The 144,179-nt window shown below is 45.6% G+C and overlaps 1 long non-coding RNA gene across 1 annotated transcript; it reads left to right on the plus strand.

The window, feature by feature from the left end:
- Positions 1-31,160: 31,160 nt before the first annotated feature.
- LOC143934342 (uncharacterized) lies at positions 31,161-88,114 on the plus strand. Its single transcript, XR_013263250.1, has 3 exons — positions 31,161-31,380; positions 37,111-37,305; positions 84,775-88,114. It is a non-coding gene; the product is annotated as an uncharacterized LOC143934342 (long non-coding RNA).
- Positions 88,115-144,179: the final 56,065 nt, after the last annotated feature.

Consider the following 144,179-nt stretch of genomic DNA (forward strand, 5'->3'; position numbering starts at 1 on the left):
ACTGCAAACCCTGCGCTCCATCACATACTACAGACCCTGCATTCCATCACATACTGCAAACCCTGCGCTCCGTCACGTACTGCAGACCCTGCGCTCCGTCACATACTGTAAACCATGCGTTCCATCACATACTGCATTTCCTGCACTCCATCACATACTACAGACGCTGTGTTCCATCACATACTGCAAACCCTGTGCTCCATCACATACTACAGACCCTGCATTCCATCACATACTGCAAACCCTGCGCTCCGTCACGTACTGCAGACCCTGCGCTCCGTCACATACTGTAAACCATGCGCTCCATCACATACTGCATTTCCTGCACTCCATCACATACTACAGACGCTGTGTTCCATCACATACTGCAAACGCTGTGCTCCATCACATACTACAGGCCCTACGCTCCATCACATACTGCAAACCCTGCGCTCTATCACATACTGCAAACCCTGCGCTCTATCACATACTGCAAACCCTGCGCTCCATCACATACTACAGACCCTGCATTCCATCACATACTGCAAACCCTGCACTCCGTCCCATACTGCAGACCCTGCGCTCCGTCACATACTGTAATCCCTGCGCTCCATCACATATTACAGACCCTGCATTCCATCACATACTGCAAACCCTGCGCTCCGTCACATACTACAGACCCTGCGCTCCATCACATACTGCATTTCCTGCACTTCATCACATACTACAGACCCTGTGTTCCGTCACATACTGCAGACCCTGCGCTCCATCACATACTGCAGACCCTGCGCTCCATCACATACTGTAAACCCTGCGCTCCATCACATACTGCAGATCCTGCGCTCCATCGCATACTGCAGACCCTGCGCTCCATCACATACTGTAAACCCTGCGCTCCATCACATACTGCAGATCCTGCGCTCCATCACATACTGTAAACCCTGCGCTCCATCACATACTGCAGATCCTGCGCTCCATCACATACTGCAGACCCTGCGCTCCATCACATACTGTAAACCCTGCGCTCCATCACATACTGCAGATCTTGCGCTCCATCACATACTGTAAACCCTGCGCTCCATCACATACTGCAGATCCTGCGCTCCATCGCATACTGCAGACCCTGCGCTCCATCACATACTGTAAACCCTGCGCTCCATCACATACTGCAGATCCTGCGCTCCATCACATACTGTAAACCCTGCGCTCCATCACATACTGCAGATCCTGCGCTCCATCGCATACTGCAGACCCTGCGCTCCATCACATACTGTAAACCCTGCGCTCCATCACATACTGCAGATCCTGCGCTCCATCACATACTGTAAACCCTGCGCTCCATCACATACTGCAGATCCTGCGCTCCATCACATACTGCAGACCCTGCGCTCCATCACATACTGTAAACCCTGCGCTCCATCACATACTGCAGATCTTGCGCTCCATCACATACTGTAAACCCTGCGCTCCATCACATACTGCAGATCCTGTGCTCCATCACATACTGCAGACCCTGCGTTCCATCATGCACTGCATACCATGTGCTCTGTCACATACTGCAGACCCTGCGCTCCATCACACACTGCAGACCCTGAAATCCACCACACGCTCCTCTGAGGCTCCTAGCACAATATAGTAATAGAAATCAATAACAATTTCACATAGATGATGATAACATTTGCCAGTAAAGAGCCAGAAGCAGCCCTCAGGGACACAAAAATAAAAATGAAAAACAATTTAATTAGCTTTGTAGCGACATCATAAAATCGCCAAATTCCCTAGGCGTCTCTGAACGCAGATGAAGGAATAAATGGTTTGAGTTTATTTATCCCAACCGGGATCCTGTGCTGAGAAACTGAAAACAGCCACGTCAGTTTAGAATCCTCCAAGACTCTGCACAGTATAGGTAAAAATAATGATTTATAAAGGATGATAAGAGGACCGTTTCATGATTCAACAGTCATATAGATACAAAACAATGTAGTGGACCTGTCTTCCAATCAATGTTACAATACAATGTGCACCATACTCAGTATGTGTCAGCGTAACTCTTCTGGGTATATATTACCTCTCACAGAGATCACAGTACTTCCCCTGACAAAGCCTTCATCTAAACAGAGAAACCCTCACCCCTAAAACAGAAGGTAGGGAAGGCAGAAAAATGGTGGACACTGTGGACCTTCTTTGGTGCATGGGGACGACAAAATTATTTTATTGACAAAATACATAGATACATGAAGATTAAGTCTTAGTTCACACTGGTGCAATGAGGGAACCGGTGCGATTCCTATGCGGGTTCCCACATCACACCTGACTCGCAGGCAGTTCACACTGACATCTGTGAACCGCTGCGGGTGTCAATAGAAAGTTAGTGACAACGACAAATCGGTTCCCAGAATGCAGTTACTGACAACGACAAATCGGTTCCCAGAATGCACTGCGAACTGTGGAATCAGATCACATGGGTCTGAACACCCATGTGATCTGATTCCAGTGCGGACCAAAAAAAAAAAAAAAAAAGAGTCCTGCACCATTTTGGTAAGAATGCGATGTGATTTCAGCCATACAAATTGTAAGGTTGAATTTGCATTACACAGACATCGCATGTGATGTGCACAGTAATGCCATGCAAATCTGAAGTGTGAACCCAGCCTAAATGATATAATAAACTTATAGTGGGGACTTCCCAAGGACTAAATTACGCAATGATTGGTCATGTGGGGTCCTCGTCCACCTTGTTGCTGTCTCTACGCGTTTCACAGGGTAAACAACCTGCTTTCTCAGGAGGACTTCAAGGCGTCATAATCTAAAATAATGTTCATTATTTTAGATTATGACGCCTTGAGGTCCTCCTGAGGAAGCAAGTTGTTTTCCCTGTGAAACACATAGCAACAGCAACAAGGTGGAAGAGGGCCCCACATGTACATACCATTGTATTGTTTAGCCTTTGGGGTGTCCGCAATATATAGAGTTTTTATACTGTATGTGCAAAGCAAGCATTTTCACCAGCGTTGGTAACATTACTGACACACGCGACATATTCAGGTAGTTCTTAGTACCACCAATATAAGATTATTTTGCTAAGAACAAATTCTTAAGTAATTACTGCCAGTTCTCCATTTAAAAATGAATTAATTAAGTAATCAGTAATTAAGACTAACTCTGATCTGGCGTGCAGAGGTATGTCAGTACTCAGAGCAGGCTGTGCTGGGAAGCTGTCAGGTATGTAACAGCTTGCTGCACAGTACTGTATTTGTGACCCCATTTAGCCATCTTCTGGGAAATTCCCTGGCTAAAAGCTAAGCGTAAACTAAAGGGCTGGGGATACAGCTGATGTTATTACCCAAATATGGTCAATGCCCATATTTGGGAAATGACTTGTCACTGTGTTGGCAGAGCCTAATGTATTGGGTGCAAACACTGACACTTTCGGTTCACCCTTGTTGAATTCCCCAATTGCCTTCTTACACTTTTATAAGATTGGAAAAACCACCTCTGCATTGTAATTAACTATTAGCTGAAGTAAATCTGTGTTTAATTCAACTTCTGTGTCTTACTGAAGAGTTAAGCTGCCTATAGATAACGCCAAGCCAGTAAGTGAACATGCTGTTCAGACAGACTGGGGTTGATTTACTAAAACTGGAGAGCGAAAAATTTGGTGGCCCTAGATGCTTACAGTGGCCAGCATCCAGAAAAGACTAGAAAAGCTTAACACAAATAAATCACCAGGACCAGATGGCTTACACCCGAAAGTCCTCAAAAAACTCAATCAGGTTGCAGCTAAACCACTATTCCTAATCTTCATGGACAGCATACTGACAGGAGTGGTACAAGCTGATTGGAGAAAAGCCAATGTGGTACCAATATTCAGAAAAGGGCAGAGACATATACCTGAAAATTTCAGGCCAATCAGCCTAACATCAATAGTAGGTAAATTATTGGAGGGGATGATAAGGGACTATATCCAAAGAATTGATGATGAAAACAGTATCATTATCAGTAATCAGCATGGGTTTACAAATGTCGTTTCCTGCCAGACCAATCTGTTAACATAGACATTCTACTAGGAAGAGAGCTGCCACCTAGATAGGGAAAGGCCTGTGGATTTTGTGTATCTGGATTTCGCAAATGCATTCGATACAGTTCCCCATAAACCATTAATCTACAAACAGAGGTCTGTAGGCATGGACCAAAGGGTTTGTTCTTGGATAACTTGAAAACTTTTTACAGGGGTGGTGATCAATAGCGAGTACTCAGACTGTACCCTAGGGCTCTGTCTTGGGACCAATTAGGTTTAATTTATTCATAAATGATAGAGAGTTTGGTAAATAATAGCTTAATCTCAGTTTTTGTGGATGACACAAAAATAAGCAGGACAATAACTTCACATTGGGATACAGAAATTTCACAGGAAGATCTGGTTAAAATAATAGGGTGGGCAATTGCATTGCAAATGAGGTTTAGTGTTGAGAAATCTAAAGTAATGCATTTGGGGGGTAAAAAACATAAATGCAAAACACTCACTAGGGGGATAACCTCTGGGGTAATCAAGGATGGAGGAAGATCTGGGGGTCCTAGTAGAAGATAGACAGCAATAGCATGCAATGCCAAGCTGCAGCTAGCAGAATATTAGCATTCATAAAAAAGGGAATTTACTCCAGAGATGAAATTATAATCCTGCCACTTTATAAATCCCTGGTTAGGTCAAATCTGGAGTACTCCACCAGGTTCTGGTCACCTGTCTTCAGGAAGGATGTGCTGGAGCTGGAGAGAGAACAGCTCCAGCATTGGGGGAGAATTGTAGAAGAGCTAGAGAAGGAGGAGACGCAGGGGGAGCCGCTGTGAAGCTGAGGAGGAGGATACGCCGTGCGCCGCCTGGAGGAAGTATTGCCCATGACTTAGATGGGGTAAGTGCGGGCAGAGGCGTAGCTTGAAGTTTGTGGGCCCCGATGCAAAAATTGACCTGGCCCCACTACTTCCAATGTGTGTACAGATACATCCACTGCACGCCAAAATACTCAAAATGGCTTAAGAGTTTTGAGTTCCCAGAGTTCCTCTTTACAGAGGACAGGTATTACCGCTGGAGAATCAGAGGACAAGGATTACCGCTGGAGAATCAGAGGACAGGGATTACGCTGGAGAATCAGAGGACAGGTATTACCGCTGGAGAATCAGAGGACAGGGACCCCTGGCAGGTCACTTGGCAGAGCTCCTTTCCCATCCCAGCACTGCATACAGCTCCCCCCCCCCCCCCCCCACTACACAGGGCTGAAATCACATTTCTCCACACACAGTCTTTCGGTCTTCACAGGGTGTATCTGGCCTTTATGTTGCCCTTCCGCCCCCTGAAAAATTCTCTGGTCAGAATGGAAGTGTAGTTGCAGTAGGCAGATACCCCTGTGCAGATCATGGCTAACCTGCTGTGTTGCAAAGGAATGCGACCCCAGCCCTGCAGAGGAGGAACAGCACAGAGTGCTGTAATGGGAAAGAGCCGGGCATGGCATGCAGGGTGAAGGGGATGGTCAGGGGATTTTGGGGGGAGCAACTTAGATCTGGGAGGACAAAGCCATGCGACACAAAATCTGGACCCTGCATTCCTTCAGGGGCCCTCAGAGGAAGTGTTAAGGGATTTATTTTAGAAATTTCTGAAGGTTTCTCTGTCAGTGTTGGCAGGTTTTGGGGGAAGGTCACCTCCCAGAGGTGTGTGTCTTTTCCCCAGTTGTCAGGGAAGTGGGGTAAGTAGACATTCTCTGGTGGGGGGTACAGAGAATCCCAGCTGGTGACTAGGAGACACTGAGTGGTGTCTTACCTCACCAGTGACATCGGTCCCTTCGCAGGGGCGGATCCAGGGGGGGGGCAACAGGGCAATTGCCCCCTCCGAAAATATCACTGACTGCAGTGCAGTCCCGACTCCCGAGTCTCTCTCTTTCAGTATCATCACCAGCTGATCAGCGGCGCAGAGAGAGAGAGTGACTCTGCAATAATTACGCCGCTGCACTGAGGAGGTGGGTGGAACTGTGCCGCTGGCTTGGCCTCTGTCTGTATTTCCTACACTGGTTGGAGGTGCCTAGCAACCAGTGACGTCAGTGAGTCACATTGCCGCTGCTAAGGAGGAAAGCAAGAGAGAGCCCCAGCATTTAGAATGGAGTCTTCTTCCGACCGACTCCATCCCTGAGTGAGAGTGTTGTCTCTACCCCCTCAGCTCCTCCCCCTCCATCTTCACAGTCCATCCTGCAGGCCTCTGCCCCTGAGTGGGTGTTGGCTCCACCCACCTCCTCACTCCATCTTCTCCACAACAGTGCAGAGCGGCGTGAACCCAGGACATCTAATATCATCTAATACTGCCTGTAGTGCAATTACCGGATCCCGCTCATCCTGCTCCCACTCATCTCATTGCTCCTGCGACCTGCATGAGAGCCCCTCCCCCAACCAGAGGTCCAGAGCACCAAAATATTTTACTAAAAGTGAGTAAAAGAATTGCAAAATAGATGTGTGTCATAACTGTCATTATGTATGAAAAAAAATGCCCTTAAAACTTGTTAAATTTGAACCCCTTCAGATCCGGGAAAGTTTTACCCCCCTTCATGAACAGGCCATTTTTGTGATACTGAGCTGCATTACTTTAACTGAATGACAATTTCCCACAAATAGAGCTTTCTTTTGGTGGTATTTGATCACCTCTGCTTTTTATTTTCTGTGAAATAAACAAAAAAAGACCGACAATTTTGAAAAAAAAACAATATTTTTAACTTTTTGCTATAAAAAAATGTCTTCAGTTTAGGCCAATGTGTATTCTGCTACATATTTTTGGTACCCTCCCCCTCCCCCCAATAAGTGTATATTGATTGGTTTGCACAAAAGTTATAGTGTCTGCAAAATAGGGGATAGATTTATGGCATTTTTCTTTATTTATTTTTTACTAGTAATGGCGGCGATCAGTGATTTTTAAGTAAGAAACACCTAATTTTCTGGCAGTGCCCCTCCCGAGACTAGACTCTGGATCCGCCCCTGTCCCATCGTGGCTACAGGACGGCACTCTCCTCCTCTTGCCTCGCTGAGCTTGGTTACCATTCCATGTTGCCAGCACACAGCACAGACACTTCCCCATCCTGGGCTGTTCTCACCTCGTGCTCCTCTACATTCAGAAAATGGCTCACAGCTTCTCCCCAGCCAATGGGTACAGAGGGGTGTGAACTGTGGAAGGCAAAGTAGAAGCCCAGTACTGGAGCGTGGCTGTGGGGTCCTAGGGCAGATCGGAGCTGGATTTTGTGGAGGATATGATAATATGACAGGGAGGCTGCAGGGGCCCCCTGGAGCTAGGGGCGGGGTTGTGATTGTGACCCCTGCAACCCCTTATGCTATGCCCATGAATGCGGGGCTGGTGACCGAGCAGAGGGGAGGCGTGCAGGAGATCCATCTGACTGATGTGGGATGGGGGGTGGCTTTTAGATTGTTTGCCCCCCCCTATAAATATAGCACCAGCCGCCACTGCTACAAGCGCTAAATTTTTTCTCCCTGGAGATGAGACGCTTGAGAGAAGATATGGTAGCAATATGCAAATATCTCAATGGTAATCCCTGTGTAGGTAGGAAACTATTCAGTCCCAGATAGTGTAAGAGGACGTGGGGCCACACAATGAGACTGGAAAAGAAGCAGTTTAACCTTAAGCTGTGTAGGGGGTTTTTCACTGTCAGGGCGATAAGGATGTGGAATTCTCTTCCACAATTGGTGGTGTCAGCAGGGAGTATCGATATTTTTAAAAGACTCTTGGAGGTGCATCTTAGTGAACACAACATACAGGGATATGGGAAATTATTATCGACACTGACACACGTACAGTCACCTACACAGGTTGAACTGGATGGTCTATTGTCTTTATTCAACCTTACCTACTATGTAACTATGGAGAAACTCTGCATAGAAACCTTTTAGCTTCCAGGTTTTATTGTCAAAGCCTAATTAAATAAGCTGAAGTTAGAAGCTGATTGGCTACCATGCACAGCTGCACCAGATTTCACACTCTCTAGTTTTAGTAAATCAACCCCACTTGGTTTAAGGAGGTACAGTGCCTTGAAAAAGTATTCATACCCCTTGCAAGGCCTAAAAGCAAAACTCTACGTGTGGCGGAAAACTAACACTGCACATCACACTGAACACACCATCCCCACCATGAAACATGGTGGAGGCAGCATCATGTTGTGGGGATGCTTTTCTTCAGGAGGGAAAGGGAAGCTGGTCAGAGTTGAGCACTGTGCAAGCGATCATTTTGAAATGGAAGGAGTATCAGACCACTGCAAATCTACCAAGACCTGGCCGTCCCTCTAAACTTTCAGCTCAGACAAGGAGAAGACTGATCAGAGATGCAGCCAATAGGCCCATGATCACTCTGGATGAACTGCAGAGAACTACAGCTGAGGTGGGAGAGTCTGTCCATAGGACAACAATCAGTCGTACACTGCACAAATCTGGCCTTTATGGAAGAGTGGCAAGAAGATAGCCATTTCTCAAAGATATCTATAAAAAGTCTCGTCTAAAGTTTGCCACAAGCCACCTGGGAGACACACCAAACATGTGGAAGAAGGTGCTCTGGTCAGATGAAACCAAAATCCAACTTTTTGCCCACAATGCAAAACGATATGTTTGGCGTAAAAGCAACACAGCTCATCACCCTCAACACACCATCCCCACTGTCAAACATGGTGGTGGCAGCATCATGGTTTGGGCCTGCTTTTCTTCAGCAAGGACAGGGAAGATGGTTAAAATTGAGAGGAAGATGGATGCAGCCAAATACAGGACCATTCTGGATGAAAACCTGTTGGAGTCTGCAAAAGACCTGAAACTGGGATAGAGATTTATCTTCCAACAAGACAATGATCCCAAACATACAGCAAAATCTACAATTGAATGGTTCACAAATAAACGTATCCAGGTGTTAGAATGGCCAAGTCAAAGTCCAGACCTGAATCCAATCGAGAATCTGTGGAAAGAGCTGAAAACTGCTGTTCACAAACGCTCTCCATCCAACCTCACTGAGCTCGAGCTGTTTTGCAAGGAAGAATGGGCAAGATTTTCAGTCTCTCGATGTGCAAAACTGATAGAGACATACCCCAAGCGACTTGCAGCTGTAATCGCAGCAAAAGGTGGCTCTACAAAGTATTAACGCAAGGGGGCCGACAGGGGCGTAACTAGAAATCACAGGGCCCCATAGCAAAATGTTGTATGGGCCCCCCCATCAAAAAAAAAAAAAAAATGAACTAATGCCATTGAACAACAGACTACCACACCCATGTGGCACAGTACCCAGGCAACAGCTTATATTAATTTTGAACAACAAAGTATGCACTATACTGTATGCAGCCCCTGAAGGGAACACATTGCTGACCTCCAGGCCTTCTAACCAATTTCTGTTCTGTTATATAAAATGAAATAGTTCAACTCACCATAATGCAAAATCAGTGGGATCCCTGAGCGTGTCACTTGCCATCATCGCCTGCCACCAGATGCACATTGTAACTTGTCACAGGTTGCGGAATGTCACCTACCACATGTTGCAGATTGTCCACTTGCCATATCCCAGATTGTCACTTGCCAAGATAGATAAGTCACACATTATGCCACACATTATGGATTGTCACTTGCCACGTCCTGGATTGTCACTTGCCACGTCACTTGCTAAACATTATGGATTGTCACTTGCCACGTCCTGGATTGTCACTTGCCACGTCACTTGCTAAACATTATGGATTGTCACTTGCCACGTCCTGGATTGTCACTTGCCACATCACTTGCCACACATTATGGATTGTCACTTGCCACGTCCTGGATTGTCACTTGCCACGTCACTTGCCACACATTATGGATTGTCACTTGCCACGTCCTGGATTGTCACTTGCCACATCACTTGCCACACATTATGGATTGTCACTTGCCACGTCCTGGATTGTCACTTGCCACACATTAAGGATTGTCACTTGTCACATCACCTGCTACATGTTGCGGATTGTCCACTTGCCACATCGCCTGCCACCAGATGCAGATTGTCACTTGTCACACGTTGCAGAATGTCACCTGCCACATGTTGTGGATTGTCCACTTGCCACATCCCGGATTGTCACTTGCCACGTTACCTGCCACACATTACGGATTGTCACTTGCCACGTCCTAGATTGTCACTTGCCACGTCCCGGGTTGTCACTTGCCACGTCACCTGCCACACATTACGGATTGTCACTTGCCACATCACCTGCCACACATTACGGAATGTCACTTGCCACGTCATGGATTTTCACTTGCTACGTCCCCTGCCACATGTTACGGATTGTCACTTGCCACATCCAGGTTGTCACTTGCCACGTCACCTGCCACACATTACGGATTGTCACTTGCCACGTCATTACAGATTGTCACTTGCCACATCCTAGATTGTCACTTGCCATACATTATGGATTGTCACTTGCACGTCCCGGGTTGTCACTTGCCACGTCACCTGCCACACATTACGGATTGACACTTGTCACGTCACGGATTTTCACTTGCCACGTCACCTGCCACATGTTATGGATTGTCACTTGCCACATCCAGGTTGTCACTTGCCATGTCACCTGCCACACGTTATGGATTGTCACTTGCCACGTCCCGGGTTGTCACTTGCCACGTCGCCTGCCACACATTATGGATTGTCATTTGCCACGTCATGGATTTTCACTTGCCACGTCACCTGCCACACGTTACGGATTGTCACTTGCCACGTCGCCTGCCACACATTATGGATTGTCACTTGCTCTGCCACTTTCCTGCTGTGTCACTGAGTCAGGCAGCAGATTATCAGTCAGACAGCAGAGAGATAATGTCAGCTCTCTGCTTCCTGGCTGCCTGCCCAGTGAGGGGGGAACTGCACTGCAGGGATGCAGGGCAGCCAGAGATGATGTCATCTCTATGCTCCCCGCCTGTAAGCTCCCTGATTGGCCAGCCCACTCTCTCACCAGCGAACTGGCCACTCTCATCCGCCTCCCACGGATCCTCTGACCGCCCGCTCTCACTCACTGAGCCGCCTGTGGACCACCCGCGGAGCCGCGGACTACCCGCGGAGCCGCCCGCGGACCACCCGCGGAGCCGCCCGCGGACCACCCGCGGAGCCGCCCGCGGACCACCCGCGGAGCCGCGGACTACCCGCGGAGCCGCCCGCGGACCACCCGCGGACCTCCCGCGGACCTCCCGCGGAGCCGCCGGCTATCTCCCGCGGAGCCGTGGCGCCTGTCCTCACCGGGCCCCACTTGACTGCGGGCCCCATAGCGCCCGCATGTGTTGCTATGGCGGTAGTTCCGCCACTGGGGGCCGAATAATTTTGCACGCCCCACTTTTCATCTTTTTATTAGTTAAAAAAGTTTCAAAAATCCAATAGATTTCGTTCCACTTCACAATTGTGTCCCACTCGTTGGTGATTCTTCACAAAAAATAAAAATATTATATCTTTATGTTTGAAGCCTGAAATGTGGCAAAAGGTTGAAAAGTTCAAGGGGGCCGAATACTTTCGCAAGGCACTGTACACATCAGGGAAAAATATCCCCCATGGGACCTTTTAGGCAACCACATAAGAAGAATGTTTGTTTAAAACCTTAACATTTATTTAATCAGAATACATAAAACCTTTAAGATAAAAAACAGAAAACCTGCGGCCTGCTGGCCTATAGAAATTACATATTGGTATAATTTGTACATAAATGCAAAGAACTTTGAACAAAATATAGTTGATAGATATAGGAATTTATACGAAGGAACACCCTGTATGTATGAAGGAGCCCTTATGCCCCGTACACACGAGAGGGATTAAGTCTGACAGACCTCCAAAGGAGTTCCGCCGGAGTTCCGACGGAGTTCCGACGGAGTTCTGGCGGACTTTTCGACCGAACGGACTTGACCACACACCATCACACCAAACTCAGACGGAGTCGAACGTGATGACGTACGACTGGATTCGACGTAGGAAGTTCATAGACAGTAGCCAATAGCTGCCCTAGCGTCGGTTTTAGTCCGTCGGAGTAGCACACACACGAGCGAATTTTTCGAAGGGGACCGGGTCCGGCGGAGTTCCGTCGGGAAAATTTAAAGCATGCTTCATTTCTAAAGTCCGTCAGACTTTAGCGAAGCTAAAGTCCATTGCAGCCCACACACGAGCGGATAGTCCGCCGGACTCAGTCCGTCGGAGTTTGGATGTCGAAAAGTCCGCTCGTGTGTACGGGGCTTTAGTGTTTCTCATTGTGTAGAAGGAAAGCAACGTCTTTTGTTGTCCTCAGATCTCTCAGCCCTCACCAGGACTGTAACAAAAAAAAATAATTTACGTTTGGATGGAATCCACAACAGATGTGTGAGCAGAGAAGTGTTAGCGGCAGAAAGATGGACGCAGCACATGTGTCAGAGATGGATTCCCCCTTTCGAATCCACATCTTCCAATCAGCAGTGATATCTCACAGCGGGGGTCTCGTCTCTCCAGTCTGCACGTGTTTGGCAGAGTCACAACGCACCACGATGTGACTGACACCTGCAGTAAAAAGATGCGTGGAAAATTCATATAAATCTGCCACAATCCAACTGATAGTTTGTATATATGAGACGTGTAAATATTTTATAGGAGCATTTCAATGGTTGTTTTAAATTTATAAATGTATCTAGTCATTTAAATAGGTCCCTGTGATAAAATGATTAACGCTATCCCATATATATATATAATGTATTCCTACTCCTTGAAATTTTCCACATTTTGTCATGTTTCAACCAAAAACGTAAATGTATTTTATTGGGATTTTATGTTATAGACCAACACAAAGTGACACATAATTGTGAAGTGGAAGGAAAATTATAAATGGTTTTCAAAAGTTTTTTCAAATAAATATGTGAAAAGTGTGGGGTACATTTGTATTCAGCCCCCCCCCCCCCCCCAGTCAATACTTTGTAGAACCACATTTTGCTGCAATTACCTCTGCAAGTCTTTTTGGGGATGTCTCTACCAGCTTTGCACATCTAGAGAGTGACATTTTTGCCCATTCTTCATTGCAAAACAGCTCAAGCTCTGTCAGATTGGATGGAGAGCGTTTGTGAACAGCAATTTTCAAGTCTTGCCACAGATTCTCAAATGGATTTAGGCCCATTGGATGTCCTCACTAGATGCCTAATTAGGCCCAATTTTGACATTTTCACTTAGGGGTGTACTCACTTTTGTTGCCAGCGGTATAGACATTATTGGCTGTGTGTTGAGTTATTTTGAGGGGACAGTAAATTTACACTGTTATACAAGCTGTACACTCACTACTTTACATTGTAGCAAAGTGTCATTTCTTCAGTGTTGTCACATGAAAAGGTATAATAAAATATTTACAAAAATGTGAGGTGTGTGTAGTGGCGGGCTCCTGAAGAGCACGCGCTATGTGTTTTTCAAAATTTATCTTTACCCAAACTATAGTTCGGTTTGGGTCTATTTGCCTAAATTTGACTTCTGTGTCAGTCTGACTGGGCTGTGAGATGTTCAGCCTGGCCACAGGGGGGCGCTGTCTCTGGTGGCAGGTGTGGAACTATGGTCTGGTTGGGCGTTTAATTTACTCTCTCTCGGAGTCAGGTCAGTGGGAGTGGCCCTCTCGCTGTGCCTTCTGGGAGAGGGTATTTAAGATGCGGACGTCACGTGGTTTCGGGGTTTCTGGTCCAGTATGCTGTGCTGATTACATGGTCCTGGTCCTCCTGACCGGCCCCCAGGAAGGTGATGGCCTGGGGTGTGGATCCACCCGACTTTAATGCCTCGGGGCTGGCTAGCCCAAGGCAAGGGAACTAGGGAAGGATTCCAAGGTGGATGGGTGCTGTCTCCGGTTTGGGAGAGACCCATTGAATTTCGAGCATTCCAGGGGAGGACTCTTTAGAAGAACACCACGTACGGGTTGGTTTTCTTAGCAAGAGTCTGGAAGGGCTGAAGTAACCGAGAGAATCCGGTCTTGTGGATATCGCCAAGTGGGCGGAAAGATCCAGGTATCCTACAAGTGTTCAACAGCTTAGTTTCCCTACGTGTTCTGCCACAATGTCGGTGATAAAGACTTTGTTCCTAAGTAAACACCTGGTTGGCTGCTAGGCCTTGTGAGAGAGGGACTGTCCAACCTGAGTGTTCATCCAGCTGCGAATGGCTATTCTCTGGATGCAGTCAAAGTAAGCAAGTTCTTTAACATTTTTGGACTTTGAGATTGAGAGTACCTGAACTTTCCTTTCCAACCCTCTGATCCCAAGTTGAAAGACTGTTCAATGGTTGGAGTTTTTGCAAATAAAATCCATTCAAGTGGATCTATTGTCAGTCTCAAGTTACAGGGCCATCTACCACGGGACATCCCCTAGACGTGAAACAAGGAGAACAAAAGGTAACGGTAAGCCCAAAAATAACCAGCAGCTCTTTCGGGGGTTAGTGCTACAGGTGTATTCACTTTTGTGAGATACTGTGTGTATATATATATATATATATATATATATATATATCTTTATTCTTTCCATTGTTTTTTAAAGAACACATGCATATAGAAGCTATGTCTTAATTAAAGGAGAAGCACAGCCAAAGCTTCTTTGGCTGTACCCCTCCTATAGATCAGACTAAAGCCTGCTGTCTGCTGACTTCACAGAGCAGGTCCAGGGTCCGGCAAGATCGGGACAATGAAGTCAGGATCTGCCCACATGCCTGGACGGGCACCCGGCTCATCCTCTCAGTAATCCGCTGAGAGCCTGAGCTGGCTGCTCCCAAAACCACCACAGCCCAGCACTCCAGTGAGCAGGGAGAGGACAGTCACCAGCTCCCTGCTCAGGATGCTGTGAGAACCGAGCGATTGGTGGTGTTTAATAGCTCTGTTCTCAGTGATAGACCCGGCGGCGGACAGATGCAGCATCGGACCGATACTGCATCTTAGCTAAATATGATTCTCAAAAAAAAAAAAAAAGCCATACTTCTCTTTTAAATCCAATTTATATATGTCCTACACTCACCAAATTCTCTCTGCTGCACACCTTGGGATCCCCTAATCCTGGCTACACTTTGTATGTACATGTATCATTAAAACATTATATAAGATTTAATTCTTTAATCTCATTTCAAACTTTACAAAACTGTAGTTTTTTTACACAATCCTTGGTAATTCTGCCACAAAGGTCCTTTTTCAGACAATTCCTGTTACAGGGTGACAACCAGAGCACCTACAGCACTGAATGTATGTAATGGCAAGGGTGTTCTGGAGGGTCTACTGATGCTGGCTGTTGGGAGATCTATTGTTGCTGGAGGGGATTATTTTGTGTGGTGTGAGGGAGTGATCTATTGTTCCTGGCTGCTGGAGAGTCTTTTGTTGCTGGCTGCTGGGAGACCTGTTCTTGCTGCTGGGGGTCTTTTGTTGCTGGGGAGATATTTTGTTGTAGGAGTCCTATGTTGCTGGGTTGCCTATTTTTACGGGGGGGGGGGGGGGGGGGGTTATTGCTGCTGGCTGCAGGGGATATATTTTACTGTTTTCTTGTTACCATTACCAAATTCCATACTAATTATTCAGCACCACATAATGATACTTGGCCCTGTATTCACTAAATGAGGCAGTGCTCAGAGGTGGGTACGGGGCAGTGGTGGCCTGTCCATACGGGCACCACCCCCTAATCCATGCGCCTGGCCCCTAATCTACATGGAGGGCACCGGAAGCATGGATTCCAATGGGTGTTTTGGGTTTTATTTGTTTTTTTTAGAAGCACATGATTAGAGCCTGAGGCTCTAATTGGCTTAAAAAAAAAGGGTGAGCTTGGGCGCAAAGCACGCATGTGGGTGCCCCAGACCCCAGAAGTGCAGGATCCCATGCAGGTACATGATCCTGCGCAGTAAATGTATGTGGGGTATTTGGGAGCAAGTTAAAAAAATACAAAATGTTTATGCTTCACAGAGCAAATTAATGCCATCAAGCTCGGCTTTACATCTACTTTAAGCTCACAGCCCACCATGTAATGTGAGCAGCTCCACACCCTCTACAGCATGGTGGATTTCAGAGGGGGGAAGGGGTCCCAGAGCTCTGACTTGGAGCTGAGTCCTCTCTACATATAGCTTGTCCTGTGGCTTCTGCAGAAAGCAGCTGATGACTTCATGTATGTTCATCATCGCCCTATAATATTCCGTGACAGGTACACTTTACATGACAAATCCACCACAAGGTTTCTGGATCAGTAATGAGTCGTATATATGGCCCAGTATAAGACAGCAACGCTCTACTCTTCATCAGACTTCGCTCTTCTCTGCCTCTGGCAAAGCGTCCTACACAGCAGGTCAATGTCCTGGCCACCAGTGACTCTTGGATGACAGTTGTGGCGTTCGGGACGTGGCAGACAAAACGCAGACCTGGAATGCCTTGGAAGGAGTGGCCACCTTCTTAGAACTTGCTGAGGCCGTGCCAAGTCTTGGCGATCACCGCGCTGTGCTGATGAAATGTTTGTGGCACAAAGCCTGGAGGCCAACTACCGAGATAAGAGAATGAATTGTCCCTAGAACAATATCTGCATGTGTGGTTTTCCATTAGGGAAAAATTCATATGGTCTGAGCTCAAAAAAGTGCGTATGAAGTGGTACGGTAATGCTACAGGTCAGCAGTGGAAAATCCCCACTGTTTGCACAACGTAGTTAAGCCATCAGAGGACAACTAATCAGCTACACAGAGGCTGTCTAGATATTGACAGGAATTATTCAACATTTTCGTAATTAATGATTGCATTAAGACATTAAAAGAAATAAATATGGAGGCCATCATTGGCTACTCCTGAAAATGCTACTTGCCTGACATTCATTGATGTTGATGCTTTCATACCTGGGCAGGGTTATGCACAGGCAACAATTTGCTTTGTGGCCATGGCAAAAATTATGCCTCATCACAGTACCACCACCAAACTGGTTTGGTTGTAGTGTGGTGGTGCAACCTTTATAAGAGCAGGCTTTTAAGGATTAAAACAGGACCTGAGGAGGCAGCAGATTATCTCCCAGCTGCCCTCTGAAAAGCAAACCACCATGGAGGGGGCAGCAAGAACTGCTGCTGGTGTAAATTAACCTTTACAACGAGGTCTTAGAATGCATATTGGTAGAGGTGACATGTTACTGTCCCTGCATTCTGCCCATGAATTGCTACAACTGCCCATCTCTTGACCATATATTGCCAGTTTTTATTACATTAACTACTTGACCTCCAGAAGATTTACCCCCTTCATGACCAGGCCATTTTTTGTGATACGGCACTGACAATTGTGCAATCATGCAACACTGTACCTAAAAAAAAAAAAAAAAAAAGATAAAATGTTTTCTAACAAATAGTACCTTTCTTTTGGTGGTATTTGTTTTCTAAATGTTTTTTCAAATTTTTTTTGAGCCATAAACAAAAAAAAATATATTTTTTACTTTCTGCTATGAAACATATCCAATAACAAAAATGTAAAAATCGTATTTCTTCATCAATTTAGGCCAATATGTATTCTGCTACATGTTTTTGGTAAAAATAATCCCAATAAGCGTATATTGTTTGGTTTTTGCAAAATTCATAGAATCTACAAACTATGGGATATATACTGGAAACTTTTTTTTAATACTAGCGATCAGCAACCTATAGTGGAACTGCGATATTGCGGTGGCCAGTAGGACACTAACTGACACTTTGTGGGAACCAATCACACTAATACAGTGGAGCAGGTGATTTCCAATTCTGATCTAGAACTGTTCACTGACGTGGCGGTGCTTTGATTATGGATCCTACTGTCAGGGTTGTTGAAGTGCTGAGAGTTGGTTGGCTAGTGGAATGGAGGGAGGTTGGTTTAGTGCGTAATTTGGCTGTTCGGGAACTGTTTCCCCATTGTACTGTCCATGGAATTGTGCATGTTCCAAGAGTTGATAACTCAGTGGCTGATGCTTTGTCCCATTTCCAGTGGGACAGATTCCAGCAGTTGGTACTGGAAGAGGAGCAGCACGGAATTCCATTCCCAAAGCATCTGTGGAGCATTGCATTGCCACTTCCAAGATCTCAATTCTTCATTCAGTATGTGCGTCAAATTGGTCCTCATACTGCAGAATGTGGCAGGAATGGAGCGATCTGGTGAATGAATATGGGGGCTGTTCTTGTGAGGAAGATGATGTAAACATGTCGCTTTATTTTATTGGCAGGAATTTTGAACAAGGTGTGTCTGTCTTTGCTATGGCAGATGTTACAAAGGTTTTTCTGACCAGGCAGGCCAGGCAGGCTATGCAGGATTATGGGAAGGGCCGCTCTGTGGCAGACACCCAATGCCCAATTTCATTTGAGGTCCTTGGTGCTGTAGTGGGTTTGCTCTTCTGCCTATGAGGTTCCTTTGTTCTGGACCGCTATGTGCTGGTCTTTTTTGGGGCTTTTTGTGTGGGGGAATCAGTAAGCTGGGAAAAAAACGTGGTGAGGTTGGTTTGAGCGTACAGGATGTGTGGTTAGGGGGCACTACATTGGGTATTCTGTTAAGAAAGTCTAACACTGATCAGTCAGGGAGGGGTTCTTAGATTGAGTTGTGTGTGGTTCCCTCTTCTCCAGTTTGCCCTGTCCGGGCTGTGGAGGTTTTTTCATGGTTTCGAACAAATCTTCTGGGTGTTTATTTCATGCATGTGGATGGGACAGCAATGTCTAGATTCCAGTTTAGGGCAGTGTTCAGGAAAGGCCTATTGTCCGCTGGTTGGAGTGCAGACAATTATTCTTATCATTACTTTCGGATTGGGGCAGCAATGGAAGCGGTCTGTTGGGGACTTAATGAACAGGTCATTCATTGCTTTGGGGCGGTGGGAATCAGTCAGATTTTGGTAATATGTGCGCCCTTCATTTATTGTAACTTATAAGGTTTGCTATCTGTTGGGTCGGGTTAAGTAGTGTGGTCCGATATAGTTGCCAGATCTGAGTGATGTATGGCTCGCTCTGTTGAAAAGATTAACAAAGCCAGGATGAAGGTGAAATAGGGGGTAGAAAGACTTTTTCTCCAAAATGGGGACCTGGCAATTCGTCATCGAGAGCTGGAGGATGAAACCTGGTGATATCTCAGAGAAGATGGTGTGCATCTGAATGATTTATGACATCTGGGATTGCAAGAGGGTATTCAGCAGGCCTTCAGGTTTGGGGGCAACACGTGCATAAGGTGTCACGCTCGTGCGCTGTGGCAGGGGGTCTATTTAGTGTTTGAAGGTGCTGGTTAAATAATTGTGGAAAATTGTGGGTTGGGCCCATCTGAGGTATGGGTGTTCCTTTCTAACAATACAGTGGAAACATTGGGGTATTAATTAGGTTGTATCTAGTAGTGCATAAACATTTAATTGTCCCTGAGCTAGTGTAGTTGCAGCTGGGGGGCTTTGATTGGGTGGCAGATACAACTGGTTAATCGTGACTATATAGGCCTTCAAAGACCTTAGACGGGGCATAAGCTGAGTTTGGTTTATTTGTGATGCATTGCCTGCATTATAATTAACCACTTCAATACTGAGCACTTTCCCCCCTTCCTGACCAAGCCAATTTTCAGCTTTCAGCGCTGTCGCTGTTTAAATGACAATTGTGTGGTCATGCTACACTATACCCAAACAAAATTTTTATAATTTTGTTCCCACAAATATAGATTTCTTTTGGTGGTATTTGATCACCTCTGGGGTTTTTATTTGTTGCTAAACTGTTATAAAATTTTGTAAATAAGTAAGTTTTCTCCTTCACTGATGGGCACTGATGAGGCTGCACTGACGGGCACTGATAAGGTGGCACTAATGAGCATGGATAAGGTGGCACCAATGAGGTAGCACTGATGGGCACTGATATGCGACACTGATGGGCACTGATGGGCACTGATATGCGGCACTGATATGCAGAACTGATGGGCTCTTCATAAGCGGCACAGATGGGCGGCGCTGAGGGGTACTGATAGGCAGCACTGATGAGCACTGATAGGTGGGCACTGATGGACATGGATGGGCACTGATAGGTGGCACTGATTTACACTGATAGATGGCACTGATGGAAATTTGCTGCTATTGAGGCACTGGCAGGTATTGCTGGTGGGCATTGATTGGCATTATGTGTGGGCACACATTGGCATCATGTGTGGGCACACATTGCCACCCATGGTCACCAGAGATGCCATCCCTGGTGGTCATCAGTGGTGGACATCCCTGGTGGACCTGGAGGTCCTGAGCGGTTATCTGCGGGGGTCTGTGCTGATAAACAATCAGCACAGACCCCCATGTCAGAGGAGCAGCTGATCAGCTCTTCTCTACTCGTGTCTGTCAGAGTGAGGAAAAGCCGATAAACGGCTCTTCCTGTTTACATCGTGGTCAGCCGTGATTGGACACAGCTGATCACGTGGTAAAGTGTCTCTGCAACAACGATAGCTGCGATGCACGTCCCTGGGGGGCGCGTGCCGGCTTTTTACCCTGATCACGTCATATGACGTCCGGTCGAGATAACACAACCACTTTGCCGCCGTCATTTTTCTGTATGGAGGGCGGCAAGTGGTTAAACTTGTTTTCTTGTGAATGTTGTATTTAATGGTTTGTAATAAAAGGCTGCTATGGCCATTCGACTCCGAATAAAATGTGTTGTCTGGTCATTTTGGAAGGGGGGATTGGTCAAGTGTTTAATCTTTTCTAGAAAATCGGAGACTCTGCATTCTGCAGGTCCCTCAGTCATGCAACTTCAGATATTAATTTGTAAAAAAAAATTAAAACAATTTACGGTATAATTTTCCTTCCACTTCACAATTATGTGCAACTTTGTGTTGGTCTATCACAGAAAATCCCAATAATCCCATACCACAGATGGGTACCAAGCATGTTAACCCCATACCACAGATGGGTACCAACCATGCTAACCCCATCCCACAGATGAGTACCAACCATGTTAACCCCCATACCACGGATGGGTACCAACCATGTTATATATGCATATAACATCCATATTCTCCTCCTTCAAAGATCCAACCACTGTCATGGGCTGTCCGTACAGCCCCTATTATAATCAACGATACTCGGGAGGGTGGGTGGGAATCTTTTCGTCCGCCGCTCACTACTGACGTCACTCCCCTTCCTGCCTACTAGTTTTTTAACCTGAGCGCCTCCCCTGCTCCGGCCACTCCCCTTTTCTTAAAGGAGACAAATTATTTTTTCCTACAAGCATGACTGTGCTGTCCACACCTGTCATGCCGTCCCTACGCTTATCCTTTTCTCTCCTTCTGCTCCGGGACTCTCTTTTACTTCTTTGGTTGTAACATGATAAAATATGGAAAATTTCAAAGGGTATGTAATACTTTTTCAAGGCACTGTATCTTCTGCCTTTTCAAAGAAAGGACACCACCTCTAGTAATGAAAGCTGTTCTCCAGGAACATTGACTGTAAACACTGAAAATATATATTATGTGGATTTCTTATATCACTGCTGAAGATCTGTTTATCTGTTGCTGCAACCAAGCTTTGCAAGATTTATATAAAAGACATCAGTGCGCTATAAAGTGTGTGCAAGTATTTACTCATAATACAAGGTACCTCACTCAGGTCCCAATCTATGGTGCCACCGGTGTGCGTGGGACCAAATCAGCACTGTTTATTTTCAGGCACCATATTTTGATAACGTATTATCATGCAGAGTTCTCCAGAATCCTCTTTTGCAGATCCGAGGTCTATCTCTGACATCATTCCCCTATTGGTGTATCTTTCCCAATTTCCCGGCTCCTTCGAAATTCAGTGTTCTTCTGGCGGCCTCAGCGCTGGTGCAAGATTGTTCTGTGATTTCCGCTGATGTAAGCACAGTCCCAGCAGGGATGTCATGATATCCTCATCCTCTGTGTTGAGGAGGTTCGGAATGTTGTCCTCTCAGGGGGACCGGCTACATTCCTGGCTTATCACCAGACATAATCCGCGTTCTTTGCAGTGCAGACCCTCCACTTTGTTTTCCTTTTTCATCGTAGCGTGGCCAAGACAAACACGGCAATTTACCTCATTATGCAGTCATTTTACTTGCATCCATTTATTCTCGCTATTTAAAAAATATTGTTTTCAGTTCTTGCCCATCTGTTCTCTGCTCCATAACTTTGGCCGCCATTCTGGAGGGGAGTCCCGGACCACACCAATCCTTGTTCATGACTAGTCATTATACGTATCAGGACCCCCCAGGTCTTTATAAGTAAGGCCTAATGAAACACAAGGGTGGGGGGATACATTTACTGCCCCCTTAATAATGTGACACCTTCTCAGACAGATTGTCAAGATGGTTAGGTAAATTTAATTTTGAGCTCCTCTGTAATCTGTGGAGCAGCTTGTGATTTCTATGGGCTGCCATTCTGGAGGATTCCAGTATGTAGTGGGCTGGAAAGACAGATCAGCAACCTGAATTTTTATGTTGTCTCAGCCAATACCTGGGGAAGGGTGCCCAGAAGATGATTGGGGGAGTGCATAAATAGGCTGGAGTTTGGGATTGCTCTTTTCTTGTCCAAGAGGAGAAATTCCCAGCTTGAAGTTCTACATGTGCTCATTGAGGTCCCAGCTATGTTAAAGCCCAGGGGCCTATTTGCTGAAAGTCTCTGGAATGAATTAAGAGGTTTTGACCTGGAGAGTTCAATGAGGAAATGTCTGTCTGATAGTGGAAGGAGGCATCCAAGTATCCAGGGATATTGTGAGTACAGACCTGAGTGTAGGATCCTGGTGACTGTTGCTGCTGCTATCCCTTGTGCATCAGTACTAGAACTTGCCTGGCCTGCGATATTTCTGAAGGTGTCTCAGAAATTTCCATTTTACATTATATTATGGAAGCACATTACCTGCTTCCATAATATAATGTACTTGGAGATTACACATATACTGCCCCCATTTTATAAAAGGTACACAGAAGGTCAAATTTACTACCCCATTTAAAAAATATTCCCAGGGGGAGGACAAATGTATTGCCTCCTTTAAAAAATGTACCATGGGGAGGTCATATTTACTACCCCCTTTAAAAAGGACCCAGGGTGAGAACACATTTGTTGCCCCCTTTATAAAGTGTAGCATACTGCATATATGGCAACAGCGTGGCTTCGTAGTAAAAGTATCCAGATGCTTAACCTGCCCACCCGCAGTCTACACCTTTCACCAACTGAAAATATTTGGCAAATCTTGAAATGAAAAAAACAACAAAGATGATCCAGGACTGTTGAGCAGTTAGAATCAGGCAAGAATGGAACAATATTGCTCTCCCAAAACTCCAACTGGTCAGCTCACTTCCCAGACATTTACAGAGTGTTGTGAAAAGAAAAGGGGATTCTACACTGTGGTAAACATGGCCCTGTCCCAACTTTTTTTGAGATGTGTTGCTGCCATCAATTTCCAGTCTACCTTTTTTTCTCAGAATGGTACATTTTTTCAGTTTAAGCATTTGATATGTTTTCTGTTTTCTATTGTGAATAAAATATGGGTTTGTGAGATTTGCAAATCATTGTATTCTGTTTTCATGTAGATTGTATACCGCACCCAACTTTTTGGGGATTGTAAAAGGTACCCAAGAGGAAGACACATTTAGTGACCCCTTTTATAAAATGGATCTGAAGAGGTCAAATGTATGGCCCCTTTATAAAATGTAGCGGGGGCACATTTACTGTCCCCTCTATAAAAATGTACATGGGGGAGATCATATTTAATACCCCTTTAATGCCCAGTACGCATTTACTGTCTTCCTTGATGTAACACCCTCTAGTGTGCTAGAATAGGTTTTTGTTAGGTTGCTTTCACACTGAGGCGTTTTACAGCTGCTACAGCTCTAAAAAAAGCACCTGCATAGCGCCTGTACAGAGCCTCTCCTCCCACTCACATTGGAGCGGTGCGCTGGCAGGACGCCAAAAAAGTCCTGCAAGCCACATCTTTGAGGCACTGTAGGAGCGGTGTATATACCGCTCCTACAGTACCCCTGACCATTGAAATCAATGGACAGAACTGCTGAAGAGCTGGCAAAAGTCGGCCATTAGCAGGGGTTAAAAGCGTCCCGCTAGCAGACGAAAAGTGCAGCAAAAACAACGGTAAAGCGCCGGTGCCCCCAGTGTGAAAGTAGCCTAAGAGTCCATTCACACAGGAGCAACTTTGGATCCGACTTGAAGTCGTCCCAAGTTGCGCAACATGATAAAATCAATGTAAGTGAATGAGAGCCGTCTAAGTGTACACTACTGAAGTCGCTCCGACTTCAGAAAAGGTTCCTGTACTACTTCAATCCGACTTCTAGGCAACTTGTACCCATTGATTTCAATGGAAGTTGCCTCCAAGTCTGATCCCCTGTCTTAACTGAAGCAAATTGTTTAGGCTTGGCTGGCAGCCAAGCCTATGTGTTTTTCTGGGTCAGGGTGAGTGACTCAGGGTGGGCTGAATGACTCACAGGCAGCGCTTCTGAGACTTCCCCCTACTTTAGGAACTTGCTGGAAACTTCCAGAAGAATGGGAGTGGAGGTGAGGAGGAGCTGTCTGGAAATGGGTTGGCAGGGGACAGGCCCACTCAAATACTCAGGGCCAGCCCAGCTGGGGCAGTGGAGTTCCGGTGGAAGCTGGAGATGGAGTGTTAGGAGACTGTCAGAGACCCTTGAGGGTTCCCTCTAGTCTGGGGGAGGGGGTGACCTCAGGTTTGGAAGCTCGGTTGCAGCAGGGACCCTCTTCACGACACACAGGGGTGTCCTAACTGGAGGCACGGAGCAAGAGAAGGACAGCAGGAGAACACTGCCGGGTAAATCTCCAGGGACAAAGACAGCCAGGTGGGCTGGTGAGTGTTACAGTTGGGGAGGATTGAGAGGCAGTCTGAGAGGACTGGGCGAGAGCAGTCTGAGATGGATGCAGTGTCAGTCTGGGAGGACTGTGGAAGTTTAGCCGGGAGGGCTGGAGAAAGGGGCAGCTGCAGCCAGGTCGGCTGGCAGTGCCTGAAGAGGTGGTGCTGGGATCAGTAGCCATAGAGGGACAGCTGGGCAGCAGGACTTTGCTACACAAACAAGGGGCCTGCAGTCCCTGCCTGTGAAGGGCACTTTCTACCAACCTTACAGTATCAGCTGGTGCTGGAAGTTGTAGTGCTTCAAACAAGTGTTGTGCTGGAGGAAGCTGAGGAGTGTAAATTGCTGTACAGAAGTTTTGTCCCTGAAAGTTCTGCTGAAGCAAAGTGGGCATCCCATATTACCCTACTCCCTAGTTAAACACCCTAATGAAAATACACGAAAACAAAGCACTAGACTGTTCCTTGCCTCAAATTTACTGTGAAAATTTAGTGTGCCTGGCTGTGCAAGGTGGGGTATCCAGGGCTCAAGTCCTGCGGGAACGCATGGGAACGGAGTTCCTGTACTTTTTCCACAACAGGAACTCAGTTCCCATTAGCAGCCGTGTCCTGCAAGACTTTGAAGTATGCAAGCTGCGTGGCAGGTGCTACACCAGCAGTCGCCGACACAACTTGCAATAGTAAGTGCCGCACACCAGGGGTGGACTGACCATTCAGGCATTGCCAGTAGATCAGGTCCCTGCTGCTAAGAGATTGTATTTAGTCAGACCCCTCATGATGCGCTCCTCCCGCCGGCCCCTCCTGATTTTCTGTCTCCTCATCCTCCCCCCCAGTCTCCTGTATACTTGCTCTGTGTGTCCCGCTGAATCTCCCACGCCCCCCCCCCCCCCCCCTCTATCTTCAGTGGCATATGATGAGAGAACCCAGAGGAGGAGCACAGCTATTCTGCTCACAGGACATGCAGGGAAAGAGGTGAGCTGAGGGAGGAACATCAGTTTGGGGTGGTAAGCTGAGCACAATACCTGGCAAAGTTTAATGCCAGGAGGGACATTTATGTGGAAATATGTGAAGGGTTGGAATAGCAGCGAGTGTGTGTTGGAGCCCCTGCAGAGTTTGCAGCCCCCCAAGCTAACATACAAGCAGGAACACATCACTCTCCCCAAGCATTCTGTCCAGATAATGTGCAGTTAATTTATGACCTTTCCGTTTAACCCTGTGTTATCCAAACTCTGTTCAATGAAAAGTGTAAACTCACCACATAAACACTCTAAAAATAAAATTCCCCAATAAAGATTTGCATGGAAGCACAATTGAATGAATGCTGATTATTCAGAGAATTACCGCATTTATGTTTATTGAGGATTGTTTATTTTTTATGTACTAACAGTTAAGCTTCATACACACAATATGAAAATTGGATGAAAAATACCACTTTTGAAGTGTTCGGGCATATGCGCGTATCATTTTTTATTAATTTTTTTGGTGTGGGAATGGATCTCGGGTGGGAGTTCCCACACTTTTTTCCCCAGGACTTGACCCCTGGGGGTATCACTTTCTACTTGCGGCTCCTTAGGGGGTGCGCTACATTTATAAAGGGTCCCCAGGAGGAGGACACATTTACTGCCTGCCTTTATAAACGGCACCCCATTGGAAGGAAACATTTACTGCCTTTATAAAATGTACCTGGAGGGGACACATTTCCTGCTCCACCTTAAAAATGTACCTGGGGAGGACACATTTGCAGCCCCCTAATAGTATGTACCTGGGGGGGGGGGAGATATTTATTGCCCCCTTTATAGTAGTTCCCAGCTTCCCTTTATAAAATGTTTGTGTATTATTCCTTGAATCTTGGTGTGTCTTGCGTATTTCTTTTAGATCTGTGCAGTAATCCAGTGCAGGAGCTTCCTGTAATAAAGACCCGTCATTGCCGCTCTCTCTCCTTGCAGGATGACTGGTCTTGTCTCCGCCCCCTCCTGTAGTTTTCTGCAGGCAGCCTGTAGTAGGTGGAGACTGATGGGCCCCTCCCACACCTCTGCTCTCTAACAGACAATGCACAAAATGGTGATGATGTCACTGCTGCTTTTACAAGGTAATGCCTGGGTTTGTAAAGGAATTGGGTGTACACAAAGTGGATTTATATCCTTTGTGGCTATTAAGTAATATATTTAAATTAAAATTGTCGTGCCCAGAGCTCAGCTTTAAGGATAACAGCTGGGAAGAGATAGCTGCCCACTTTCAATTAACCACTTGCCGCCTGCCATATAGCAAAATGACATTGGCAACAGTGGCGGCTGGTGAAGTTTTTGGATGGGGGGGCGCTAGACCCCGCCCATCATGACCCACCCATCATTTGGCCCCTCCCACTTCTCATAAACCACGCCCCTTATGTAATCTGAAAAAAAAATTGGCGTGGGTTCCCCCTCTGAGAGCATACCAGGCCCTTAGGTCTGGTATGGATTCAAAGGGGAACCCCCTACGCTGAAAAAACGGCGTGGGGGTCCCCCCCAGATCCACACCAGACCCTTATCCGAGCACGCTACCCAGCCGGCCAGGAAAGGGGGTGGGGATGAGCGGGCGCCCCCCCTCCTGAGCCGTACCAGGCCGTGTGCCCTCAACATGGGGGGGTGCCTTGGGGGAGGGGGGGCGGCGGCCCCCCCACCCCAAAGCACCTTGTCCCCATGTTGATGAGGACAAGGGCCTCTTCCCGACAACCCTGGCCATTGGTTGTCGGGGTCTGCGGGCGGGGGGCTTATCGGAATCCGGGAGCCCCCTTTAATAAGGGGGCCCCGGATACCGGCCCCCCACCCTATGTGAATGAGTATGGGGTACAATGTACCCCTACCCATTCACCTGTGAAAAAAAGTACAAAAAAAAAACACAACACAGGGTTAAAATATTTTATTGCACAGCTCCGGGGGTCTTCCGTCTTCGGGGGTCTTCTCGCCGGACTCCTCCGCTATCTTCTTGTAGCTAGCGGAGGAGCCCGGCTTTCTTCCTCGCGGCCGGCCTCTTCTTCCGACTTCGGGGGTCTTGTCCCCCTCTTCGGTTCTTCTGCCGGGCCACCGCGCCTTCTTATAGCTCTTTTACAGGCGGTGGCCCGGTCTTCTGTCGCCGCCGCCGCCTTCCGTTCTTCTTCTTCTTCTTCTTCTTCTCCAGGAGATGTTGACTCGACGATCTCTCCGGCCGGAATGCCAGGGACGTGCTGCGCTGCCACTTATATAGGGACAATGGGGCGGTGTCACATGGGTTGATGTCACATGGGTTGGTCACATGGGTTGATGTCACATGGCGACAGTCCCAGCATCCTCCGGGACTGTGACATCGTAAGGGGGCGGGGTCACCATGTGACATCAACCCATGTGACCAACCCATGTGACATCAACCCATGTGACACCGCCCCATTGTCCCTATATAAGTGGCAGCACAGCGCGTCCCTGGCATTCCGGCCGGAGAGATCGTCGACAACCTGGAGAAGAAGAAGAAGAACGGGCGGCGGCGGCGACAGAAGACCAGGCCACCGCCTGTAAAAGAGCTATAAGAAGGCGCGGTGGCCCGGCAGAAGAACCGAAGAGGGGGGACAAGACCCCCGAAGTCGGAAGAAGAGGCCGGTGGTGAGGAAGAAAGCCGGGCTCCTCCGCTAGTAAAAGAGCTACAAGAAGATAGCGGAGGAGTCCGGCGAGAAGACCCCCGAAGACGGAAGACCCCCGGAGCTGTGCAATAAAATATTTTAACCCTGTGTTGTGTTTTTTTTTTACTTTTTTTCACAGGTGAATGGGTAGGGGTACATTGTACCCCATACTCATTCACATAGGGTGGGGGGCTGGTATCCGGGGCCCCCTTATTAAAGGGGGCTCCCGGATTCCGATAAGCCCCCCGCCCGCAGACCCCGACAACCAACGGCCAGGGTTGTCGGGAAGAGGCCCTTGTCCTCATCAACATGGGGACAAGGTGCTTTGGGGTGGGGGGGGCGCCCGCCCCCCCTCCCCCAAGGCACCCCCCATGTTGAGGGCACGCGGCCTTGTACGGCTCAGGAGGGGGGGCGCCCGCTCGTCCCCACCCCCTTTCCTGGCCGGCCGGGTAGCGTGCTCGGATAAGGGTCTGGTGTGGATCTGTTTTTTCGGCTTAGGGGGTTCCCCTTGGAATCCATACCAGACCTAAGGGCCTGGTATGCTCTCTGAGGGGGAACCCACGTCAATTTTTTTTTTCTGAAATTTGGCGTGGAGTTCCCCCTTCAGAGCTCATTCTCTGATTGGCCACGGCAAAAGTCGCCTGGCCTGGGGAAACCTTTCTGGCTGTGAAAGCTTTTTTTCCATTCATTCAGCTAAATGCATGAACATTCTCAACAAAGTAGAAACTAGAAAGCCTTTATGCGGTGACTCACCTCCTGCCTGACTGTCTTGCAGCTCCGCTCAGGCTGAGGAACGGAGCTGCCGACGTCACTTCCGGGTTTCGTGAAGCAGCCGGAAGTGACCTGCCTGTCTAAGATTGACAATGCTCCCGCCCGTAGAATCACAGTGATTTTACGGGCGGAAGCTAGTCGGCGTTCTGCAGTGCGCCGCAAGGCGGGTTTTTAACCCGCAAATGAAGCGCCATGGATGCAATCTTGTGATTGCATCGACGTGGCGCTTCTCATAGTGCACTGTGACCGGCGCCACAGTACACTATGTTAAATTGTTAAATGACATTTTTTTTTTTTTAAATGTCTTAAAGGGCCCGTTTTTTTTTATTTTTTACTTTTTTTTTTTTTTTTACACCTAGGGAGAGGGGGGGCGGCACCCGGGCGCCGCCTATGGGCGGGCCGCCACTGATTGGCAATATCCTGACCGGACGTCATATGACGTTCTCAGGATATTAATCTGCTGTGTGCCCCCTGGGGGTGTGCATAGTGGCGATCGTTGTTGCAGTGTATCAGTCTGACACACCGCAACTCTGATCTAGGTAAAGAGTCTCTGACGGAGACTCTTTACCACGTGATCAGCCGTGTCCAATCACGGCTGATCACGATGTAAAAAGGAAGAGCTGTTGATCAGCTTTTCCTCGCTCGCATCTGACAGACGCCAGTAGAGGAGAGCCGATCGGCTGCTCTCTTGACAGGGGGGTCTGTGCTGATTGTTTATCAGCGCAGCTCCCCCTCGGATACCCGCCCAGGACCGGCAACCACAATGGACCATCAGGTATGCCAACCTAGGCCACCAGGGAAATGCCAATCAGTGCCCGGGCAGCTGCCAATCAGTGCCAGTGAAAAATGCCTACCAGTTCCAGTGCCACCAGTGATGCCTGTCAGTGAAATCCAGTGCCAGTGCCAGCCATCAGTGCCCATCAATGCCTATCAGTGCCACCTTTCAGTTCCCAGCAGTGCCGTCTATCAATGCCACCCAAAAGTACCCATCAGTGCAGCCTTTCAGTGCCCATAAGCGTTACCTATCAGTGCCCACCAGTGCCACCTTTGAGTGCCCATCAGTGCCACCTATCAGTACTGCCTATCAGTGCCCATTGTCAGTGCCCATCAGTGCCGTCTCATTGGTGCCACCTCACCGGTGCCGCCTTATCAGTGCCTATCAGTGCAGCTTATCAGTGACCATCAGCGAAGGAGAAAACGTACTTATTTACAAAATTTTATAACAAAAACAAAGAAAAACTTAGGCCGCGTACACACGCGCGGACTGTTCGCCCAACTTTGTCCGTCCAACAGTTTCGGCAAACAGTCCGCTCAAACTTAGCATGGACGGACATGGCCACACACGACGGACGAACAGTTTGCTGAAACCGTGCGCGATGACGTGAACGGCACGTACGACGGGACGAAAAACACGACGTCCTATACACTGCATTATAGCTTTCGGCGTGAAAATCCTTTCTGAGCATGCGCGCAACTTTGTTTGACGAACAAGCCTACACACGAGCGGACTGTTCGCTGAAACAAGGTTTCAGCGGACAGTTTTACGGAATTTCCGAAAAACCTTGTCCGTCCAACTGTCCGCTGAAACTGTCCGCTGAAAGCCCACACACGAGCGGACTGTCCGCCCAAACACTGTTCAGCGGACAAAGTTGGACGAACAGTCCGCCCGTGTGTACGCGGCCTTAGGTCTTTTTCTTATATATATATTTCTTATATATTTCTTAGGTATATTCAATCACAGCTTATGGAAAGGGCTTGCTTTTATTTGGCGTAGGATTGTTGTGTTTTTAAGAGGATAACGCTCTGTATAAATCTCAGGTCTGGATGGACTTAAAAGGGAAATCCATGGACAAACAGCTCCCATATATTTATGTCAGGCTATTGCTCTGACATGCCAGACTTATTATATATCCTATATCTGAACTTGGCTATTGGCTCCAGAATGGGCGGATTACGCACAACGTTGGCTTTTGTGTGCCAGGTGTGATGAGATCAGTCTATTTACTAACTTATAAAGGTGCATCCTGGGACAAGGAGTGACCTCGCTGCCATGACATCACTGCGCTCCTCGCCCTCACATGCAGCTTTTCTTTCACCAATTATCTGACTATAAATCTCTGTTATTCGGCAGCCTGTAACGGATGGCATGGCGGGGACAATGCAGCCAAACAGAAGTGCCAGCTCGGGGGCCTGTAATTAGTTTGCAGTGGACGCGCTCCAGCCTAGTAAGTCTTCGGTGACCTTGTAAAAAAAAAAAAAAGAAATCCACTTTAAAGTGCACCTGGGCTGATTAGGTAAACAGTGTGTAATGGAAGCCTGGAGTTGGCACAGCTGGCAGCCTGGCACGGGGTGAAAGGAGAAGGGCTGAGTTCGGCAGATAAAGCTTTCTTTATTGAGATAACTTCATTCTGATGGCATGCGGTTCCTTATGTACTGAACCTCGTCTGTTGACATCCAGCGCACCCCCTGCAATGCAGGCGTCTTTCAGCGCTTTAGAGAAAAGGAGACGGCCCGACCATAATTCTTTTATTTTTTTAATCACCATCATAATTCATTTTTAGAATATCCAAAATGAAGAGCAAAAGACGCGTGTACAGACTTCAATGATGCTCTGCAACAACAGAAACAAATGGGTAGTGTGCTGTATGTCATAGCAGCCAATCACATTTCAGTTTACTGCGGTCTGATCACTAGGGATGAGCAAAATGTTTTTTTATCCTGAAGTAAAGGGGGAAGTTATGAAATGTTGGCAAAATATCACCATTTTGGTGAAATGCATTGGGAACTGGGGAAGGCAAAATGAAAGAGGAACTTCACTGCCCATCTTGTTTTTTGTCCCCTCTTGACAGCTGGGTAGTCCATAAAAACATACACTATATTGCCAAAAGTATTGGGACGCCTGCCTTTACACACACGTGAACTTTAATGGCATCCCAGTCTTATGCCGTGTACACACGGTCGGACATTGCGGCCACAAAATCTGTCAGATTTTTTTCTGACGGATTTTGTCCTAAACTGGTACTGCATACACACGGTTGGACAAAGTTGTTGGAAAATCCGATCGTTGGGAACGTGATGACATTTGTTCGTTATGACGGGACTACGTTGAGGCTAGTTGCCAATAGCATTGGTCTCGTAAATTCATCTGAGCATGCATGGCACTTTGTGCGATCGGAATTCTCTACAAACGATCGGAAAAAAGTCTGATCTGATTTTTTGGTTGGAAAATTAGAGCCCACACACGATGGATTTTCTGACAATATAATCCGATCTGACCTTTTCAGCTGGAATTTCCAACCGCGTGTACAGGGCATTAGTCCCTAGGGTTCAATATTGAGTTGGTCCACCCTTTGCAGCTATAACAGCTTCAACTCTTGTGGGAAAATCGGCGTGAGGGTCCCCCCCCAGGTCCACATCAGACCCTTGTCCGTGCTCGGATAAGGGTCTGATGTGGACCTGGGGGGGACTCCCACGCTGATTTTTTCGGCGTTGGGGGTTCCCCTTTAAGTCCATACCAGGTTAGCGGGACCAGCGACGTCTCCTTCGCGGGCCCCGCCTACCTGGAGACGCGCTCAAAATGAGCAGACTTTTCTCCGGGCGGGAAAAGTCCGTTCATTTCGAAAGTACGGCGGACTTGCATACGCACGGCCGGATTGTCCGCTGAAATGCAAGTCTGGCGGGAAGATTGGAGTGCAAAACTACTTTCTAAGTCCGCTGTACTTTTGGGTAAAAAAAGTACGCCGTAGGGCTACACACGGGGGGATTGTCTGAAGGACTTGAGTTTGCCGGACTTTTCCACCCGATTGTTTGATCGTGTGTACGCGGCATAAGAGACGCGCTCAAAATGAGCGGACTTTCCTCCGCGTGTGTGGGCGAGTCCGTTCATTTAAAAAGTATGGAGGATAGTACGGTGGACTTAGTACGCCGTATTAGTCCGCTGAAAAAGTGCCGTGTGTGGGCAAGTAGCCCGTTCAGAAAGTCCGACGGACTAAGTCCGTCGGATAGTCGGCTACGTGTGTACGCGGCATTAGTTGCAGTAAAAGGAACACTTAAGGCATCAGCATACCAAGACATTTTGGACAATTTCATGTTCCCAACTTTGTTGGAACAGTTTGGGGATGGCCCCTTCCTTTTCCAACATGACTGCGTAACATTACTGCATGACATTACTTGGTGTAACATCATCTTTCATATTTTACAAAACAATTGGGTAACGTATTTTGTTTTCTTTTTTTTTTAATTCATTAAAGTAAATTTTTTCCCCAAAAATTGCGTTTGAAAAACCACTGTGCAAATACCGTGCAATGTAAAAATTTGCAACAATAGCCATTTTATTCTCCAGAGTCTCTGCTAAAACAAATATCTAATGCTTTGCGGTTCTAAGTAATTTTCTAGCAAAAAAGGTGTCAGAAAAGGACCGGTTGGCAATTGGTTAAAGTGGTTGTAAACCCTTACAACCAACTTTGACCTACAGGTAAGCCTAGATTAAGGCTTACCTGTAGGTCCAAGAAATATCTCCTAAACCTACACGGTTTAGGAGATATTTTCCGAAAGACAGGCACCGCTGTCTACGGCGCATGCACCGTAGACAGTGGCGCGCAGGCGCACTGAGCATGGCGCTGTCAACGGCCAAATGCCGTGAGTGGCGGCTCCCGTGTACATGCGCAGGAGTGACTTCATCGCGGCTTCGCCGAATGACAGTGGTCAAGCAGTGAGACCCACTGAGAAGATGGATGCGCCGGACTACAGGGGACAACGGTGACTTCGCTGGCTCCTGTGTCAGGTAAGTGACACATAATGGACTACTATGCGATGCATAGTAGTCCATTATGCTTTACCTTTGCAGGGAATCAAAGAGGAAGTAAACCCATCAAGGTTTACTTCCTCTTTAAGCAAAGATGGTTTATTAGACAGTGCCCATAGGTTTGCAATACAGGGGATCTGGGCTCAATTCCCACGACACTTTGTGCATTGCTTAGTTTGCTGTTCCCATATCTGTGTAGGCTTCCACATTGATCTCCATAATATACAGGTAATTCGCTTTTGCCTAAATTGACTTCACAGAGAAAACAGTTTTGGTGTTTTTTCTAAAGATCGTCCAATGTAAAATAAAGATATTACTTATATAAATATACTGTATATATTAGATATAAAAGTAGTGTATAGGTTAAAAAAGTGCAATATAAAAAACATAAAAGAATAAAGTACTATAAAAGATTATCCAAATATATAGTGATTGTGAGGTTATAACTCATAATATCTTCCATCCACCTCAATAATGTCTGAAAGAGAGACAGAGTCTGGCGAGCGTTGTGATGATTAAATCACAGTATGTGCAGGAACAGAGCCGAGCCAATCCCAGCGCCAACCTACAATGTTTTATGAGGCTTGTAATGAGCTGTAATCAGATCAGACAATTTATGCTTCACATGATATTACATGATACCACAATATATACAGTGTCATAGATGCTCAATTATGTTATTCCTTTAGATTGAGACGACGATTTCAGCAGTGCCTAGGACTTCTTTTACATTAGCAGTACTGCTTATTGCCCTCTGAAAAGAAATCTGCAGTGGATCGTGTTTTAGAGAGGGTGCCGCAGCATCTGACACTGACAGATGTTCAGGAGGCTCTACTGCCACCTCCAGAGATGAGCCAAGTGTTCGCCTCGCAGTTGCAGTGCAGCCCCATTATACTCAACGGGCGAGTGTAACGTGTTGTGCACCCCAACTTAAAAATCCCACAACCACGAAGCAAAGCATTGTACCATGGGTACAGCCCTGTCCAGCTGCATTGTTACAATTCTGGTGGGTCGGCCAAGGGGCTATAAAAGATCAGATGCTTGTTCTAACACCCCTGACCGCGCTCCTAAAGAGCCCTTAGACAGTACATTGACAATCCATTTCAGTCACTGCACCAGAGGAGCTTACAATCTAATCCCCCACCCACCCTACAGTAACACACTATTATTAGTATACATTCATATAGCTCTATAACATATTCCACAGACAGCACTGACCTATCAACAAAGATCATGTTCCCTGCTGAATGGAGATTCAGCAGGGAGTGTGTCAACCCTCGGCAGAGAGACCACTGTTTCCAGACAGAGGGCAAGGGTCCTTTTCTACAGCATGCTGGCAGAGGACAGACTTTTCAACCCAGGCCGGGGCTGCTTTTTAAAGAAAACTATATTCAAGACATTGCACACATTTTATTCTGAAGCACCTGCTTGTATTTAGCTGGTTTCAACTGAGAGCTCAATTGGGCTTGTAAGCAGGTTAAGTTTAATGCTGCCCCAGCCGGGAGGGTTACAGTTAACTTGCTTCCCAGTTCTTTCTTGGTGGACTTTCTTGAGTCTGGCTCACTGGCCCTGTGCTGCATTAAATAGGGATAGGGATCCAATCTGGGTGGGGGAGAAAGTGGCAAGTCATGCTGTCATTACCCTGTTCCAGAGGGAAGCCGGAAGAGACATCGGCAGCTCCGTGGAACACACAGCCCGAGTGGAGCTGCCTGTACAGTAAGTAAGTATGAGACTCAGTGAGGCTGCATTTGATGGGGCACAGTGAGGCTGCATTTGATGGGACACAGTGAGGCTGCATTTGATGGGGCACAGTGAGGCTGCATTTGATGGGGCACAGTGAGGCTGCATTTGATAGGGCACAGTGAGGCTCCATTTGATGGGGCACAGTGGCTGCATAAGATGGGCAGAGTGGCTGTATTTTATGGGGCACAGTGGCAGAATTTGATATGGAACAGTGGCTGCGTTTGATGGGCACAGTGGCTAGGTTTAGTGGCTCAGTGGCTGCTAATGATGGGCACAGTGGCTGTGTTTGATGGCACAGTGGAAGCAATTGATGGACACAGTGGCTGCGTTTGATGGCATAGTGGCTGCATTTCATGGTATAGTGGCTGCGTTTGATGGTACAGTGGCTGCGTTTGATGAGCACAGTGGCTAGGTTTAATGGCACAGTGGCGGCAATTTATGGGCACAGTGGCTGCGTTTGATGGTACAGTGGCAGCAATTGATGGGTACAGTGGCTGGGTTTGATGGCATAGAAGCTGCGTTTGATTGTACAGTGGCTGCGTTTGATGGTACAGTGGTAGCAATTGATGGGCACTGTGGCTGCGTTTGATGGCACAGTGGCTGCGTTTGATGGCAAGTGGCTGCGTTTGATGGCATAGTGGCTGCGTTTGATGGTACAGTGGCTGCGTTTGATGGCAAGTGACTGCGTTTGATAGCATAGTGGCTGCGTTTGATGGCACAGTGGCTGCGTTTGATGGCATAGTGGCTGCGTTTGATGGCAAGTGGCTGCGTTTGATGGCATAGTGGCTGCGTTTCATGGCACAGTGGCTGCGTTTGATGGTACAGTGGTGGCAAATGATGGGCACAGTGGCTGCGTTTGATGACACAGTGGCTGCATTTGATGGTACAGTGGCTGCGTTTGATGGTACAGTGGTGGCAATTGATGGGCACAGTGGCTGCGTTTGATGGCACAGTGACTGTGATTGCTGGGGGTTTTTTCCAGAATTTTTCAGTTTGTTTGCGCCCCCCCCCCCCCCCCCCAAAAAAAAAATTGAGCACCAGCTGCCACTGGAATCTATGATGAAAAATGTGTTTCTGAATAAATAACAGCTCATGTATAATAGAAATCAAATGATTGGTTTAGCAGGAGAATGTATGGCGAATCCTCGCAATCATGAACTTCTCCGGGGCTCCTCATTTTACTCATTGTTTCTACCAGATCTTATAACATGCCGGTTCATTTTTCATGAGTTTATTTAATTTCCACAGAAGAACATTTTATATTATTTTTCCAAAATTTGACGGTTGTTATTATAGCAACAATAAAAAAATATAACAGATTTGTTTAAAAGTTTGGGGATTTTAGGAATGTCTGACGGCGCCTATAATTTGTGTGTATTGTAAGAGGACTTCTTTCCCCTCACTGCAGGTGTGGCTGTTACCGAAAAGGAGTGCCAAAAATATATGGAATATTGTCCAGGTGTGAACCGTGTTCCTCCACTGTCTGCTCCAACAGATGTCCAGCTGCCCCATATCACTAATTATCATGAATGGTCCCCACTAGAATTAGGGAAGTCCCCTTCACTTCTTGGATGGATCTACCACTGCATCCTCCATAACACGGGTGAGTAAAACTGACAATTTTGGCACATATAAGAACACTTAAGTAAATTATTGACATTTTGGCCAATGTGTAGGAGTCGGTGGGGAAGGTGAAATGAACCACTTCCCCATGTTTTCATTTTTTTTGGCCATTGAAATCTGCATTACTGGCTACAAAATTTCTTAACCCTCCCAGAACAATATACACTATATTATCAAAAGTATTGGGACACCTGGCTTTACACGCACATGAACTTTAATGGCATCCCAGTCTTAGTCCGTAGGGTTCAATATTGAGGTGGCCCACCCATTGCAGCTATAACAGCTTCACCTCTTCTGGGAAGGCTGTCTACAAAGTTTAGGAGTGTGTCTATGGGAATGTTTGACCATTCTTCCAGAAGCTCATTTGTGAGGTCAGGCACTGATATTGGAAGAGAAAGCCTGGCTCGCAGTTTCCACTCTAGTTCATTCCAAAGGTTTTGCCTATCGGGTTGAAGTCAACACAATCAAGTTCCTCCATCCTAATCTTGATCATCCATGTCTTTATGGACCTTGCTTCATGCAATGGTGCACAGTCATGTTGGAACAGGAAGGGGCCATCCCTAAAGTTGGGAGCATGAAACTGTCCAAAATGTCTTGGTGCTGATGCCTTCACCGGAACTAAGGGGTCAAGCCCAACCCCTGAAAAACAACCCCACACCATAATCTCCTCTCCATCAAATGATTTGGATCAGTGCTTAAAACAAGGTCCATAAAGACACAGATGTACGAGTATGAAGTAGAGGAACTTGATTAGCCTTCAAGTCCTAACCTAAGCCCAATAGAACATCTTTGGGATGAATTACAGTGCAGACTGTGAGCCAGTGCCTGACCCCACAAATGCGCTTCTGGAAGAATGGTCAAACATTCCCATAGACACACTCCTAAACCTTGTGGACAGCCTTGTGTGTGTAAAGGCAGGTGTCCCAATACTTTTGGTAATATAGTATATTTTCTGAAAGCAGAGGCCTTGTAGAATAACAATGATGGTAGTTGCAATTGTTTTTGTTCCACAATATTTACACTATTTGACTTTATCAAATCTATATTTTCAGGAAAAAATACACTAAAATGAATGTTATTGTACAAAACACAATTTAGCCTAGGCTCACATTCACTGTGGGTTAGAAATCGTGCGAGTTCAGTTGATCTCATACCTGCATGTCAGTCTGACTTCGGGAGTGATTTCAGAGACATCTGTGTGGGTTCCTGCACAGATGTCTATACAAATCGCCCCCCGAAGTCACCAAAAGTAGCACAGGAACTACTTTTGATAATCTGTGCAGCGCCGCAAAGTAGTGATGCACTGATTCGGACGGTGCCATTGCAAGCAATAGCTGCCGATTTGGCATGTGATTTGACATGTCAAATCACATGCCAAATCACTCCAATGTGAACCTGGGCTTAGTTCCCCAATTTTTGTACAAAATAAAAGATAAGGTAGCAGTGGCGGCCCGTCCATAGGAGGGACACTGGCAGCATTTGGCACAGTGGCTGCATTTGATGGCACAGTGGCAGTGTTTGATGGGCACGCTGGCAGTGTTTGGCATGGTAGCTGCGTTTGATGGGCACAGTGGCAGCATTTGATGTCCACAGCGTCAACATTTGATGGCCGCAGCGTTGGCATTTGATGGCACAGTGGCAGCGTTTGATGGGCACAGTGGCTGCGGTTGATGGGCACAGTGGCTGCGTTTGATGGCACAGTGGCAGCGTTTTATGGGCACAGTGGTATCGTTTGGCACAGTGGCAGCGTTTGGCACAGTGGCTACGTTTGATGGTACAGTGGCTGCATTTGATGGCACAGTAGCTGCATTTGATGGCCACAGCGTTGGCATTTGATGGCGCAGTGGCAGCGTTTGATGGCACAGTGGCAGTGGTTGATGGGCACAGTGGCTGTGTTTGATGGGCACAGTGGCTGCAATTGATGGGTTCTTTTTTCAGAATGTTTTCAGTTTGTCTTTGCGCCCCCCCCCCCCCAATAATTTTGAGCACAAGCCGCCACTGTAAGGTAGTGTATTAGAGTAAATAAATACCAAATGAGTCAGGCTTCAAAACTGCATGCTCCTGTTAAATGGCAAAATATACAATGCCTCTACTAATCCTTTATATTCTATTTTGAAATTTGAAAATGGAACAATTTAGAAATTGGATGAAAGGTTTACAATTGGGAAACGCTTTTTGAATGATAAAAAGTGCATTTTCTATACGACTATATAGATCAGACCAAAATGAGGAGGATAGAGGGACTTTGTTTCAGATTGGGGACAGTCCCTCGAAATCAGGGACAGTTGGGAGCTATGCAATTATTTTTCTTTATTTGCTGTGAAACTAGTTTGGCTGACATCACTCCACTCATCCCTACTCCATAGCATCCACCCAGCCCTGAAACTTACACCACCCAACCACAAAGCACAGCCCATCTGGCGACCTGTCTTTTCTTTGCTGCAGATAAGCAACACAGCTTGGTCAACTCTCTGCCCCTGGCTTGTGATTGGACAGTAAAGGAGAAGCAGCAGTTTTTCCATACTCTGCAAGTATTTACACTAGTTGTATTCAAAAATACATTTATTCATTTTTAAGAAACAGATAACTGCTTTAATAACTATCTTTGCATTCTAAAAAAAATGCATGGTGGAGCCCCCTGGAGGTGTACTGGCTGTTCCTGCAACCTCACATGCTCCGTCCTCTGTCTATTCCTCTTCTGGATGGTATTTCCCAATTTTTCATATTTGTATCTAATTATCTTCCCTGAAAATAGAAAGATTCCCTGAGGACAGAGATAATTGCGATATTCTGAACATTCTCATCTCCTATTATTAATCCGGGAAACATATTTCTCAGGCTGCCGAGAGATATAAAAGGCTTATTTATGTCTAAGCCGAGTACCACGGAAAACATGCTGTGCCACGCAAACCACATAATCACCTAGATCCATAATCTACAGAAGAAGAATCTTTATTGACACGCTGTTTGCTTTAACACTCAAAATGCCAAACAATTGCAGGGCGTTTGTGGCATGGCCCCATTCACTTGAATGGGCCGTGTTTGGCGGCGGCACCGCCTGCTTAATGCGATATGCTGTTTACTTTTGCAGAGGGCGTGAAGCAAAGAATCACGGTAGTGGCAGGAGTACAGCCCAGAGAAGCTGCATTGCTTTGATTAGGTGGGCAGTTGGGGCGTAGTAAAATTGTGGCTAAACTGCCCACTTTTACTGCCCCCACCCGGTCGCCCAGGTGAACAAGGTCTAAAGGAGTAGAGGATCCCCAGTCATGTGCCAGTAATTTACAAAACACAGCTTCACCTTGTTCACAGCTTCACCTAGCTATGAATAAGCACCTGCTATAATGGTGTGAAACGCGTTAGTGGTTTTATCCGTGCTGCATGGATTTATTCTAACAATAAAGAAATCGTTTTCATTGAAGTGCGGCCATCCGGACCTTTTTGTTCAATTTTTACAGCTTCACCTTGATTTGTGAACTTTCTCGCTTCCTTATATCGGCCTCATTGGTGCTCATTGCTGGAAATGATGATTCTTATGTCCAGGAGAATGTGTTATAACTTAGTGAAATGAGTCAAAAAGGCAAAAAAAATGGCCAGGGGACAATAAAAAAAATTTAAAAAACGGTGCTGGTAACTTAAATTCCCTTCCTTTAGAAAGTATATTTTGCATGGAAGACATCAAAATGTTGATTTCCTCATTTCAATCCCATGTTTTTTAGGGCCGATGCACAGCAGAATGGTACAGGAATGTGGTCTGCAATCCTATTCAATTCCTGTGCATTTTTCCTGCAATGTGATTTTGCAGCCCATTCATTTGAATGGGCTGCAAATCACACAGGAATGAACAGAAAAAAGTGCATGCACTACTTTTAAAAAACGCGTCGCACCAAATCACGTGGTATTTCAGTACCAGTACTGCGTTGGCGATCTGCGATCAGCCAACAGAAAGTAAATGGGTGCGCATCGGCTGTTCTGACTCTGGTCATTTACACTTACATATTCTTAAGAAGTGTAGCACCCTGGTATTAGGCAGGGTTGCTAACACATTTAGTTATGCTAGGTGGTAACTAGCCTGGATAATTGCTAGGTGCATCTGCTGACTTTTTGTCCTAAGCCTGAAACTGGTACATTTCTCTCTTCTGTCAATAGGTGGCACTGCTGCCTATGGCATTAGAATGATAGGACCACAGTGAGTTCAAGTTGTGAATACAGGGCCGTCTTTAAGGCAGGGCAAAAGGGGCAGGTGCCCTGGGCCCTGTCATTGTTGTGGGGCCCAAAGCAGCTGCCTCATACTTGCCAACTATCCCAGTTTAAATTCCCTTGTCCCTTGAAGTTTTAGTCCTGAGCTGTGTCCCGATATCTCAGTGTGAAGTGCTGCTACTAACGCTTCAATAATCGCAGCGCCATGATTGTTATGGTGTCAGGATGATTGAAGTGCATTATTTCTATTATTACATTGTAATATGAAATGAAATCCTTCAACTCACCATAATGCAGAATCAGTGGGAGCCATGAGCGCGTCACTAGCCACGTTGCCTGCCACCAGATTCCATCAGGTGTCCCAAGCGGAGTCTGTCCTTACATCAGGTGCCCCATCAGAGGTACCTTTCTCACATCTGTGTCTATCAGCAGAGCCCCTCCTTACATCTGGTGCACCTCTGACATGACTGTGCCCTCTGACATCCAGACTGGCCCCCCCACATCCACAGACCGCCCCCCCGACATCCACAGACCGCCCCCCCGACATCCACAGACTGCCCCCCCGACATCCACAGACCCCCCCCGACATCCACAGACCCCCCCCGACATCCACAGACTGACCCCCCGACATCCACAGACCCCCCCGACATCCACAGACTGACCCCCCCCCGACATCCACAGACTGACCCCCCCGACATCCACAGACTGACCCCCCCGACATCCACAGACCGGCCCCCGACATCCACAGACTGGCCCCCACATCCACACACTGGCCCCCATATCTCCAGACTGGCCCCCCACATACACAGACTGGCCCCGACATCTCCTGTCCTCCAGATGCGGCAAGCCGTCGTTGCCGTGCAAAATGACTTTGAACTGTGGTGCCGCCCACACTGCACTTCGCACTGACAGTGGGGGTGGGTGGCGCCACAGCATCTGAGCTCTATTGACAGACACTGTGGAGTAATTCACACCTAAAGTATGCAGCTAAAGATTCTCAAGTGTGCTTCCTCAGGGGTCAGAACCCTGCTCCCTCTCCCAGCAGTCACTTAGTAGCTCTGCTCCCCCTCCCAGCAGTCAGTAGCTCTGCTCCCCCTCCCAGAAGTCACTTAGTAGCTCTACTCCCCCTCCCAGCAGTCAGTAGCTCTGCTCCCCCTCCCAGAAGTCACTTAGTAGCTCTACTCCCCCTCCCAGCAGTCAGTAGCTCTGCTCCCCCTCCCAGCAGTCAGTAGCTCTGCTCCCCCTCCCAGAAGTCACTTAGTAGCTCTACTCCACTGTGGAGTAATTCACACCTAAAGTATGCAGCTAAAGCTTCTCAAGTGCGCTTCCTGAGGGGTCCGAACCCTGCTCCCTCTCCCAGCAGTCACTTAGTAGCTCTACTCCCCCTCCCAGCAGTCAGTAGCTCTTCTCCCCCTCCCAGCAGTCACTTAGTAGCTCTGCTCCCACCTCCCTGCAGTGGCTCACCAGCTCAGCTTCCTTTGGGCTACCCTTGATGCAGTGACTCCTCAGCTCACCCTTCTTTCCCCACCAAGCTGCAATCCAGTAATCCAGTATCTCTCCTGCCCACCACTGACTAAGTAACTTAGCTCCCCCCTCCCAGTAGTGACTAAGTGGCTCAGCTCCCCCTGCTCCCACCCAAAGCAGTGACCTCACAGCTCACGCTTCCCCCCTTATTTCCCCCTCCCCCCCCCCCGCCAATACACTGAGACCATAAATCTCTAGAACGTCAAACACCGCTCCAAGGTCCTATGTAGGTCCTGGCTTTGTCATAGGGGGTCACAGGGCTATCACTAAGCCCTGTGGGCAAGCTGAAACGAGTCGGATGGCACTTTCCTTTTCACCTGGGCTGTTTTTCATGGAGTGCAGTGTTTTATCCTCTTCCTTCCCAGTCATACAGTAGCTCAACTTCTCCTGCTCCTCCCTCCCAGCAGTGGCTTAGCAACTCTGCCCCACTTGTTTCCCTACATTCATTTCACGGAACGTTACTGTAATGAAAAGATCTATATGGGTCCTCGGTGCTGCTGATCCCCTCAAGCCTCTTTCTGTCACTCTCTGCACTCATTTCCTTTGCACCTTATTATTCTGGAACGACTTCCTGATAGTGACAACAGTGGACCATGCCTGTGTAATGTGTGTAGAAATGGCCACTTGTAGTCTCCATTAGAGACCTATTTGACAACACAGAAGCACAGTTAGGAGACAGTGGCACAGTGTTGTCACCCCAAAACAGGAAGTGCTTGAATAAAACCTCCATGGAAATTACCGTAGTCTCCATCAGAAGCCCATGTGATAGGGTGACAACACAGGAGCAGAGTTAGGAGATAGGGGCATGGTGTTGTCACCCTAAAACAGGAAGTGCCTGAACAAAATCTCCATGGAAATGGCTGTGGTCACCATCAGAATACCATGTGACAGGATGACAATCCAGGAGAACAGTTAGGAGACAGGGCACAGTGTTGTCACCCTAAAACAGGAAGGGTCTGTACAAAACCTCTGTCGAAATGGTCATAGTCTCCATCAGAAGCCAATGTGACAGGGTCACAATACAGGAGCACAGTTAGGAGACATGGACACAGTGTTGTCACCCTAAAACAGGAAATGTCTGAACAAAACTTCCATAGAAATGGCCGTAGTCTCCTTAAGAAGCCCAGAAGCTTCCACAACAGGAAGTATCTGAACAAAACCTCCATGGAAATGGCCATAGTCTCCATCTAAAGCCCATGTGACAGGGTGACAACGCAGGAGCACAGTTAGGAGACATGGACACAGTGTTGTCACTAGGGTTGCCACCTTTTCTTCAAGCTATACCCAAACACTTTAGCGGCGCAGCAGCTAATTTCTTTTTCAAGGGGGAATGCTGAGGACAGGGCATGCCTTACAGCTAAATCCCTCTTACCTTAGTGTATTCACTTGTTCGGAGGCAAGAGAGAGAAGGGAGGGTGGGGGAGACTTCTGTTACAGACATTGGATGGTGAGCTCACTCACCCAAGGATGGAGGTTCAGGTATCGACACCTTTCATCCACGATGTATCTGCCAGTTGCTGAACTTCAGATTTCCTGCCCAGACATCCCTTTCCAGAGGACCAGAACACAGAGGATTGGAGTGTGGTTGGGCAGACAGAGTTGTAGGGGTGGAAAAAGGAGGATCAGGTCAAGCCCTCTCTCCTCTCTTGTCTATGTATGGGAATGTATCCTGTGCACACCCCTATGTACTCGGTGGTTGTGGTACTCGGTTACTTGGGGAGCCAGAGTCCATTTTGAATATTGTGTCCGGGTTTCCATTATGAATATTGTGTCTGGGTTTCAGGACCAAAATGTCCTGGTGAATCCTGGACAGGTGGCAACCCTAGTTGTCACCCTAAAACATTATCGCTTACTGCGATAGCCAGCTAGGAGACAGGGACACAGCGTTGTCACCCCACAACAGGAAGTGCCTGAACACAGACCTCCATGGAAATGGCAGGATGACAACACAGGAGCCCAGTTAGGAGACATGGACACAGTGTTGTCACCCCACAACAGGAAGTGCCTGAATAAAACCTCCATGGAAATGTAATGAGGCATCATCAGAAGACCATGTCACAGGGTGACAACACAGGAGCCCAGTTAGGAGACAGGGACACAGTGTTGTCATCCCACAACAGGAAGTGCCTGAACACAGACTTCCATGGAAATGGCATGAGGCATCATCAGAAGACCATGTGACAGGGTGACAACACAGGAGCCCAGTTAGGAGACATGGACACAGTGTTGTCATCCCACAACAGGAAGTGCCTGAATAAAACCTCCATGGAAATGTAACGAGGCATCATCAGAAGACCATGTCACAGGGTGACAACACAGGAGCCCAGTTAGGAGACAGGGACACAGTGTTGTCATCCCACAACAGGAAGTGCCTGAACACAAACTTCCATGGAAATGGCATGAGGCATCATCAGAAGACCATGTGACAGGGTGACAACACAGGAGCCCAGTTAGGAGACATGAACACAGTGTTGTCATCCCACAACAGGAAGTGCCTGAACACAGACCTCCATGGAAATGGCATGAGGCATCATCAGAAGACCATGTGACAGGATGACAACACAGGAGCCCAGTTAGGAGACAGGGACACAGCGTTGTCACCCCACAACAGGAAGTGCCTGAACAAAACCTCCATGGAAATGGACATAGAGTCCATTAGAAGACCATGTGACAGGGTGACAACACAGGAGCACAGTTAGGAGACAGGGACACAGCGATGTCACCCCACAACAGGAAGTGCCTGAGCAAAACCACCATGGAAATGGAATGAGGCATCATCGGAAGACCATGTGACAGGGTGACAACACAGGAGCCCAGTTAGGAGACACACCCTAAAACAGGAAGTGCCTGAACACAGACCTCCATGGCAGGATCACCAGATATTATTTAAATGAAAGCTGCCGATTTAAAATGCTGGCAAATGACACGAACATGTTAAATATTCTAGGAGATTTTAGTGATTGAGATTCCATGTACTTTATTGTATGAAATAAGGGGTCATCATAGGGACAGAAATGGAGTCTTTACTACAAGAACGGGAACATTTGTATATGATGGATCGGTGGACTTCCCAATTTCTGGACACAGAGGAACAATTCGCAGAGGTCTCACGTCTCTGTCATCACGCTGGCGTTATTCGCGGTGCGATCCGTCCATATTCCCTAATCGCCCCGAGAAGTGCGAACACGCTATTTATTCCAATCAGAGGACCAGGCAGACAAATCATTTGTTTTACTAACATTTGAAGGAGAAGAAAGGTTTAGCGCCGTTAGCAATGTATTGGCCTGACATTCGCGGGCCACAAATAATCCGACTCACAGTTTGATGTCAGGCGCTGAAAAAAAACGCGCACTTTACAAACGGCTCTGGTGGGATAAATTGCCTTTAAAACGCAGTGTGACAGTATCACAGTCCAGACTGTATTATTATTTACACAGTCACCATCGCTACAAAAAAACGCACCACCCATGTACCGGCCTGTCATTGGCTGGAGGGTCTGGAGTCTAACGAGCCGGTCCCATTACAGCTGTTACAAAGTATCAAATATCCAGCGCTGAGATTTTCTCCTCGCTGTTTATTTGCTCTCTTTAAATTGATCGTGACATTAATGGCCCCGACCTCCGACCCACACAATATGATGACATAATTGCCCCGTGACATCACCGCGTCACCGCTATGAAAACATTCAATGTAAGTCGGGGTGGATTTAAAGGCACAGCGTTCACCTGTGTGGGATATCCTGAGATGCAGCTGTGCGAAACCGAGCTGATTATATGTACGGGATTTTAATCCGCCCCAAGCTGCTTCAAATTAAAGCACAATGACGGCCCCCCGAATGAGATTTTTTTGTTAGGAAAGGCGCATACCTGCAAAATTGGTTTCTGATTCCAGATCGCTTACAGGGAACGTCAACTTTTATTACAGATTCCTAGAAATATATGTAAAGACGTGATTGGCTTAACCCTTCCAGGTCCAGGAGTTATCAGAACCTTCCTGACCACAGCAGACTAATGCCCCATACATGCGGTCGGAAATTCAGACGGAAAAAGTCTGATCGGATTATGTTGTCGGAAAATCCAATCATGTGTGGGCTCTATCGGAATTTCCGACGGAAAAAGTCCAATCAGATTATGTTGTTGGAAAATACGATCGTGTGTGGGCTATTTCTGTCGGAATTTCTGACGGAAAAAGTTTGAGAGCTGGATGTAAAATTTTCCGATCGTGTGTAGTGAATTCCGACACACAAAGTGCCACGCATGCTCAGAAAAAATTTGGAGCTAATGGCTACTGGCCCCTATGTAGTCCCGTCGTACGTGTATAACGTCACCTCGTTCCGAACGAGCGGATTTTCCGACAACTTTGTGTGATCATATGTATGCAAGAAAAATTTCGGCCAAAATCCGTCAGAAAAAATCAGACAGATTTTGTGGTCGGAATGTCCGACCGTGTGTATGAGGCATAATGCCCTGTACACGCGGTAGGACTTTCCGATGGAAAATATGCAATCGGATCGTGTTGTCGGAAAATCCGTTCGCGTGTGGGCTCCATCTGACTTTTTCCGTCGGAATTTCAGACACACAAAGTTTGAGAGCTGGATCTAAAATTTTCCCGAAAACAAAATCCCATCGTTTAAATTCCAATCGTGTGTAGACAATTCCGACGGACAAAGTGCCACGCATGCTCAGAATAAATTACGAGACGAAAGCTATTGGCTACTGGCCTCTTTTATAGTCTCGTCATACGTGTTTTATGTCACCACGTTCTGAACGATTGGATTTTCCGACAACTTTGTGCGACCGTGTGTATGTAAGACAAGTTTGGGCCAAAATTAGTCGTAAAAAAATCTGACGGATTTTGCCGTCGGAATGTCCGACTGTGTGTACAGGGCATGCCAAATACACACGATTGGAATTTTGGTCGGAAAAAGCTCTGATGGTTTTCCCGATGGAATTCCAATGGGATTTGGCTCAAGCTGTCTTGCCTACACACGGTCACACCAAATTCCGACTGCTAAGAACGCAGTGACGTACAACACGTACGACGGGACTAGAAAAAGGAAGCTCAATAGCCAGTAGCCAATTGCTTCCGTCCCGTAGTTGAATCTCAGCATGCGTGATTTTTCGCGTGTCGGAATTGAATACACACGATCGGAATTTACGATGGAGACTTTTTCCGTCTGAAAAATTGAGAACCTGCTCTCAATCTTTTGCTGGCGGAAATTCGACCAGCAAAATTCCGATGGAGCATACACATGGTCGTATTTTCCGAAAAGTTTCCGAAAACGAAAAGCTGTCGGTCTTTTGCTGACCGAAATTCCGATCGCGTGTACGCGGCATTAGAAATCTTGTTTTTTTATTTTATTTTTTTATTCCCTAAATCGTATTTTTTTTGGATAAGCGCAAAATTGAAAAAAAAAAATGCAAAAAAACGGCAGTTTTATTTGGGGAAAAAGTATAAGCATAGCTCCCAACTGTCCCTGATTTGGAGCAATGTCTATCAAAATGTGTTTTCCAGCGCTAAACCTTTCATCTGATTTCTAAATTGCTGCATTTGTAAATTCCAAAAGCCAATATAAAGGAATATAAAGGAATAGTAGTGGTAAAAAAAAAAAAGCACTTCTGGGTTGAACCAATCTTTTACTTTTTGTAGAATTCTCCTTTAAAGGGGCGTGGCAAGGGGTGTGTCCTATACCTGCATACTTTTGCTGATAGGTGTTCCTCATTCCCATCTCTAAAAGTTGGGAAGTATAAGTACACCCAAAATCTGCTATTCAGAATGTTTGCCATCACACCTCGCTGTATATACACTATATTACCAAAAGTATTGAGACACCTGCTTTTACACGCTCATGTACTTTAATGGCATACCAGTCTTAAGCCTCGTACACACGATTCGATTGTTGGCAGGGGATTGCCTGCTGACAGACTGTTGTCTTAAAATCTGACCGTTAGTACGCTCCTTTTGACAATTGTTGTCCAACTTTCGGCCAACAAATGTTGGATGGAAGGCTAGTAAATTTTCGGCAGACAACAGTCTATTGTCAGATCTTCGTATTGTCAGTACACAAATCCATCACACAAAAGTACAAACACACATGATCAGAATCAATGCTCACCAAACACGAAATTAGCAGAAGGGGCCCAAAGGGTAGCGCCTGAGCTGAAATTCCTCGTAGTGCATCACTACGTTCTTGTCTGTTACACGACAATTGTTTACCGTTAGTATTGTAGACATGTCACTGGAGAAGTGATCGAGGGGGTGTACATCTCACCTAGGTTGCTACACAGTGTGAGATGGTAAATCCAGGATGGATCAGTTTCTCAGCAGCGATATGCTGCTGAGTTGTTATTTAATTTTGCCGGGCCTGGGTTTATATGGAATGGCAGGTAGGTTTGGTAGAGGGACCTGTCATTCCACATCCCCCGATCCAGTTCTGGGTTTGGGATCAGGTGAGCTTGGATCCTAATTAGCCTGGGAAGCTAAAGGCTCTGTAGGGTCTGCAGGTGATTGCTTCTCAGCCAGGGAATGAACAATCTGTGTGTTGAAGGAAGCTGCAAGCACAGCCACTGCTGGAGCTAAAACTCACCCTGCGATGTCCAGGCGAAAGACGCTGTGTTTGTAAGTGTCAGATAGGTGAGCAGAACCTGTTAGTAAGCGCCCAGCCAGGCTAGGACTTTTATTTTTGTTGTACTTAGAAAGCACGGTGTTGCTGTATATTTTGTTTGCTGGACTGTTTGTACCACGAATAAACGCCAAGATCTGCTTTATAAATTCCAAGTCTGCTGTGAACTGTGTCCAAACACACCCTACCCCGGGAAGATCCCTTACAATTGGTGGAGGTAGCGGGCAACGCGGTTGCTAGGGGCAACGGTGTGGACAGACTTGGCTACAGCTGCTGATGTCCTGGGTGAAAGCTGCAACTACACTCCAAAAACAGTCCAGCAACATGGAGGAGATGCTGAAGCAGTTTATGCAAGTGAGTTTGCAACAACAGCAGGCTCAGACAGAGGCCAATAGACGACATGAACAGTCCATGGCTGAACAACAGCAGATGATCGCTGCACAACAGCAGGCTCAGATAGAGGCCAATAGACGACATGAACAGTCCATGGCTGCACAACAACAACTTATTGAGCACCTGATAGCAAATCGAGAGGCGCCTGTGGTGATGGGAGCCGCTCCAGAGATTTTTTCTGGGAGAAGGACTGTGCAGAAAGCGCTGCAAAAGATGACTGCTGAGGACGATGTTGAGGCCTATCTAACAGTATTTGAGCGCGTGGCTGAGCGAGAGAAGTTACCAGCCGCTGAGTGGGCAGAGGTAATTGCGCCCTATTTAACAGGTGAACCTCAAAAGGCCTACTATGACCTCAGTGAGCAAGAGGTTAAGGACTATACTCGGCTAAAAGAGGAGATGCTTGCCCGACTAGGAGTTACTACTGCAGTCCGTGCCCGGAGGGTACGCAACTGGAGCTACAGTCTGGACAAATCAGCGAGGTCCCAGATGTATGACCTAATCCATTTGGCAAGAAAGTGGTTGGAGCCAGACACTTCTACTCCTGCACAAATCCTAGAGAAGGTCGTGATGGATCGCTACCTCCGAGCCCTTCCTACTGACTTGCAACGCTGGGTGGGACAAGGTGATCCTAAGAATGCAAACGAACTTGTCAACCTTGTGGAGAGGTTCCAGGCGACTGAGGACTACCTCCGTGATGTTCCTGCAGCATCTTCACCTCCCCGGAGCGCCAGATCTGTGCCGTCAGCTGGTAAGAGACTTCCATCTATTGGGGGAGTGTGGAGGGGTGCTGATGGGGGGAAAAGGGCTCAAGTGGTGTCTCAGGGACAAAAGACTGGTGATGGTCCCGGGTGGCTAAGGGGCTCTGAAAAGGACTCCTTGCCAAAGAGACCAGGCCCTATCCAGTGTTGGAGATGCCATGAGGCGGGACACGTGTCGGCCCATTGCCCTCTTACCTCTGAACCCATGGAATGTGACGCTAGCCGGCGTCAGTCGCTATTTGCGGAACCATCTTGTGCTGCAGTTCCTGGACTAGAGACTGAACCGCAAATCTGCGATATTACAATCAATGACTTTCCTGTTAAAGCGTTAATGGACTCAGGAAGCCTTGTAACCTTGGTGCATGCTAGCCTGGTGACTGGGGACTTAGAGTCTAAAAAGCATATGAGTGTTGTGTGCATACATGGTGATACAAAAATGTACCCTATAGTGCTGGCTAAAGTCGGGACTGAACAAGGCACCGTACAATATGAAGTGGGTGTGGTTAAAAACCTCATGCATAATGTAATATTGGGGCGCGATTTTCCATTATTCTGGGCTCTCTGGGAAAAAAGAAAAATCCCCAAAAGGAGTGAGGATACCTCTAAGGGGGTTGCCTTGTCCACTGTGAATGATAAAAGTATGCAGGATGAAAATGATTGTTTTCCTTTACAGGTCCTGGCTGGGGAGGAGGAGGCTCCTCCCACTGAGCAAAATATACTAGACTTAGAGGTGTCTAGAGATAATTTTGGGGCTGCACAATTACAGGACCCCACTCTCAAAAATGCGAGAGAGCAGGTTGCTGTAATGAATGGGGTACCTCAGGAACCAGATGCTGAAAAAAGATTTCCACATTTTTCGGTGACTAATGATCTTTTCTATAGGGTTACTAAGGTTAAGGATGAGATTGTGGAACAGCTTCTGGTACCTAAGCCGTACCGGCGTCAGGTGCTTGACATGGCACATAACCATGTTCTTGGGGGACACTTGGGGACTGACAAAACGCGAGAGAGGGTTCTCCAGAGGTTTTTTTGGCCGGCCATATATGATGACATTAAAAAATACTGTGAGTCGTGCCCCACATGTCAGGTTAGTGCCCCAGTGTCACATTTTCGCAGTCCTTTGGTTTCGCTCCCTATTATAGAGGTGCCTTTTGAGCGTATTGCCATGGATTTAGTGGGTCCCATTGTAAAGTCAGCTAGAGGACACCAGTATATTTTGGTAGTCCTGGATTATGCGACCCGCTATCCTGAGGCTGTACCCTTAAGAAACACTGCATCTAAAACAATTGCACGTGAGTTGTTTTATATGTTCTCTAGGACTGGGATCCCCAAAGAAATCCTAACTGACCAAGGTACGCCATTTATGTCGAAAGTAATGAAGGAATTATGCAGACTATTTAAAATCTCACACATCCGTACCTCTGTGTACCACCCCCAGACGGACGGATTGGTGGAGAGATTTAATAAAACTTTGAAACATATGTTGAAGAAAGTGGTGGCAAAAGATGGTCGTGACTGGGATCATTTATTACCCTACCTCATGTTTGCTATTAGGGAGGTGCCCCAAGCGTCCACAGGGTTCTCACCATTCGAGTTGGTCTATGGTCATCACCCTAGGGGTCTACTAGACATTGCAAAAGAGACATGGGAGAATGAGTCCACCCCATACAAGAGTGTTATTGAGCATGTAGCACAAATGCAGGACCGTATAGCCACTGTAATGCCCCTGGTAAGGGAACACCTCCAGAGAGCTCAAGAGGCCCAAAGTAGAATTTACAACCGGTCCGCAAGAATCAGGACATTCAACCCAGGCGATAGGGTCCTTATACTAGTCCCCACTGTTGAGAGTAAATTCTTGGCGAAGTGGCAAGGTCCTTATGAAATTGTTGAAAAGATCAGTGAGGTGAACTACAAGGTGCACCAACCAGGTAGAAGGAAGCCTTTCCAAGTTTATCACATAAACTTGATCAAGCCCTGGAAAGACAGGGAATCCTTGGGGGCGACAAATACTGTTAATAATTTGTCACAACCAATCCCTCCAGTCAAGGTAGGTGATACTCTATCAGTGTCACAGAAACAGGAGGCTCAGGAATTTTTACAGAAAAACAAAAACAAGTTCTCTGACCTCCCAGGGCGTACACACCTCATCCATCATCACATTGAAACTGAGCCTAGAAGCAGAGTAAACCTTAAGCCCTATAGGATACCCGAGGCACGTAGGGAAGCCGTATCTGCCGAGGTAAAACGTATGCTTGCTCTGGGGGTAATTGAGGTGTCACAGAGTGAATGGTCCAGCCCAATTGTGCTAATCCCAAAGCCCAATGGAACTTGGAGGTTCTGTAACGATTTCAGAAAGTTGAATGAGATCTCCAAGTTCGATGCGTATCCTATGCCCAGGGTAGATGAGTTGATTGAGAAGTTGGGTAACGCCAGGTACATAACCACCCTCGATCTCACAAAGGGCTATTGGCAGATTCCACTTTCTGACGAGGCTAAAGAGAAAACTGCTTTCTCCACCCCTGATGGGCTATTCCAGTATGTAGTGATGCCGTTCGGGTTACATGGAGCGCCTGCAACTTTCCAGAGGTTGATGGACTTGATTCTGCGACCACATCGTGATTACTCAGCCGCCTACCTCGATGATGTGGTCATTTTTAGCCCTGATTGGGAAAGTCACCTCTGTAAGGTACAGGCCGTGTTGGATGCCATAAGTGATGCAGGGTTGACCATAAATGCCGAGAAGTGTGCTCTAGCCCTAGAAGAGGCCAAATATCTGGGCTACATTGTTGGAAGAGGATTGGTTAGGCCACAGCTAAATAAAATTGAGGCAATACAGAATTGGCCTAGACCCCTGACAAGGAAACAGGTTAGAGCTTTCCTGGGTATTACGGGGTATTACCGTAGATTTGTGCCGAACTTTGCCTCAGTTGCTGCTCCGCTAACTGACTTGACAAAGGGCGGAAAGACAGCAATGGTCACGTGGACCCCAGAGGCCGAGGAGGCTTTCCAAAGCCTTAAGTCTGCCTTGTGCCAACCACCTGTGTTAGTCACCCCCGATTTCAGGCGAGAATTTCTGGTTCAGACAGATGCCTCTAGCACAGGCTTAGGTGCAGTACTCTCACAAGTAGTGAATGGTGAGGAGCATCCGGTGACGTACTTGAGTAGAAAACTAACCCCGGCCGAGAAAAATTATGCCATTGTGGAGCGAGAATGTTTGGCAGTGAAGTGGGCCCTAGAATCTTTAAAGTATTACTTGCTAGGCAGGAAATTCAAGTTGGTGACAGACCATGCCCCCCTAACATGGATGAAGTTAAACAAGGAGAGAAATGCAAGAGTGACTAGATGGTTTCTCTCCCTACAAAACTTTAATTTCACTGTGGAACACAGGCCAGGGAAATTACAGGCAAATGCTGACGCATTGTCAAGGGTAAGTTGTCTGTGGGGACAAAAGGCTCAGCCCTCCGGTCTGAAAAAGAGGGGGGGGATATGTAGACATGTCACTGGAGAAGTGATCGAGGGGGTGTACATCTCACCTAGGTTGCTACACAGTGTGAGATGGTAAATCCAGGATGGATCAGTTTCTCAGCAGCGATATGCTGCTGAGTTGTTATTTAATTTTGCCGGGCCTGGGTTTATATGGAATGGCAGGTAGGTTTGGTAGAGGGACCTGTCATTCCACATCCCCCGATCCAGTTCTGGGTTTGGGATCAGGTGAGCTTGGATCCTAATTAGCCTGGGAAGCTAAAGGCTCTGTAGGGTCTGCAGGTGATTGCTTCTCAGCCAGGGAATGAACAATCTGTGTGTTGAAGGAAGCTGCAAGCACAGCCACTGCTGGAGCTAAAACTCACCCTGCGATGTCCAGGCGAAAGACGCTGTGTTTGTAAGTGTCAGATAGGTGAGCAGAACCTGTTAGTAAGCGCCCAGCCGGGCTAGGACTTTTATTTTTGTTGTACTTAGAAAGCACGGTGTTGCTGTATATTTTGTTTGCTGGACTGTTTGTACCACGAATAAACGCCAAGATCTGCTTTATAAATTCCAAGTCTGCTGTGAACTGTGTCCAAACACACCCTACCCCGGGAAGATCCCTTACAGTATGCAAGACAAGATCCTAGCACACGCCCTGTGGACAAAAATCAGATACTTGGTTGGCCAACAATCGTACTGTGTGTACAAGGCTTTAGTTCAATATTAGGTTGGTCCACCCTTTGCAGCTATAACAGCTTCAACTCTTCTGGGAAGGCTGTCCACAAGGTTTAGGAGTGTGTCTATGGGAATGTTTGACCATTCTTCCAGAAGTGCTTTTGTGAGGTCAGGCACTGATGTTGGATGAGAAGTCCTGGCTTGCAGTCTCTGCTCTAATTCATCCCAAGGGTGTTCTATTGGGTTGAGGCCAGGACTCTGTGCAGGCCAGTCAAGTTCCTCCACCCCAAGCTCACTCATCCATGTCTTTATTTACCTTACTTTGTGCACTGGTGCGCAGTCATGTTGGAACAGGAAGGGGCCATCCCCAAACTGTTCCCACAAAGTTGGGAGCATGAAATTGTCCAAGGCTGACTCCTTAAAAAACAACCCCACATCATAATCCCCCCTCTACCAAATTATTTGGACAAGTGCACAAAGAAAGGTCCATAAAGACATGGATGAGTGAGTTTGAGATGGAGGAACTTGACTGGCCTGCACAGAGTCCTGACCTCAACCCGATAGAATACCTTTGGGATGAATTAGAGTGGAGCAAAGTTCATGTGAAGGCAGGCATCCCAATCCCCCTTCAAGATTCTCAGCACACAAGTCTCACCGCAAGTCGGATTATCTTGATCCGACTTCTATTCAAATCAATAGGCTCCCTTACGGAAACGTTGATTTTGAATAGAGACAGAGAAACGTGGCTGAAAGCTAGTATGGCTTAAAACGGGTATTGACGCCAATGCAAAACGTGAAAAAAATCATGTTTTTAACACCGCTTTGTTCCTGGCATCAGTACTAGCTTTGCATCTCGTTTTTTAAAACGTCTGTGGGCATGAGGCCTTATAAAGACAAAAAAATTACATTTAAATTGATTTTCCCTGCAAGCTTTCCTTATTTAGTTAACAACGGCATGGGGAGCCAGTCTGTATGATGAGGCCACATTTAAAGAGGAAGTAAAGGGGGAAAAAAAAAAACACACCCTGCAAGGCAAAGGCATAATGAGCTAGTATGCATAGCATACTAGCTCATTATGAATAACTTACCTGAGAACGAAGCCCCTGAAGCGGTCCTCCATCTTCCTCTTTGCCACTGCTATGGATCCCGGAGCGACTTCCAGGTCTCGCGTCTCCGGTGCTGTGATTCGGCAGAGCTGCGATGATGTCACTCCCGTGCATGCACACGGGAGCCGACACTCGCGGCATATCGCCACGATCTGCGGCCTGCCCAGTGCGCCTGCGCGCCGCTGTCTATGGCGCATGCGCCGTAGACAGTGGTAGCTGTCTTCGGGTAAATATCTCCTAAACCATATAGGTTTAGGAGATATTTCTTGGACCTACAGATAAGCCTTAATCTAGGCTTACCTGTAGGTCAAAGTGGTTTGTAAGGGTTTACAACCACTTTAAGTGCACTCAGAACAAGATTAAAGGTTTTTTTGATAGATTCTGGTCTCTCTTTGGCAGACTTTTGCCCTGTACACACGATTGGACATTCTGACAACAAAATCCATGGGATTTTTTCCGATGGATGTTAGCTCAAACTTGTCTTGTATACACATGGCCACACAAATATTGTCGGAAATTCCAAAGGTCAAGAACGCGGTGACGTACGACGAGCCGAGAAAATTGAAGTTCAATAGCCAGTGCGGCTCTTCTGCTTTATTCTAAGCATGTGTAGAACTTTGTGCGTCAGAATTGTGTACAAACGGATTTTGTTGTTGGAAAATTTGAGATCCAGATCTCAAATTTTGTGTGTCGGAAATTCTGATGGAAACTGTTTGATGGAGCCTACACACAGTCGGAATTTCCGACAACAAGCTCACATCGAACATTTTCCATCGGAAAATCCAACCGTGTGTATGGGGCATCAGGATGGAAATAACAAATTTTGCACCACAGTGAGTAATGCCGCATACACACGATCGGAATTCTCGTCGGAAAAAGCTCTGATGGTTTTCCCGATGGAATTCCTACGGAATTCCGCTCAAGTTGTCTTGCCTACACACGGTCACACCAAATTCCAATTGTTTAGAATGCGTTGACGTACAACACGTATGACGGCACTAGAAAAAGGAAGTTCATTAGCCAGTAGCCAATAGCTTCCGTCTCGTAGTTGAATCTGAGCATGTGTGATTTTTGGCATGTCGGAATTGCATACACACGATTGAAATTTCCGATAGAAAGTTTTTCCGTTGGGAAAATTTAGAACATGCTATCAATTTTTGGCTGGAGGAAATTCGGACAGCTAAATTCCGATGGAACATACACACGGTCGCATTTTCCAATGAAAAGCTCTCATCGGTCTTTTTCTGGCCGGAATTCCGATCGTGTACGCGGCATAAGCCTTATGTGAAGAAGCCAAATGATAGTACACAGCCCAAGATTAACATTTTTATTAGATAAAGTCTGGTGTCTCTTTCGCAGACTTTGGATAGAAGTAACAGGTGCAGAAAAATTGGTCTTTGGGTGTTGGTGGTGCCTTAACCCTGTAACCTTCTAGAGGTATTCTTAAACCAAAGTAATCATCACTTTGTCCAATCAGGGCTCTGACAGTGCTCTGTGCCCTAATTGGCAAAGCCTTGCACCTGGCCAGCGATCAAATAAGGGCCCTTGAATGCATTGTGAAGCGCACAGTGCATTTTGGGGAGCTCGGTGGGGAAAATTCCACCATGTGCCCCGTAAATTTGTGTGTTCGCAGAACAGGCGATGCCCGGGCCGAACTTCAGCCTAGTGGTCAGAATCACATCTCATATTGGAAATCGAGGGATGGGCGGACATAGGCATCTGACACTTCTGGAGGTGTCAAATGTTGAAGACTCGCTATGATCATCTATTTATTTATTTATTACAGCTACTTATATAGCACCATCAGTTTAAACAGATTTTACATATATATTGCACATTCACATCAGTCCTTGCCCTCAAGGAGCTTACAATCTAAGGGCCCTAACTCACATTCATACACTAATACACAGCTGTCCTGGGTCTCTCTCTTCTCATTGGCTGAGACACAGCAGTGGGAGCCATTGCCCCCCACTGTTGTTAATCACAGCCAGTAAGTTGATGAGGAGAGTGGGGATGTGGGGCAATCCACGGCTGCTCCCATAGCAAATGGCTTGTTACTGGAGGTACCAGTCAAGGTGGAGGAGCCAGGAGCGCCGATGGGGGGCCCAAGAAGAAGAGGATAGGGGCTGCTCTGTGCAAAATCATTACACAGAGCAGGTAAGTATAATGCCTCATACACGCGATCGGATTTTCTGTCGGAAAAATCTTGGATGGTTTTTCCGACGGAATTCCGCTCAAGCTTGGTTTGCATACACACGGTCACACAAAAGTTCTCTGAACTTTTCAACCGTCAAGAACACTGTGACGTACAACACTACGACAAGCCGAGAAAATGAAATTCAATGCTTCAGAGCATGAGTCGAATTGTTTCCGAGCATGGGTAGGAAATTTGCGTGTCGGAATTGGTACAGACGATCAGAATTTCCGATCTGAACTTTTTCCGACTTAAAAATTGAGAACCTGCTCTCAATCTTTTGCTGGTGGGAATTCCGCCAGCAAAAGACCGATGTAGCATACACACGGTCGGAATTTCCGATCAAAAGCTCTCATCAGACTTTTGCTGGCGGAATTTTCGATCCTGTGTACGGGGCATTACATGATTGTTATTTTACAAAAAAAAATATGAAGCTTTAATATCCCTTTAACTTTAAAAAAAAAAAATGTTTTAAGTAAATATCGTCAGCTATAAGCTATAAGCAGCTTGATGAGCCACTTGAAGGGTTTCTAAAATTTGGCAAATGGTGAAATATGGTCATTTCAAGGCAATAGTTCAGCATAATTACTCCACTGATCTGTACCTACAACCTCCAGGTATTGTAATATATATGTCGGTGTAATAAAGGGGGATCCCGAGCCCAGGGACGATCTGCTCCCCTCCTCTCCTCTGCCATGACTCTGATGTATGGAAACACGTGGGCAGAAGTCAGTTGTTTGCCGTCCAGCTCTGGAGGCTCAGACTCTCCTTCCATGTGTTTCTGGTACTTCTGGGAATAAATCAACATTTACATTATCCGCAATGACGAGGAATGAGAAAAATACATTATTTATTATTCAAAGTAAGTAAGCCAAACATCATTCATGGGTGGGGCTCCCCCGGCCACAGATTGTGTTATAAATAATAAGGAGAGGCTTAACTCTTTCTCGGTACAAATTAGCACCATGTGCAGAAGATGACGAGGGGCTCCGCATTACAACATGTGTTTGCTTTAGGCCCTTCCAGCCTGACAGCGGGACACGGAATGTAGACTGGTCTAGGGCCCCGGTGAGCCTCTCCCCAGAATATGATATATCGTCATTTCATCTGACAGGCCCATAGTAAATGGCTGCGCAGCTGCCAAAACACCATCCTGTGCCCACAGAAACGCCCGTATATCATCGGTGCCATTCATCTCTGTCCGCTCCATGCGGTAATGTGTGCCACAGACACGAAGATTGCTTTTGGATGTGGGCAGAGCCACCCAGGTTCTGGCTTATCACACCTCCTGGAACTTCAGTGCCAAACGCGTCAGCTGGTTGACCCCTTATCTGGGTCTTTGGTAGACATACACTATATTACCAAAAGAATTGGGACGCCTGCCTTTATACGTACATGAACTTTAATGGCATGCCAGTCATAGTCTGTAGGGTTCAATATTGAGTTGGCCCACCCTCGCAGCTGTAACAGCTTCAACTCTTCTGGGAAGGCTGTCCACAAGGTTTAAGAGTGTCTATGGGAATGTTTGACTATTCTTCCAGAAGTGCATTTGTGAGGTCAGGCACTGATTTTGGACCAGAAGACCTCGCTCATCCATGTCTTTATGGACCTTACTTGTGCACTGGTCCAAATTATTTGGTAGAGGGGGGATTATGGTGTGGGGTTGTTTTTCAGGGGTTGGGATTGGCCCCTTAGTTCCACTGAAGGGAACTCTAAAGGTGTCAGCATACCAAGACATTTTGGACAATTTCATGCTCCCAACTTTGTGGGAACAGTTTGGGGATGGCCCCTTCCTGTTCCAACATAACTGGGTAACAGTGCATAAAGCAAGGTTCATAAAGACATGGATGAGCGAGTTTTGGGTGGAGGAACTTGACTGGCCTGAACAGAGTCCTGACCTCAACCCGACAGAACACCCGTGTAGGAATTAGAGTGAAGACTGTGAGCCAGGCTCTCTCGTCCAACATCAGGCCCTGACCTCACAAATGGGCTTCTGGAAGAATGGTCAAACATTCCCATAAACACACTCCTAAACCTACAATATGACTTGTGTCGCAAATGTATACAATCTATATTTGTTTTTGTATTACCGTATATACTCGAGTATAAGCCGAGATTTTCAGCCTCTTTTTTGAGGCTGAAAGTGCCCCCCTCGGCTTATACTCGAGTCATCGCCGTCTGACTGCTCGATCAGCGTATCGAGCAGACAGACGGCGGACATACTACAATTCGAAAGCCGCGCCTCCGCCTCCGCCTGTGATAGGCGGAACACTGAATTTCCCAGCAGCCTGTGTTCCGCCTATCACGGACATCGTCTCATCCTCGTCCGTAGTACGAGGATGAGACGATGTCCGTGATAGGCGGAACACAGGCTGCTGGGAAATTCAGTGTTCCGCCTATCACAGGCGGAGGCGGAGGCGGAGGCGCGGCTTTCGAATTTTAGAATGGCCGCCGAGGCGCCGACGAAGAGCGGCGATCCTGGCAAGGCACGGGACGGAGGCAAGGCAAGGCACGGCACGGGACGGAGGCAAGGCACGACACGGGACGGAGGCAAGGAGGCAAGGCACGGCACGGGACGGAGGCAAGGAGGCAAGGCACGGCACGGGACGGAGGCAAGGCACGGGACGGAGGCTCGGGACACAGGCTCGGGACACAGGTAGGCTGGACACACACACACACACACACACACACACACACACACACACACACACACACACACACACATGGACACACACACACAGGGATGGATGGATGGAGACACACACACACAGGGATGGATGGATGGATGGAGACACACACACACAGGGATGGATGGATGGATGGAGACACACACACACAGGGATGGATGGATGGATGGAGACACACACACACAGGGATGGATGGATGGATGGAGACACACACACACAGGGATGGATGGATGGATGGACACACACACACACAGGGATGGATGGATGGATGGACACACACACACACAGGGATGGACGGACACACAGGGATGGACGGACACACAGGGACGGACACACACACAGGGATGGACAGGCATGTCTCACCCTCGGCTTATACACGAGTCAATAAGTTTGCCAGTTTTTTTGGGGGTAAATTGGGGGCCTCGGCTTATATTCGGGTCGGCCTATACTCGAGTATATACGGTATTAGGTTTTTTTTTCCCATGAAAGTGAAGTTAGACTAACCCCCACCAACAATAAAATTAATTGGTAAATACACCACTGCATGCAGATCCTAAAACTTCTACAAGTCATTATTTATATGAAATATTACATTTTTTTATAGTGCATGGCCAGCGTCAATGAACTGCATTCTGGGCCTTCATTCCCTAATGCACAAGGCCCTGAATGCCGGTACTAGTTAGTGCAGCTTTAAGCCCAATACAGCCACTGCCTGCCATAGACTTTGACATGTTACCTGCAGCTGGGCTGGACACTGCACCTCTCCCCCCCGGGTATTATGGACAGTGTGGGCGCACTGCACCTAGGCGGCCCTGTGCGCAATGGGACTTAATGTGGAAAAGGTCGCTGCCTCCCGTAAATGATTTTGTCAATGTATTCGAAATTAACAGATAGACAAAATTCCCGAGATCAGCTTTATAAATTGGTGAAACTTTTAGAAATTATATTTTTCTGGAAAAAAAAACTTTGGGCTGGAGACCACGCTGGACTGACTGGATCGGTCACTAGTTGTAGGTAGTGGCTCAATAGGCAGTGAGGAAGGAATCACTTGCTGTGGATTGAGCCTAATGGTGTAGGGTGGTGGTGGATCCACTTGGGGTCTTGGGCTGCTACTTTTCTGGTACAACCAAGTGGTCAGTTCAGCAAGAAGACATGGGAGACCTGGAAGGAGCGCCTAATGTCCAGAAAAATGCTACTGCTGATGTAGGGTTCACAAAACATATATTGAAAGTGCAATGGACGTCCCCTTCTTCAGGACTTATGGGGGAGGGTGGTTTCCAGAGCGATTTCTAAATTTCAAACTGTCAGAGCACCAGCAAGTGATGATGCAGAGGCAGACACTAATAGTCCTGAAGAAGGGGGAATCCATTCCCCTGAAACACGTTGGCTCGTGCATGTTTGCATTTCCAATAAACAATTTGTGCACCCTGTATTTAGAGTAGTATTTTTCTGGACACCGGGCGCTCCTTCCTCCTTACCCAAGTCTTCTCGCTGAAACAACCATATGGTTGTACCAAAAAGGTAGCAGCCTAAGCCCCAAAGTGGGGTACATGTTTTCATTTTATACCCTACATCCAAAGCTGCTTTTTTCTGGACACGGGGCACTCCTGACCAGTGTAGTCCAGATATTCCCACTTTACCTAGCTGTTTTACCACTTATACACTATAACCTCCTATCACTTACCCTCCATAAATAATGAAACCACACCTTAGCTGGAGTATAAATGGCCATAACAGCCTTTTATTAAACACTCAAAATAAATAACTCCAATATATATATCTTTAATATATATATATATATATATATATATATATATAACAACCGTAGAACAACATTGCTTTAACTCTAGTCTGTTGGTCACTGATGGCGCCCCATATTCCATCACATATACAACCATACACTGCGGGATCTTTCCAACATTATAGGCCTCCAGCTGTACTGCTCGGAGACAACCCCCTTCCCGCAGTGCAACCATTACCGTATTCCAGCTAACCTTTCACTGGAATACACCGGAGGGGCACATACTACCAATGAGCCCCCCACCCCTTTTTAACTCCTCCATTTACTGCCACCGTCAATGACCAACAGAAAACACTGCCTTCTCTGCTTGCTGTTATGACGACCTTCTTCCGCGCTCCTAAAAGAAAGAAACACGTAAACACACAACAACAACATATAAAAAAGGGGAGGGAGGGTAGGAAAAACGGCTTCCTCCTGTTCTCTCATGCGCGCTGTCCCCACTTCCGTCCCCGCCCCTTCTTATATATGGCCGATCCCCCTCTGCTCGAGCTCTACTCCTCCTCTCAATAATTTTAACCCTACATGCCACTGTCCACACCGTCATGCCCGGCCCTCCACTAATCTGCATTGCATTCCAAATGTTCAGGGCCTCACTTTCCACCTCGTCCACCTTTTAAGCTTGGTTCACATATATGCGGTGTGATACATCACATGTGATTCACACAGGAATCACACTGCACTCCTGTGCGGTGCGATTTGAGATATTAATTTGTGACCTGGACATTTTATAGCTAGGCAACTCCTATCCTCATATTTATTAGTGGTTCCAAATTACTAGCTACTGCAGTAGGGACAGACACAAAAGATACACTCCGCATCTTTCCAAATAACTGTTCTGCTTTATTATGACGCAATTGAAGGTTTTTATACACATGATTACGTAGGTATCACATTAATATTATAATTGTACGTTTATGGTAACAAGGGGCGTAACATAGGCAGACTAATTCTAATCAGGACTCGAAAGAATGCAAACATGTACTGAAAATATTATTAGTGCCATGTGCACACTGAGGGCAGTGTGTAATACATACAAAATAGAATACAATTATATACAGAACTTACAAACTTCCTTTACAATATGTATGGCTCAAATCGCACTGCATCCGCACAAAAAAAAGGCGCAGGACCCTTTTTTTCCCCCACACTGGAATCAAATTGCATGGGTGGATAGCATAGGATTCTATCCATTGCACTGCACTTTGAAAACCATTTTGGTGTGTCGTTAACTTAACATTGACACCCGCTGCGGTTTCCATGAACGCCTTGAGATTTCAATGCAGTGCGGGAAATGCACAGGATGCGCTGCATTTCCCACAACACATATATGTGAACTGAGCCTAAAATCAGTGATCATTAAGAGGCTGTGTAATTAAGCTTTTTTCATCTTCACATAATGAGAGTTTCCCCTCCGTCTTGTGTCCATACAGAACGCCGGGCGGATCAGTAATAGCTGTGTGGACAGATGTTGGAGCAGCTGCGTCCAGTCGGCGATGTGCGGGAATTGGGGAAATCTTATGATGTAAGATGAGCTCCTGACTCGATAACGTGACAGATCTGTTACCTATGAGCCCAGTGGACATGAATTTGCGTAAAATAAAATATACACAGACAACGCGAAACGCTGTAATTCCGATAATATTACCAGATAACAAGGTGGAGAAAAACAAACAGAAGGAAAGCTTTTGCTGGGACGGTTGGGTGTCCCCGGGGGGCCTCAGACAGATGAGGTCAGTGGATTTGGGATATCAGTGACACAACATGAGAATAAGTGGGAGCATATGGCGTCCGAGTGACGTCTTCAGGGAACTTTCCCAGGAACAGAAACCACTGCTGACAGCTTGTGTTTTGCAGGGGAAGAGCCCAGTAAGCGATTTGGAATCTAGCTAATGATCCTAAATCACAGGTCACCATTATACAACACTGAGTGTGGGGCTGGTCGGGGGACTGGTGCTGCCCACACATGCTACAGTGCCTTGAAAAAGTATTCACACCCCTTGAAATTTTCCACATTTTGTCAAGTTACAACCAAAAACGTAAATGTATTTTTATTGTGATTTTATGTGATGGACCAACACAAGATGGCCCATAATTGTGAAGTGGAAGGAAAATGATAAATGGTTTTCAACATTTTTTACAAATAAGTATCTGAAAGGTGTGGCGAGCATTTGTACTCAGCCCCCCTGAAACCCCTAACTAAAATCTAGTGGAATTGATTGCCTTCAGAAGCCACCTAATTAGTAAATAGAGTCCACCTGTGTGTAATTTGATCTCAGTATATGCAGCTGTTCTGTGAAGCCCTCAGAGGTTTGTTAGATAACCTTGGTGAACAAACAGCATTATGAAGGCCAAGGTACACACCAGCCAGGTCAGGGATAAAGTTGTGGAGAAGTTTAAAGCAGGGTTAGGTTATAAAAAAAATATCTCAAGCTTTGAACATCTCATGGAGCACTGTTCAATCCATCATCCGAAAATGGAAAGAGTATTGCACAACTGCAAACCTACCAAGGCATGGCCGGGCAAGGAGAGCATTAATCAGGGAAGCAGCCAAGAGGCCCATGGTAACTGTGGAGGAGCTGCAGAGATTCACAACTCAGGTGGGAGAATCTGTCCACAGGATAACTATTAGTCATGCTCTCCACAAATCTGGCCTTTATGGAAGAGTGGCAAGAAGAAAGTCATTGTTGAAAGAAAGCCATAAGAAGTCAGTTTGCAAGAAACCATGTGGGGGACACAGCAAACATGTGGAAGAAGGTGCTCTGGTCAGATGAGACTAAAATTGAACTTTGTGGCTTAAAAGCAAAACTTTGGTGGAAAACTTACACTGCACATCACCCTGAACATACCATCCCCACCGTGAAACATGGTGGTGACAGCATCCTGTTGTGGGGATGCTTTTTTCAGCAGGGACAGGAAAGCTGCTCAGAGTTGATGGGAAGATGGATGGAGCCAAATACAGGGCAATCTTAGAAGAAAACCTGTTATGCTGTGTACACACGAGCTGACTGTTCAACAGCAAAGTTCAGACGGAACGAATCCGTCGGACAATTCAATCGTGTGGGCTTCATCTGACCTTTTCTGTTGGAAAATCTGACGGACTTTAGAAATAGAACGTTTCAAATCTGCAGCTGCAATGCAGCTGTTATTGCATTGAAAGGAGGTTCTACAAAGTATTGACTCAGGGGGGCTGAATACAAATGTACCCCACACTGTCCACATATTTATTTGTAAAAAAAATTGAAAACCATTTATCATTTTTCTTTCACTTCACAATTATGTGCCACTTTGTATTGGTCTATCACATAAAATCCCAATAAAATACATTTAAGTTTTTGGTTGTAACATGACAAAATGTGGAACATTTTAAGGGGTATGAATACTTCTTCAAAGCACTGTACATTCTTTATTTTGTCATTTACGACAATTCATCCTTCTGATCCTGCCACATGTGTCTTCTTCCACTTTAACAGGCCAATAAAGTTGTATTTCTGTCCATCCATTCCTAAGATTTACACAGCTCTGCTTCACAGAACAACCCTGTCTAATGCCACAAGAGACCTGTCTTTTCTCTGCTGTAGTGAAGTATGGCTTACCGGTCTTGTCCCTGCCCCAACCTGTCATTGGACTTTGAAATGAGAAGAGCAGACTAATGAGCTTGTCTCGCTATCACTTTGCTTTGTCCTCCAATCAGCATGTTTCTTGCAATGCAGCGCACTAGATTGGTTATTTGTGCTACTTGTTCCTCTCCCAGACTAAACTCTGCTCTGCAGGAAATGCTTGAGGCTGATACCAGGTCGCATTCGGTTACTAACACTGCTTGCTTTTAAAATAAAATAAATTTTAAAGCCGAACTGCAGGAAACTTGAAAAAAGGATCCCTTGCATTGGGGCGGCTCCTGCACTGCAAGGGTTAATTGCTGGTTTATTCTAGGGGAGAGGAAGGCCTTACTTATTCTGCCCACTCCCCCTAAGCCCTCTTTCACATTGGAGGGACTTGTCATGCGATTTAACAGGTAAAATTGCATGGCAAGTTGCAGCCTATTGCCAGCAGTCGCACTGTTCAAATCAGTACTTCCTGCACTAATTTTAGCGATGTCGGGTGCGACTTGGATAGACATCTGTGCATGAAGCCGCACAGATGTCTTCCAAGTCGCATTGAAATGCGGCTTTGAAGTTGTGCAATTTCAGATGAAGTCGCGGGACTTCAAAGCAGCCGCTAATGTGAACAGGGGCTTAAAGCTGCAAAAGCAGGGGTGTGTGAACATATGCCTCATCATACCCAATGCAGGGCCATTAGCCTCATCATACCCAATGCAGGGCCATCGGTCTCATCATATCCAATGCAGGGCCATCAGCCTCATCATATCCAATTCAGGGCCATCAGCCTCATCATATCCAATGCAGGGCCATCAGCCTCATCATATCCAATGCAGGGCCATCAGCCTCATCATACTCAATGCAGGGCCATCTGCCTCATCATATCCAATGCAGGGCCATCAGCCTCATCATATCCAATGCAGGGCCATTAGCCTCATCATACCCAATGCAGGGCCATCTGCCTCATCATATCCAATGCAGGGCCATCCGCCTCATCATACCCAATGCAGGGCCATCAGCCTCATCATACCCAGTGCAGGGCCATCTGCCTCATCATATCCAATGCAGGGCCATCAGCCTCATCATACCCAATGCAGGGCCATCAGCCTCATCATACCCAGTGCAGGGCCATCTGCCTCATCATAGCCAATGCAGGGCCATCAGCCTCATCATATCCAATGCAGGGGCATCAGCCTCATCATACTCAATGCAGGGCCATCTGCCTCATCATACCCAATGCAGGGCCATCAGCCTCATCATATCCAATGCAGGGCCATCAGCCTCATCATACTCAATGCAGGGCCATCTGCCTCATCATATCCAATGCAGGGCCATTAGCCTCATCATACCCAATGCAGGGCCATCTGCCTCATCATACCCAATGCAGGGCCATCAGCCTCATCATATCCAATGCAGGGCCATCAGCCTCATCATACCCAATGCAGGGCCATCTGCCTCATCATACCCAATGCAGGGCCATCAGCCTCATCATACCCAATGCAGGGCCATCAGCCTCATCATATCCAATGCAGGGCCATCAGCCTCATCATACTCAATGCAGGGCTATGGGTGTTGTGTTGGTCTTGATGACGTCAGGACCTTAGACTGGACTGGGGGGAGAAGATGATGCAGGGATTGATCTAGCAGCGTGGAAGGGTGGAGGATCTGGTAAGTAAATAAGTCTGCTAGACCTAAAAGAACGAACAACACTTGCAGCGCAGGCGCAGTTCCACTGCAAGGGATCATTTTCAAGTTTCTCGGAGTTGATTTTTCATTTTTTTTCTTTCATTTATATCGGTCTGGAGTTTGGCATTAAAGGGGTTTTCATCTTTGGCAGAGACCTTTCCTGCTGCCTCAGAATGAGACCTCCCGCCTGGAAAAGCCTCCTACTTGGGATGAATAAAATGAAGTTTTTGCTTCCCTTAAATTTCTGCAAACTGTTTCCATTTTGGTAAAATGTTTTGGAGTCAATGGGAAAGGAAAAACAAATTCTACCTCAAAGTGCGATCTCGCCACCTGCGAAGTAACATGGCGGCCCGGGCGCGCTCTGCATGATGCCAGATGAACGCTGCAGCAGATTTTGTTATTTCTGTATCAGAAATGCTTCTCAAGCAGGAAAATATTTCATCGTTTAGTCTGGAGCCCCTTTGATGGCATTTTAAGTGTGCGGAGAGCGAGCAGGAATCCGGGGATCTCATACATTTCACATGTGTCTTTCTTCACCAGAATTAATCATAAAGGGAGATTTGGATCTCTTCCATCGATACAAAGTATCAAGAAAACGATGATATGGTGAATGTTGCGTGACAGCGGAATTCACAACTAGAGATTTTACAGAGCTGGAAATAATGTGATTCTAATAACACTCTATATATTACCAGCATTGCATGCCACCTGAAAGGTCTGCTCCAACTATATGTGATATTTCAGTGTTTGGTGGATTCTGGACCTCTTGGAATCCATAGCTGAGTGAGATCTATGTTCTGGAGGTCCTAGGTCTACTTCTCACAGAAGCTGCAGCAAGTCAAATAGAGCCAACTTCATTTCTTGGCTGGAGGACATCATTAGCCCAGGTATCACTAAATGGTGTGCCGCAGTCCGAATCCGGACCGAGCCACTATCCCATCTGGACCTGCAGTCGTGCCATTTAGAAGCCTTCCTTCCCTCTGGCCTCTGCCGCTGTCATTCTCAAGGCAGTGTGGAGAGCGGGAGGCTGAGCCGCACTGGATGAAGGATGGGAGCTGCACGAGTTAACTTTCCAGTTTAACTAGCAGGTTATTGGTTGTTAGGACACCAGGCAGTCCTAGCAACCATTCACCAGCTTTTAAATAGGAAAAGTTAACCTTGGCAGCCCCCTGCTCCCACCCTCCATCCAGTGCTGGTGTGCCTCCTGGCCGCTCTGTGTAAAGTACACAAAAGGACATGTGAAGGGAAGAAAGCATGGGGTGACGTGAAGTGGGCAATTGCTGGTGGGGAGGGAATATGTAAAGGGGGGGCAAGTGCTGTGGGTGGGGGAGATGTAAAGGGAGCAGTGCTGTGGGGGGTTTATGTAAAGGGTGGCTGTGGATGATGCAAAAAGGGGAAAGTGCTGTGGGGGGGGGGGGGCTGTGATGTCAAGGGGGCAGTGCTGTGGGGGGTTGATGTAAAGAGGGGATGTGGGTGGTGTAAAGAAGAGACAGTGCTGTGGAGGGGGTGGGGGTTGGTGTGAAGGGGGCAGTACTGTGGGGGGTTGATGTAAACAGGGGCTGTGGGTGATTTAAAGAGGGGGCAATGCTGTTGGGGGGGGGGGGTTGATGTGAAAGGGGCAGCGCTGTGGGGGTTAATGTACGGGGTTGTGTATGATGTAAAGAGGGGGTAGTGCTGTGGGGTGTTGATGTAAAGAGGGGCTGTGGGTGATTTAAAGAGGGGGCAATGCTGTTGAGGGGGGGGGGGGGTTATGTGAATGGGACAGCGCTGTGGGGGCTTAATGTAGGGGGGGCTGTGGATGATGTAAAGAGGGGGCAGTGCTGTGGGGGGGGGGGGTTGATGTGAAGGGGCAGTGCTGTGGGGATTGATGTAAAGAGGGGGCAGTGCTGTGGGGGGGCTGATGTGAAGGGGGCAGTGGGCAATAATGCTGTGGGGGAGGGGGTTGATGTGAAGGGGGCAGTACTGTGGGGGGTTGATGTAAAGGGGGGCTGTGGGGGGTGATGTAAAAAGGGGCTGTGGATGATGTAAAGAGGGGGTGGTGCTATGGGGGAGGGGGTTGATGTGAAGGGGGCAGTGCTGTGCGGGGTGATGTAAAGAGGGGGCGGTGCTGTGGGGGAGGGGGTTGATGTGAAGGGGGCAGTGCTGTGGGGGGTGTTGTAAAGAGGGGGCGGTACTGTGGGGGGGGGGTTGATGTGAAGGGGGCAGTGCTGTGAGGGGTGATGTAAAGAGGGCGGCGGTGCTGGGGGGGAGGGGGTTGATGTGAAGGGGGCAGTGCTGTGGGGGGTGATGTAAAGAGGGGGTGGTGCTGTGGGGGGGGGGTTCATGTGAAGGGGCAGTGCTGTGAGGGGTGATGTAAAGAGGGGGCGGTGCTGTGGGGGAGGGGGCTGATGTAAACGTGGCAGTGGACACTAATGTGAAGTGGGTGACTGATGTGCCAGGGACTGAGGACATTATGATATAAAATGAAGGGGGCTGTGATGGAAAGCATCTGAAACATCCTACAAACATGTGATTCGTAATTTTACTGATTGGATTTCCATAAATTTTATTTCGATACCCCTGATCTAGACCTTTCCACCTGACTGTCCCAGGCCCATCCTTTTTATTCATTGGATTTAAGTTCTTACAATTATGATGGCTCAGCAACACATGTGGACATTTCTAGGGCAGTCAGCGTGCAAATACAGCCTGCCTGGGAACTCCCACTTCTCCAGATTGACATTCACCCATCAAGCCGTTTTTATATTTGCATAACTCCTCCCAAGAGACGGCCCACTGCTTGCAGCAGGGCTCTTGCGAGGGATACTGAAACAGTACAGCCCCCTGCCGGCCCCTCCCACCAGCCTTGATCTGTCTGCATTACATAGAGAAGCACAAAGACCCAGTGATGACATCACCAGATCTAAAATAAGGTATGTAACGAAAAAAGAAAGGTTTTATTTTATTAGCATGTTGATGAAAGTGGAGAGGGGAACCAAAGAAGACAAAATACAATAATCTTTAATGACATCTTTTAATGTTGTAATATTTTCTGTAATTCTGTACACTTGCAGATGCTCAATCAGAGATTTTGGTTTTCATGCTGGAAGTATTGGAATATTCTTTCTCCCGGGGGATGTTACATAATTATATTGTCTTTAACTCTGTGCAGAAGTATTGCAGCTATTAGTTTAATAGGTAATAAATAGAGCTGACAAAATGAGATTTATGACGGGTGATATCAGCATGAAAATATGTTTTTCTTCTCTTTTCTCTAGAATTAAGTGGCTGCGTAAAGCTATATAAAGACATTTCACTGGCTGAGTCTCCGGGAGGCACAAAACAGCCGCACTCCCCCTTGTACATAGCATAGCGACGCGGCCTGTGGTGGCATAATGGATGTCGCCGACATGCACCCCCCTCCCAACCACCCCTCAAACAAATCCTGTAGAGGCTTTATTACAGAAATAGATCATTATCATTTCCTTATATGGTTTGCTGCAATTCATAATCCTCACACTAGGGAACCTGGCACTCCGACATGCAGCAGTTCCCTGATTAGATTGCTCACCGAGGCTATCAGTGCTAAAGTAAAGCCAATCACTAAAATATTTAATAATTAATCTTCAACTTTCATTGAAATATATTTATCCCTGATAATCCTGCCATGAAGGACCTTGGACAGGCACTTCCTGTTATCGGGTGACAATGCTCCGTCTCCCAATTGTGCTCCTGTGTTGTCTCTCTTCAAATGGAGACTACAAGTGGCCGTTTTCAACACATATTACACGGGTATGGTCCACCGTTGTTACCTTTAGGATACCCATCTGGAGAAATGCCATGCAGCCATCATTGGGATGCATGTGTAGCACTAACCCCCGAAAGAGCTGCTGGTTATTTTTGGGCTTACCGTTACCTTTTGTTCTCCTTGTTTCACGTCTAGGGGATGTCCCGTGGTAGATGGTCCAATAACTTGAGACTGACAATAGATCCACTTGAATGGATTTTGTTTGCAAAAACTCAAACCATTGAACAGTCTTTAACTTGGGATGAGAGAGTTGGAAAGGAAAGTTCAGGTACTCTCAATGTCAAAGTCCAAAAACGTTAAGGAACTTGCTTACTTTGACTGAATCCAGAGAATAGCCATTCGCAGCTGGAGGAACACTCAGGTTGGACAGTCCCTCTCTCACAAGGCCTAGCAGCCAACAAGGTGTTTACTCAGGAACAAAGTCTTTATCACCGACGTTGTTGCAGAACATGTAGGGAAACTAAGCTTCAGAACACTTGTAGGATACCTGGATCTTTCAGCCTGCTTGGCGATATCCACAAGACCGGATTCTCTCGGTTACTTCAGCCCTTCCAGACTCTTGCTAAGAAAACCAACCTGTACGTGGTGTTCTTCTAAAGAGTCCTCCCCTGGAAAGCTCGAAGTTCAATGGGTCTCTCCCGAACCGGAGACAGTACCCACCCACCTTGGAATCCTTCCTTAGTTCCCTTGCCTTGGGCTAGCCAGCCCAGAGGCATTAAAGTCGGGTGGATCCGCACCCCAGGCCATAGCCTTCCTGGGGGCCAGTCAGGAGGATCAGGACCATGTAATCAGCACTTCATACTGGACCGGAACCCCGAACCACGTGACGTCCGCATCTTAAATACCTTCTGCCAGAGGGCACAGCGAGAGGGCCGTCCCACTGACCTGACTCAGAGAGAGAGTAAATTAAACGCTCAACCAGACCATAGTTCCACGCCTGCCACTAGAGACAGCGCCCCCCTGTGGCCAGGCTGAACATCTCACAGCCCAGTCAGACTGACACAGAAGTGAAAACACATAGCTCGTGCTCTTCAGAAGCCCGCCGCTACACGTGTATACAAGAAGTAGATGAAAAAAGGTTGTAGGAGATTAGTAGCACTGAGATACAGCACAGGATGGAAAAAAAGGTGAAGATGAGTTTTGATATTAAAAATGGCAATTGTTAACAATGCACAGTGTACAGAGCAAGCTAGATGTTATCCAGTTAGGGTTTATATCTCTCTAGAGAAGCCCTATTGCTGGAGCAACTCTAGAGCTGGAGAAATGATTCTGGATTCAGGGCTTCAAGACAAATTGGACCTCGGGCTAAGTATTTCCTTATGCTCTTGAGAAAGCTCAGAATTCAGCTGCTGAAGTTGCAGTAGGGCAAAAAAAGTATTTAGTCAGCCACCAATTGTGCAAGTTCTCCCACCTAAAAAGATGAGAGAGGCCTGTAATTGTCATCATAGGTATACCTCAACTATGAGAGACAAAATGTGGAAACAAATCCACACAATCACATTGTCTGATTTTTGAAAAAATGTATTTGCAAATTCTGGTGGAAAACAAGTATTTGGTCACCTACAAACAAGCAAGATTTCTGGCTCTCACAGACCTGTAGCTTCTTCTTTAAGAGGCTGCTCTGTCCTCCACTCATTATCTGTATTAATGGCACCTGTTTGAACTTGTTATCAGTATAAAAGACACCTGTCCACAACCTCAAACAGTCACAATCCAAACTCCACTATGGTGAAGACCAAAGAGCTGTCGAAGGACACCAGAAACAAAATTATAGACCTGCACCAGACTGGGAAGACTGAATCTGCAATAGGCAAGCAGCTTGGTGTGAAGAAATCAACTGTGGTAGCAATAATTAGAAAATGGAAGACATACAAGTCCACTGATAATCTCCCTTGATCTGGGGCTCCACGCAAGATCTCATCCTGTGGGGTAAAAATTATCTCAAGAACGGTGAGCGAAAATCCGAGAACCACACGGGGGGACCTAGTGAATGACCTGCAGAGAGCTGGGACCAACGTAACAAAGGCTACCATCAGTAACACACTACGCCACCAGGGACTCAGACCCTGCAGTGCCAGACGTGTCCCCCTGCTTAAGCCAGTACATGTCTGAGCCCATCTGAGGTTTGCTAGAGAGCATTTGGATGAACTTTTGATATTGACAAAATACTTGTTTTCCACCATAATTTTCAAATAAATTCTTTCAAAAATCAGACAATGTGATTGTCTGGATTTGTTTCCACATTTTGTCTCTCATAGTTGAGGTATACCTATGATGACAATTACAGGCCTCTCTCATCTTTTTAAGTGGGAGAACTTGCACAATTGGTGGCTGACTAAATACTTTTTTGCCCCACTATATATGTAGAATCATTCTGGAGTAAGGGCTTTTAGACCTATGGGCGCTGGAGCTCAGAATTTCCTTATCTTCCAGAGAAACACTTTAGCTGGAGCCTAGTTGCCGAAACCACTCTGGAGCTGGATAAATTATTCTGGAGTTGGTGTTTTTTTGGAACTGGTGCCAAGGATTTCCTTATGTCCCAAAGAATGCCTCAAACTGGAGCTCAGCTGCTGGAGGCACTCTGGAGCCAAAAGAACGATTCTGGTGTTGGTGTTTTTTGGATCTAGAGCTAAGGATTTCCTTATGTCCCAGAAAAAACATTGAACTGGAACTCATCTATTGAAACTACTCTGGAGCCAGAAGAATGATTCTGGAGTTGGTGCTTTTTGTATCTGCAGATAAGTATTTCCTTATGTCTCAGAATAAGTCTTGAACTGGAGCTCTGAAACTACTCTGGGGCTAGAATAATGATTCTGAAGTTGGTGTTTTAATTGGAATTAAAGATTTTCTTGTGTCCCAGAGTAAGCCTTATACTGGAGGCAAGCTGCTGGAGGCACTCTAGACCTGGAATAACGATCCTGGAGTCAGGGTTTCCAGACATATTAAAGCTAGAACTAAGGACTTCCTTATCTTTCAGAAGAAGCCTTGAGCTGGAGAGCTGCTGCTGGGGTATATACACCTATTGAAGGTGGAGCTAAGGATGCCCTTGTGTTCCATAGAACTTATGAGCTGGTGCTCTGCTGATGACCTATTGGAGACCTATAGGAACTGGTGCTACAGATTTCCTTATGCTCTGGAGAAAGCTTCAAGCTGGAGCTCAGCTGCTGGGTGCACTCTGGAGCTGACAGAATATTTCTAAAGTCTGGGTTTCTGGACCTGTTGGAACTAGAGCTAAGGATTTCCTTATGGTCTAGAGCAGTGGTCATCAACCCTGCCCTCAGGGCCTACTAACAGGCCAGGTTGTATGTATTATCTTGGGGAGATGCAGAATAGAATACTGCAATTACTGAGTAGCAAATGATATCACATGTGGTGTATTTCAGTTATCTTGCAAACCTGGCCTGTTAGTGGGCCCTTAGGACAGGGTCGATGAACACTGGTCTGAAGAAAGCCGAGAACTGGAACTCAGTTGCTGGAAGCACTCTGGACCTGGAGTCAGAGTTTCTAGACATATTAGAGCTAGTACTAAGGGTTTCCTTATCTTTCAGCAAAGGCCTTGAGCTGGAGAGCAGCTGCTGGAATCACTGTGGAGCTAGAGGAATGATTCTGGAGTTGGGGGTTTCTACAAATAGTGGAGCTAGAGCTAAGGATTTCCTTATGCTCCAGAGACATAATGAGCTGGAGCTCAGCTGCTGACCTTTGGGAGACCTATGGGAGATGGTGCCACAGATTTCCCTATGCTCTGGAGAAAGTCTCAAGCTGTAGCTGGCTAACTAGTTCTAAAGTTGGGGTTTCTGGGCCTATTGGAGCTAAAACTAAGGTTTCCTTTGCTCCAGAGAAGGGAAGCCATGAGCTGAAATTCAGCTGCTGGAAGTACTCTGGAGCTAGAGGAGTGATTCTGCAGTAGGGCTTTCTATATGTTTTGAAGCTGAGACAAAGGGGTTTCATTATGCTCCAGAGAAAACCATGAGCTGGAGCTCAGCTTCTGCAAGCTCTCTTTAGCCAGATGTGGCTCACATAGAGAGCTAACAAACAGGAACATGGGGTCAGGACATTATAAGAGAACTTTTACTGCTTTCATGTTAAATATCTTAGGATAGCTTATGTTTACAATAAATGATAATCTCCTGAAAATGTTTCATACTTATCTGTGAATGTCATGAAACCTCTTCAGTGATTTTGGCTTAGTGTCCCATTCTCCGCATGAGCTCTGGTGGTTCCCATGGTAGGAAACAGTGGAGTTAAGCTGAGTATCAGGTTAATCCTCCTGTGTCTCGGTCATCTAAGTGGCAGCGTCTCATTGATTGGTTCTGCCGTTAATGATGTCTACCGCTGACAGTAATCCTGAGAGGAGGATGGATGGATAGATGGTGATTTGTAGAAGCCGGCTGTACATGGCTGCCCCCGGGGTCCCCCGTGGCCTGTACCCTTCAATCCGCTTGTTCATGGTTCAACTGCGAGCTTAAGGAGTTTTGTCACACAATCAGGATGAGGGGTTAATTTCCCTAATGAGCTCCAAATTCCCCAACTTCCAGTGATTGTCTGCAGCATTGTATTACCGGCCCCGGATTGTGACCTCTCCGCTCTTCTCCTTGTTGGGTCCCAGAGATTGAAAACAGGTGGTGCCCTAGGCCTGGCTGACGGTGGGTTACTGGCTGTGGTTTCATGCTTCTACATGTATGGCGGGTGGAAAATGGAGCAGATGTATTTGGACTGAGGATTTACATGTGTATTATCTGGATAATTATACTTATCAATTTGACGGTGAGGTGGGCTTAAAGTGGAACAGTTGAAATGCAGTACATCAGCCGGTCACTGTATTCATTCATCTGTGATGACATCCACCTGCTCAGGGTCACTGCCCTTTATACATTGCCTGGAACAGGTGTAAAAATCTTTTTCCATCCCTACAACAACACAAGGCTCTGGTTATTCTTCTCATTCTTTGCTTATGTATGTTTTTTTTTTGTTTTAATATTCTTTATTCCATTTTCCTTCACGTTTACAAAACATTATAATACTCGATACACATTAACAACATTTTCTTTAAAAGGGGAAAAAAAAAAGAGGCAATAGTAAATCACTATTACAAAACGAATATCACATTACAATAATTCTTATCCTCTATGTTCCGTGGTACCTTACTTATCGTCAGTTTATCCCTATCCCCTCCTTCCTCCCCCTCCCTTCTCAAAAACCCACCTTCCCTCTTTAACCTTGCAATTCTACTACACTTTTTCTTTTCCTGCTTTTAAGATATTTACTAATGGCTTATGTTGAAGTCTACCTTGCCTTATTTAAATTTAAGCTTTTCTCTCTCCTGCTCCTTTCTAATCCATAGGGTATCCCATCTCCTTTACCCAAGGCCACCATATTTTTTTTAAACTCTCTAAAATTACCCCTTTTTACATATACTGTCTTCTCTTTCCATATTAATTCGCTAATGGCTTGTGTCCATTCACTCACCAAGGGGGCCCTTTCCGTCTGCCATCTTTGAGCAATTATTCTACGTGCTTGGAATAGACAGCGTATAACTGCCACCGTAGTACATTTTTGTTCTCCCGGCTCCTTCCTATAGCCCAGCACACAAAGTATCGGGTCCATTTCCAATTCTACCTCAAAGATTTTATTAATGGTTTCTACCACACCTCTCCAATACCGAAACAACTTTGGACATCGCCACACCATGTGCATAAGGTCTCCCTGTCTCCGGCATCTAGGGCAACTGTCATCAGCTCTCCTACCAAACAAATATAATCTCTTAGGTGTATAATAAGCCCTGTGTACTAGCATCAGATGTGAGTTTTTTTGTGAGGGAGAAACCGATGTCATTGGCCCCAGTTCCATTATTCTCCTCCATTGCCCATCTGATATTTCCCCAATATCCTATTTAATATTCTTCCCACCTCCTCTTTAGGTTTGGGTGATCAATTTCCTGATTAAGATTCATATATAGCTGGTTATAAACTACTGATATACACCCGCTGACCTTATCCATTGTAATTACCTTCCAAAGTAGAGATGTTTTATCCTACAGTGGCATATGTACCCCAAACTGTGCTGCTAAAGGGTGTCTCAACTGTAGATATCTAAAAAATGATTGTTGTGGTATATCATATTCCTTTTTTAGGTCCAGGAATGTCTTTAAGACATTACCGTCATATAGTTGGATCAATTTAGTTATGCCCTGCCTTTCCCATATTTTAACCTTCCCAATTGAAAGTTATCCCGGTAAGTTTTTGTTATCCCATAAAGGTGTAAATTCTGGCAACCCTGAGTACTCCATTATCAATTTTACTGTTTTCCATACTTTACCCACCATCCTAGTTACAGAGTTATTATACTGGAAGGAGTCTGCCTCCAAGACCTCAGCTATGGATTCATGTAGGGCTCCTATCATCATAATCCCTCCTTTTAGGTTTCTTCCATGCTCCAAATCACAACCCGCCAGATGCTGCAGCTGCGCCGCCAAATAATAGTTCCTGGGGTGTGGCACCGCCAGGCCCCCTCTGTCTATTGGTAGCTGCAAGGTCTGGAGCCGGATCCTAGCCGTACCCTTCCTCCAGATAAGCTCCCGGAAGAGGGATTCAAGCTTTTTAAACCATTTTTTGCATATCCATACTGGTGCATTATGTAGGACGTATAGCAATTGGGGCATCCATATCATCTTAATCAAACTGCAATGACTCATCACCGATAACTGGAGCATTTTCTCTTAAATTTATTTAGAAGTGGCATTAAGGTTTTATTAATATACTGATCGGGGTTTGCTGTCAAATATATACCGAGATATTTCATAACATCTACCACCTTCACCTGTGGCACCCCCGGCGCAACCGCAGCATCCAGGGGGTCGACCCGGAGCAGCTCAGACTTCCCCCAGTTTATAACCAACCCTGTAAACTTTCCAAAGTCTTCTACCAGACTGACTGCCTGTTCCAGAGACGGACCAGTATCCCCCAAAAAGAGGAGGACATCATCCGCATATAAAGCGATCTTTTCCTGTCTCTCCCCCTTCCTTTGGAATCCTTTTATCCCCAAGTTTGCCCTAATAGCGACTGCCAATGGCTCCATAGCAAGTGCAAAGAGCAGAGGCGACAATGGGCAACCTTGCCTTGTCCCTCTGCTCATTTCAATCTTTTCAGAATACTTGCCATTGACCCTTACCCTGGCACTAGGGGCATTGTACATCATTTTGATCCATCCAGTAAAGGAGGGGCCAAATCCTATTTTCTCCAGCACACGCCAGAGATACTTCCACTCTAGGCTATCAAAAGCCTTAGTTACATCCAAGGACATTATGGCTCTTGCCCCCATGTTCTCTGACGGTGTCTGCATATTTAAAAAAGTTCTTCTAATGTTCATACTGGTGGATCTTCCCAGAATAAATCCCGTTTGGTCTGGATGTACTAACTTTGTGATAAATTGATTCAGCCTATTTGATAATACCTTGGCTAAAAAATTTTCATCCGAGTTCAATAACGAGATTGGCCTGTATGAGGCCACCTCTAATGGGTCCTTTTCTGCTTTGGGAATCACAATAATAGTTGCTTCTGTCATCGAGACGGGCAATTTTCCCTTCTCCACCGCCCCTCTTAAGGTCTTATACAACTCTGGAAGCAGCGTCCCTCCATAATATTTATATATCTCTACCGGAAGCCCATCCGGTCCTGGGGCCTTTTGATTAGCCATCCCGACCACTGCTTGTTGTAATTCACCAAGGGTTATCGGGGCATCTAATTCTTCCCTCTCCTCCTGAGTGAGAGTCACCATCTCCAAACCCTCCAAAAATCTATCCATTCTATCAGCCGCTCACTGTATTCATCCATCTGTGATGACATCCACCTGCTCAGGGTCACTGCCCTTTATACATTGCCTGGAACAGATGTAAAAATCTTTTTCAAATCCCTACAACAACACAAGGCTCTGGTTATTCTTCTCATTCTTTGCTTGTGTATGTTAAATGGTCACTAAACCCTAAACCAGAAAAGTTCCCTGATTACAATTCAGCTTCTGCTAGCATTTCACAAATTGACATCTGAACAGTCCCACCTTGGCATAAGGACTTCATATCTGTCCCGTGACACTAACTGTCCCAGGTTATCATCCAACTAGGGCAGGGGTCTCCAAACTGTGGACCAAGGGCCAGATGCGGCCCTTTGCTAGCCTTTATTCGGCCCTTGGAGCAGTATTCCTCCACTGATATGATGCACTATTCCTCCCACTTACACCAACAAGGAGGCACTATTTCTTCCACTGATACCAACAATCGGATACTATTCCTCATACTAATAGGGGCACTACTCCTCCTCCTACTGACCACAGACCCTGAGGCCATATTTATTCTCACTGATGCTAGGCTCGGGCATTTTCTGCCTATGCTGGCCACAATCCGTCCCTCCTAAAGTCTAAAGGACAATAAACTGGCCCTTTGTTTGAAAAATTCACGTACCCCTGAACTAGAGAATGCCTATATTGTCTTTCCATAGGTTGGAGTAAAACTATTTGATGGACTGTAAAAGTCAAATTTTAATGAATGATTGATTTTCAGCTCAGAGGAAATTGTATTGCTATTTTTCCCACATTAAAGCAGGGGTGTCCAACCTGTGGTCAACAGGCTGCCTGTGGCCCAAGACGGCTATGAATGTGGCCTAACACAAATATGTAAACTTACTTAAAAATTTTGAATTATTTTTGACTTTTTTGTAAAAATGCATTTACACTATAGAGCACATGCAACCAAAAAAAAATCACCTATATTATCTTCCCAAAGGAAATTTGTATTTTTAATGTGAGTGTGCACATGGAAGTGTTTTTATTTTTACTATTGCAATAAAAATGACTGCACTATGGCATTTTCTGTTATTGTTTATTCACGATGGCCAAAATGCATTTGGAGAATTAAGAGGTGTAAAGATCAAAAGCTGGAAGGAGGTGACTTGGAAGGATAGCGTAAATCTAAGCTACTGTGGACTAGTCATGTGCAATTAGTTTCGGTCCGAATACAATTTTTGGTTATGAAATAGTAACGAATTTTGTTGAAATCCGTTAAAGTTTTGTTTTCATTTATTCATGTTCTAATGAGTGCCAAGTTTTCAGTACGAGTCGAAATCGGAGTGGTCGACCGATTCGAATTCTGTGTGAAGAATAGCAGGTTGTTAAGCAGCGGGCTGGGAAGTCGGCCACCCGAGTCCTTAACAACCATGACTCATCATCTGTCAGCTGGCTTCCCCACTGACAAATGAATGTAAAGAAAAGAATGCCGGCAAAGGGGGGGGGGGGTTGAATGAGCACCCCCCACCTGAACCATACCAGGCCACATGCCCTCAGCATGGGGGGTGGGTGCTTCAGAGTGGGGGGGGGCTCTGCCCCTCCAACTCAAAGCACCTTGTTCCCATGTTGATGATCGCAAGGGCCTCATCCCCACAACTGTGGCCGGTGGTTGTGGGATCTGCGGGCTGGTCGCTTATCATAATATGGAAGCCCCTTTTTTCATTTTTTTAATAAAGGATTTGTCAAAAACTGTCTCTCTGTTTTAATTACCTTTTGACACTTTTTTTTATATGAATGGGTAGGGGTACTATGTACCCCATTTTCATAAGGGGGTGGGATATGGGAGCTCAACTTTTTAAGGGCGGTTCAAGGTTCTGTTAAGCCCCCCATCCGCAGACCTCCACAACCACCGCCCACGGTTGTCTGGAAGAGGCCCTTGTGCCTATCAACATGGGGACAATTTTGCTTTGGAGTGGAGGGAGCAGAGCCCCCCCCCAGCCCAAAGCACGCACCCCCCCATTTTGAGGGCATGTGGCCTGGTATGGTACATGAGTGATGGGGGCTCTCTCTCATCTCCCTCTTTGCTGATCCGCCGGGCCCAGTTAAGGGTCTGATATGGATTTTGGGGGGGACCTAATTTTTCTATTGCTGGGCAATTTCCGGCATTCTTTTCTATACGTTCATCTGTTAGTGGAAAAGCCAGCTGACATTTGATAAGTCATGGACGCAGGTGGCCGGCTTCCCAGCATGCTGCTTAACAACCAGCTATTCTTCACACAGAATTCAAATCAGCCGATCGTATTTCGACCAATCTAAATTCTAATCATTCTGAAAATTTATGCCGTGTGCACACGGACGGAATTTCCGGCAGAAAAAGTCAGACGGAATCATTTTTCATCGGATGTTCCGATCGTGTGTGGGCTTCAGCTGACTTTTTTTTTTTTCGAAAAATTCTGACGGACCTAGAAATAGAACATATTTTAAATCTTTCCGACGGAATGAATTTCTATCAGGAAAACCGTTCGTCTGTATGCTGTTCTGACGGACCAAAACATAAAGGAAGCTATTGGCTACTGGCTATTGAACTTCCTTTTTCTAGTTTTGTACAAATTTTTTCTATTCTGCACTACTGTGGACCTACTTATTAAAGAGGAAGTAAACCCTGATGAGTTTACTTCCTCTTTCATTCCCTAGTAGGTAAAGCATAATGGACTACTATGCATCGCATAGTAGTCCATTATGTGTCACTTACCTGACACGGGAGCCAGCGAAGTCACCGCTGTCCCCTGTAGTCCGGCGCATCCATCTTCTCGGTGGGTCTCGCTGCTCCGCCGCTGTCATTTGGCGAAGCCGCGATGACGTCACTCCCGTGCATGCGCACGGGAGCCGGCACGCGCGGCATATCGCCTTTGACGTTGGCGCGCTCAGTGCGCCTGCGCGCCGCTGTCTACGGTGCATGCACCGTAGACAGTGGTGCCTGTCTTTCGGCAAATATCTCCTAAACCGCGTAGGTTTAGGAGATATTTCTTGGACCTACAGGTAAGCCTTAATCTAGGCTTACCTGTAGGTCAAAGTGTGTTGTAAGGGTTTACAACCACTTTAAATTAAGAGGGTCAGGGAGGTCTGCTGAGTGCACAATTTGAGTGTGAGCGCTAAAGGAGCGCGGGCTTCTGGGAAGGAGGTGTTTGGAAGTCCACCATGCATGGTTTGCTGGAGCACATATTGACACTTGGATAAAGAAGCCCTGGATTGTTTTGAGGAAATTATTTGTAGTTATACAATTTACTTAAGTATAAAGGACACGTTGGTTAGACTTTGCATTCACTTTATGGTTTTTCACTGGGTACTTACCACGGTAAATGAGTTGATTATTTATCACATATGTTTTTTCACAATTTACTTTAATTACAAGAGCACAGCATTTATGTACAGTGCCTTGTGAAAGTATTCGGCCCCCTTGAACTTTTCAACCTTTTGCCACATTTCAGGCTTCAAACATAAAGATATAAAATTTTAATTTTTTGTGAAGAATCACCAACAAGTGGGACACAATTGTGAAGTGGAACGAAATCTATTGGATATTTTAAACTTTTTTAGCAAATAAAAAACAGAAAAGTGGTGCGTGCAAAATTATTCGGCCCCTTTACTTTCAGTGCAGCAAACTCACTCCAGAAGTTCAGCGAGGATCTCTGAATGATCCAATGTTGTCCTAAATGACTGATGGTGATAAATAGAATCCACCTGTGTGTAATCAAGTCTCTGTATAAATGCACCTGCTCTGTGATAGTCTCAGGGTTCTGTTGAAAGCGCAGAGAGCATCATGAAGACCAATGAACACACCAGGCAGGTCCGTAATACTGTTGTGGAGAAGTTTAAAGCCGGATTTGGATACAAAAAGATTTCCCAAGCTTTAAACATCCCAAGGAGCACTGTGCAAGCAATCATTTTGAAATGGAAGGAGTATCAGACCACTGCAAATCTACCAAGGCCTGGCCGTCCCTCTAAACTTTCAGCTCCGACAAGGAGAAGACTGATCAGAGATGCAGCCAGGAGGCCCATGATCACTCTGTATGAACTGCAGAGAATTACAGCTGAGATGGGAGAGTCTGTCCATAGGACAACAAACAGTCGTACACTGCACAAATCTGGCCTTTATGGAAGAGTGGCAAGAAAAAAGCCATTTCTCAAAGATATCCATAAAAAGTCTCATCTAAAGTTTGCCACAAGCCACCTGGGAGACACACCAAACATGTGGAAGAAGGTGATCTGGTCAGATGAAACCAAAATCGAACGTTTTGCCCACAATGCAAAACGATATGTTTGGCGTAAAAGCAACACAGCTCATCACCCTCAACACACCATCCCCACTGTCAAACATGGTGGTGGCAGCATCATGGTTTGGGCCTGTTTTTCTTCAGCAGGGACAGGGAAGATGGTTAAAATTGAGGGGAAGATGGATGCAGCCAAATACAGGACCATTCTGGATGAAAACCTGTTGGAGTCTGCAAAAGACCTGAAACTGGGACGGAGATTTATCTTCCAACAAGACAATGATCCCAAACATACAGCAAAATCTACAAAGGAATGGTTCACAAATAAACGTATCCAGGTGTTAGAATGGCCAAGTCAAAGTCCAGACCTGAATCCAAACGAGAATCTGTGGAAAGAGCTGAAAACTGCTGTTCACAAACGCTCTCCATCCAACCTCACTGAGCTCGAGCTGTTTTGCAAGGAAGAATGGGCAAGAATTTCAGTCTCTCGATGTGCAAAACTGATAGAGACATACCCCAAGCGACTTGCAGCTGTAATCGCAGCAAAAGGTGGCTCTAGAAAGTATTAACGCAAGGGGGCCGAATAATTTTGCACGCCCCACTTTTCATTTTTTTATTAGTTAAAAAAGTTTCAAAAATCCAATAGATTTCGTTCCACTTCACAATTGTGTCCCACTTGTTGGTGATTCTTCACAAAAAAGAAAAATTTTATATCTTTATGTTTGAAGCCTGAAATGTGGCAAAAGGTTGAAAAGTTCAAGGGGGCCGAATACTTTCGCAAGGTACTGTATATAAGGGGAGCGCAGCACTTTATGGTATTTATCACAATGAAATGATCAGGTAAAATGATTGATCAGATAAAAACCTGATGGGCAGTATTTATTCTTGTTATTGTCTCTTGTATTTATCTCTAGGTCTGGGGCTCCCACAAATGTATTGTTGTACTGATGAGAAGAATACAGACAGCTGAGACTTCATTGAGCAGAATGAACACTCAGATGGGGTTAATGCGGACACTGTCCAGCCGTACAGAATGTTCCATCTCTCCAACAACATGGCCTGTGTTTTATGTCACGTAGAAGCAGGAAATCCTCATTGCGGCTCCACTATCTACTAATCTGATTGGAGCTCATTGAAAGAGAAGAGCCATCCCGAAGATCCGGTCACTGTCCCCCACCGGATGCCGGCTCTGATAAAGAGACAGTAACCCTGAAAACACAAAAACTCGATGTGAAAAAGACAGTTATGGCATTCACAGATATGTGTGTGAAAGTTCCTACATCCAAGGCCAATATTAAACATCAGGGGCTCAGGTCAAAGGTCATTGTAGCAGTTCTCATCCCAGTTATAAAACATGATAAATGTTATCTGAAGTCACCATGTATATTTTATCTTTTTATTTAAGTATACGTTATTGTGGCATAGGCTGTTAATCATCATAAGTGAAAAAATTAACAGCCATTAAGTATCAGTGTTTTTGATGAGCTATTAGGATATGAAGATACAAAATTATCGCAACAGACAATTACTACTTAATGGATTGCTAGTAGGGTTGCCACCTTTTCTTCAAGTCAAACCCGGACACTTTAGGGGCGCACAACAATTTTTTATTTTTTTATAGTATAAGCTATACATATATTTTTCTATTAAATAACATTTCTAATCATAGGAAGTTAATAACAAAAGTTCCCCTTTACATCAGAGTCCACAGAGTTCCCCTTTTACATCTGATCCGTTCCTTTACACTGTAAGGGGGGACTCTGCAGACTCTGATGTAAAGGGGGACTCTGGGAACTCTAACATAAGGGATGCTCTGGGAACCCTGATTTAAGGGGGGACACTGAGAACTCTGATGCACGGAGAGGACTCTGATTTAAGAGGAAAAACCGTGGCCTCTGGTGTAAAGGGAACTCTGATGTAAGTGCTCTGAGAAACCTGATTTGCCTTAGTGTACTCACTTAGATGCGGGAGAGAGAAGGGGGAATACTTCAGTCACAGACAGGGATGGATGGTGAGCTCGCTCACCCCTTGGCACCTCTTATGGGGGTAAGAGGTACAGATCGAGCCCTCTCTCCTCACCTGTCTGTGTGTGTGTTTGGGGGGGGAGGGGTTGTCATTGCTGGCTTTGGGCAGTGTGAAAGAGTGTAACAAACATTCTAAGCTTAGACAACTGCAGCCAGAAACCCTGCTGGGAGGTCATAGTCCAGGGTAAATTTAGTGTCCGGGTTTCAGGCAGTCTGAAACCCAGACACGTTTCCAAACCCGAACTGTCCGGGTGAATCCTGGACAGGTGGCAACCCTAATTGCTAGAGACAATATTTGACAATCTGATTGATTTTAACCAGATGAGTCATAAAAGGAAAGTAAATGGAGAATGTGAAATACTTACACTGTGTAAGACCAATGAAGCTCAGGGATATCTCTGTTGGCCAATCATGTGATTACCGCTGAAGCAATGGTCATGTAGTCTGTGGCAAAAGCCAATGGAAAATTGATATTTGGGTACAGCTGGACAGTTTGAGGCTCTGTCTGAATAATGCACATCCTCAATGTATCAGAGATCATTAACTAATGTCTTGGAAGTTGTCACTTGGTTGACTGCCAAAGGGAGCCTAGACATTTTCCTAACAAGAGGAAAAAGCTTTACATTCTATAGCAATGAACAGTTCCACCTAACCCTCTCATTGCTCTGCCCTTCTCCAACCAATCCCCTATAGTAATAATCATCTCCACCTAACGGCCGCACAGCAATGGCCTTATCCATCCTTGCTCTTTTGGCATTGAACATCGCCACCCAACCCTCCCATAGCTTTGTCCTTCTCCACCCACCCCTCATAGCATTGTACATCTCCATGCAACCCTCCTCATAGCACTTAATATTTCCACCCATTAACCTGTCCCTTCCCTTCACAGCACTGTACAGATCTATGGAGCACACTGCAGTAGGCAGAAGATCTTCAGAAGGTGGTTGGATTGTGTCCATCAATGTCAATGACTATGAGCAACTGTGCACAGAGGGAGATCCTGCGGGGGGACTACTTACTATCAGATCAGTGTATTGGTGGATCCACTTTGCTACAGTTTAACACATTTTTTATATGAAAATGCCACAATGTAGACACAGCATTATATATGACCTTCTTCTTGGGTCATAGCCGGCCCTTTAACAACACATAACACTGAAGAGTAGTCCCAGAAATACGACAGTTGAATGAACGTTATTTCCCTCCGGGTGCTGGGATGATGGGAATGACTCTGGCACGGTGTGGCAATGCCCAGAGAAGATGAGTCTAGCAGATGGCGGCTTCCTGTAAGTTATTTTGTGATCTGGGAATGGTGACGCTGAACGTCTGTGCTAGGAACACCTGGGGGCCTCTTGGTACACTTTCACCTTCTGGTACTGCCAGAACTAGAAGTCAGTCCAGCCACCTGCAATTGGAGCTATCTAGCTGATGAAGAACTACAAATCCCAGCATGCCCGCCCATAACGGTGTACAGGAGATGCAAGAACGTCATTACAGAAGAACAAGGAGGCCAGGGGCCCGAAACACAGGCAGAAGATAGGGGGCTTAGCATCAGATGACTTCGTAATCTTGAAGTTTAACCCCTTACTGACAACTGTCTCTATCATTATGAATATATTAGTCAGTTACATGTCCACAAGGGGTTAACAATATATTTCTCTTATTTTCTCCCTGGTCTGTTAATCTTGCAATTGAAAGGGTTTTATTCTATCTGTCCAACAAGTGCAAATAAAAAATTCTGTTTATCCAGCCAGAAAGCTTGTGAGTTGATAACTTACTGTACTATCTGGCTCTGGACGGTTCAGTTACTATTGTTCTCTGCTATCTCTGTGGACTACAAAACACCTCCCCTGGTATGGAGCAGAGAAGAGGTGTTATATAGTCTTAACACACTCCCTGCCCTAGGGTGACAACGCTGCTCATTATGGTTATGACCCTAGGACAGGAAGTGTGTTAATGGCAGGATTACCAGGTTAAAGTAAAAGGTTAAAGTATAAGTAAAAAAAAGGTGTGAAAAAATCAAATGCAGCCACAAAACCATTAGATTGGTAAACTGCAATAATATAAGTTTTTGTTTTGGGTTTATATATACTTTAAACCACACACCGAGGCTGCATTCATACACACGAGTGTCATGTTTTTTAGCGTTTTTTTCTGGGGGTTTTTTGGCGTTTTTGTACAGTGTTTTTGAGCTTTGCTCTTTTTTTAATAGTCAATAGATGTAAATATAGATATAATAAAAATAGCCAATAAAAATATAATTATTATATCATCATTTGTTGCTGTTATTCAGCTTTTTCATTCACTTTTATTATTATGTATTTCCTACTTTTTTTTTACCTTTCTTTAAGGGGTTAAGGATTAAAGGTTATGGTTAGGGGTTAATTTATTTATGTCTTTTATTTATTTACTTAATTTTATGCATTTATTTTGTTACATTAGGGTTTAGGTGCTAGGTTTAGGGCCGGTTCACACAGCGAGGCGCGGCGAGGCGTCTCCGACTTGCCTCGCCGCGACCTGCGGGGATCTCAGCGGCGACTTGCAGAGGACTTCTGTATAGAAGTCAATGCAAGTCGCCCCCGAAGTCGCCCAGAAGTAGTACAGGAACCTTTTTTCCCGTGTCGCCTCGCATCGCATCGCTGTGTGAACCGGCCCTTAGGGTTAGGGGTCAATATTAAGGGCTGTGATTAGAGGTTAATATTAGGGTTATGTGTCAATATTAGGGATGAACCGAACACCCCCCAGTTCGGTTCACAGCAGAACATGCGAACAGGCAAAAAATTTGTTCGAACACGCGAATGCCGTTAAAGTCTATGGGACACGAACTTGAAAAATCTAAAGTGATCATTTTAAGGGTTAATATGCAAGTTATTGTCATAAAAAGTGTTTGGGGACCCGGGTCCTGGTATGGTTGGGGGGGGGCGCTCTCTTGTCCCCCCCTCTTTTCCTGCAGCCTGCCAGGTTGCGTGTTTGGTTAAGGGTCTGGTATGGATTTTTGGGGGGACCCCCACACCATTGAAGGGTCTGGTATGGATTTAAAAAAAAAATGGTGCAGGGTTCCCCTTAACATCCATACCAGACCTGAAGGGCCTGATATGGACTTTGGGGGGACCCCCACGCAATTGTTTTTAAAATTTTGGTTTGGGGTTCCCCTTAATATTCATACCAGACCCAAAGGGCCTGGTAATGGACTGGGGGGGATCCCATGCCGTTTTTTTCAATGACTTTTATCTGTATTGCCGGGACCGACAATTCATTATATAGCCTTACTTAGAGTACTTTTAAATTCGTTTTTTGCCTATGGAAATGTCATTTTGTGCAGGGACTGTTCTAAACACGGGAAAAATTTGCCACTTTACAGGTATACTATAGACATCCCCCAGGTACGGAATTTAAAGGAATATTTCACTTTTATTGTTTCACTTTAAGCATTATTAAAATCAATGTCTTCTGGGACCTGTGTGTGTGTCACAGAAGACAGCTGCCCATTCAGAAATTGCTGGGGGGACTTGCGCATGCGCAGTAAGAAATGGGCAGTGAAGCCCTGTTTCCCTTAGTGAAGATGGCAGCGCCGGAACATGATACGAGGGACGGATTGGCCCACATCGTGGGTGCCCTGGACAGGTAAGTGTCCTTATTAAAAGTCAGCAGCTACAGTGTTTGTAGCTGCTGACTTTTAAAAAAATTTTTTTAGGGCTGAAACACTGCTTTAAGGTAGGGGTTAATATTAGGGTTAGGGGCCAATATTAGGGTTAGGGGTTAGGAATAGGGATTCATATTGGGGTTGGATTAGGGCTAGGGGTCAATATTAGGGTTTGGAGTTAATATTAGTGTAATGGCCCATACACGCGGTCGGAAATTCAGACAGAAAAAGTCAGATTGGAATATGTTGTCAGAAAATCCAATCGTGTGTGGGCTCTATCTGACTTTTTCTGTAGGAATTTCCGACGGAAAAAGTTTGAGAGCTGGATTTAAAATTTTCTGATAACAAAATCCAATCGGACTTTTTCGATCATGTATAGAGAATTCCGACGGATGCTCAGAAAAAAAATTGGAGATGAAAGCTATTGGCTACAGCCTCTAAGTAGTCCCGTCGTACGTTACGAGCGTCACCTCGTTCCGAGCGATCGGATTTTCCGACAACTTTGTGCGACCGTGTGTATGCAAGACTAGTTTTGGCCAAAAATTTTGTGGTCAGAATGTCCAACCGTGTGTATGGGGCATTAGGGTTTTTTTTAAATGTATTTATTATTAAAAAAAATTTTTTTTACATTTATTATGTATTTTATCCATTTATTTTATATTTATTTTTTTCTCCTGTTGCATTTTGGATCTTCAAGCTACAAAATGCTGAGGTGTGAAAGGGGCCTGAAATCTCCTGGCTGGACCATGAGTTGTCATCTGGCTAGTAGTTTGCCAAAATGTCCCGATTTTTGCTGAAAAAACATTGAATTTTGCTTATTCCTCCTAAAGAATGATTTAATTCTCAGCTCCACACCCAGCAGATTGCAAACCGTTATTTCTTCTTCCACGTGAAAAAACAAAAAGTGGGCTTGGGTACGTAGACTATACTGTGATATATTGATAATTGGTGTTTTCTCTGCAGAAAATTGTGCTAAAAATGAAAAAATAAAATGAATTAGCACTCGCACCTTCAGCTGGCTGCTGATTTGTAGATGTCAGTGCAGGCGCTTGTTCAGCTCACAGTTTAAAAAGAAAAACTAGAAGTGATGGTGAAGTGTCGGCCGGTGACAGTCCGTGGTGTCACCGCGGAGGGGTGAGCTCATCCACCGTGTACACGTGTTTCATGTTTCTGCAGAACACCCACATGTCTCTGGATGGGGCCGGTCAGAGAACGGAATAGCTGACGGCTATCACGGATCATTTACAGTGTCGGAAAACTCCACAGAAATTGATTCTGGGAATTGCGCAAGGAAATTCGGAGTGTAGAACCTGCCGGAAGATTGTAAACGGCTATTTACTGAGCTGGATACTAAGAATGAGGTCTGATGATGGGAAGGTGCAGAACACGATTATTATTTCAGTGAAACCTGCCGGAGAAATACAAATACATGTACAAGATCAGGATCCCCAAATCAGAATGTCGGGAGACTCAGGAGAATATGATCTCTGCTCGCCATCCACCTCCACACTGACATGATGCAGAAATTTCAGGAATTTACATGCTATGATTGTCCGTAAATAATAACACAGAAGAGAACAGCTCTTGTGTGGTCTTACTGCCATTAAAGGCCAGCTGATATTTCAGTTTAGTTTAGCTCTGCCCTTCCCACAATGCTGAGATTTCCTCACAGTAGTTTGTGTCTCTGCCCCTCCCACAATGCTGAGATTTCCCCGCAGTAGTTTGTGTCTCTGCCCCTCCCACAATTGTGAGATTTCCTGCAGTAGTTTGTGTCTCGGCTCCTCCCACAATGGTGAGATTTCCTGCAGTAGTTTGTGTCTCTGCCCCTCCCACAATGGTGAGATTTCATGCGTCTCTGCCCCTCCCACAATGGTGAGATTTCATGTGTCTCTGCCCCTCCCACAATGGTGAGATATCATGTGTCTCTGTCCCTCCCATAATGGTGAGATTTCATGCGTCTCTGCCCTTCCCACAATGGTGAAATATCATGTGTCTCTGCCCCTCCCACAATGGTGAGATTTCATGCGTCTCTGCCCTTCCCACAATGGTGAGATTTCCCCAAAGTAATTTGTGTCTCTGCCCCTCCCACAATGGTGAGATTTCCCCAAAGTAATTTATGTCTCTGCCCCTCCCACAATGGTGAGATTTCATGTGTCTCTGCCCCTCCCACAATGGTGAGATTTCATGTTTTTTTGCCCCTCCCACAATGGTGAGATTTCATGTGTCTCTGCCCCTCCCACAATGGTGAGATTTCATGTGTCTCTGCCCCTCCCACAATGGTGAGATTTCATGTGTCTCTGCCCCTCCCACAATGGTGAGATTTCATGTGTCTCTGCCCCTCCCACAATGGTGAGATTTCATGCATCTCTGCCCTTCCCACAATGGTGAGATTTCCCCAAAGTAATTTGTGTCTCTGCCCCTCCCACAATGGTGAGATTTCCCCAAAGTAATTTGTGTCTCTGCTCCTCCCACAATAGTGAGATTTCCCCAAAGTAATTTATGTCTCTGCCCCTCCCACAATGGTGAGATTTCATGTGTCTCTGCCCCTCCCACAGTGGTGAGATTTCATGTGTCTCTGCCCCTCCCACAATGGTGAGATTTCATGTGTCTCTGCCCCTCCCACAATGGTGAGATTTCATGTGTCTCTGCCCCTCCCACAGTGGTGAGATTTCATGTGTCTCTGCCCCTCCCACAGTGGTGAGATTTCATGTGTCTCTGCCCCTCCCACAATGGTGAGATTTCATGTGTCTCTGCCCCTCCCACAGTGGTGAGATTTCATGTGTCTCTGCCCCTCCCACAATGCCATATTGAGGGGCTCAAAAGCAGATTCCACAAATATTTGTTTATTCTGCATTGCACTGAGGGAGGGTGACACCATGATTTGATGTAGTAATGGTGGACACAGTGGGGTGTAGCTGGGATTTTCTATAGAGATCTCTCTGCTTAATTCGTGTTTCAGTACAGGTCTCTGATTGGCAGTTGCGGGGCACTACAGACAGCTCTCATTGCAGGCATGTTGATGAACTTTGATGAATGATTCATCACACTGAGTTCTTTCGTTGCATCGCTCAGGATGTAGAAATGGCGGTGCGGAATAAATTTCATGTAACGGTTTGTTGGTGCCAAGTCCTGTGTTGATATCAGCAGAAAACAATGCGCTGGTCGCCCAGGTTCCAATTACTGTCCTTCTTCCCCGATTTGCTGCACATTTTTTTCCCTTGATTTGTTTCTGTCTGTCCAATTTCCTTGCTTGTTAGCTGTGCGGGGTGACATCTTACAGAGCGGGCTCTGCCGTATAATTGGTCTGCGTCTCCATCGTGAACATTCTAGCGAGGAATTCGGGCAGCAGACCAGGTCAGAGAACATTACCAAATACGGCCTCCGCCTTCCCCCGCATCATTCTACAGAGGAACATTTCTATGGCGGAACTACTAGCTCTGCCCGCCGGGTCTGTGCCAACAGCAGCGACTCCGCCATGGCAAGAGCTGACTGCTGTCTGCCGCAAAAATGACAGCGCCCCCTGATTCTACAGCCTCATCGTACAGTATGTCAGGGCAAGATCTCAATTCTCTGCAACACGTGAACATTTCCCAAGATTTATCCCATTAAAAACACTGTAAGATATCTGTTACTCTGCCAGAAATCCAGAGAGCTGCTATCTCTCTGTACTGTAATGAGCTGACAACGCTGCCTCTGCTGCATTAACATCCCAAGCTATGTTGTCTGTTCTACCCATTTCTCCTCTGTGGACTACAGAACATCTCCCCTTATGTAATGCAGATGGGGAGGGGTTATGGAGAAAAGGAGGAAGGCTTATAGAGATGAGAAGAGTGGGAGGGGTTATGGAGTCCAGCAGGGGAGTGCTGGGCAAGGTTGACAATACTGCTTGGGATTTCAGTGCAGCAGTGTTTCTTAACCACTTCAATACCGGGCACTTTCCCCCCTTTCTGTCCAGGACAATTTTCAGCTTTCAGCGCTGTCACACTTTGAATGACAATTGTGCAGTCATGCAACACTGTACCAAAACTAATTTTTTTATTATTTTATTCTCACAAATAGAGCTTTCTTTTGGTGGTATTTGATCACCTCTACGGTTTTTATTTTTTGCTAAACAAACGAAAAAGACCGACATTTTTGAAAAAAAAAAAGTTTTTCTTCGTTTTTGTTATAAAATTTTGTTTTCTCCTTCACTGATGGGCACAGATGAGGCTGCGCTAATGGGCACTGATGGGGAGACACTGATATATAGAATTGATGGGCACTGATAGGCAGCACTGATATGCAGCACTGATGGGCACCGATAGGCTACACTGATATGTGCCACTGATAGGCGGCACTGATGGGCATTGATAGGCGGCACTGATTTGCACTGATAGGTGGCACTGATAGGCAGCACTGATAGATGGCACTGATTGCGCTGATAGATGGCACTGGATAGGCAGCACTGATGAGGAGCTACTGGAAAGCATTACTGATTGGCATCTGAAGGGCTATTCTCATTCTGCTATAGGCTGGGTGGAACGTGGTTAACCTTTTGCCACTCAGTTACTGTATATGTCTGGCAGTAATAAGGATGGGCTTTAATGCCCACACACTGTACATACATTAGGTGCCCATGTGGGGCCGAGGTTTCTGTGCTTAAAGCGCACTGACTGCACACTCCCAGCATGGTAGTAATATCTAGTAATAATCAGTTCCACTGGCTTCCAATCTTGACTACCGTATTTGCCGGCGTATAAGACTACTGGGCGTATAAGACGACCCCCTATTTTTCAAGTGAAAACATAGGTTTTGGGCAATACTCGTGGTATAAGACTACCCCCCTTCTGAGGCAACACCATTTTAAAAAAACATTAGAACGATTAAAAAATACAAAGCAAGAATGCCAACTACTCATCCGCCATGCTGTGTTATGTCATAAAGTAAATCAAACAATAATAACACAAACAGAGATCTATTGAATGCCACAACTCTGGAAAGTAGAATTTTTCACTAACCAAACCTATACCACTTTTGGGTTACATTCTATGGGAATTGTCCACCAGTGGCGGCTGGTGAAGTTTTTGGATGGGGGGGCGCCAGACCCCGCCCATCATGACCCCGCCCACCATTTTGGCCCCTCCCACTTCTCATAAAACACGCCCCTTATGTAATCGGAAAAAAATTTGACGTGGGTTCCCCCTCCGAGAGCATATCAGGCCCTTAGGTCTGGTATGGATTCCAAGGGGAACCCCCTACGCCGAAAAAACGGCGTGGGGTTCCCCCCCAGATCCACACCAGACCCTTATCCGAGCACGCTACCCGACCGGCCAGGAAAGGGGGTGGGGACGAGCGGGCGCCCCCCCCCCTCCTGAGCCGTACCAGGCCGCGTGCCCTCAACATGGGGGGGTGCCTTGGGGGAGGGGGGCGTGCGGCCCCCCCACCCCAAAGCACCTTGTCCCCATGTTGATGAGGACAAGGGCCTCTTCCCGACAACCCTGGCCGTTGGTTGTCGGGGTCTGCGGGCGGGGGGCTTATCGGAATCCGGGAGCCCCCTTTAATAAGGGGGCCCCCGGATACCGGCCCCCCACCCTATGTGAATGAGTATGGGGTACAATGTACCCCTACCCATTCACCTGTGAAAAAAAGTACAAAAAAAAAACACAACACAGGGTTAAAATATTTTATTGCACAGCTCCGGGGGTCTTCCGTCTTCGGGGGTCTTCTCGCCGGACTCCTCCGCTATCTTCTTGTAGCTCTTTTACTAGCGGAGGAGCCCGGCATTCTTCCTCGCCGCCGGCCTCTTCTCCCGACTTCGGGGGTCTTGTCCCCCTCTTCGGTTCTTCTGCCGGGCCACCGCGCCTTCTTATAGCTCTTTTACAGGCGGTGGCCCGGTCTTCTGCTGCCGCCGCCGCCGCCCGTTCTTCTTCTTCTTCTTCTTCTTCTTCTTCTTCTTCTCCTTCTTCTCCAGGAGATGTTGCCTCGACGATCTCCCTGGCCGGAATGCCAGGGACGCGCTGTGCTGCCACTTATATAGGGACAATGGGGCGGTGTCACATGGGTTGATGTCACATGGGTTGGTCACATGGGTTGATGTCACATGGCGACTGTGACATCAACCCATGTGACCAACCCATGTGACATCAACCCATGTGACACCGCCCCATTGTCCCTATATAAGTGGCAGCACAGCGCGTCCCTGGCATTCCGGCCAGGGAGATCGTCGAGGCAACATCTCCTGGAGAAGAAGGAGAAGAAGAAGAAGAAGAAGAAGAAGAAGGGGCGGGGGGCCGGTATCCGGGGGCCCCCTTATTAAAGGGGGCTCCCGGATTCCGATAAGCCCCCCGCCCGCAGACCCCGACAACCAACGGCCAGGGTTGTCGGGAAGAGGCCCTTGTCCTCATCAACATGGGGACAAGGTGCTTTGGGGTGGGGGGGCCGCACGCCCCCCCTCCCCCAAGGCACCCCCCCATGTTGAGGGCACGCGGCCTGGTACGGCTCAGGAGGGGGGGGCCGCCCGCTCGTCCCCACCCCCTTTCCTGGCCGGCCGGGTAGCGTGCTCGGATAAGGGTCTGGTGTGGATCTGGGGGGGACCCCCACGCCGTTTTTTCGGCGTAGGGGGTTTCCCTTGGAATCCATACCAGACCTAAGGGCCTGGTATGCTCTCGGAGGGGGAACCCACGTCAAATTTTTTTTCAGAAATTTGGCGTGGAGTTCCCCCTTCAGAGCTCATTCTCTGATTGGCCACGGCAAAAGTCGCCTGGCCTGGGGAAACCTTTCTGGCTGTGAAAGCTTTTTGCATTCATTCAGCTAAATGCACGAACATTCTCCACAAAGTAGAGGCTAGAAAGCCTTTATGCGGTGACTCACCTCTCACTGTCTGGCAGCTCCGCTCGGGCTAAGGAACGGAGCTGCCTACGTCACTTCCGGGTTTCGTGAAGCAGCCGAAAGCCGGAAGTGACTGCCTGTCTAAGAGTGACAATGCTCCCGCCCGTAGAATCACAGTGATTTTACGGGCGGAAGCTAGTTGGCGTTCTGCTGTGCGCCGCAAGGCGGGTTTTTAACCCGCAAATGAAGCGCCATGAATGCAATCTTGTGATTGCATGGACGTGGCGCTTCTCATAGTGCACTGTGACCGGCGCCACAGTACACTATGTTAAATTGTTAAATGACATTTTTTTTTTTTTTTTTTAAATGTCTTAAAGGGCCCGTTTTTTTTTTTTACTTTTTTTTTTACTTATTTTTTTTTTTTTTTTTTTTTTACTTTTTTTTTTTTTACACCTAGGGAGAGGGGGGGCGGCGCCCGGGCGCCCCCTATGGGCGGGCCGCCACTGTTGTCCACCAAAATGCATTTAATAACCCCCCTGTCATATGTCCCAGATTTACCTGTCCCTCTTGGGTGCCTCAGACCTCAAAGGCAAATAGCAGGATGTATAGTAGTAGGAGATCAGTGAATGGATTTACCCAGGGAAGTATGGTGAGCGGTGTATTATTTTAATGAATACAACGCCTGCTTGGATTGGCAGAGGCTGTAGCATCATCAGCCCTTGCCTCTCTCTCTCTCTCTCTCTCTCAAAGCCAATCCGAGCAGGCTACTCTATGTAGCCTGCTCGGATTGGCAGTGGTTGTTACTCCAATCCAAGCAGGCTCTGTATTCATTAATAGAATACATTGCTCGCCGGGATTGGCTCAACGGAGTATACTGTTTGTTGCTGAAGCCACATACAGTATTAGCAGACATTTGGGGGCTGACATCCATCGGGCAGCATTGTATACCTGTATACCCGGTGTATAAGACGACCCCCAATTTTTGGCCATTTTTTTTAAGTGTAAAAGGTAGTCTTATACGCCAGCAAATACAGTACTGGGACAGTCAATCATAAAGTAGATTTAGGGCATATATATTTATAAATATTTGTGTTTTTTTGGCCTATAAATACACAATAAAACAGACCTCAAAGTGATTGTAAAGTCTCTCTTTTTTTAAATTCAAAATAACAAGCATGTTATACTTACCTCCTCTGTGTGGTTGGTTTTGCACAGAGCAGCCCAGATCCTCCTCTTCTCAGGTCCCTCTTCTGCTCTCCTGGTCCCTCCCTCCTGTTGAGTTCCCCCAGCAAGCAGCTTGCCATGGGGGCACCTGAGCCGAGTTGCAGCTCCCTGTGTCCATTCAGACATGGAGCTGTGGTTTGGCCCCGCCCCCTCTCTCTTCATTAGCTCACTGACTTTGATTGACAGCAGCGGGAGCCAATGGCACCCACTCTGTGTCTCAGCCAATGAGGAGGGAGAGTCGCCGACAGCCGAGTCTCTCGTGCAACATTACTGGATCGAGATGGAGCTCAGGTAAGTATTAAGGGGATGCTGCACAGAGAAGGTTTTTTACCTTAATGTATACAATGCATTAAGATAAAAAAAAAACTTCTGCCTTCAGAAACACCTTAAGCCCTGGTTCACACCAGTGCGGCTTTGAAATCGTGCTACTTCAGAGCAATTTCAAAGCTGCAGAGCAGTGCAATTTCCACCTTCAATTTCATTGCGGCTTACGACTTTATTTAACAGAAGCCTATGCAAGTCGTAATGAAATCCTAAAAAGTAGTGCAGGAAAGTTTTTCAGTCATTGTGGCTTGAGTTGCAGCAATTTAAACGGTTCCATGGCATTAGGGTGCGACTGGTCGTGCGATTTTGAACTGCCAAATCGCATGACAAAATGTGAACCAGGGTTGACTGAATAATGAAAGTACTAATCATCAGCCAGCCCCTCGCTGTTATAATGATTGCTGCTGTCAGGATATGATTTCAGGGGGTGTCTTGTTATAAAAAGGACACAATGTTCTTTTTTTTTTAGTTCTCTCCTTTTCACCTGTTAATAATTTTATTTTCTCCTTATTTTTGAGGTTTTAATTTTTTTGGTTTATTTCCCGGAACTGTATGGTGAAATCTGTTGCAGTCAGTCTGATCAGTACGATGTGATTCAGCAGCGGAGATGATGTAATAAATTGTTTTTGAGTTTGGTGTCTGTTTTCTAATCAATAACAAACATGAGAATCACATTGAAATGTAATGCTCAGCAGATTTTCTTTTTACTCTCCAATCGTGAATGCGCTGAAGCAAGAAAAATGGCGGCAGCTACGGCCAAAGTGATCCAACCAGCAGTTCAGAGGATCCACTCCCACTTGCAGAGAGGTCCATAATGGATTTACTCCGATCAGCCATACCAGTATGATCACCCACCATAACCCATCGAGCCATGGACTTCTCTAGACCTCTGAAGATAGGCTGTGATATCTGGTACAAAGCTGTTGGTAGCAGATCCTGTACCATAAGCTGCAAGATTGGGTCTCCAAGGACTGGACTTTTTTCTGGGCACATCCCACAGATGGTCAGTTGGATTGAGAACTGGAAAATTTGGAGGCCCAGTAAACACCTCAAACTAATTGTCCCAGGGCTGCGACAAGGGGTGGGCAGGAGGGACGGCTGCCCTGGGCACTGCAGTATCATCTGAAGTATGGAGGCACCATAAGGAGATTGAGGGGAAGGGATTTGTGTTGAGAGGGGGGATTTGGGGGCGGCAGGAGGTAAGAATTGTTCTACGAGGGGACATTGAGGTGTGGTATTAGTGCTGATTTGTGTGGAAAGGGGGGCCGGGGAAGAGGATTTGTGCTAGGAGGTGGAATTTGGGGGTTTGTGCTAGAAAAGGTAATATGGTATGGGAAGTTGGGGGGGGAATTTGTGCTAGTAGGGATGTTTGGGGGGGAGGCATTGTTTGTGCTAAGAGGGAACATTTTTAGGGGGGTGGGGGTTTATGCTAGGATGGAGAACTGGGGAGGGGAGTTTGTGCTGGGAGGGGGTTGGAGTGGGTTGAGTGGATTTTTTCTCTGAGGGGAAAGTTGAGGGGTAGAGGATTTGTGCTAGGAAGTGGGATTTTGTTTTGGGGGGGGGGGGGGAATTGTGCTGAGAGCATATGGGGAATGAGAGGATTTAAGCTGGGATTTCAGCAGGAGTGTAGAAAAAATTATCCCCACTCCGGTTGTTGCTCTTAAAATGTCTTCATTTTATTGAATAGCCACAGTGAACAAACGCAGATAAAGTCAGTTGATGCGTTTCAGCCTATAAGGCCTTAGTCATAACCCAGCAGGAGGGTGGATTTATACTGGGGGGAGGGGAAATTTATGCTTAGGGCATATACATGCAGATTAGTGCTCAATTTTGGGTGGAGGGGATTTTTTCTGACACATAATGCTCATACATCTTGGTTGGGGGGGGGGGGGGGCACGATTTGGCATGTTCACCCTGGGCTCTAGCTTTGTCCTGCCACTGTATTGTCGTGTTCCGTTCTTGAACTCATCAGAACAGGCCACCTTCTTCCATTGCTCCATGGTCAAGTTCTGATTCCCATGTGCATTAATGAGCCTTGGCCTCCCATGACCCTGTTGATGGTTCACCATTTTTATTTTTTATATTGGACCACTTTTGGTTGGTCCTGACCACTGCAGGCCGGGAACATCTCATAAGAGCTGCAGTTTTGAAGATACTCTGACCCAGTCGTCTAGCCATTGCGATTTGGCCCTCATCAAAGTCGCTCAAATCTTCACGCCTTCCCATTTTTTCTGCTTCAACACATCAACTTCAGGGACAACATGTTCACTCGCTGCCCAATATATCCCACCTGTTTTAGATGCCGCTGTCACAAGATAATCAATGTTTTTCACTTAACCTGTCAGTGGTCATAATGTTATACGACCGATCAGTGTATCTTTGTAGTGTTGTTCCTCGGAAGAGACAACTTTATTACATAACTATAGAGGGGAAAAAAATGAATCTTGACCAGTTTGGTGTCATTACACTTCCTTTTAGAAGAATCTGACGGTAGAGCTATGAATGAAGTATTTGGAATAGCGGTTACATGGATGATCTGCTGACAGTCATTCTAATAGCAGCGATGAAAAGAATCATAAACTGTCAGTTTCAGAACCGCGTTTCGCTCGGCTGCACAGTAATTGGGCCGTCGCTCCGATGATGACCTGTGAATTGGCAGTTACATTTATGATGTAATGAAGGCCGGTCAGAAGCGGGAATGTGATTCTTGTAGGACGCAGTTCCAGTCTGATGACTCCCAAACACTACTCACTTATTGGACGCTTGTAGATCCGTGCAGAAATAACATACAGAGCTGCGTGTTCACCACACAGACGAAAGGCAACATATGACGCTTCCATCAATGGAATGGATGTAGAGACAACTTGGACAGAAAACTATCGGCTTGTTCCAAGCGTGAGACCATCAAACTTCACTTCTGTAAATGTACATTAAAGGGACAGCTAAAGAGAACCTGTCTCATTATAGATCAGAATACATATTGGTGACATAAAAATTGACATCATCCTTCACACTTCAATGAGAATATCAGACACTGTGCTGGCTGAAGTCTTATCCCAGAGATGTATCCATTTGTCCTCGATCTGTCAGGTCTTCGGCTCCTGAAGGATCGTTCTCACATAAATGTCCAATTTAGTTAGAATTTGGGGATGATAGTCCATACACTGCTCTGTGCACCTTCTCAGAGATGATAGTCCATACACTGCTCTGTACCCCTTCTCAGAGATGATAGTCCATACACTACTCGGTACCCCTTCTCAGAGATGATAGTCCATACACTGCTCAGTGCACCTTCTCAGAGATGATAGTCCATACACTGCTCTATACACCTTCTCAGAGATGATAATCCATACACTGCTCTGTGCACCTTCTCAGAGATGATAGTCCATACACTGCTCTGTACCCCTTCTCAGAGATGATAGTCCATACACTACTCGGTACCCCTTCTCAGAGATGATAGTCCATACACTGCTCTGTACACCTTCTCAGAGATGATAATCCATACACTGCTCTGTACACCTTCTCAGAGATGATAGTCCATACACTGCTCTGTACACCTTCTCAGAGATGATAGTCCATACACTACTCGGTACCCCTTCTCAGAGATGATAGTCCCTACACTGCTCTGTGCACCTTCTCAGAGATGATAGTCCATACACTGCTCTGTACCCCTTCTCAGAGATGATAGTCCATACACTGCTCTGTACCCCTTCTCAGAGATGATAGTCCATACACTGCTCTGTACCCCTTCTCAGAGATGATAGTCCATACACTGCTCTGTGCCCCTTCTCAGAGATGATAGTCCATACACTGCTCAGTGCACCTTCTCAGAGATGATAGTCCATACACTGCTCTATACACCTTCTCAGAGATGATAGTCCATACACTGCTCAGTGCACCTTCTCAGAGATGATAGTCCATACACTGCTCTGTACAATTTCTCAGAGATGATAGTCCATACACTGCTCTGTACACCTTCTCAGAGATGATAGTCCCTACACTGCTCTGTACACCTTCTCAGAGATAATAGTCCATACACTGCTCTGTACACCTTCTCAGAGATGATAGTTCATACACTGCTCTGTGCACCTTCTCAGAGATGATAGTCCATACACTGCTCAGTGCATCTTCTCAGAGATGATAGTCCATACACTGCTCTGTACACCTTCTCAGAGACGATAGTCCATACACTGCTCTGTACACCTTCTCAGAGACGATAGTCCATACACTGCTCTGTACACCTTCTCAGAGACAATAGTCCATACACTGCTCTGTGCACCTTCTCAGAGAGACGATAGTCCATACACTGCTCTGTACACCTTCTCAGAGATGATAGTCCATACACTGCTCTGTACACCTTCTCAGAGATGATAGTCCATACACTGCTCTGTACACCTTCTCAGAGATGATAGTCCCTACACTGCTCTGTACACCTTCTCGGAGATGATAGTCCATACACTGCTCTGTGCACCTTCTCAGAGATGATAGTCCATACACTGCTCAGTGCACCTTCTCAGAGATGATAGTCCATACACTGCTCTGTACACCTTCTCAGAGATGATAGTCCCTACACTGCTCTGTGCACCTTCTCAGAGAGACGATAGTCCATACACTGCTCTGTACACCTTCTCAGAGATGATAGTCCATACACTGCTCTGTACACCTTCTCAGAGATGATAGTCCCTACACTGCTCTGTACACCTTCTCGGAGATGATAGTCCATACACTGCTCTGTGCACCTTCTCAGAGATGATAGTCCATATACTGCTCAGTGCACCTTCTCAGAGATGATAGTCCATACACTGCTCTGTACACCTTCTCAGAGATGATAGTCCCTACACTGCTCTGTACACCTTCTCGGAGATGATAGTCCATACACTGCTCTATACATCTTCTCAGAGATAATAGTCCATACACTGCTCTGTAAACCTTCTCAGAGATGATAGTCCATACACTGCTCTGTACACCTTCTCAGGCCGCGTACACACGCGCGGACTGTTCGCCCAACTTTGTCCGTCCAACAGTTTCGCCAAACAGTCCGCTCAAACTTGGCATGGACGGACATGGCCACACACGACGGACGAACAGTTTGCTGAAACCGTGCGCGATGACGTGAACGGCACGTACGACGGGACGAAAAATACGACGTCCTATACACTGCATTATAGCTTTCGGCGTGAAAATCCTTTCTGAGCATGCGCGCAACTTTGTTTGACGAACAAGCCTACACACGAGCGGACTGTTCGCTGAAACAAGGTTTCAGCGGACAGTTTTACGGAATTTCCGAAAAACCTTGTCCGTCCAACTGTCCGCTGAAACTGTCCGCTGAAAGCCCACACACGAGCGGACTGTCCGCCCAAACACTGTTCAGCGGACAAAGTTGGGCGAACAGTCCGCCCGTGTGTACGCGACCTCAGAGATGATAGTCCATACACTGCTCTGTACACCTTCTCAGAGATGATAGTCCATACACTGCTCTGTACACCTTCTCAGAGATGATAGTCCATACACTGCTCTGTACACCTTCTCAGAGATGGTAGTCCCTACACTGCTCTGTACCACCTTCTCAGAGATGATAGTCCATACACTGCTCTGTACACTTTCTCAGAGATGATAGTCCATACACTGCTCTTTACACTTTCTCAGAGATGATAGTCCATACTCTGCTCGGTACCCCTTCTCAGAGATGATAGTCCCTACACTGCTCTATACACCTTCTCAGAGATGATAGTCCATACACTGCTCTGTAAACCTTCTCAGAGATGATAGTCCATACACTGCTCAGTGCACATTCTCAGAGATGATAGTCCATACACTGCTCTGTACACCTTCTCAGAGATGATAGTTCCTACACTGCTCTTTACATCTACACAAGGGATGATAGCCCCTACACTGCTGTGTACATCTCCTCAGGGATGATAGTCCTTACACTGTACACTCTGTACATGGGATGATAGTACCTATAATAGGGCAGCACAGTGGCTAGCATTTCTACCTGGCAGCACTAGGGTCAATCGGTTTGAATTCCTAATCCACAATGAGGACAGTAGGCACGACCTGACGTGTTTCATCTACATAGATATCGCCTGGGACATCGTCCCCAGACAATATGTTTGTAGATGAAATGCGTTGGGTCGTGCTTACAGTCCTCATTACGTTACCACTCTGGATTTTAAAGCGCTTGTTGTTCTACCCAAATGTGAGTGTAACCATTAATTTTTACATAAGATTTCCCTTTAAGCGGATTCACGATATGTGAGCTTTTATTTCCTTTGATCATTTATGTGTGAATCCATACCACGGTTTATACCTCTGGAGCCTCTCTTTCTTTCTGACCTGGGTCCCCTGGAGGAAAGTGTACTTACAATACATCTTTGTGTTCCAATGTCTATATTGGCTGATATCTTCCAATCATTGGTGTATGATCACCACAAAGTCTGAACAACTCATGCCTTATTGAGTCCACTCATTCTGGTAAGCCTCAGTGTAATCGGTGGTGGCTTCCTATATCACTTTTCATGCACAATAAATTGTTTGGAAGTGGAATTCTAGTCCTAGATTTATTTATTCAACTATCAACACTTTTTCACAGATTAGACTTTTAGAGTTTGATTGTATTGCTACTAATTTCTTTACAGTGGATTTTCACGTTCTGTTATTTATGTGTTCATTTTTGCATTTTATATCTGATGTATTTGTTATATATGTAAATTATTTCACTTTATATTTGATGATTGATACAGTGTTTATTTATATGGTGTTAATGTTTAAACACTAAGGATCCCCATTTGGTTTTATTTCTATTTTTCATTAGCGCTGCACCTTTATTCCTTATCCTTTAATAGCCAATAAATTGACTATGCTTGATTTTATAAACCCATGTATGTTCAGCCCATCATCAGTCTCAAGGAAGAAAAGAAAGTTGGGAATTGCATCGAGTGGCACGTTGGATATTTTTCAAGTGAAGTTTTTAAGTGATAATCCATCTTTGCCTGCAGTGTGCGGAGGTACACATTTTTAAGGCATTCGTAATCTACATAATAAATTACAGTCTATAAGAAGTTATAACACATCATATAGAATGTAGAAAACATCCAACGTAAAAAAATGTGACGTGAACGCGTGTGTGGTGAAAATACGCAGAAAATATCACGAAATCCAAGCTGGAGGGACTGAGCTCCTCATCCATTCTGAGCCCCATACAGGAATGTGTGATATATTATCCATAGATATAATCCAGAGGAATCACACAGATAATTCAGCTCTGACCCATCAATTCCCTCTGATGAAGAAGTAAGGCTGGGTGTGAAAGGGGAACATTTAGGCTTAAAGAAATAAGAGACATCAATACAAATCAGGAGAAAGTGGCTGATTCTTCACAGATTGCTGCCGAAGACACGAAAACCTTCTGTGAGCTTCAGACCAGATGTACCGCGCTGTGCGCCCCTTCTGTACTGACAGGTCATGGGAAGGCATCAGCATAAGGAGAGAACAATTTAGGGGACGAGATCTGTGTTTTATCTTTTTTTACATATAGCTGCAAAACAAAATGTCCTTTTACAGCAAATCATTTTTATTTATTTGTTTGTAGATTGGTGTGATGTTTGCTATTTATAGGACTTAGAAATGATCATAATAATAGTAAACAACTGTAATGCAGAAACAGATGTGACTGGCTAATTAGAGTTCTCTGTACACCACCGTGGAATATATTAGAGCTATATACAGTAAATGTATAAATGTATAATAATAGTTAATGACTATCGGGGGGACATTAGAGTGTAATGCCGTGTACACACGATCGGACTTTCCGGTAGACTTGGTCCGGTGGACGGGAATCCGTCGGACAATTTGATCGTGTGTGGGCTCCAGGAGACTTTTTTTTCCCAAAAGTCTGGCGGACCTAGAAATAAAACATGTTTCAAATCTATCCGACAGACTAAAAATCGAGAAAATAGTTTGTCGGAGCCGCGATGACGTCACTCCCGCGCATGCGCACGGCAGCTGCCACTCGCGGCCTACTGCCGTTAACTGCGGTGCGCTCAATGCGCCTGCGCGCCGCTGTCTACGGCACATGCGAAGCAGACAGCGGTGCCTGTGTTTTGGCAAATATCTCCTAAACCGTGTAGGTTTAGGAGATATTTCTTGGACCTACAGGTAAGCCTTAATCTAGGCTTACATGTAGGTCAAAGTGGTTTGTAAGGGTTTACAACCACTTTAATGTTAGTGTGTAACTGTGGTGGGGACATTAGAGTGTAAGCACCTTTGGTACAGAGACTTATGTGAATAGCTCACAGCATTCTCTATACAGCGCTGCAGAGTAAGTCAGAACTATATAAATGTATAATAATAGCGTGGGACTATAGGTGGATGATAATGTGTAAGCTCTACTGGTACCAAGACTGGTGTAAAGTACAATGAGGAATGTACACATTACAGCATTACAATAACACAATGAGCTCCGTATGCAGTGTAGCCTCTCACAATTCAGATAAAGAAATGTTTCTCATTTTCTCTCTGTGTAGTTGTGTCCCAGGAGGAGGAATTCATATTATTCTGTAAAGCTGAAATAACATTTTACTAATTCCATAATACCAGAGATTATTCAGCCCTGGGATTGTGAGGGTCTCGTTCTTTCCCTATGAGGGATCATAGGAGAGATAACTGTGTGTCTCCATCTCACAGCAGATGATGTCAGCATTTAAATTCTATAACAGCTTCCAGCACAGCGCAGAGAGAAGTCCACTCTACTTAAAGAGGATCTCTATTATGTGCACTGCACTTGATGCCTTTGGTCTGTCTGGGAAAGGTGGAAGTGCCAGTACTAATGATAAAAGATCATTGCTCGACTGTTCATAACAAGTCCCTAATGGGAGAATCTTGTGGGTAGAGATGAGTTAAAACGAGAGACTTTGTTTTGATGAAATATAGGCAAATATTGGGAGCTTGGCAAAATTCAACAATTTTGTGAAGTTGATAGATACTCTTTAAAGTGACACTAAAGGTTCGGGTTTAAAAAAAAAAAAATAACAAACATATACTTACCTCCACTGTGCAGCTCATTTTGCACAGAGTGGCCCCGAATCTGCTCTTCTGGGATCCCTCGGCAGCTCCCTCTACTCCTCCCCCCATCAGAACCCCCTGGGAGAATCAATCTGCCGGGGGGTTACCTTGCGGGCGCGCTCCCAAGTCCAGCATTCGGCGTACATAGACGCTGAATGCAGAACTCTGCTCCACCCCCCGGCGCTCACGTCATAAGAGTCACCCCTTCATGTTAGAGGTTCCCCATCATATCAGAGTCACCCCCTTTATGTCAGGAGCCCCCCCTCCTCCCCATCACATCAGAGTCATCTCTTCATGTCAAAGACAACCTTTCACATCAGGGTCACCTATTAATTTCAGAGTTTCCCTATCAAATCAGAGTTCCCTCTTCATGTCGGTGGTCCTTCTTAACTTCAGAGTCACCCCATCATTTCAGAGGCACCACATCACATCAGAGGTTCCCCACCACATCAGAGTCACCTCTTTATGTCAGTAGACCCCCATATCTTCAGAGTCATCCCTTCATGTCAGAGACCACCCTTCACCTCAGAGTCACCTATTCATTTCAGAGGTTCCCCATCACATTAGAGCCACCCCTTCATGTCAGAGGTTCCCCATCACATCAGAGTCACCCCTTCATGTCAGAGACCACTCTTCTCATCAGAGTCACCTCTTCATATTGGTGCCCCCCATCACTTCAGAGACACCCCTTCATGTGAGGGGCTCCCCACCACATCAGAATCACCCCATCATGTCAGAGCCCACCATCACCTCAGAGTCACCCCTAATATGAGTCATCCCTTCACATACCTCCCAACTTTCTGAAATGGGAATGAGGGACACCTATAAGCAAAAGTATGTAGGTATAGGACACCTTAATAGAGAATTGTACAAAAAAAAATGATTGGTTAAACCCACAAGTGCTTTTTTTACCACTACTATTCCTTTATACTGGCTTTCGAAATTTACAAATGCAACAATTTAGAAATTGGATGAAAGGTTTAGCGCTAGAAAACACTTTTTTGATAGATAAGTAGTACATTTTATTTACAACCATATAGATCAGACCAAAATGAGGGACAAATGAGGAGGAAAGTGGAACAGAGGGAGTTTGTTCTGAATGAGTCCCTCCACATCAGGGGCATTTGAGAGCTATGCCTGCATGTCAGAGGCCCTCCTTCACATCAGAGTCACCTTCAAATCAAAGGCCCCCCTTCACTTCTGTTGATCCATCACATCAGAGCCCTAAGTCACATCGGAGGACCTCCTATACATGACAACCCTCATCACATCTGAGTCACCCCTATACGTAAAAAAGGTTGCTTATACAAGAGTTAGTCCTCTCATCACATCAGAATTCCCCCATCACCACAGGATTCCCCCATCACAGTGCCCCCCAATCACAGAGTCCGCTTTTCTCTTGTATGCTGTGCGCCTTGGATCAGATTCATGAGCTGCCATGATGTAGGTGAGTTATGAATGACACCCTGGCCCTACAGCTTCATTGGTTGTTATGGTGCTGGCGAACGGCCCACCTGCACCATGGCAAGTCATGAGGATCATCCAGGGCAAACTGGGCATTGTGCTAGCAGCACCCCAAGGGAAACCCAAACAGGGCCTGGGTTGAAAAACACTACTATAAATATTGGTTCAGCCTCTAAATAGATGGTTGTTTGTGAAGACCAGTCCTCTTTATATACCTCATTGCCTCTACACAAGAAGACACAATACGATATACATACGTCCTTCCAGTGTGAATCCCACAATCTGCCGCACAGCTGTGAGTCGGGTCATTGGGGGCTCAGCAGATACATACAAACTTCCTGACAGTAATTTGTCTCCAAATGTTTTATGTATTTTGTATAGCATAAATGTTTTGGGAATGTGACATGTAAAGGAATGAATGTAAACCCAGTTCTGGCATGAGTATTTTGTGTTTTCTGCATTCCTAAAATAATTAACAGTGTGGATTCCCCAGAGGGAACTGCCGACCATGATAGATGGTGAGGCCTGGATCAGTGGTCAGGCCACTTGGGCATGTACCTATGACAGCAGCTTTAGACTGCTCCTTGTTTTCTTCTCTTATCATATCTAATGTATGTGAGGGGGTCAAAAACCAAGATAGAGAAATGGACACAATTCATTTTCCAGTTACTAAAGACAACATACACACAGCCTGGGGCCATTTGGTTTTCTTAAAGAACTTTGAGGCTTGAAGGTCTCATGGATGTCGGAGGCCACATATGACAAACTCAGGTAGCCCAGGTGCTGCGTACAGCCGCCCATTGACATAAATGGCTGTATACAGGTATATGCTGCTTCCGTCAGTAATACCGCTTCCTCCAGTATGACCATCTGAGAGATATATTATTATAGCTGCATTGAATACAAGTCTAGCCGAAAATCGCTTGTAGAATCTTGAATGCTTTATTGGATAGAATGCAGCCTTTTTATACACTTTTAACACAACGGGTTAGATAATGAGGCTGCTCATGGATACTCCCCCCTCCCCTATAGCAATAACTTAAAAGACAATTACATAATAAAGATGTTAATTAACACAGCACTTAAGGCAGCCTAGGTGACCAGACAGTTTGTCTCTGGAGATCAATGTGATCAGTTCTTTCAAGGATTGTGTATTGTTCAGAATTAACAACCAAGAATAGTCTTTGGGCATATACAGGGTTCCCAGAGTCTGTGTGTCTTGGGGGGACACAGACCTGATTCTAAAGTAACACCAACTCCAGGGTGCCCAGGCATACAGCTCACAAAGAGCACCATTCCCCCATATGCCAGGGCCCATAATCGCAATGCAAGAGGCTGACATTCACTCCTCTCCAACAGCCTCTGTCCTGGCTAGGTCTGTCACATGCTGTTACTGGTATACAGCCTCATATACAGTACAGGTACTGGTGTATATTAGTCCCCCAGTCTCTCCATAAAGACTACCTGTCACCTATCCAGTGCTATCACATTGGGGTGTGTTAACCTGCTTTTAATAGCAATAAGGTTAGTAAGTAAGTTAAATAAAAAAAATAAAAAAAATAAAAAAATAAGATTATATTAAATGTATTAAAAATAAATAAATAAATAACTGCTGTTCTGCACACACCTGCAAAAGCAAACACAGCACAGGGCGCACATGTGTACGTAAGTAACATGCAATCACTCCACGCCTGTAAGAATCACCTAAAGCGGAGTTCTGCCGAAAGAAAAAATATTTAAAGTCAGCCGCTACAAATACTGCAGCTGCTGACTTTTAATATATGGACACTTACCTGTCCAGGGCGAACGCGATGTCCTCACCCGAAGCCTCCCAGGTGGAGGCACCGGCATTTTTGTTAAGGGAATCAGGAAGTGAAGCCTTGCGGCTTCACAGCCTAGTTCCCTACTGCGCATGTCGAGCTGCGTGATATCACTGGTCCCTGCTGTCCTCTGCGACCTGTGTGTCTCCCAGAAGACAGCAGGGGGGGCGGAGGAGGGGCTAAACATGGTTTAGATAGCAGAGGATACTGCAGCGATCTATGCCCGGAAGTGGGAGCAAATACCTTGATTATACAGGTATCTGCTTCCCTCTCCCCCTGAAAGGTGCCAAATGTGACACCAGAGGGGTGAGGAATCCGAAAAGCGGAAGTTCCATTTTTGGGTGGAACTCCACTTTAAACTCTTCTGCAGAAAAAAAGTAGAACTAAAGGATTTTTTTTTGTTTAATTTTGAATAGAGTAAGCCCTTGTACACACGGTCGGATATTCCGACAACAAAATCCGTCTGATTTTTTCCAACGGATTTTGTCCGAAACTGGTGTTGCATACACACGGTCGGACAAAGTTGTCGGAAAATCTGATCGTTTGTAACGTGATGACGTTATTTAGTTACGATGGGACTACGTTCAGGCTAGTAGCCAATAGCTTTGATCTAGGAATTTGATCTGAACATGCGTGGCACTTTGTCTGATCGGAATTCTCTACAAACGATCGGACAAAGTCCGATCGGATCATGTTGTCGGAAAATGTTATATCCAGCTTTCAAACTTTGTTGGTCGGACATTCCGATGGAAAAAGTCAGATGAAGCCCACACACGGTCGGATTATCCGACAACGCGGTCTGGTCAGACATTTTCCGCCGGAATGTCCAACTGTGTGTACAAGGGCTAAGAAATAGTTATAACCCTTTTTATTTTTTATTTTTTTGGTCTTCTTTGTTCCATTGGGGAGCTTTCGCTTCACTTCCTGTCTTATAGCCAAAACAGGAAGTAAGGGAATCCCTGTTTGTCACAAGAACATTGCAGGATTCCCCCTCTATTCTGTTCTGGAGACAACCCAAAATTCAGCTATTTCTTTCACTTTCACTCTTAGCGATAACAGTCATCAGGAGAAATAGAGAGGGTGAATCTAGGGGCACACACAGCAACAACAAAAAACTTGATAGGGGTTCTAATCCCTCTCCACACCATCCAAAGCTAAAAAAAAAAAAAAAAAATTGCCTTTAGTTACTCTTTAAGGAAGTATTTAATTTGCCAACAGCCGATAAAGGGCAATCCCATCCCAATGGTCGAATGTCTGTTGGCCAACCGCTCTATAGAGTAAGGCCAGTTTGACAATGCTGGTCGCAGCATAGAAGTACCCGCGGTTCTAATGCAGTTAACCTGTGGTCTACCATAGACTTTCTATTAGAGTGTGCGTTTTTGGTGAGTTTTCTAAAAGTGCACCAAAGATGCAGCATCTTCTGGTGTGCTTTCAGAAAACTCACCAAAAATGCACAATCTGATAGCAAGTCTATGAGAAACTACACAAAAACCACAGGTACACCTGCACTGCGACCAAACCAAGACAATTATTCAGGCAGGTTATAAACCCATCATGATTGCTAGCTTTCCTGCCGGGTCTCTTCTCCCCCAACCGAGGACAAGTTGCCATGTTTTACCAATCAGTACTTAGATTGGTTGTATGAAACCTGCACACCTGGCTGCCCTCTGATATGGATGGGCAATGTTGATCAAAGCTCCTTGGATATAAAAGGTGCCCCATGCACAATAGTTGTCTATCCTTCCATCTGTGTGACTATAAATATTACCCCATGTCTCTAAATTCTGCAATACGAGCAAATAGGATGGCAGAGGCATTGTGTAATTGGAAGAGCGAGCACCCTCCGCTTTCTAGGAAAGGTCAGAGGTGGGAGAACAGTCAGCGCTGCACACTTCTGCCTGGACCTTCAGCCTCAGCAGACATGGAAAAATTGTAGTTGGGGTCACCAGTGGCAGCGTATTATAAAAGAGCCAGTGACTGGGTAATGACAGCAATTAGCGCTGCGATCCCACGCAAACGCCAACAGTGACACAACGGGCCACATTGTGAGCTGACAACACTGGACTCATCTACAGCCCCATGTAGGCTGATCATGTATGTGCCCCTCAATGAATGATGATCTGCAACATCTGGAGGATGAAATATGTCACCGCCAGAATCTCACATCTCTTCATATGGAAAGAGAATTACATGGGAAGAGACTGATGAGACTGCTACAATGTTCTCTGTACAGCACAATGGCATATGTCAGATTAATATATATATATATATATATATATATATATATATATATATATATATATATATATATATATATATATATATATATATATTAATGTGACTGTGGTGGGGCATAAGATTGTAAGCTCCTCTGGTGCAGAGACTGATTAAACTGCTACATTGTTCTCTGTACAGCACCATGGAATATGTCAAAGCTATACAAATTTATTGTAAAAGTATTAATAATAATAATGTGACTGTGGTGCGACATAAGATTGTAAGCTCCTCTGGTGCAGAGACTGATGAGACTCTGTAAAACACCATGAAATATGTTAGAGGTATATAAATGTATAATAATAATAATAGAAATAATAATAATGTGACTATGGTGGGGCATTAGATTGTAAGCTCTTCCGGTGCAGAGACTGATGCGACTGGCTGTGTTCTTTGTACAGCACTATGGTATGTGTCAGAGCTATATAAATGTATAATAACAATAATAGTGTGTGACTGTGGTGGGACATTTGATTGTAAGCTCTTCTGGTGCAGAGACTGATGTGACTGGCTCAGTGTTCTCTGTACATCACCACAGAATATGTCAGAGCTACAGTATATAAATGTATAATATTAATATTAGGGTGTATGACTGTGGGGGACATTAGAGTATACGTTTTTCTGGTGCAGAGACTGTCGATATGTTAATAGAGGTTCTGGTGCTTCCTCCTCCTCGGACTCTCCTGGACAGATGGGATTTTTTCGGGTCGGGTTTGTCTTCAGTAAATTTTTTCTGCGATAACAATATGTTGCAAAGTGAAAATATCCGTCACGTCAAATCTACAAATAAACCATAGTGAGACTTTATCTGAGATTCCCCAATTCCATCCCTTCTCACATATGGAATGTGAAGCCTGATTCCAACAAATATTTACATTGGGACCTTTCTTTCTGGTGCACTTTGGGTGGTTTTTTGATTCCAGGTTATTGGAATAATTTTCCCTCCTGCGTTGGGCGTGATGAGATGAAAGGATGGCGGCTGTGTATACGTTATGGCTGCCGATTACTGATCCTTCTCTGCCGCCCTGCTGTGTTTATAAAGCTGCAATGGCATTAAATATTAGCGTGATGGCAGAATAGGTTCAATGTGGAACATGGAGGGGAATCCACACTGTGAGGTGTATGGAGATTTTGCACAACAGATGGCCAGAGGGGCCATGGCGGGGTCTACAAATTATATATATATATATATATATATATATATATATATATATTGTATATAAGCGCTGTGAAAAAGTATTTGCATCCTTCCAGATTTTTTATTTTTTAGCATATTTCTTACACTGAAATTATTCAGATTATCAAACTAATTTTAATATTTCGAAAATTTGGTGCATGTACTGCGTCCTCCAAGATGACACCACTCTGCGCCTTATTTTAATATTACACAGAGATAACCCGAATAAATCCAAGATGCAATTTTTAAATTATTATTTAACCACTTGGGATCCGCGCTATTGCCGAATGACGGCATTAGCGCGGACCTAGATTGCCGGGACTACGTCTATTGACGTCGTCCCGGTTACGAGCGGCCTGCGCGCCCCCTGAGGGGCGCGCGCGGCGCGCTCTGTGATCGGCGAGTCCGTGAGACTCGCCTGATCACCGATCCGTGTAAGGGGTCGATCCCGACCCCTTATCACGTGATCAGCTGTCAGCCAATGACAGCTGATCATGTGATAAAACGGAGCCGGCAATCGGCTAGTATTCCTCCTCGCGCTAACAGCGCGAGGAGAAAAAAAAAAAGCCGATCGCCGGCGGCCGTGTTCGGGACATCAGTCCCGATCACGGCCAGCAATTCAAGCGGACACCTGCCCCCTGCCAGTGCCCACCTGCCACCCGCAGTGCCATCCTGAAATAAAGTAAGTGCCCCCCTGTCAGTGCCACCCAGCAGTGCCCATAGTGCCCACAGTGCCACCCAGCAGTGCCCAGTGCCACCCAGCAGTGCCCACAGTGCCACCCACAGTGCCACCCAGCAGTGCCACCCACAGTGCCACCCAAAATCTGCCTCAAAGGTGCTGCACCCCAGTGCCGCCCATCAGTGCCCAGCAGTGCCGCCCATCAGTGCCCAGCAGTGCCGCCCATCAGTGCCCAGCAGTGCCACCTATCAGAGCCACCTATCAGTGCCACCTATCAGTGCCCATCAGTCCCATCTATCAGTGGTACCTATCAGTGCCCATCCGTGCCACCCATCCGTGCCACTTATCCGTGCCACCCATCCGTGCCATCTTATCTGTGCCCATCTTTGCCCATCAGTGCCGCCTTATCTGTGCCCATCGGTGCCGCCTTATCTGTGCCTATTAGTGCCGCCTTAACTATGCCTATCAGTGCCCACCAGTGCAGCCTATCAGTGCCCACCAATGCAGCCCATCAGTGCCCACCAATGCAGCCCATCAGTGCCCACCAATGCAGCCTATCAGTGCCGCCTAATCAGCGCACTTCAATGAAGGAGAAAAATGACCCGTTTGCAAAATTTTATAACAAACTATTAAAACATGATTTTTTTTTTTTTTTTTTGCATCTTTTTTTGTTTGTTTAGCAAAAAATAAAACTCCCAGCTGTAATTAAATACCACCAAAAGAAAGCTCTATTTGTGGGAAAAAAATGATAAAAATTTCATTTGGGTACAGTGTTGTATGACCGCGTAATTGTCACTCAAAGTGCATCAGCGCTGAAAGCTGAAAATTGGTCTGGGACTGAGGGGGGTTTAAGTGCCCAGTAAGCAAGTGGTTAATTCATTAAGGGAAAAAAGCTGTTCAAACCTGCCTGGCCCTATGTGAAAAAGTAATTGACCCCTCCCATGCTGAATCATGAACTAACTGTGATTAACCACAATTTTTTGGAAAGCTGAGTTGAATTCCACTTGCCACACCCCGGTCTGAATTACTGCCAGACCTGTTGAATCAAGAAATCACATAAATAGAAGCTGTCTGACAAAGTGAAACATACTAACAGATCACAAAAAGCCACACACCATGGCAGAATCTAAGAAAATTCAAGAACAGATTAGAAACAAACGTGTAACGGTCTAGGAAGGGTTTCAAAGCCATTTCCAAGGCTTTGGAACTCCAGTGAACCACGGGGAGAGCCATTATCCACAAATGGAGATAACTTGGAACAGTGGTTAACCTTTCCAGGAGTGGCTACCCTACAAAAATTACTCCAAGAGCATGAGGATGACTCATCCAGAAGGTCATAAAAGAACCTAGGACAACATCTACAGAACAGCAGGCCTCACTTGCCTCAGGTAAGATCAGTGTTCATGATTCAACAATAAGCAAGAGACTGGGCAAAAATGGCATCCATGGGAAAGTTCCAAGGCCAAAGCTACTTGCTGACCAAAAAGAACACAAAGGCTCACCTCACATTTACCAAAAAAATCTTGATTATTCCCAAGACTTTTAGGCAAATATTCTGTGGACTGATGAGACAAAAATGTAACTTTTTCAGAGGTGTGCGTCCCCTTACATCTGGCATAAAACTAATAAACCATTTCAAAACAAGAACATCATACCAACAGTCAGATATGGTGGTGGTAGCGTGATAGTCAGGTGCTGCTTTGCAACTTCAAGACCCGGACGATTTACCATAATTGATGGAACCATGAATTCTGAGCTCTACCAGAAAATTCTAGAGAAGAATGTCCGGACATCAGTTTGTGACCTCAAGCTCAAGTGCACTTGGGTTATGCAGCAGGACAATGAACCAAAACACAACAGCAAGTCCACCTCTAAATGGTTCAAACAAACCAAAATTTAGGTTTTGGAGAGTCCTTGTCAAAGCCTTGACTTAAATCCAATTGATATGCTGTATCATGACATTAAACAGGCCTTCATGCTGGAAAACCCTCCAATGTGGCTGAATTAAAACAATTTTGGAAAGAATAGTGGACCAAAATCGTTCCACAGCATTGTGAAAGACTCATTGCCAGTTATCGCAAACGCTTGATTGCAGTTGTTGCCACCAAGGGTGGCACAACCATTATTAGTTTTAGGGGGCAATTACTTTTTCACATAAACCCAAGCAGGTTTGAACAGCTTTTTTGCCTTAATAGATGAAACCATCATTAAAAAAAACTGCATTTTGTGTTTACTTGGGTTATCTTTGTGTAATAATAACATTTTGATGATCTGAGTCATTTAAGTGTGACAAATATGGCAAAAAATAAAAAAATCTGAAAGAGGGCAAATACTTTTTCACAGCATTGTGTGTGTGTGTATATATAATATATATATATATACTTATACTGTATCCAGGGGTGTCCAAACTTTTTCCAAAGAGGGCCAGATTTGATGATGTGAACATGTGTGAGGGCCGACCATTCTGACTGACATTCTTTGAACCATTAAAATTTGGTGGAAGTTTGCTCACCCGAGCAATAATAAACTGCCCAACAAGAGTTCTCTTGCCTTTGTGGCTGTGTGTGGTGAAGAGATGAGCTTGGGCGTGTTATTTGGATATACTGTATTTATCGGCTAATAACACACACCTTCACTTTAAAAAGGAGGTTTCAGGAAAAAATCTTACATTTTAAGTAAAGAACTGTGAAGCAAAATAAGGGCCAGTGCCCATGAATGCAGCCTAATCAGTGCCTATCTGCAGCCTCACAAGTGCCATGAATGCAGCCTCACCATTGCCATGATTTCAGCAAACCCTGTTGCCATGAATGCAGCACCCCCATTGTCATAAATGCAGACTCTACCTTGCCATCAGTGCAGCCTGATTCATGCCCATCTGCAGCCTTGGAGGAGACAGGCAGGAGGGCGGGAAGAGCACAAACAGACATACAGAAGAAACTCCAGTTTACTCGGTGGCCTCTTTAATAGAAAGGCCGGCATATATATCTTTTGTGGCCCCCCTGTTCAGGAAATTGTTGGGGGCCACAAAAGATATACATGTCAAAATTACCAGGCAGGCTGTCCGAAACCAGAACGCGGGCCACAATTGGCCTACAGGCCGGACGTTGGACATGCCTGGTATATACACTATATTACCAAAAGTACTGGGACACCTGCCTTTACACAAACATGAACTTTAATGACATCTCAGCTTTGTCTGTAGGGTTCAATGTTGAGTTAGCCCATCCTTTACAGCTATAACAGCTTCAACTCTTCTGGGAAGGCTGTCCACAAGGTTTAGGAGTGTGTCTATGGGAATGTTTAACCATTCTTCCAGAAGAACATTTGTGAGGTCAGGCACCGATGTTGGACGAGAAGTCTCCACTCTTATTCATTCCAACCATACCAGGTGTTCTATCGGGTTGAGATCAAGACTCTGTGTAGGCCAGTAAAGTTCTTCCACCCCAAACTCGCTCATCCACGTCTTTATGGACCTTGCTTTGTACACTGGTCAAATTTTTTTTTTTTTTTTTAGGGGTTGGAGAAAGGATCTCTTAAGGCACCAACATAACAAGACATTTTGTACAATTTCATGCTCCCAACTTTGTGGGAACAGTTTGGGGATGGCCTCTTCCTGTTCCAACATGACTGCACACCAGTGCACAAAACAAAGTCTATAAAGACATGGATGAGTAAGGTTGGGGTGGAGGAACTTGACTGGCCTGCACACAGTCCTGACCTCAACCTGATAGAACAGCTTTGGGATGAATTAGAGCGGAGACTGTGAGCCAGGCCTTCTAATCCAACATCAGTGCCTGACCTCACAAATGCGCTTCTGGAAGAATGGTCAAACATTCCCATAGACACTCCTAAACCTACAATATGACTTGTGTCGCAATTGTATAAAATCTATTTTTTTAGACACACTCCTAAACCTTGTGGACGGCCTTCCCAGAAGAGTTGAAGCTGTTATAGCTGTAAAGGGGCCAACTCAATATTGATCCCTACAGACTAAGACTGGGATACCATTAAAGTTCATGTGTGTGGTAATATAGTACATATATATATATATATATATATATATATATATATATATATATATATATATATATATACACACACACACTTACTGGCCACTTTATTAGGTACACCTTGCTAGTACCAGGTTGGACCACCTTTTGCCTTCATAACTACCTTAATTCTTCGTGGCATAGATTCAACAAGGTGTTGGAAACATTCCTCAGATATTTTAGTCCATAGTGAAATTATAGAATCATGCAGTTGCTGCAGATTTGTCGGCTGTACATCCATGATGTGAATCTCCCATTCCACCACATCCCAAAGGCCATTCCACCTCCTCCCTTGCTTGCCTCCAGGACTTTTCCAGAGCCTATTCCATCCTATGGAACTCCCTACCCTAATCTGTCTATCTCCTACTCTGTCCACTTTTAGACAGTCCCTGAAAATCTTTTTTTTTCCAGAAAGGCCTATCCTGCCCCCATCTAACAACTGCACTATTATTTTCTCCATCATCCCATCCCCCACATTTACAGGCATACCCCACTTTTAAGTACACAATGGGGTTTATTTACTAAAGCTGGAAAGTGCAAAAACAGGCTCACTTTGGCTGGCAAAAGATTTTTACAGATGCTTGTTTTTATTGAACATATATAAGTGCAATTTTATTACTTATTAAATGTTATCCTATGGATTCACCCTATGGTTACCCTCTTTTTCATTTTCATGAGCCAATGACTGATGTGTGTTCCGTACGTAAGGCTGCTGCTGTCCCTGGTTTACCATTGATGCTTGGTCAAGGAGAGGTGACGCTAGTGATTTCATATCCGGAAGGTCTCTTGCTACACAGACTATACCAAGGTGGTCTGTGGAGGTGCTGTTGCTGGGTTGATACCTGGATAGATATCTACTATACAGGCTTTAACAAAGCTTGCCTTCTGGTAAGCGTGATGTGGTGGTGGATCATGCGTTGGTGGTGTTTGTGCACTAATAATTTCCATTCACTCCTTACTCATTTGGACTTCATTGTACTTTATTTTTATTACTTATTCATTTATATTACCGTATTTTTCGCTCCATAAGACGCACCTGACCATAAGACGCTTTTAGGTTTTAGAGGTTGAAAACAAGAAAAAAAAATATTCTGAAACAAATGGTGTACTAAAATATTTTCCAGTGCCCATGAAATGCAGAGTGACCATTACCATAGAAAGTATTGGCAGGGTATTGCAGAGTATTGGCAGGGTATCGCAGAGTATTGGCAGGGTATGGCAAAGTATTGGCAAGGTATGGCAGAGTATTGGCAGGGTATGGAAGAGTATTGGCAGGATTTGGCAGGGTATGGCAGAGTATTGGCAGGGTATTGGCAGGGTATTGCAGAGTATTGGCAGAGTATTGGCAGGGTATGGGCAGAGTATTGGCAGAGCATTTCAGAGCATTGCAGAGTATTGGCAGAGTATTGGCAGGGAATTGCAGAGTATTGGCAGGGTATTGCAGAGTTTTGGCAAGAGTATTGCAGAGTATTGGCAGGGTATTGCAGAGTATTGGCAGGGTATTGCAGAGTATTGGCAGAGTATTGGCAGAGTATTGGCAGGGTATTGGCAGAGTATTGGCAGGGTATTGGCAGAGTATTGGCAGGGTATTTCTGAGTATTGGCAGGGAATTGCGATCACATTGCAAATGGCGGGTGCACCAAGATGGCCTCCGCTCCGGAGCTAGGCCGAAGCTGCGGCCTTTCCTAAGGCTGAGGCCGCGGAGCGTGACCGGGGGGGGGGGGGGAGGGGGTGGCGGGCGATGCCAAGCGTATATTCGCACCATAAGACGCAGGCACATTTTCCCCCATATTTCTGGGGGAAATAAGTGCGTCTTATGGTCCGAAAAATACAGTATACATTGTCTTTTTATTAATTTATACATGACTAATAGGGGTTATATATAATATCACATATATATAATTCAGCGCAGCTTTTTTCCGTTACCAAATGCCTGTATTCGTTTTTGTATCTCTTGAGCCTCCCTCCTAGATTGTAAGCTCTAACAAGCAGTGCCATCTGATTCCTCCTGTGTCAAATTGTATTATAAGACCCCTTTCACACCGAGGCACTTTCACACTTAAAAAAGCGCATGAAAATCTCCTGAAACCCCATTTCCATTCAAATCAATTAATGTTTCACACTGGGGCAGAGCGCTGGCAGGGCGGTAAAAAAACTCCCCTTTTGATTGAAATGAATGGAATGCTCTTCAAAAGCGCCTGAAAAACGCTCGCTGTTTTACTGGCAGTTTAGAAGCACCTCAGTGTGAAAGGGGCCTGACTGTACTGTCTGCCCTCATGTTGTAAAGTGCTGTGCAAACTGTTGGGGCTATGTAAAATCCTGTATAATAATACTTTTTTTGTTTGTTAAAGGGACTTATTATTTTTAATGTAGTGCTTTTCCTTTTTCTGTATCTGATCTTTATTTAGGAACTGTTGATTTAAATTTATTACTTTTTTTTTTACAGTTTTTTCCTATAGTTAAAACATGTAAAATAATGAGGATAGTGATGGATGATAGAAGATTCTGCAACCTTCAGGAGACATTTAAGACCCCTGTCTAATTTCCCGAATAGAGGACACCAAGCATCATCTAGTGCTATCCTCCCACCCCTGACAGTCCCTGGCCTGTATGTAAGGAGGCCACGATTGGGAAGGTGCTGGTGCCAAATGTACAAGTCCTCGCCCACTTCTTCTTGGATAGAACCATCTCAAACTTGCTGCTAAGATAAACTCTCCATCTTATATCATTCTCCTGGCCTGAGGAGTGCTCTGGAATATGCGAGAATAAAAGAATGTCCACATATAAATGCATTTTCGACACTTTACTGCAACTTTTCAGTGATATATCACATTGATATGCTAGCGGAATCTTCCTTGCAGGAAAGTCACATTCAAGGTCAGCCATTCTGTAGCAGTCATTTCAGCGCAGAGGGCAGGCACACCTCTTTCGCCATCTTCTACATTCACCTCCATCCATCTCCTTAAGAGTACCAAAGAGTTGGGACCTCTTCCATATGTATACTAAGTCCATTGTGTTAATCTTCCATCACCACATCACAGGAACTGAAGATGAGGGTTTGGGGGATCAAGGTGCCTCCATTAGTATACCAGTCACTTCCCAATGTCCCTTCTATGTCTCTACTCAGCCAGGCATGCTCCCAGATGGCACACGAATACCCAGGCTTCCACCATTACTCACAGTAGAGGACTCTGTCCAGGCCTTCAAGGCCATATGCACCCCATTGTCGGACCTGCAGAAGAAGGTCAGGGGAGACAGGGGGACTACATCCATTCCTCCCATGATGTGTACCACCTCCCTGGAACTTCAGCCTTGCACAGAGCCCTTCAGCTCAGCTCTGCAGAAGAGGACATCTTATCAACTCCCATGCCCCGTCTAACCTGGGCTCCACCACCACTGGCATTTATATGGACACTAACTCCACCTATGACATTACTAAAGGAGGGATTACTCTAAAAGGGGAGCAAACACCTAATTACAACTTTCCCTGTGTGCTGCACTCTTATCGGATACATTATTCCCAGCCTTGTCTGTGGACTACAGAACACCTTCCTGTAATGTTATAGAAATTAGGACAGGGGAGGTGTTCTGTAGTCCTGTTCTAGGGAGACAGCACTGTGAAGCCCCATATACACTATCAGATTTTCTGCTGAGTTTTTCCTTCAGATTTACCAAAACCATATAATATGAGGTCAAACCTTAGGAGTTTCAATTTGTATGCAATCAGACAGGCCCTTGCACTACATCAGGGATATGCAATTAGCAGACCTCCAGCTGTTGCAAAACTACAAGTCCCATCATGCCTTTGCCTCTGGGTGTCATGTTTGTGGCTGTCGGAGTCTTGCTATGCCTCATGGGACTTGTAGTTCTGCAACAGCTGGAGGTCCGCTAATTGCATATCCCTGCACTACATGGTTTTGGTAAACCTGAAGGAAAAACCTCTGAAGAAAATCTGATAGTGTGTATGGCCTTAACCCATAGATAGAGAAAACATGCAACTAGTGCAATGGGAGCTGCCCACTTGGACTTTATAGGCAGAAAAGAGTATAAAAGTATATAAAAGGCAACCAAGTGACACTTTTATTGAAATACAAAGAGGTAAGTTTTACCATCAGAAAACAGCTATTTGTTAAAAATGATGCAAAGTACACCAATTGAATTAATTGTACATAGATAGACATATATATCAAACCCAAATCTAATAATCAAGGCACTGCCAGAATCAGCTCGGCTCTCGGCTGCTGCCGCCACCATTCTAGGTGAGGGAATCAGGAAGTGAAGCGTTGCGGCTTCACTTCCCGGTTCCCTACTGCGCATGCGCAAGTCGCGCAGCACAATAGGAATGGTCTGCGCTATCTCCTGGGACCCGTGTGTGTCCCAGCAGACAGCGCGGTGGGACAGGAAGAGGCATAGACTCCCGTGGGAGTCTATGCCCGGATGTGGGTGCAAATACCTGTCTTAGATAGGTATCTGTACCCCCCTCCCCCCTGAAAGGTGCCAACTGTGACACCGGAGGGGGGGAGGGTTCCCATGAGCTGAAGTTCCACTTTAGGGTGGAACCCTGCTTTAAGATTTGTAGCATACATCCCGACATGTTTCGGAAATTTGTATTGGTACATATTTTCCTTCATCAGGGGAGATTTACTTTGGGTGACTTTATCTTTATCTGCAAAATAAATATAACGCATAATATATGTGCAGTAATACATTTATACAATATTTTGAGTCACATACAGACTTCATTGCAATAACCAGGAAGAAATATAAAAACAGTGACATTTAGTCCATGTTGGCTGGAAGAGCTCAAAAAGACCTGCAGACGTGCAGCTGCGCAATCTAGAGCCCCATAGATATAGTACAGTGAGTGAGTGTCGCCGGTCTAGGACCAGAAATGTGTTACTGGCAGGATCAACAAGTAAAGCTAAAGCCTGAAAAAGAAAATAAATGCAGCCACCCCATCCATGGACCAGTAATCTGTCATTTATAACATTTTGGTTTTTAAATTTAGAAATCAAAACCACCATTTCACCTCCCCCACTGACTCCAATGCATTTTGCAAAAATGTATGGAGGTGATGAAAATGCAATTTCCTTATGGAGAGGGGTGAATTTTTATACCTAATAATTTGGAAACACTTTACACGTATAGCTACCGTATCAGCCTGAGCAGGAATTAAACTGAAGGACAAACTTTGTGACTGTCACTGGAGATGCACAAAGAAAGAAATGACAAGAAAAAGTTAAAGTACAATGCTGCACCATTGCTTACTCAGCTTCAAATTGCCCAAAAATGGTGCAACTGTGGCCCCTGTTGGAGCCCTTGTGACAGCGCAGTCTTCGGATATCTTGGTGAGGAGCGTCCTCATGTGGTCCTTAGATACAATTACATTCATTAACTACAGTACGTTGAATTGAGACCTATTTATAGCAGTATGGGAGAATTTGATATTTAAACATTTATTAATGCTCATGGAAAATTATATTTTGTATTCCCTGGATATTACCAGATATTAAATAGATCCAACAAACGACAGTTGTGCACACGTTTTGCAATATATAGAGAATTTCTGAGATTTGCTTACATTTTCACCAATGATTTATACCCCAAACCTGAGATCCTTTTCAGGAAAGTGTAGAGTTCACTGTCATTACATAGCAGTAACATTGGTGGCTGCAAGCTGGGAGGGAGCTGTCACTTTAGGACCTATTCGTGATAGGGTTGCCACCTGTTCGGGATTCACCCGGAAAGTTCGGGTTTGGAATCATGTGTCCGGGTTTCAGACTGTCTGAGACCCGGACACATTATTCAGACCGGACTAGGTCTCCCCCCTCCCCCCTTCTCTCTCCTGCCTTTAAGTTAGTATGCTAAGGTAAATTAGGGTTCCCAGTGCACTCATTACATCAGAGCTTCCCTTTACACCAGAGGCCACAGAGCTCCCCTTTACTTCTGCATCCTCTTCGTACACCAGAGGGTCCCTTATGTTAGAATCCCTAGAGTTCTCCCTTACATCAGAGTCTACAGAGTCCCTCCTTACAGTGAAAAGGAACACTGCGAGTTCATATGTAAAAGGGGAGCTCTTCAGATTCAGATGTAAAAGGGGAACTCTGCGGACTCTGATGTAAAGGGGGACTCTTGTGATTAACTTCATATGATTAGAAATGTTATTTAATAGCAACATCTATGCATTGTTTATCTATGCCTACTATGAAAAAAAATTGCTGTGCGACACCGAAGTGTTCGGGTTTGACTTGAAGAAAAGGTGGCAACCCTAATTCCTGGGGTGATCTCAATGATAGTAAATACCACCCCTCCCTCCAATCGCTGTCTATGTTGCCTCTTGTCTTCAGTCAGTCTCTCTACAGAATGACATCTAATATATCGACCTCTGAAAAAATATCTTCTGATAAACCTGAAATCAACTATCATTTTTAAGAAAATAATTATATACTGGGCCAGTTCTGGCATTTCCCTCCTACATGTAAAAATCATTGTTTTTTTTTTTTGCTAGAAAATTACTCTGAACCCCCAAACATTATATGTATTTCTTAACCACTTAAGCCCCAGGAGGATTTATCCCCTTCCTGACCAGAGCACTTTTTGCGATTTGGCACTGCGTCGCTATAACTGATAATTGTGCGGTCATGCGACGTGGCTCCCAAACAAAATTGACGTCCTTTTTTTCCCACAACTAGTGCTTTCTTTTGGTGGTATTTGATCTCCTCTGCCTTTTTTCTTTTTTGCGCTATAAACAAAAAAAGAGCGAAATTTTGAAAAAAACTAATTTTTTACTTTTTTGCTATAATAAATATCCCCCAAAAATATATAAAAAACATATTTTTTCCCTCAGTTTAGGGCGATACAAATTCTTCTATATATTTTTGATAAAAAAAAAAAAAATTGCAATAATCGGTTATTGATTGGTTTGTGCAAAAGTTATAGCGTCTACAAAATAGGGGATAGTTTTATGGCATTTTTATTTTATTTTTTTTACTAGTAATGGCGGCGATCAGCGATTTTTATTGTGACGGCGACATTATGGCGGACACATCGGACAATTTTGACACATTTTTGGGACCATTGGCATTAATACAGCGATTAATGCTATAAAATTGCATTGATTACTGTAAAAATGTCACTGGCAGTGAAGGGATTAACCATTAGGGGGCGGGGAGGGGTTATGTGTGTCCTGGGGAGTGTTTCTAACTATCTGGGCTATGGGCTGTGTATGACGTGGACACTGATCGCTGCACCCGATGACAGGGAGCAGACGATCAGTGTCCTGTCACCAGGCAGAACTGGGAGATGCTGTTTACATCGGTATCTCCCCGGTGTTCAGCTCCGTGACACGATTGCAGGAATCCCCGTGGCAATCGAGTCCACGGGTCCCGTGGGCACGGTCACGGAGCTTTTGGAGGGCGCACGTGCGCCACCGGCGGGAAATTCAAAGTAACGTACAGGTACATTACTTTGCCCAGCCGTGCCATTCTGCTGACGTATATTTGCTGACAGCGGTCGGCCAGTGGTTAAACAGTGACTCTAGAGAAAAAAAGGTGGGTGTTGCAAAAAAATTTTTTATGTCACATGGTATTTGCAGCAATATTTCAAACTTTTTTTTTTTCTTTATAGTTGGGACCTATTCCATATCATGAATACTCATGAATAAAGTCTGGAGAAAGTCTGGAAAAATTACTAATGCTAAAGATGGTAAGATTTTAGTGATTGGGTTTACATCCACTTTAAATATTTTTGTTCTAAAAATAAATAAAATACAAAAACAAATATCAACTCAGAAAGAAACAAAATAGAAAGGAATCTATTCAGCCATAGACCCCCTATTGTTACCTGGAGATGTATAGCACAATGGTTCTAGAAGGCTGTCACTCATTTTATTATTATTATTATTATTATTATTATTAATAATAAATAGATGAAATAATAGTGGGAGGAGCTACAAGACCAAATGGTGAATCTGCCTGTCGTACGTTTTGTCTGCCATGGACGTTTTCATGCCTTCTGATGTTAAGATCTTGCAGCACTCTCCTCTATAAATCTCGGAGTTCTTCATTATCTTTTTATAGAGGCAAAGAGGAAAATGCCATCCAAGAGCTCATTGTCATGCTGGGAAGATCAATGAATTCTTTACCACTACTAAAGCTAGCCATAGACGATTTTAATCCCAGCCAGTTCAGCATGGACCAGCTAAGATTTCAATCATGTATGGGCAGGCTGATTGTACCCAAGTTGATTGACCAATCAAATTGGGTACAACCAGCCTGTCGGATTTTACATGTGATTATTGCAAGCAGCTGTTATAAGCACTAGCAATAATCACAGTGTTCTCCCTGCAGGGTTGGCTTCCCCCACTGGGAGTATACAATGGCGCCATGGTAAAGGATTACCATTGTGGTTGCAGGAAAGAAAATTGCTCCGTCTATGGACTAGTTAAGGGAGGTGAATATTAAACTTGAAATTCAAGTAGTTGTAAAATCTTCCATACATTCAGTGAAGTGACTGGCCTCAGGTGATACACATAGATAAAAACAAATCCTCCTGCATAGGCTGCACCTGTTTATCTGCTGTCTTCTCTTCTCTACAACAGTTCAAAGTGCAGAATTTATAAAGTTAGTTTGAGCTGTCAGAAAACAGGGGGCGGACAGCTGAAGTTAAACTCTGCAGAGAGCCCTGAGAGCTGGTTGAAGTGAAGGGGCACCTCCTCCCCCCTCCTCCTTTACATAGCACACATGAACAGAGCTGTGGCTGTCAATCACAGGTTGGGTGCTGGAGCCCCCCGACACTTTTTTTTTCTTTGTGTCAGGAAAACTTATCAGAATTGACTCATGCTGATAGCAGAGGAATGAAGCAGCAGACAGAAATGACACTTAGTGCTCTGAATTGAGACAAGTACACACTACAGAGGGACGTCCTTTGTTCATATTTCATGTCTGAGGTTTACAACCACTTTAAGTATAAAATTGAAAAACTGAGTGAGCAGGGTCTTTATTGTAAAAGAGACATGCAAATAAATAAACCTACGTGCCTGTGCGAAGTCTTCTCTGGGGCTCATGTTCAATAGCAGTTGGGAGGCTGTAAAATGCAGTTGCACCACATTTTTACTGCCCCTCAACCGTTCTCCCTTTAGCTGCTGTAGCGGCCATAACCCTTGACAGGGCGGCCTTAACTTTTGGGCTTACCGGTTACCTCCACTTGGCTGGTTCTTCCACGTCTAGGGGTTCCCAGGGTTTGTACCCAACAACTTTGGATGCTAACATCATAAAAGTCCTTTAGAAAAGGTTTTTATTTGCAGGGATAACATCCAACAAACACAGTCTCGTATGGGAACAGAGGGCAAGGGTGAAGAAACTCAGGCACCTTGAACTGCTAAAGTTTCTAATACCACCCAGAGAGTAGCCACTCGCAGCTGGGCTCTTCAAAGCTGAACAATCTCTAGCCAGAGATTATGGCAGTCAGCACTTTTATCCAGAACTTGTGAAATCTCAGACGACCTTGAGTAACTTGTAACAGAAAGTGAACAGGAACCTTTTTCCTCAGTACCTGGAACGTTCTCTGTCTCCTTAGCAGTACTGGAAAAGCGTGGATTTGTTAGTGTCCTTGACAACCCAGCAACCAGGCACTTCTCAGGATACCAGCTTGTCGGCCCTCCTCTGAAGAGTCCTCCCCCGGTCGCTTACACGAGCTGCGGTGCCCCTCCAAGCTGAGAGCGCACCCGGACACCTTGAATCCTCCCTCAGTTACTGCGCCTCGGACCAGTCGATTCCGAGACTCGGGAACAGACGGATCCTCGCCCCAGACCAGGCGGGTCTATAGGGGTTAGCCAACCGAAGCATGTTGCGGGGCAGCACACGCTCCGGTGACCGGGACCCCTCGCGGGGCTACCCCGGTCCAGAATCAAGAACAGGCCGCTATGGCCTTGTAAACTAACCTGGAACACATGACTTCAACATCTTAAGTACCCTTCCCCAGACTCCTCAGCGGGGCCCGGCGAACCCACTGATTGGCTCCGGGAGAACTGATACCCAAAGCGTCCAACCAGATCTGGTTCTGAGCCTGTCATGCACCTCACTGTACACATGACCAGGCAGAACTCTAACACAGCCCAGCCAAACTGATGTCAAAGTTACACCTACATAATTAACCCTCAGAACCCCATTACTGTTCTGAGGCAAAAATTAAATTTGTACATGACAGACACCTTGTCCAAAGTGTCATCGCTACACTGCACATACCACAGCAGCAATGCCAATCAAAACAGCTGAAGACCGGCACCCAGAAGAAGCCAGGGAAAAGATGCAACACTAAGAGGTGTATTTATAAAAATAAAAATATAGAGGAGGGTTTTTTTTTTTTAAAGAAATATATAATCACGAAAGCTGAACGATTTAGTACATATAACTTTAACCACTTGCTTACTGGGCACTTAAACCCCCCTCAGTCCCAGACCAATTTTCAGCTTTCAGCGCTGATGCACTTTGAATGACAATTGCGCGGTCATACAACATTGTACCCAAATGAAATTTTTATCATTTTTTTCCCACAAATAGAGCTTTCTTTTGGTGGTATTTAGTTACAGCTCGGAGTTTTATTTTTTGCTAAACAAACAAAAAAAGATGCAAAAAAAAAAAAAAAAAATCATGTTTTAATAGTTTGTTATAAAATTTTGCAAACGGGTCATTTTTCTCCTTCATTGAAGTGCGCTGATTAGGCGGCACTGATGGCTGCATTGGTGGGCACTGATGGGCTGCATTGGTGGGCACTGATGGGCTGCATTGGTGGGCACTGATAGGCTGCATTGGTGGGCACTGATAGGCTGCACTGGTGGGCACTGATGGGCATAGTTAAGGAGGCACTAATAGGCACAGATAAGGCGGCACCGATGGGCACAGATAAGGCGGCACTGATGGGCAAAGATGGGCACAGATAAGATGGCGTGGATGGGTGGCACGGATAAGTGGCACGGATGGGTGGCACGGATGGGCACTGATAGGTACCACTGATAGATGGGACTGATGGGCACTGATAGGTGGCACTGATAGGTGGCTCTGATAGGTGGCACTGCTGGGCACTGATGGGCGGCACTGCTGGGCACTGATGGGCGGCACTGCTGGGCACTGATGGGCGGCACTGGGGTGCAGCACCTTTGAGGCAGATTGTGGGCACTGTGGGTGGCACTGCTGGATGGCACTGTGGGTGGCATTGTGGGTGGCACTGTGGGCACTATGGGCACTGATGGGTGGCACTGATGGGGGGCACTTACTTTTATTCAGGATGGCACTGCGGTGGGCAGGTGGGCACTGGCAGGGGGCAGGTGGTCAGCTGTATTGCCGGTGACAGCTGACAGCGCGAGGAGGAATAATAGCCGATTACCGACTCCGTTCTATCACATGATCAGCTGTCATTGGCTGACAGCTGATCACGTGATAAGGGGTCGGGATCGACCCCTTGCACGGATCGGTGATCAGGCAAGTCTCATGGACTCGTCGATCACAGAGCGCGCCGCGCGCGCCCCTCAGGGGGCGCGCAGGCCGCTCGTACACGGGACGACGTCAATAGACGTAGTCCCGGAAAAGTAGATCCGCGCTAATGCCGTCATTTGGCAATAGCGTGGATCCCAAGTGGTTAATGAATATCAAATGTGTATTTTGAATGACTTTATTTTGTGTATGTAAATGTGTTTGTTGTTTGTAAAAAAATTAAGAAAATGAATAAAAATATGTTAAAATACCAAAAAAAAAAAATTGTAGAGCTATTCTTTCTGTGAAACTGCATGTACATTTGTTCTGTGTGAATGCCTGCAAAATCAAATGTTTATTAGGCTATTTTCTTTCTAAGTCAGATGTTCTTCATTATATATCACGACTCATGAAAACATTATTGTACAATTGTAGTCACTTGATGGAGCTGATGATCATAGCAAATAAATACTTATTTGCTATGATCATTATCTGCCTCTACTGGACATATTGCACTATTTTCTTATGAATGAAGAGCATCTGACCTGGAAAGAAAACAGCCCAGTAGCAATTGATTTTGCAGACATTTGCATAGACTAAATGTACTGTAAATGCAGTTTTACAGGAAGAATAGCTCTGCAAATTTTTTGTAAAATACTCTATAGTTACTGAATTGCATTAGTTAAAAATCTCCATATATGTTTTTAACCTTCCAGGTAATGCTGCAGTTGCAGTAAAGTATTGGATTCTGCTAGAAGTACAGGGCTTTGTTGCAGTGAAGTTGGAATCATTAGTAAACTTACTTATCTGGGCAGGTGGAAATATAAAAATGTCCACATATGACAGCCGGCCACTTCTGCATTTTAATAAACCGATAAACCGTGCAGTGGCGTCACTAGGGGGTGGCTAATGGGGCAGCAGCCCCGAATCTGGGGCCCATAGCCCAGAGTCTTTTGCCGCAGGTTCCCTGCCTAACCAGCGGGTTGCGGCTGTGGTGGGCGGGCTGCATTAGAAGCGAGCGGGTGGATGAGCAGAGATGACATCATCTCTCCGCCCACTCCACATCACCGCTCTTTTGCCCTCACAGCCAGGCCTCTTCAATGTGGGAACAATGTGCAGCGGGGAACAGAGAGATGACATCATCTCTCACTGCCCGCCACACATCAGCGCTCTTCCGCCCTCACATTTTGCTCATTTTGTCAGAACAAGGGCCTCTTCAATGTCGGAGGTGCAGCGGGGAGCAGAGAGATGACATCTCTTATTGTGCGCCCTGCATCTCCCCTCTTCTGCCCTCAGTAAATTGACCATTGCTGCCAGCCTAATCACCAATGCAGCGACCATGCACATTTGGTGGCATTTGCTGGCATGGCAAGTGACAATCCCCATCATTTAGCAAGCGACAACCCACAATCTGCAAATGGTGGCAGGTAATGGGACAATGACAATCTGCAAAAGGTGGCAGGTGACATGGCAAGTGACAATCCACATCTAGTGGCAGGTGACGGTGGCAAGTAATAAGCTGCATCTGGTGACAGTGGCAAGTGACCGACCCCCCCCGCGCACTCCATGCAGTATAATGGAACCGTTCTAATAAAAAACTTAGAAAAAGGTTCTTGTACTACTTGGGGGTGACTTTGGAGCGACTTGCATTGACTTCTATACTGAAGTAGTTTTTCAAGCCGCGCTGTACAGGGCGGCTCTAGAGTCGGGCAGGAGTCAGGTGACTTTGAAGCCGCCCATGTGAAACATTTATAGGCATTTTTTATTTTACCTGATCCAAATTTTGCGGATTTTTCACAATTCACGAGAGCTCAAAAAATGTAAGCCCGCAAATTTTGGGGGTCAACTGTTCATAAGAAATGATTGGGGACCCATCCCGACATTTTGGGGTATTAGAGGATTATTTATTTTACTATTGTATAAATAAATATTTTAGAATGCTTTGATACAATGTAGCAATCATCTTTGAGAAGTAATGATTGCTTGGAAAGTTACAATGTCTCTAGTGATGCTTCCTTTTGGTAGAAGGCGTAGCGCCCCCTGGTGGTTGGTGAGTGATATCAGAGTGTAAATGTCATCATTCAGTGTCAGCACTATGACAGGGACAATAGAAATCCTCATAAATGGATTATCTCTTCCCACACACTCTCCTCTGAGAGCCGCCGGCCCCTCCATGTCCTCTCCACCGGCCTTTCACATGGCGCACTCAAGTGAGACAGCGATCGTCCCAGCGGTGGATGACCCCCTAACTGATGGCAATTATTTCATGGCATGACCCCGCCGAGGACTTCATTAAGAGACCACCCAGCCCTCCGCCATGGAAGAGCCTTGTCCCTTTAATCCTATTTCACACTCCCCCCCCCCCCCCCATTTGTATATCTAATCCCCCTCCAGTCTATCAGTCAGATTGTCTATTATATTCTCATGCCTTTTCTGGCACTTTTTGTTTACAAGTTTAAATCTGTATTTTTGCTAAAAAATTACTTTTAACACGCAAAATGTTATTTTTATTTTTTTAGCAGACATCCCAGAGAATACAATTGCAATAATTGCAATTTTTTTTATGTCACATAGTACTTGTGTAGCGCCGGCTCCTGAAGAGCATGCACTATGTGTTTGAAATTTAAGGTTACACCTGAACTGCAGTTTGGTTTGGGTACAATTGTTCTAAAGTTGGACCTCAGCACCTCAGATTGATTTTTTGTTTTATTGTTTTTTGGACCTCAGCATCAGTCTGACTGGACTATAGGATGTCCAGCCTGGCTACAAGGGGCACTGTCTCTTCTGACAGGCATGGAACCACAGTCTGGTTGGGTGCTTTAAGTTTACTCTCTCTCGCAGCCTGACCAAGAGTCACTCTTGCTGTGCTTTCTGGGAGAGGGTACTTAAGATGCGGATGTCACGAGGTTCGGGGTTCCGGTCCAGAAGTATGTTCTGACTCCATGGTCCTGGTTCTCCTGACCAGCCCCCAGGAAAGCTATGGCCTAGGGTGTGGATCCATCCAATTTATTGTCTCGGGGCTGGCTAGCCCGAGGCAAGCAAACTAAAGAAGGATTCTGAGGTGATTCGTCTCCGGTAGTTAAATTACTGTTAACTTCCCATCTTGTGTGTTAACACTCTGGACATTGGGTACTCCTCTCCCCTCATCTAAATACCGTTGTCACTGAGAGGATAGCACATTTACATCAGTTAGGTAGCAGCCCACACCTCCCAAGGAAGTTGAACACTACCAGTAATACTGAACCAGTCCAGCCTGGTGCCTATCTCCAACTAACCACGTCAGAGGTATGACTTTTTGGCTGCAATTCATTCCATGAAGACCACTTCGGGCCAGACTTCTCCGGACAGATGGGTGTACCTGGGTCCCACTGGTTTCTGCCGTTCTGTGATGATGGCACTGCTGGAAATCTGTTGAAGGGAAGTAAGCATTACTTCCCTTCAACATTGTCTTTAATCTGCTGCATTAAAGTGGTTGTAAACCCTTTACAACCACTTTAACCTACAGGTAAGCCTAGATTAAGGCTTACCTGTAGGTGCTTGAAATATCTCCCAGACCTGCATGGTCTAGGATAGGGGTGCCCAACCTTTTGAAGAGCGAGGGCCACTTAAGCGACTTGGTAACTGGTCATGGGCCACAATGAGTGGAGCGGGTGGATGGCATGTCTGTGTCTACTCTGCATTTGCAGAGCGGACATGGGCGCAGCCCACAATACTTTTTAGCGGATCGTATTGGAGGGAGAACACAAGTCAGTTTATGTCTGCCACTACTTAGAGGTGAATGGAGGGTCCAATTGGTCGGACTGTCAGACTGACCGTGTGAAATGCTGCTTTCATACTGATGCGCTGCGGTTTACCAGCACCATGTGTGCAACGTAGTGTACCTTTGGCTTTGCTGCACTTTGCAATAGACTTCTATTATATTCTGCAGGTTTGGTGCACTTTCAGAAAGCTCACCAAACTCGCAGGTAATAATAGAAGTCTATGGCTCAGTGCAGGTAACCTGCAGGTAAATTGCTCTGCACCCCTGGATCAGTTTGAAAGCAGCCCAGTAACCACTGCAGAAAAGATATATACGTTGTGATTTTAGTAATAAACTGACTTTTAATAACAGTATTCTTTCTATTCTATCCCAGAGCAGGAGGTCACGGGCCACATTAGAGGACTCCGTGGGCCACTGGTTGGGCACCCCTGGTCTAGGAGATATTTGCAAATCGCTGTACGGTGATTTTGTCTGTGCATGCGCCGGAGTTAGAAAGGGCATGCTGGGCCGTTTCTAGCTCAGGTCATGCCGTTAGAGCACATGCGTGGGAGTGACGTCACGCGACGCCACGCAACTCCGGCAATACATAGTAGCCCATTATGCTTTACCGTTGCAGGGAAACAAAGAGGAAGTAACACCCATCAGGGTTTACTTCCTCTTTAAGTAGTCCCACCAAATATTGATTTGATTTAGATTCTTCTTCTGTTCGCTCATTTTGCATTTTGTAAAATGATAAAAATAAACAGTTATAATATATATTTTTAATAGCATTCTTACTTTAGGCCCCTTTCACACTCGTGCGACTTGTCCTGTGACTTGGGACTGCAAAGTTACATGACAAGTCATACCCCATGATTTCCAATGAGTGCCATTCATATCTCTGCGACTGAAAGTCGCAGCGACTTCAAAGTAGTCCCTGCACTACTTTGGTCTGAGTTTGATGTGACTTGAGGTCCATAAACCTCAAGATTACACAGGATTACATTGCTTCAAGTCATGTCAAATTCGTGTGACTTTCAGGTCACATAAGTGTGAAAGGGCCTTACAGCATTTCTTCACACCTGCCTAAAACTTTTGCACAGTACTGTATATTTACCAAATCTTATACTTAACCTGTTCAGATCCGAGCTTTAGCCGAATGATGGGTACAGTGCGGACCTGCTTTGCTGGGAGACGTCTATTGGCATCCTCCCATGCCCAAGCGGCCTGCACGCCCCCTGCAGGGCAAGCGTGACTCGCTCTGTGATCAGCGAGTCTATGAGACTCGCTGGATCACAGATCGGAGTAAGAGGTCAATCCCAACCCCTTACCACGTGATCAGCCAATGACAGATGATCATGTGATGTAAACAGAGCCAGTAATCGGCTATTTTTTCTCCTCGCGCTGCCAGCATGAGCAGAGAAAAAAATGTGATCCCCGGCGGCTGTGATAGGGACATCGGTCCCGATCAAGGAGCTTGCCCCAAGCTCATCTGTGCCCACTTGTGCCACCTACCAGTGCCAACTAGCAGTACACAACAGTGCCGCCTACCAGTGCACACCAGCGCCACCTACCGGAGCCCACAGTACCACCCATCAGTGCCCACAATGCCACTTATAAGTGACCACAATCAGTGCCTCATCAACAGTGCTGCCCATCAGTGTCACCTACCAGTGCCCATCAATGCCACCTATCAGTGCCATCTATCAGTGGTACCTATCAGTGCCACCCATCAGGGCCCATCAGTGCCATCTTATCAGTGGCCATCAGTGCAGCCTTATCAGTGCCCATCAGTATCACCTTATCTGTCCCCATCAGTGCCTCCTTATCTATGCCTATCAGTGCCACCTTAACTGTGCCTATCAGTTTAGCCTATCAGTGCCCACCAGTGCCGCCTCATCAGTGCATATCAATGAAGGAGAAAAATGGCCTGTTTGCAAAGTTTATAACAAACTATAAAACGTTTTTTGTTTTTTGTTTTTTAATTTTCCATCTTTTTTCTGTTTAGCATAAAATAGAAACCCAGCTGTGATTAAATACCACCAAAAGAAAGCTCTATTTATGTGGAAAAAAATGATAATTTCATTTGGGCAGTGTTGTATTACCGCGCAATTGTCATTCAAAGAGTGACAACGCTGAAAGCTGAAAATTGGTCTGGGCAGGAGGGGGGTTTAAGTGCCAAGTAAGCAAGTGGTTAATAGTTTGGAAACACCTTACACTTAAAGATATCAGCATGTGCACAGGCAAGCATCAAACTGAAGGACAAACATTGTGTCACTGGAGGAGAAATACAAAGAAAGAAATGACAAAAAACAAATTATTGCCAAAGATAGTACAACAGTGCCTCCTGGTGGAAATCTTGTGACAGCGCAGTCTTCAGATATCTTGGTGAGGAGCGCCCTCATGTGGTCTTTTGAAATAATTAAATGAATTAACAACAATGAATTGAGACCTACACTATATTACCAAAAGTATTGGGACGTCTGCCTTTACACACACATGAACTTTAATGGCATCTTAGTCTAATGCCCCATACACACGGTCGGAAATTATGTCGTGTGTGGGCTCTGTCAGACGAGAGCTGGATCTAAAATTTTCCTACAACAAAATACGATCGTGTGTAGAGAATTCCGACACACAAAGTGCCACACACGCTCAGAAAAAATTTGGAGACGAAAGCTATTGGCTACTGGCCTCTACGTAGTCCCGTCGTACCTTTTGTACGTCGCCTCGTTCCGAACAATCGGATTTTACGACAACTTTGTGCGACCGTGTGTATGCAACACAAGTTTCGGCCAAAATCCGTCAGATTTTGTGGTCAGAATGTCTGACGGTGTGTATGGGGCTTTAGTCCGTAGGGTTCAATATTGAGTTGGCCCCTTTACTGATATAACAGCTTCAACTCTTCTGGGAAGGCTGTCCACAAGGTTTAGGAGTGTGTCTATGGGAATGTTTGACCATTCTTCCAGAAGCACATTTGTCAGGTCAGCCACTGATGTTGGACGAGAAGGTCTCCGCTCTAATTCACCCCAAAGATGTTCTATCGGGCTGGGGTCAGGACTCTGTGCAGGCCCGTCAATGTTTTGCAATGCTGCAGTTGCAGTAAAGTATTGGATTCTGGTAGAAGTACAGGGGTCGCTGCAGTGAAGGTGGAATCATTAGTAAACTTACTTATCTGGCCGGATGGAAATATGAATATTTCTTCAAATGACAGGCGGCCACTTCTGCTATTTAATAAACCGTGCCGTAAGTCTGCAGACTGGAATTTACTGTACTACATGAGAAATGACAGGGGACTCATCCTGACATTTTGGGGTATCAGAGCATTCTTTCTATTGATTGTATTACTATTATATAAATAAATATTTTAGAATGCTTTGATACAATGTAGCAATCATCTTTGAGAAGTAATGATTGCTTGGAAAGTTACAATGTCTCTAGTGTTGCTTCCTTTTGGTAGAAGGCGTAGCGCCCCCTGGTGGTTGGTGAGTGATATCAGAGTGTAAAGTGTCATCATTCAGTGTCAGCACTATGACAGAACAATACAAATCCTCATAAATGGATTATCTCTTCCCACACACTCTCCTCTGAGAGCCGCCGGCCCCTCCATGTCCTCTCCACCGGCCTTTCACATGGCGCACTCAAGTGAGACTGCGATCGTCCCAGCGGTGGGTGACCCCCTAACTGATGGCAATTATTACATGGCATGACCCCGCCGAGCACTTTAACAAGAGACCACCCAGCCCTCCGCCATGGAAGAGCCTTGTCCCTTTAATCCTATTTCACACTTCCCCTCCCCCGCTGTTTGTATATTTAATCCCCCTCCAGTCTATCAGTCAGATTGTCTATTATATTCTCTTCATTATAGGACCTGTGTGCCTTCCACATTATGTCCATCAGGACACAAAACCTTCCTCAGATCAATCCAGAAACTTCCGTCCAGTTATCCAATTAATCACTTAAGCTCCGGAAGAGTTTACCTCCCTAATTATTTGCTATTAATTGCACAGTCATGCAATACTGTAATCAATATCATTTTTTTCACTTTCTTTTGGTGGGATTTTATAACCTCTGGGGTTTTAATTTTTTGCGTCATGAACGAATAAAAGACCAAAAATTTTGAAAAAAGAAATAACATTTTTTACTTTCTGTCTTACAACATATCCAATAAAAAAAAAAAGTAAAAAAATCAAATTTCTTCATAAATTTTGGCCAAAATGTATTCTGCTTCATGATTTTGATTTAAAAAAATTCCCAATAAGAGTTTATTAATTGTTTTTTGTGAAAGTTAAGCCTCATACACACGATCGGACTTTGTACAAACTTTCCCCGTGGATTTTTGTACAAAGGGCGTCGGCCGTGAACTTGGATTGCATACACACGGCAGGACTTTTTTACAGCCAACTTTCACCAAATCACGTGGTTTTTCTGCTCTTTACCGCCACCTTTGGTCAACTGTATTGTTGTCTGATCTTTTGCGTTGGTTCTGAGCATGCGTGTTTGTACAAAAGTCCTATGGTTTTCTGTACATACGATCGGACTTTGCTCCATCTGACTTTTGTTGCCAGAAAGTTTGTCCATTCGCAACAGCCAACAAAAGTCAGATGAAAACCGAAAAAGTTTGCCTGATGGAGCGTACACACGGTTGGATGTTGCTCCAAAACAGCTAATTTGCATGTTTGTTGTCAAAAAGTCCGTTTGTGTGTATGGGCCTTTAGAGCGTCTACAAACTATGGTGTATATATTGGAATTTTTATTTCTTAGTTTTTTTTTATACTACTAATGGAGGCAATCAACAACTTATAATGGGACTGCAATAGTGCTGTGGTCAATCTGACACTAACTGACGCTTGGGAGAACTGACTAACTGTCACTGACATCACCAGTGACATTAATAAAGTGATCAGTAATAATAATATATACTGTCACTGTACTGACGGGAAGGGGTTAACATCCAGGGTAATCAAGGGGTTGTACTGTGTAATGTGTGCTGATTTTTGCTACTGATCTCTCAGTTTCTTGTCCCTGATTTGCAGAGATGAGAAACTGACAGATTGCTCGGTCTGTAAAGAGCTCCGTGTTGTTTTCCAACACAGAGCTCTGGGCTGTGATTGGACACAGCCGATCGGCAGGCCGTGAATCATTGGCTGGTATTTGCTGATAGGCTCCTGCTGTGTACATTCACAGCAGGAACCGGGCAGGGGGGCATGCAGGTGCGCACCAACCCAGAAGTAGGCAGCGACCTACGGGTATGTCGCTTTGCCTACAGACACCGCTCACCCATAGTACTTTCCGGGTGGGCGGGCGGTTGACAAGTGATTAACTGCTTGCCGACCAGCCGCGGTCATTTTACTGGCACAATCCTGCGACTCATCTTAGCTATACGTCGGCTCGCTAGATCAGGATAGCAGGTGCGGAGACACCGACGGAGGTGCGTGCACGTGCCGATGCACAGCAGGAGTGCCGATGCTCGTGGCCGACGGTTACGATGACCACCGGCCACGAGCATTCGCAAACATGAGGGACAGAACATAGAAGTGTTGTGTAAACACACAAATCCGTGTTCTGTTCTGAGAGGAGTGACAGATCATGTGTTCCTATTAGCTAGGAACCACAATCCGTCACTTCCTCTAGTCAGTCCCCTCCCCCCTTCAGTTAGAATCACCTCCCAGGGAACACACCCTCGATCGCCCCCTAGTGTTAACCCCTTCACTGCCAGTGACATTTTTACAGTAGTCAATGCATTTTTATAGCACTGATTGCTGTATAAATGACAATGGTCCCAAAAATGTGTCAAAATTGTCCAATGTGTCCACCATAATGTCGCAGTCATGATAAAAAAAAAAAAAAAAAAAAAAAATCGCAGATCACCACCATTACTAGTAAAAAAAAAAAATGCTATAAAACTATCCTCTATTTTGTAGATGCTATAACTTTTGCACAAACCAATCAATAAACACTTATTGCGATTTTTTAACCAAAAATATGTAGAAGAATACGTATCGGCTTAAACTGAGAAGAAATTAGCTTTTTTAAAAAAAAAAAAAAGAGGGGGGGGATATTTATTATAGCATTAGTACAAAATATTGTGTTTTTTTTTTTAAATTGTCACACTTTTTTTGTTTATAGTGCAAAAAATAAAAACCACAGAGGTGATAAAATACCACCAAAATCAAGCTCTATTTGTGGGGAAAAAAGAATGTCAATTTTATTTGGGTACAACATCTCACAACCGCGCAATTATCAGTTAAAACAACGCAGTGCCGAGTTGCAAAAATTGACCTGGTCATTCAGCAGCCAAATATTCCGGGGCTGAAGTGGTTAAAGGGTCACACCACCCTGAACTGATATTACTGTGTTTGGTGGATGCCTGTGAGTTAAACCACATAAACATTTCTCATATTTATGATCTCCCTAATCCCTTACCCCACCGATATGCAATTAGCGGACCTCCAGCTGTTGCAAAACTCCATCATGCCTCTGCCTCTGCGTGTCATGCTTGTGGCTGTCAGAATCTTGCAATGCCTCATGGGACTTGTAGTTCTGAAACAGCTGGAGGTCCGCTAATTGCATATCTCTGCCTTACCCCATCCTAATGTTAAATGCACCTAATGTGCATTTTTACCAGCTAATCTTAAAGAGGAAGTAAACCCCTTCAAACCACTTTGACCTACAGGTAAGCCTAGATTAAGGCTTACCTGTAGGTCCAAGCAATATCTCCTAAAGCTTCGCCGCTGTCATTGGTCGGAGCTGCGAGACGCCACCAGCAAGATGGATGCGGCGGACTACAGGGATCAGCGGCGACTTCGCTGGCTCCTGTGTCAGGTAAGTGACACATAATGAGCTACTATGCGATGCATAGTAGTCCATTATGCTTTACCTTTGCAGGGAAAAAAAGAGGAAGTAAACCCATCAGGGTTTACTTCCTCTTTAAACTAGTCAGGAAAATTAAAGTAGATGTAAATCCAATCCCCAATATCTCATAGAAGCTTTACCAGGTTCAAGTCATTTTCAATATTTGTAAATCTGCAGCTTTATTAAAAAGAATCCTTGCTGATCCTGCTATGAATGTCCTTGTTCAGGCATTTCCTGTTACAGGGTGACAACGCTCCTTCCCTGTCTCCCAGTTGTGCTCTGGTGTTGTCACCCTGTCATAAGCTCCCGCAATGGAAATGTCAGGTGGATGTGAGAAAGTCTTCTGTTGTCTGCAACCTTAGAGCTGACTCTGAGCTCCAGAGTTCACATGACTGCTTTGCTACATTTGAGAAGCCTCTGTGATGGCATATGCCAAAAGGAATCAATGAGCATGTTCATCTGGGAGGTCCACTACTTTCCCAAGCAGGACCACAGGGCAGTATTCCAGCATGATAAAGACCCCAAACACATCTCCAAAATGATCACGGCCTTGCTAAAGAAGCTGAGGGTAAAAGTAATGGACTGGCCAAGCATGTCTCCAGACCTGAACCCTATTGAGCATCTGTGGGACATCCTCAAACGGAAGGTGGAGAAACGCAAGGTCTCTAACATCCAACAGCTCTGTGATGTCATCATGGAGGAGTGGAAGAGGACTCCAGTGGCAACCTGTGAAGCTCTGATGAACTCCATGCCCAAGAAGGTTAAGGCAGTTCTGTAAAATAAATTGTGGCCACACAAACTTTGAGCCCAATTTTGAATTCAACTTCTTTGGTTGACCATGAAGAGGTCTGTCCTGTTAAACTGCTGTATGGTCTTGGCCACCGTGCTGGAGCTCAGTTTCAGGGTCTTGGCAATCTTCTTATAGTCTAGGCCAGTGATGGCGAACCTTGGCACTCCAGATGTTTTGGAACTACATTTCCCATGATGCTCCACTACACTGCAGAGTGCATGAGCATCATGGGAAATGTAGTTCCAAAACATCTGGGGTGCCAAGGTTCGCCATCACTGGTCTAGGCCATCTTTATGTAGAGCAACAATTCTTTTTTTCAGATCCTCAGAGAGTTCTTTGCCAAGAGGTGCCATGTTGAACTTCCAGTGACCAGTATGAGAGAATGAGAGCGATAACACCAAATTTAACACACCTGCTCCCCATTCACACCTGAGACCTTGTAACACTAACGAGTCACATGACACCGGGGAGGGGAAATGGCTAATTGGGCTCAATTTGGTCTTTTTCACTTAGGGGTGTACTCACTTTTGCTGCCAGCGGTTTAGACATTAATGGCTGTGTGTTGAATTATTTTGAGGGGATAGCAAATTTACATTGTTATACAAAGCTGTACACTCACTACTTTACATTGTAGACAAGTGTCATTTCTTCAGTGTTGTCACATGAAAAGATAGAATAAAATATTTACAAAAATGTGAGGAGCGTGCTCAGTTTTGTGAGACACTGTATACTTTATATTTTTTTTAGCAGATTCCCTAGAGAATAAAATTGCAATCGTTGCACAGCGGTCTTTCAAATGCAGTTTTTTGAGAAGAAATACACTTTCATGAATTAAAAAAAAAAAAAAAAAAACAGTAAAGTTGGCCAAATTTTCTGTATAATACGAAAGATGATGTTATGCCGAGTAAATAGATACCTAACATATCATGCTTTACCCCCTTCCTGACCTTCCTGAGCACTTTTTACGATTCGGCACTGGGTCGCTTTAACTAACAATTGCGCGGTTGTGCGACGTTGCACCCAAACAAAATTGACGTCCTTTTTTTGACACAAATAGAGCTTTATATTGGTGGTATTTGATCATCTCTGCGGTTTTTATTTTTTGCACTATAAACAAAAAAAGACCGACAATTTTGAAAAAAAAGCAATATTTTTTACATTTTGCTATAATAAATATCCCCCAAAAATAAATAAAAAACATTTTTTTATCTCAGTTTAGGCCGATATGTATTCTTGGTTAAAAAAAAAATCACAATAAGCGTATATTGATTGGTTTGCGCAAAAGTTATAGCGTCTAGAAAATTGCGGATAGTTTTATGGCATTTTTATTATTCATTTGTTTTTTACTAGTAATGACGGCGATCTGCGATTTGTATCAGGACTGCGACATTATGGTGGACACATCGGACAATTTTGTCACATTTTTGGGACCATTGTCATTTATACAGCAATCAGTGCTATAAAAATGCTTTGATTACTGTAAAAATGTCACTGGCAGGGAAGGGGTTAATTGTGGTCCCTAGTGTGTGTTCTAACTGAAAGGAGTGGGGACTGTGTAGGGGAGATGACAGATCGCTGTTCATACTTTGTAAGAACAGACGATCTGTCACTTCTCCCCACAGAGAACTGGAAACTGTGTTTACACACACAGATCCCGGTTCTCCGTGTGTCAGCAGTGATCGCGGGAGCCCTGCAGTGATGGTGACCACTGAGCACTCACATCGGCTCCGGAGGCGAGCAGTGGGCACGTGTGCGCCCCTAGTGGCCACAGGGAGAATCAACGTAACATAAAGTTGTTTCGCCCAGCCATGCCATTCTGTGCAGTACAGCTAAGGCATATGGTCGGCAAGTGGTTAAAATTGGGCACACTCGTGGAATGGTGACAAACTACGGTACTTAAAAATCTTCATAGATGTCGCTTTAAAAATGTATACAGGTTACCTGTTCAGAGTTGCAGAGGAGGTCTTGTGCTAGAATTATTGCTCTCGCTCTAATGATCACGGCGATACCTCACATGTGTGTTTTGAACACAGTTTACATTTGCTCACATTTTTCACACACTTTTGCGCACAAGCACGGAGGGATGAGGCACTTTTATACCATTCCTTTAACCACTTGACCAATGGGCACTTAACTGGGCACTTAAACCCCCTTCCTAACCAGACCAATTTTCAGATTTTGGTGCTTTTACATTTTGAATGACAATTATTCAGTCATGTAACACTGTACCCAAATGAAATTTTTGTCCTTTTTTCAAACAAATAGAGCTTTCTTTTGGGGGTATTTAATCACCGCTGGGGTTTTTTTTTTTTGCGCTATTAATCAAAAAAGACTGAAAATTCAGTAAAAAACAAAACAAAAAAAAAATCTTTGCTTCTTTTAAAATGTATTTCAGAGTATTGGCAGATTATTGCAGAGTATTGCAGTGTTGCAGAGTATTGCACAGTGTTGCAGAGTATGGGTAGAGGACTGTCACTGAGCAGCGCTGTGGGCACTACACATCCAGCCCACAGCGCTGCTGCAATCTCTCCCCCTCTCCCCTCTTACTGTACCGATCAGTCCAGAGAGGAGAGGGAGGAAGTGATCGCTCCATCATTTGACAGAGTGATCACGTGGTAAATGATCCGTGATGCGCCGGGTCCTTGTTCCCAGGTGCGCAACCCAGGGGGCGCACGGGAGCAAGATTCTGTGAGGACGTCCATGGACGCCCTCCCAGAATAAGCCAACCACGCTGTAGCCATCTTTCGGCTATGACACGGTCGGCATGTGGTTAATTTTACATTTTTTTTAATCACTTTTCTTGCAGTCACAAAGAATGTTAACATCCCCCGTGACAGTAATAGGCAGTGACAAGTCCTCTTTATGGAGAAATATAAGGCACCAAACCCCTCCTCTGCACTTCAAAGCATTCAAAACGCC

The sequence above is a fragment of the Lithobates pipiens genome, unplaced genomic scaffold, assembly GCF_037356315.1.
Source record: "Lithobates pipiens isolate NorthernLeopardFrog02 unplaced genomic scaffold, aLitPip1_a1.2 Scaffold_27, whole genome shotgun sequence".
Lineage (NCBI taxonomy): Eukaryota > Metazoa > Chordata > Amphibia > Anura > Ranidae > Lithobates > Lithobates pipiens.